This window comes from Acanthaster planci, linkage group LG08 (assembly GCF_054643075.1).
Source record: "Acanthaster planci isolate LZ-2023a linkage group LG08, COTS_SCS, whole genome shotgun sequence".
Taxonomy (NCBI): Eukaryota; Metazoa; Echinodermata; class Asteroidea; order Valvatida; family Acanthasteridae; genus Acanthaster; species Acanthaster planci.
Genome location: NC_141784.1, coordinates 19,151,871 through 19,270,389, shown reverse-complemented (window position 1 = coordinate 19,270,389; position 118,519 = coordinate 19,151,871). Strand labels below are relative to the sequence as shown.

Genomic DNA, 118,519 nt, shown 5'->3' with positions numbered 1-118,519 from the left:
AGCACAACCTCCCACTAAAATTTACAGTGTTTTATTTTCTTCTCTGGGAAAGAGTATTCAATTTCATTGTCAAGTTATGACAACACCATTTGCACCGTTTTGTGGAATAAGGTTGGGGTTGAAAATTTCGCAGAAAAGCTGTCAGAAAAAGTGTACTTAGAGGCTCTCTTAAAAGGGTAGTGCGAACATACATCTCGTATGAATTTACTACTGCTTGAAATTACCTGACGTGCTACTGGTATATCAGTGTGCCATCCCCATTTGCACAGCCTGAAACTTCCTGATAAACCATTGTGGATAGCAGAAGATGTCATACAGGAACTGTGAAATGAAATATACTCTTGACGCATTTCCAACAGAATGGGCACAAATAAATTGTGACTGAAAATGCAAGGATCTGCAATCACTATTGCAGCTATGTGCTATGCTTTTTTACCCCGTATCTACATGGCTATGTTCTAGTGAACTATCCAATTGGTTGGGTCATCGTCAAACATAATCATCGAGTAACAGTTACTGTAGGCTTTTTAAAACCTCTGAAATGATACAAAAAGTGGAATTGGACTGGCTGGAACTTATGATGAATAATGTGAGGAAAGATGACCATTACCTGGGAGTTCTTGTTCTTTGTAGTTATATGGTACCAAAAATATTCTGTTATTTTAATCAGAAGAATTTGGAGGACATCATTTTTATAATTTGACGGTCAAAAGTTCATCTTATGACTTTTGATTAAAGTATGCTTTGTTCTGCAATGTGTCAAAACTATTTCTTCTTCCGTTGGAATAAAAACAGATACTTCACTACTTCAGTATAAGTTATTTTTGAAACAACATAATGCTTTGATTGTGTATTGATAAATGACTGTGCTGTTTTTAACCTAATGTAAAGTTTAATTTTGCATCAAACTTGATGACATTTCATGAATGTGTGCCTAAAATTTATTGTGGTATTGTTATAAAAGACAAAGTGAAATATTTCAAAGTATTCAAGATGACATTTGTATTGTGTGTTTACATTCTATTCTGTTTTTCTCTAAACAACTGATTGCTTTTAGTGTTAAACTTTGACAAGCAGGTCTTCAAGAGTCCAAGTGTACTTTCTCTTCTCACATCACCAAGAAAATTGCCAATGCATTGTTCAGCTTTTCCACTCCTTATAGAGCAATTGAATATTGTGAAGTAAAAACCTTTGTATCAAACGTTTCTTGTTTTTGAAACTACTTGCTGCAGACAATTTGATAAAGGCACCAATAAACCTTTGGGAAATAGTTTTGTGTCCGGTCGGAACACATCTACAGACAGAATTTACTTTTCCAACTACAGTTATGCAAGAAAAGTCGAGAGGGCGCTGTAGAAAAAAAAAAAAAGGAAGGGTGATTGACACTGAATTTTTGTGCAAGTTTTGTAGATCAACAGAGGGGGTGCTTCATGTTTGTCAATCTGACTGTAGTTGTAGGGAATGAGCTGGATGAGATTGGATAACAAGGGGCCAACACATTGTGCATATTTTTTGTGTGTGTGAATATCCCTGATCTTCAGTACTGAGTGATACGCAACAAAGTTCTGACTTCTTGAATTTTTTAGTAAAGGGAATTGAAAATACTATTGACATTCCCAGAACAACTGTGTTATGACAAGATAGGAGTAACTGCTGGGAACAAGTCTATTTTGTTAATTGATCAGGAGACAGTGTTGTTGAGACCACCACAAGACCGTGCACAAGACCAGTCACAAGCTACTGGGTGAACAATGACGAAGGAGTGCTTTTGTTGCAGTTCAAGTCATTCGAATATCTTGTGATTTGAATTCAGACTGAGGTCTCGACAACAACACTGTCAAGAGAAGTAATTCCATGCAGGAATGAGATTGGACGGTTTACACTGGTTTCAAAGCCAGGCTTTGGCCACATCGGGGGAGGGGACTTCGCTGTCACATGCTCGATAATTTTGAACCATGCTTGTAAAGATGCTCATCAGTACAACTGTAGGGTACAGACTACTGCTCAACAAGACTGTTTCCTTCAACCCGAGACACCATTGGTTCCGAAAATACTGGCCTCTGCCACAGACGGTATTTCCCTGACCTCAAACTTGAATGTAACTCATTGGAATTGTCCCCACACTGTGACCAGCACTCTCTCCACACTTCTCAACATATTTTCACTTGATGGAATATTGAGACAAATGATCCTTAGGGTCTTAACCCTCATTTAGCAGTGGCAGTTCATGAAGTCTGTGTGGATTCTGACAGATTTATCGATGAATTAACTGTCTTTCTCAGCTGAAAAAAAAAAAGAGGTAACAGTGTTTTAACTAGCTCATCCTTAACTTGGCGAACTTTCAATGAGGATTCGTGTGGCAAACTTTTAATTTGTTTAAACTTTCCAAACTAAAACCCACACCCCTGCTCCACCATCCCCTGGTGGTACCAGTACCTCTTGTAAGTGCTGATGCCGTTATCATCGTTCATACAAACTGTACAATCTTGTGCATACCACGGACGTTGCATAAAGGTTAATCCTGCGGACCTCTGAGCAGGCACTGACTATAGATAATTTTGTAAACCCCCAAAGTAGTTCGGCCTTAGTTAGGAATGACATTTTAAAGAAGGGTTTTACCCGTAGAACGAGTTTCCTCTCTGTAAATTCATGTCCTACAAAGATTCAGACTTGCTTGGAACTTTTCCTCAGCTTAGTTGATTTCCCTCTGTTTTGCTTCATTGTATGCCATTGTCCGAATTGAAAGTCTTGTGTGGCTTGAACTCTCTTGAAGTTTTAAATGAACCTACCATCTACGTGCCAGCAAGATAGTTATTTTCCTTATTTACAGCTTTGATCCAGAGAAGGTTTTGAATATTGACTCATTGATGACTTTGAAGATCCCCCCTGCACCACTTGCATCTTGCTTCCCAAGTGTTGCAGCATTGTCAATGTCATAAATGTGTATGTACTTTTCCCTTTACAAGTAGCATTACTACCATTGGCACCGGCGTCATCGCCGCCAAAGAGCACCTTGCCAGGATCTGATCATCTGAGTCAACCAGATCCAGATCCAGATCTGAGTCACCTTGTCATCACCGTTGCTACCATTGCAACCACCCCACGTTCACCACAGCAGTTAACACTTTATCGTTGAAAGCCTGCCCCGCACTCAGATCCCATTGCCTGCTTGCAGTGTAACAGTTTGATCACAATGTGAAATAGAAATGCCTTGGCCAAAAATAGCCCCTAGCAAGTTCTTTGCCTTCTGCCAATACGGACGACATTTCGACCATCCATAAGCAGACATCATTGCACGAGGCCCCGTAATTCTCACAAGAGCACGTGCCTTTGCACGAGATTCTTAACACTCTTATGAAACTTAACTGCCTGTCCAAACATTCAAACAACCCCCAAACTTCACTTACATCAGTTCTCCCTTAATTCCTCCCCACCCCATTATACCTGCTCCACTCTGTGATCTAACAATTCTGTTATCACTGTTCATACATTTATCCCCACTCAGCAAGAGCTCACTAATCATCACCAAGCAGATAGAGTCTTCCAGATCCTGTGACCACAAGGATTCCAACACTCTAACAGCCAGAGAGCTGTTATCATACAATATTTACATCACCAATCGCTCTTGTCATACCACTGACAACCATCATAAGTGATTAACCGGTGTCCGCCCCCTTCAGTTTTGTAACTCTGTCTATATTTTGGGGGTAACGTGGTGTCCCCTGCAGTTTTAGGTCTGGGGTCATTTCTTGTTCTCCTGTGCATCGAGTAAGGTTCCTCTGGGAACTGGAAAACATTTTTTTTTTCCTGTTTGGGAGAGGTTACCATTTTCTTGACACCATGAAGTGGTTCCTTCTCAGTGGGTTGTTCTTTTTCTTGCCAACTGGTAAGTTTTACTCCTTTTCTACATTTCGTTTTGAGTTGAATATTTTCTGGTCAAACTTTGAAAGCAACTTTGAGGATGTATTCGTCAGAATTTCAGTAATAGCTATTTCTCAGTTTTTACTGCACCCACCCCCCCTCATTTACAGGCTAAAACAGATCACAGATGGTTGTGAGATTTGTTCGGTTTTAAAATTTCCCCCTTGAAAAGAATTTCAAGGTTGTGTGTCCTGCTTTTAAAAGCAATAACTATGGGCAACCTGTAAGATGTGCTTAAAATATTCCTTTTCTTGTTATATGTTCAACGAGGCAAATCTTTCAGCAGAGAATATCTGTTTGGGTCTGTGAGATTCCTGAGGATCAAATATTTTGCGAAAATGTTGAAAAATCACAACTGCCTTTTCCTTATCTGTAGGTCAGTGATTCTCCCCTGAAGGGAGTTATTCTAACACTTGATAATAGGATATGTTCTTTTAAATCTGTAATATTGTTTGGGCAAAAGAATGGTTTACTGTAATGGAGTGTCATGATAATTAGAAAGTATTTCTTGATCAGCTGGAGAACTTTGTTTTCTGTCTTCATTTGTTACTTCCCATCACAAGCATTAAAATGTGACAACTGTATTTTCAGTGGAAAGAAAGTCCGCTTCCATTTGTTAATATACTTTTTTAATCTGTTGTCTGACTCAAGAGTTCACTTCCGTCTCACTGGAAGTTTTTGTGACTCACAAATGTGATTGCAAATTCTTCATAAATACAATTTTTCAAACATCTTTGCAAAGGTAACAGTTGAAAGCATCACTTACATTATAACCAGAAGCTTGTACTTATTTATGAGGCCAGGTTTTGCTTGTTTAAGTAACTCAATTATTATCCATTTAATTAACAATTGACCTGTCTACAAGCTTAATTTTCATCACTTTGCTTTACAAAAATTAAGTAAAATGTAAAATACTGAGATGCTGTTGTGGAGGTCTTGTTCCCAACCTTCTCCACTTTTTGCAGACAATTGTAGGAATTACTAACCTGAAGAATTATCAAGTAATGTCGGTTAGAATACTCTAGGCATCTTGATGCCTGACTGGTGGGTCATATCCTCATAAGTTCTTGGACAAGGATTGCTTGCGAATGCAGAGGGATCAGATCCTGCATTTTGTCTAGGCCCGGCCACATTTACCTGCAATACAAGTTGCGTAAGTCGTTTACTGCAGAAGGTGGATTTCACAAACCCAAATCGCATTGGATAACCAAACTCACCAGAAAAACTGCAGACAAGGACAGATTTATTATTATCTTGTGTAAATTCTGTTGTGTTGGATGAAAGAATTAATTCCTTTAATTTGCTGATAAGAGCAAGGATCATTCAAACTAAAGTTTGCAGTTATCATGACAGAATTTGGCGATATACTTTGATAAAAAGCTGCTCTGTTGGATTTGATTATCCAAAAAAACCTGATGTGGAATGTTACTTATATTAGTACTGGATTTGGAAACCAAAATGTTTAGAAAAGATTTGCAAAAACAGAACATGCTGTTAGGACAGTGAATTCGTTACAAGATTCCCCCCACAAACAAACAGCTCTAATGATCAGTGCACCTTCTTGAACTTTTTTGTCGGATATTGGAAGGAATATGCTTGTAAATTATAAGAACAGCTTGAAGTTCAAGGTTGTCCCTCCTTACAAATGAAGACAAATTCATTAGAAGTTGCTTACTGTTTGTACAGTTTGGTTTCTCCTCTGATTTGACTACCCTGTTTGTTGGCCCTCTTTAACTTCTCGTCTTTTTGTCAAAGAAATATCCCATAATAGTCTTTCCCATTTACCAGGATTAATGCTATCACCAAGCACCTGTCAGCAACATTTGTATTTCATCCACTCTATAAAAAAAATGAAGTGCTTTATCCAAACTTGTATATTAGTTTGATAAGTTACAGCATTTCGAAAGTGTTGAATCCAGCATTTTGATATTAAATCCAGCATCGTAAATATCAGATCCAATGTTCAAAAAGTTAATTCATCAGTTTAAGTGTTGATTCATCATTAAAATAACTTTTCCTTGAAATAATTTCAGCATTTTAAAAGTTTTCAATTTTGAATGCCAGATGTACAGTTTAATATGCCGAATTTAACATTGAAAATGATGGATTCAACACTTACAAAGTGCTGTCTGTGATTGAACTAGTTGCTGGATTCAACATTTGGTTTTTAGATGGTTATTTCTAATTTCTGCGTCATCTGACACTCAAACATCTCTCCTTTTCCCTGGCAGTTTTCAGCCAGAGATGTCCCACGGGCTGGTCCCTGTACCAGGACAACTGCTACAGGTTGTTCACTGACGGGAAAACCCAGAACGATGCCCGTATTGCTTGTCAGCAAGACCAGGGTGACCTGGCCATCATCACAAGTGTGGAGATGAATGTGAGAAATAACCTTCCCAACAAAGTCAAGCAAATACACACATCTGTAGGAACAGTCACAAGCCTTTGGGATGTGTAAATGATCCGCTCAGAGCAGGAACAAAAGAGGGCATGTTTTGACAAAAATTGACAGTCCTTTGGTACTCACACACCGCATAGGTGCGCAAGTGTATGAGCGTCTGACGCTGAATACACTGAGTACGCACAATGATTTTAGTCTAGAATGTGTGGTCTTTGCGTGCACGCCTAACGCGTGCTAGAACCCAGTTGGAAAACTTGGTACCATCTGTCTTTCTTTCGCTGGTGAGGGTGCACGTCAGCTCGGGGTGGATTTTGATTTAGAGAGTGAAGATTTTCTATACAGTATCATGTGAAATGGTCAGAAACTAATGAAACTTGTTACATACTTTTGATGCTTTGATTCTTATTCCTATTACATATTAAAGGAAATGCAAAAGCAAACAGTTTTGAAAGAGCCTCCATTTCAATATTACTAGCAGTTTTTGAATATTCATTCCAAGAACCATTATGGTGTGGAACAATTGTCTTTAAACAGTTGTAGATTTAACCACTCCTGCCATTGTAGTGATAACTGCAGCCAACTCCAACATAACAGTTCAAAATAAAATGCACCGATTCTGCTCCCCTGAAGGCTCCCCTTGTTAATCTTGCCAGTGGAGAAGTTAGTCTGTTTGGTCAAATATAAAGTACCAAGGTCCTCATGCAGTTGTTTATCCATTTACTGATAAGTGTTAAAGATTGTAAAACATCATTTAATTTCAACCTCATTAGGAGCTTTGATTTGCTATAAAAATCAAGCTCTTATTACAGTTCAAACAACATTTGCCCTTGAGTCAATTTTATTGCAAGCATTTACATGTAACTGTCAGTGTTGTATTCAAGTCCATCACAAGTCCCTGCAAGTCCCTGTAAGTCCATCACAATTAAGTCCATCACAAGTCATTCAGTCTTAAGCCAATTCACAAGCTATTCAAATGAGCTGTGAGGAAAGCATTCTTTTGTCATTGTTCACCCTGTTACTGATGACTGGCTTTGTGAAAGGACTTGTGATGGGCTCCAATACAACACCGTCAACTGTTCCTCCTGTCATTATGTAACGCTTTGAAAATGTTGTAATTAAGTTTGCATTCACCATTTGTGTAAAAGGAAGAAAAGTCTGTCGTTTCAAAGAGCTGTTAAAGGCACAGTCTATCATTCACAGTTAGTAAAAAGTAACAGATGAAATTATTGTTGAATAGTATACTTGGATTAAAGATGGACTGTAGATTGAAGATTAAACTCCCTGTAAAACTATTCTTTTGGCAAGCTGTCACTTTCGAAAGAAATTTTTGACTGAAAGAAGGCTGTTTCCCACAGTGCATCTAAAGATGCATTTTTGCAAAATTGCCTTTAGAAGTATACACAAGTGTAGACGCACAGACACTGAATTCGGGCACAATTCAAATCATGACTCGGTAACTTTTGATCTGAAATCAAAATTGTAGAGTATTGTTGCGGAATATGTTGTATTCTCTGAGCTGAAACTTCATCAGGTTTGTTCTTTAGATTTTGAGTAAGTTTATTGCTTCAAAGGAATATAAAGAACAAATGACGGACTGTATCTTTAAGTACAGAAACATGCTGAACACCATTTTCTGCAATGCAAAGCTGTTTTTTTGGCAATCTCTTCTTTATTCAGTCATTTCTGGCCGATTTCACTGAAGCCGCTGGGGCATATGCCTGGATTGGCTTGACTGACACCCAGACAGAGGGTACCTTTGAGTGGATAGATGGCACCCCACTGGATCCTGCCCTTAAGTGAGCCTGTGCCCACATCTTTTTGTTTTAATAGCTCCCTGCCATTTTGTTAGATTTTGAAAGCTTTTGACTTGACTAATGTAGGATGTGTCATTTTAGCTTGCTAAGTGCTCATATTTTGCCCCTTTTCCTTTCCGCTATCACCAGGTCCCTTCAAATGACACTGGTGGTCTACATGGGCAGAAAACTCTCCTCCATCGTAGGGGGACATCAGTTTGCACTTTTTTGTGCACATCGTGTTTATTATCTTATTCCACTCATAAAAACTCAAAAGGGAAAATCCTAGATCCATCAATTCCTTTAGTATTTTGCTTAAACATGGAGGGGACATGTGACATTGTGTTCCCCCATACCAAGTTCATGGGGGGGATGTCCCCCTGCCCCCTGGGGATTTCTGCCCATGGTGGTCTAGGTTTATTTGAGAGCATATAGAACATTTCATTTCCTTCCAATGCTGTCTTAAAATTGTAATTGTTATTCCTCTTTTTGATATAACAGGGTTGCTTTTGTTTATTGCTGTTTTTATTTTCACAGTGTTCTTTGGGGCAGCAGTGCACCCAATAATGACAACAATGAGGATTGTGTTGTCCTGAGAGCAAACAGAGTCTGGAATGATGTCTCCTGCTTTACTACTAAGAAGCGCATCTGTCAAAGACCGAACGGTATATGGCCATTGCATGAATGTGCTCAGCCACAAATAGAGGGTTTGCATGGCTGCCATCTTGCGGGCCAGTGCTTTTGTTCTGCGGGGTACGCCCAAGGGAGGTTTCTCTGTGGAACAAAAGAACTGCCCTGCAACATGGCTACCATACAAAGCCTCTGTCGGAAGAGGGAGGCACCACTTGTGAAATAGAGGTCCAAATCTTTCCTGTTAGACAAAGGGAGCGTCTGTCCCTTTTGCCTTATTTTAGAAATTTTGGTAAATGTTACCATGCCAAAATCGTTGTTCACTTCCTGCCGTCTGTACATCTTTTGGGACAAACACCAGTTGTTTCTGGTATGTTTTAGTGAATTGAATGGCAAGCTAGGCCATGTGAATTTCATTTCCTTTTAATCAATCTTGGATGTAATTTTTTTCCCAATTTCATCTTTGTTGAGGTGTAGATAAAATATTTGCAACTTATGGCACCATAAGTTTGGCACCGTACATTTTCCTGCACACTCAAATAGACATTTTGGTATTACCCTTTAACTCCTAAAGAGAAGGATTAGAAAGACAATGGTAAAATTTGCAGGGGACTCACACACAGCTCGTCAAACATGTTACAAGAAGACACAGGAAGACCTTTCAATCTCAAATGTTGGCAGATGCTCCACTGAGGTGTGACGAGGCCAACGGCTGGGTGTCGGCCGGTGGCAAGTGCCACAAGTTCCAGGACCTGGCCAACGCCTGGGACGACGCCCGGCGATACTGCCAGGAGAGAGACGGGGACCTGATCAGCATTCAGAGCTCCGAGGAGCAGAATCTGGCCTTTGTACTGGCTCAGGTCAACCAGGAATCCATCTGGATTGGAGCAACAGACAAGGTAATAGGCATATGTGGCTTTGGCACGGCAGCAAGCCACTGGTGATTTTTGTTTCATCCGGGGTGGGGGGGGGGAGAGTTAGGGTAAGGAGGCTCTAATTTTTCGTGGATCTTCTGAAACCTGGAATTCATGCTGAGATGGGTGTACATGTATGCTCAAGCCCAAATGTCCTTGCTTGGTGCTTGGTAGAGCCTAGAAGTTGGGGCCCAGCATCCACTGGGGACCTATTCTTCATTCAGTTGCCGACCACATGTATTTCCTTGTCCAGTTCAGTGTTCTCGTTACAAGTTCAGTGTACTCATCTCGGGAATCTTTCAACATAAGCATGCACGTCTTTCGTATTTGCATTCGCCTCTCATGTGACCATCTACATACTCGGGGTCATCTATATTGACTAGTCTAGTCATGCTTCTCACAACAATTAACTACAAGCCTAATTTATCATTCAAAGCATTTGTTCAGCTTTTAAAAAGTGTAAAAGCATGAAGTAAATGTAAACTAAAAAAGAGAAACAAATACAGAATATTTTATGTGCTCGCTTTTTTTCACAGATAAGCAACTCAGCTGGTCTGTACACTTGGCCAGATGGCTCTTCATTAAGCATGACAAATTGGGCCCCAGGACAGCCAGACAACCAGTATGCTAATCACTAACTTTTTATTTTAAAACTCCCCCTTGCTTCTCAAGAAATAGACCAATCTATCTGATTCTACCTAGTATGTCTGTAGACAGGTGGCAGTACCGTGTTCTCTGATGTTACATTTTATTTTTGTGCTTAACCTTATATCCTGCGTGACATTTTTAATTTCTACTGATGTCTTGTACAGTGAAATTGTTTCATGGGATGTAGGGTCGTTCTGTGGCTCAGCCTTTGAATTCTTTCATCCCAATCTCTTTGGATAGGTTTTTCAGCCTGGGAGGGAACTGTGTCGGAATCCTAGACACATCAAGCAATGGCGAGTGGAGTACGGCACCGTGCACATCACAGAGGAAATTCATCTGTGAAAAAGACGAAGGTACAACATTTCTGGTTCATAAAAAAGCAAAGCCAACCTCTCCAATTTCATGAAGTTGCCAAGCAGTAAATATTCATTCTGAAGTTACTATGCTGAGTAAAAACTGAGCTTCAAATTTAGAAAGCAGGTCATCTGCTCAACAGGGCTTTCCCTCTGATCATTGGGGATCAGCCATGGTGGGTGGCAGATCACTGGCAAGAGAATCTTCACCACTCTGACATTCGGCTCCCTCTTTTTTTCCTGCTGATCTTCAGGTGTCTGTCCCAGCGGATGGCGCATTCACGGTGGTCAGTGCTACCAGTTCAACACTTACTCCGCGATGAGTTGGACCGACGCCAAGCACACCTGTGAAGTGCAAGGGGCCTTCTTGGCTTCCATCTTCAGGTTTGTTTGTTAGTCCTATCATCTCTTTGCCAGTCTCATGTGCTGTTCAGGTTGAGACGTGTAGTCAAGATGGACACCACCAAGCCAGTTGAGCAGTTTCTAACATTGAAGTTTCTCTCCACTTCTCCACGCAGCGAGGATGAGAACATGTTTATTGTCCATCAATTTGATGATCTGACAAGCATTGGAATCACCGATGTCTGGATTGGGATATCAGGTATTTCTTATTTGATTCTCTGATGTTTTCGGATTGTGCTTTTCTAATGTTTCAAAGTTTTACAACAAAGATTGTGTATAAAAAATTTCGTAGTCAAGAATCTTATTAGGGAGCTTCGCTTTGAAACATATGCTGCCACTTACTAAAATCTGTTCTGTGAGGCTAGCTGGGAGATTTTGATAGTTGATTGGAAATGGCAGTACAGGTTGATTCAAGCTATGGTAACCAACTGCTTCCTTCAAAGTCTCACACTTACATGCATGCATTCCTATACTTCAAAGATCTTTCAAGATTCACCTGGAGGTTAGGAAAGACTTTGCAGGATTGAGGATGGTAGAGCCTAGCCACTGTTTACATGGGGCTTGATGCCCCTAGAAAGTTATAGCACAGAGAGGATATCATTGGTTTCCTGCATGCTGCAAATTTCGGAGAATTCAGGAAGAATCCGAAGGAAAAGGTTCAGAAGGTTAATGTAGAAATCACTAAAAATTACTTGTTCCTGTCATGTACATGTAGATTACACCTCTGATGGCCAGTTTGCGTGGGCGGAGGGAGCCTCTGCGTCATACACCAAGTGGAATGCTGGTATGCCGGTCAACACACCCAACCAGCCAGACTGCGGCACCATCTACGTGGGTGAGTCAAGTGCAGTAAAAGTCACCCAAATGAAAATCGTCACTCTTAGTGCCCTTCAACAAAATCTCAGTCCAAGCTTTACTACATGTATTTGAGTCCCGTGCCTTCACAAGTCACATGTGACACCCCCGAAGCCTTAGGCTTTCTTGAGTCTATGAAATGCACACCTAAAAATGCCTTCGCCTCTCTACGCAGCAAACATCATGGATGGCATTATTGTTCCTTTTACAAGCAATTCTTAGCAGCTGGAAGTTCCAAAGATATTTTATTGTCCATGACTGTGTATTTTCTTTTTGTTATTCAAAGAGAAAGGTAAATTAAATTATCACTTTAGCGTCCTTATCCTGTTTTGATTAGTTTTGTCTTTCTCCCTATTACCCTCAAATTCACCAACAAACTCACAAGAATGTGTTTGCCCTGTGAGCATCACATCCAGACATTGTTTATCCATTGTATATTATGTGTTGAACCTTCCATTAAATAATCACATCTCTTCTTTGATTTCTTTCACTGAACTATTAATCGAAGGTGACAGTACAGGTTCCTGGAGCAGTGCAAATTGTTTCCGTCCACAGTCGTTTGTCTGCAAAATCCCTGTCGGTACGTAAACCGACTTTCCCCGGTATATGTCAGTCAATGGTGCGAGGAGCATCCAGCTATCAATACCTAATACCCGGCTAAAAATTGCAGATACTAGGCTCTTTTCCCTCTTTCACTGCCCTGGACTTTCTTTCTGTAAACCAAGCACAACGTCTTTTTAGTCAATCACTGGTAACAAGTGACATAAGAGTGTCACTTTTGAATCTAAAGAATGCCTCTGAAATAACTTCTGGTTTAGACGCAGATTCCAATAACAGGGCATCTTACTATTCCAATATGTTTCAATTTGTGCCACAGTTAAATTCATTGAACTTCCAGTTTACTGTTTTGAGCATAGCCCCCACATCAGCCCCAACGGCATATTGTGGCAGAAAACTTTTTGAAAGGGTTACACTCCTGTCTTGCACATGCAAAACTCTCTCCCAAAGTGGACATATTTCCCAGCTTGCCAGATTGATGGCCTATGTTTTACATGACAAGGTAGCACGGAGCTGTATGCGTCTGCAGCACAGTTAGCATTTTATCATTCACTGATGTGTAAAATGAATTATTTTATTAATTAATTGATAGAAGTGCATGCTGTAGCTATCATTCTGACAAACTTGTCTTTATCCCCAATAGGTCAGCCTGTATCCCCTCTGAATCCCATCTCTGGTAAGTATTACAGTTCGTCCTCGAATAATGTACTAGCAATTTAGACACCAGCTCGCATAGGCTAAACAGCTTTGATAAAGGAAAAATTCCCAGAATTGATAGTAAATAACGCTTGGTATAATTATTTTTCATAACATTCATGTGTTATAAAAACATCCACGAAAATGCAAACTGTCCTTTGACAGGTAGTAAGCATACAGAAATGCTGGTGGCCGTACATCCACACATAGTCTCTAATCATGAGGACCACGCATGTTTTACAGTGTCACTGTGAGGACCCTGAATGTTATTCCCACAACTCAGATAAAATTCTCCCAACAAAAGGAGCCTTTCACACAGCTTGATGCCAAACACAGCACACTGGTTTGATGATTGTATACATTCTTTCCATTCCAATGACTCCTTCCAATGATTTTACTTCAATCTGTTAGCAACTGCCATTGTTTTATTTGAACAGAATCTCCAACTGAGAACAGTTCACCAACCAAGGACCCAATTGTCCCAATCATACTTTTTTGTGTGTCGTCAACATGCACACACACATTCTTTTTTCAAGAAATTAATGTCAGTTCATCCTTTATGTCTCATCTTCCCTTTTTCTTGCTTCCTACCAGGTGTTGGCAACTGCCCGACCGAATGGAACCTGTTTGGCGACTCCTGTTACTTTATCGACAGCAGCCCCACCCTCTTCCATGATGCCGAAAGCATCTGTGAGGCCCGAGGAGCCAAACTGGCTAGCATCCACTCAGCTGAAGAACAGTCCTACCTCTCATGTAGGTCCAAGACTCAATAGACAAATCGGAGGAGACGCCATTCCTGGGGGCCATCGCACTAATGCACTAGTCTTAACTTGAGTGCTTGCACACACTTTGGCGAGTCACTAAACCCTATTGGTTGGAGAAGAAAGTAATGCTTGCATCACCTGCGTGCGAACAGGATGGCCCCGCAGTAATGGCTTCTTCGCTGACTTATACAGACCAAGTGAGATCAAAGACTGTTGGTTAACCAGTGATTGATTTATGAGTGTACATTGTGATTGTGTCTGTCCTATAAATAAATGTTAGAGAAACAAATGAAACCAATATGTGTCATGAGACACCAATGCCACTTTTGAGCTCTAGGTCTTCAACAGAATCTTGCAAGTTGTACATTGATAGAAACCCTCAACACATTCAACCACATGAATATTCATTTTCAGCAGGATGCCAAATTAGGTGATATGTCGAAGCTAAGAGCTCAGTTTGCTCTGAGGAGAATTAAAGCAAAATTATTAAAAAAAAAAAACAGCTTAAGACTCATTTGTGGGATCCAGTCTCAAATTTACCTTCTGTTGGCAGGTAATCAGCTTTCGTAAATTTGCGGAGTCCATGTTTTCTGCTCTCTTGAATGTAAATTGTATTATGTGTCAGTTTTTGTTGTGAATTGTCAACAGTGAGAACCTCCATGATGAATACCAACTTGTGGATCGGGTTGCACGACCAAAGTAATGAAGGCAACTTTGAATGGCTTGACAACACACCGGTGAGTAGCATCTATCATACAGTATGTAGGGTTTGTGCCGTAAAACTTGGGGCTGATAACCTTTTTTGACTTGGTGAATATTTTCTATGCTTGGCAAATTCTGTGTTTCACCTAGCACCTGAAATTCAGTTAATCACTTGAATTTGCTAAGCAGAAAGAAGTTGTTACCTGCAAGCAAAGCAGGTTACCATACAATTTATATTCCTTGTGAGTGAGTTACCAGTTATGCTGGGTTTAGTTCATGCTTGGTTTTTGTCTTCACACCAACATTTGTGTTCATACTGTATTCCCTGTGTGGTTGGAGAGTTGAAATAAAATACAAGCTTGCCCAAGTGGGATTCAAACCCGTGACTTCCTGCCTACTAGTGCAGATGTCTTAACCACTCAATCAACAAGGCTTTCTGGGATTAGATGGCTGGCTTGAATCCAGTGCAGCATCGGGTATCGTATTAATATTATTCAGCCACTGTGATGAGGAAAGTGATGTTCCATCTTGTCAAGCACTTCCTTTTTTTGCCTCCATTTTGCAGTTGGATTTCACAAATTGGAACACTGGCGAGCCCAACGATTATGGCAACGGGGAAGACTGCGTTCACCTCCGCACCGACGAATTACAGGCAGGAACATGGAACGACCAAGCCTGCGACGTCAGCTATGGATACATCTGTAAAAAGGACAAAGGTAAATGTTCAAGGGGTCGTAACCACAAGGGCAGAGGTCACTGACAGAAATGAACTTAACAGAGACTGTAACATCAACTATAGTGTCTGTGCATAAGTGTACATATATAAATTGTGTTGCAAGTTTGTGGTGATCTGGTGTAGTCATTGCCGTCATATTTCATGTACAGATGAAGTACTCTTGATTTCACCATAAATGTGCCCCATGGTATTGCTAAGTAAAACTTCAGATTGTGGCTAGGTATTAGTTAGCTTGAAAGGGTACTGTGAGTAAACTGTTGTAGTCTTGTACCCAACGTCTCTCACATTATGTCTTCCATCTTGAACTTGAAACCTGGCACTGATGAGTTGTGTCCAGCTGAGCCATCTAGCCCGAGTGCAAGCTCATGGGTTGAGTGCTGTGGCATCGGCTTAGTTAGCAGTAGGCCACAGGTTCGAGTCCCACTAAAGCTTGTGAACTTTTGAATTAGCTCCCTTACATCCCTTGGCACTGATGATCATACGGTCTGACATCTTGTGTATTCAAAAAAATGAAAGTTTTACTATTTTTTATTTATAGTGGTTTATTTAAATCATGATTCGCAGCTGGTAAGCTGAATTGCACATGATTTACAGTTTAAAAACAGTTTTACAGTTTAAATACAGGTTGAAAAATTTATCAGGATGGGACTATATTGCCCAGTGACCTCCAGGTCACCAGGAAAATGTCCTAACCAGACCAACAAGAAGCCCTCCAGGGAAATTACCTACCTGGGGCCTGTCGGTTTTTTTTTTGGAGATCCGGATCGTGATCCTTAATTGAAAGTTTGGTTTACTAACACAAAATCCTGCCTAATGGATAAAAGCTAATTAGTCTTGGGATCACTGATTGAAAGTTGGATATAGAAACAAATATTGCCCTAAACATTACAGAAAGTGATAGCTGTTGAAAAGTGAAATTGCCTGTCGTTTCAGCGTGCGAAATTTTGGACACTACCTCCACGGACGACAACTACAGTTACCGTTACCACCCGTCCCAGGCCAACGTGGAGAGGGTGGAATTCAAAGTGAAGGCCGGCAGTGACGTCCATATCGGCCTGAGTGCGACCAGCAGTAACCAGCCTGCCATGTACGAGATCGTCATCTGCGGTTGGGGCAACACCCATTCGGCCATTCGGCGCTGCTCGCAGTGCCAAAATCTGGTATACGTCAGCACGCCCAACTTCCTGAGCGCCAACGAGTTCCGGGGGTTCTGGGTCAACTACGACATGAGCACAGGGCAGCTGGATGTTGGAAAGGAGGGCCAAGCGGACGCTTTTATGTCCTGGACCGACCCCTCACCTCTGGACGTCAAGTATGTGGGCTACTCCACCGGCTTCGGGCACGCGGGGGAGTTCCAGTTCTGCAACCTTTGTGAGTGAAAATCTGCTTAAAACCAATTTTTAGACTGACATGACTATGACTTGCAAGATTTTTACAGAAATCATAATGTGATAATACCATGTGAAACCAACTCATAAATGAATTTATTCTGAGAGAAATCCAGATTTCAAGATTCACAGATTCAAGCGTCTGTGTTGGAATGATCTTCTCTCTATGGTTTGCTTTTTCTACCACAGATGCGGGTGTTGCATCCACCCCTTTGCCAAACCCAACACGTAAGTAGTAGAAAAAAAGAAGGAAAAAGTTTCATTGTCTTGTAGATCACTAACTCGCTTGTTCAACCATTCTGGGGAGAGCTTGGGACAAGTTAATTGCTTGTATGTTGTCAGAAAAGAAGAAATCTTTGGCTCCTGCTGTGATAGTTTGCTTTTTAATGCCCCCAAGAGAGAAAAAGGAGGTTTAAAGTTAGGAGTTGAATAACAATATTTACAGAACATTTTTTGTCGTATTTTTTAGGATCTCATTTTCTCCTATTTCTGAAACCAAACAGTTATTGAATTGTTCGTACTCCCCAACTTATAAACTAGTTTACTTAAGGTATTGTCTTGTTGATACATACCTCAAGTGAGCGCCATTGGAGAGTTTGTAATACCAACCTTTCATGTTCATTTTTGAAGTGAATTTTTGGCATCAAAAGTGCCTCTTACAGGACTAACTTTGTCTCTATTATACCAAAATTATGAAGGAGAGTGTAAGATATGTTACCTTGTCTTCACATAGCAACCTTTGATGCACGGTGCGGGCTAGGCTGGGAATTTGATGCAACCACAGAGCAGTGCTACTGGTTTGCCCCCTCGGACTACAGGACGTGGGCGGATGCCAGGGAGCAGTGCATGCTGGGAGGTGGTGATCTCATCAGTATCGTCAGTGCTGCGGAACAGACATACCTCAATGGTACCATGAAGTCCTTGATATACAATTTTGCAACAGGAATAGTCGTTGGTAGTAGCGTCTGCATCTTTTATTCATAGAACTACATTGAAGCAGTGTCATATTGGTTTAATTTCTGACATGTTAGCCTAATTGAGTTTCTAATTATGCCACATGTAAAATTTCTTGTCCCTTTAAAGAAACTTTGAAAACCTCTTCTACTAGGAAGTTTTTCAATGCTGGAAGGGGCTTTGTAATGTGCAGTTTTAGCCCGGTACATCTCTGTTTTATTTTGGTGTACAAAATTTCCCCGTAAGTTTCTTTGACTTCTAAGAGCAAGATCTCCCATTCCTCAAATGATTTGCAAAATATGCAGACAATTTCTGAAAACAGGGCTCTAGAAATTAGACCCACCCTCTACAAGTTTTTCAAGCACCCTTTCTAATAGAAATTGGGTCCGTAAACCATTTCTAAAATTAAACTACATCCTGGATCCAGCAACAATTGTCACCTCGAGCTATGTCTTGTTTTTGTTAATCCAGGCCGCATGGCAACTGAGAGAGAACCGCACGTGTGGATTGGAGCCAATGACATCTCTACAAATGGCGGATGGGTTTGGAGTGACGGGTCACCATTTAAATTCCTGAATTGGAATGCGGGTAAAGCCACTACCTTCATTTTAAACTGTGGGTGAATTCCTAATATGCATGAGTATAGAGGGTTTTCATGGCTGCCATCTTGCAGGCCAGTGCTTTTGTTCCACAGGGTATGCAAGAATGAGGTTTCCCTGTGGAACAAAAGAAGTGCCCTGCAAGATGGCTACCATTCAAAGCCTCTGTTAATCTTCATGATTCCAGTTGATTACCAAAAATGTACATTTTTTTTCGAATTGATAGGAGAACCCAATGATCAAGGTAATGGTGAGAACTGTGGTGAACTGTATACCAACAATGGTCGATGGAACGACATTGAATGTGCTCAAACGCAAGGCTATGTGTGCAAGAAAAACGGTAAGAAATGGTGCTCATATTCCTCTCTTGTAGTATTCGAAGAATTGCTTGAGCCGCTCTCCTTTACTGAAACTATTATCGAGAAAATTGTACATTGTACAGGGAGTCATACCAAACCGAACCTGTTGCCAAATATATTTTGTTGTTTTTCCTCTTTGTGTTCAGGCTACTTAGTCTCCCACTTCACCGTCTACCCTAACGCGTACCTGGCCAACTCGGACATCTTGGTGCTGAGAAATGTCTACCCGGAGCAGTGCGCCCACCGCTGCGTCATGGAGACGTCCTTCGACTGCCGCTCCTTCAACTACGACAGGACTAGCCGGGACTGCATGCTGAGTGACACGGACAGGGACAATGTCGGCCAGCTGGAGACAGCCATTGGGATAGACTACTACCAGATCGGTCAGTTGGCCCCTTTTCCACTGGTGTCACAGGGATGGGGAAGAACTTGCCTCCCCCCCCAAAAAAATGGACAAAAAAGAGAGGAAAGAAAAGAACAAAAGAAATGAGAAAAAAGGAATAAAAAGGAATGATAATCACCAGTTTGCTTGATAGTACTTCGACATTTCCCCTGTCCATCTTTCATGGTTAATAACTTGGCAGATTGCTGAATAATTGTTTGGCACCCTTCTGGAAAAAATCTTGGCAACACCCATGGCCCTTGCTGAGCCTCAGTATCTCCCTTGGGGTTGTGATTGATCCACAGATTTCAGAATTGCTCAGAATCCCCCAAATTGTAGAGGTTTAATCATTTGAGTTTCATTAATGTTTTTGCTTTTCTGTAACAATTCAAGTGTAAGATTCACATATTGATCAATTTCATTCTGCGGTGACTGGCTTTTGATAGGACAAGATCACACTCTCATGGTTTAAATGTCATAAGCACAAAAACCATAGTAAAACACCCAGCATATTTTACTTTAACATTGCCTTTACTCAACATTGCCTTCAGATATTTTGTCTGACCATTTGTGCTTTTGGTTGGACAAATACCAAAAGCGATGGGAAAACCAAAAGTGGTCAGAAAATGGCAGATGTCTGACTGTAAGAATTCCATGCTCTGAAGTAAACACATCTAGCCGGCTTTAGCAAAGCTGTGGAAAGTTTTAACTTCTTTCTCCAAAATTTCACTGCAGAAACCTTTGTAGCGGCCACTTCATGGCTTGGCTTTGTGTAAACATGAAATGCAAGGCTGCATTGCTTACCGTTGCTAGGAGATTAGTGATGATATGGAGCAGGGTAGGCCTATTGAACACTTGTGTCCTAGCGCCTACGAAATGCTCAATCTGCCCCTTGATCAACACTGTCTAATTCGCTTTTTTGGCGGGGGATCCACAGTTCAAGGAGTTGCCCCGCCCACCCCGGCTGCGACCCTCCCACCCGGTTATCGTTGTCCAGAGGGCTGGTCAGGCTACGGCGACTACTGTTACCAGGCCCAGCCTGGGGATGGAACTTGGCAGGAGGCACTGCAAGACTGCAGGACCAAGGGAGCTGATCTGATCTCCATCCATGATATGAACGAGAATGACTTCATCGTGTCCGTCATGCAGCAAAGTACAGCTTCATTTGTACAAACTTAACAATTTAGATTTAGACTAGACTAGACTTAGACTTTTTGGGAGTTCTGTTACAATTTCTGTGAGGAAACCATGTTTGTTTAGGACATAGGTTTTCTTTTTCAAAGTTTGATGGAGATAAAAAAAAGAGTTGTGGAGATTACTCACAAAATTGCTTCCTTTCAAAATTTCAATTTTCTTGGCTACATGGAGTAAGCTAACAAGCAGTGTTGTAATCACAAGACCAGCAGCACCAGTCACAAGTAATAGGGTGAACAGTGACAAAGAAATGCTTTTGTTGCAGTTCATCTGAAAAGTTGGTAACTTGCAGGACTTCAGGTCTGGAGTTGGTCTTGTGATGGTCTGAAGAGGTCTCCACTACAACGTAGCTAAACAGTTCTATTTAGTTTCTTCATAGGGATCATAGCTTCTGAAGAACCTTAGCTTTCACAGAAATATTGCAGACGAAAGGCTTGTTGGTGTGTTTCAAATTTCTGTTTCTGATATTATTCAGCTTTCTCTTTCAAAGTCAGCTTACATTGTCTGTGGTGAACTTTTACAGCTCAGAATTACTGGAGCATAGACAATTCTTTCACAGAAGCTCAGCACTGTGGCCATTCAGTATCCTATTCAGGTATTAACGGTTTACACATCTCCAAGTAGAATTTTTTGAGCGCGGTTCATTTCTTTCTCTCTCCACTCCAGACGGACTGACCGGGCAAGTGTGGAGCGGCATGAGCGACACGGCCACATTCCTGACCTACGAATGGAGTGACCGCTCCCCTGTGACCTTTACCAACTGGGAAGTCAACGAACCCAACAATCACGAAGGCAAGAACGAAGACTGCGTGGAGGTCTACACTTCGGTATGTTACACGAAGGCAAACTGCCACCAGCATAAGAGCTGAATCTTGTAGCTTACATCTTGGCCTATGTGTAGTCTTTCCAAGGTGTTTCGTATTTTCTGTTGGACGGCTGCTTGTGCTTGTGTCCACCTGCTTTTCTCTTGTTTTGCAGGAATTCCTTTTTTTTTAATTTGAAGTTTTCAACATTTTTGGTCTCTACTTCGTGCCATAAAATTCTGGCCAAATAAAACATTTAGTAAGTATGGCAACAAGGGTCACTGGAGAACATGGCGTCGTCTGAATTGAACTTTAGCCAGTAAAAATCTCATGTGCTCACAAGCTGCAGCTGAAGCCATAAGCCAGTTGCTTCCGTATTCCGCAACCACAACTTTTTGGACGGAGCTTGTCACTCGTGCACTCCAACACTGCCGGAGACATGCCACGTTCCATATTTTGTCCCACAATCTGTAAAATTCATGCTGCTTGCTAACCACTCGTCTGTGTGAACAACTCTCTCTTGATTCAGGGCCGATGGAACGACCAGGATTGCGAGGATCGCAACCATTACATCTGCAAGCAGATGAAGCAGAACCTGGGACCCACCCAATTCCCCCTCACCCCAAGCGGCTGCGACATGGTACGTTCATCAGTTTTGCCCATGCATTACAAGGCAATTCACCCTTACTGGAATGTTTTCCTTGGAGTGGAGTGCACCCCCATCCCCCTGTTTAAGGCGCGCACTCATGAAGTTGGAGAGCATTTGATCGTCTGAATCTATGACCAAACCCACCGAGGGTTCCCTGTCGCAAATTAAACCTTCAACTGCTCTCCCTTGAAAGCTGACTCCAGCTACACTACTTTTTAACCGCTTATATGAGGCGCCATCCGTGTTTCTTCGTGACTTAAGACACTGATTGCGGTGGCACTCGTAAGATTTAAATTGTGTGGTGAAAGGTACCATGTTATAATGCTGTTTGATGTGTAAAAGCTCATCGCGATAGATTGAATGCGAGAAAGTACATCAATTTCGTAATAGTTCATTTATTAGCGCGTTCTTGTGACATCCCCCTTTTCACAGCATTTACTCAGTATTAGCACCCCCTATCCTTCCCTGCCTATGTACTTTATGGAGAGCCCCGGAGGAGATAGAGAAGTACTTAATGTGTTGAGATTAACTGGAATAGGAATTGAACCCTGAACCCCCCCCCTCACTCAGCATTGCAGGAACCTCACATTTGTGAGTATTCCATTGGTTTCTACACTACAGGGTTGGGTCGCCTTTGAGTCGTCCTGTTACAAGATCGAAGGTACCCCAGAGATGTCCTGGGACCAGGCCAAGTCTGACTGTGAGTCCCTGGGCGGCCATCTGATCGTTGTCAATGACAGGTATGTGGTCAACCCAAAGAGCATTCTTTCAATGGAAAACCAGGACCCAAAGCACTCTTTTCTAATGAAAACAGTACTTTTGGATATTATAAGTAACAAAGAAAACTTGTCAAATTATGATATACAGCTAATATACCAGTCATAGATATGTGGAATGTCTCTCTAGAGGTATTGATTGATGTCTAAACCGATCTTTGCTTAGCGCAAAAATTTGGTTAGCGATAATTTCTACTGAGGAACTTTCAACCCCTCCCCCCCAACAGAATTGAGCAGTCCTTCATGTCCAGCCAACTGGGCCTTCAAAACGGCCAGATGTTCTGGATAGGCATGAATGAGGGGACCACCAAGGGCGTGTACCAGTGGGCCAACGGAGCACCAATCACCTACACCCACTGGGACAGGGGACAGCCGGGTAAGAGATACGTCTGCTGTTTTGAACACTGAGTGAAATGTGACGATCATTGAACATCCCAAAAGGTTCATTCGAAAATCTTGAGAGCTTGAAATGTTGCTTCTTGCTGGATCTTCCTCAAATTCAATTTTACTTTTTGAGAAAGATTCAGCCAGGATCAAAATGTCAAGTCCATATATTGTGAGTTCGTCAGATTACTCCAGTCGGTAAGCTATTTGAAGGAGTCGTCATTCCCTGCTTGTTTCAAAAATGAAGCTTTTTGACCTTTTTAGAGCCCCGAAGAAAAGGATATAATCTGAATTGTAATGTCATGAAAAAGTAAGATTTAAGTTATTACTCTGTGGATGCTCTTTCCACTTGAAAGTAACTTTCAAAACTAGGCGGTTATGTACAAACGAAAAGTGTAATAGGTACTAAGGATGATACAGAGAGAGCAGATGTTTGTTTCAGCTCAGTATTCATTGTAAACAAAGTTCTGTTTTTCTCACGTCGGCCAACTTTCTTAGATGACTCAAGGGGAAGCTGTGTGGCAGTCACATCCGGCAGTGCTGCCGGTCTCTGGAATGTCATCCCCTGCGACTCCGGCCACAACTACATCTGCGAGGTCTTGCGCGCGGGATACACCCCTGCCCCCGTGTTAACAGACCCACCTGTGCCGACCTCACCTACCAACGAAGGCTGTCCTGTGAACTGGATTGGCTGGGGGTCCAACTGTTTCAAGGTGATCACTTTAAATTGTTTTCTCCCTGTGTGGTTGTTGTGAAGTTTGTTTATTCACTTGTTTGCTAACTGGCTGAGTTGTTTTGTCTCTGATTTTGTTGTTTTTATTTTGTGGTTTTATCTGTAGTATTTGACTGCTTTGTATGGTGTAAATGGCATTCGTCACAATAATGGATGTGTATCTGAGATTTTCTTATAGTGAAACAACTTAGAATAGTTCTGTTCTCTGTGGATAGGAAGCCAGTCAGTTGCAGGCTTCTCCCAAGCTAATGTCGGTACCCATTAACATTCCTGGTTGGAGGGAAACAAGTTATGATAAAGTGGCTTTCCCGAGGATGTGACATGTAGCTAGCAGCGGGATTCGAACCCTCACCCTTTGATTGTGAATCTCAAGCCCTTACCATCGGGCCACATTCTCCTCACATCCCCCCAAGAGTAAGAAATCTTGTATGGCCATGGGGGGTGAGATGAATCTGCATTTACCCTTCAGATCATGTTGTCGTTTTCATCGTAGGCGTACGATCCAGTGGACAAGAAATCTTTCTGGGATGCCGAGGCCTACTGCAATAGCGTGGGAGCTCACCTGGCCAGCTTCCACCGCACAGAAGAAGAAGTGCACTTTGTCAAGAATGCAGGAATCTAGTGAGTTTACCGTGTCATTGGGACTCCATGTACCCTCCAAGTCTTAAAGACCTGGGGGAGGGCAGAATTTTCCCCTTCCTGATAAATTTTTCCAAAATACCTCAATTGTATTTTTTTTCATATAATGAGCAGTTATTTTGAAACCGATGTCATTCTCATACAATGCCCATTTTTCTGATACAGGTCCATCAAAAAAACGTGTAGGCCCCTCTCATTTTGCCTACAAGTTGTATGGGCAGCCAAAGTTTGCAGAATATCACCTGTTGGTTGGTTTTCGATTTCACCTCCAATTCCTCCATAATGGACATTTGTCTCATGGCTTTTAAATAGGGTTGTATTTTTATTTAGTATTGAGTAGTGTGTATTATTATTGGGTGTTCTAGTAGCTACGTGGTATTTTTAACAAATTGTTAATTATGTTACTATTGTACCGACGGTCAAGGAAAAACAAAACCGTGACGTCACTCCATTGACGTTTTCAGTGCATGTAGGCCAACTCACATGAGGCTGTGAACTTCAAGTGACCATAACAAAACAACCATATCTTGAATTGGACTGAAACTTCACAGCGGTACTGATAATGAGTGTCTCTACATGCATGTAAAGTGTTTAAAAGATGGGGCACGTGACAGCCAGGTTTGTGGGTGGGGGAAGGAGGGGGAGTGGAATCTCAGATGTATGGTGCGTGAAGAGATCGTTATACAAGTCAGCAACACTAGCCTACGGTTTTGGGTCCAAGGCGGTTGTGGTAGTTGCGTGAATGTAATTGTGTGATGCTGACTCCAACTGTCCGCCCCCTGCACAATGCACGATAGCAAGCCAAACACCCATTGCATATCTTTTCAAGTCATTCGCCTGTTACCTTTCTTCCATCTTCACCAGCAACCAAGATACTTTCTGGATTGGTCTCCATGATACCCAAAATGAGGGAGGTAAGAAATTGTACAACTCTTCATTGTGATTTTGACTTGAAAACACAGTCAATGAACCAGGTTAATGCACAAAATGAAGGCTTTTGTAAATAGGTTTGTTGATTAAAACTCCCTGTATAATTATTGCATCCACTTCCATAATTTTTGTGGTACATACGAGAGTAAGCTTTTGTACATTTATTGACGTGTATATTTTTAAAAGCTGTAAAATTGGAGTGCATGATGCCTGTGCATGAGGTCTTTTAGCCTTATTTTTATATTGAAAGGTCCCATTTTGTTTCTCTTTCTGTCCCAAAGGTTTCGAGTGGACCGACGGCTCTGTCCTCCAGTACACCAACTGGAACGACGGTGAGCCCAACGATGCCTTTGAAGCCGGCGAGGACTGCGCCGAGATGTTCTTCAGCGGCACCGGCTGGAACGACCAGAACTGCGAGGACCGGCGAGGCTGGGTCTGCAAGACATCTCGAGGTGAAACAGACAGTTCTCGATGGCAATTTTTCTACTTATGGAATTCCTCTACTTAGGAGTAGAATCTGCAAACCTTTGTACCTCGTCGGTCAGTACAGGGGGTCACTTTCATGTAAACTCAATATAGCCAAAGGTGGAAGTTGAGGGGTTTGGAGTGTAATCCCTATTGGATGTCTACGCACCCTCCTCCCCCGACCTGGGTGCCTTCATCTAAAACAACCTATATACAAGCCGAGGGTTCATTATTTTCCTCCAGTTAAATTCTCTGTAAACCAGTTGCCTCCCTGCCAGAATTTCTCGTCCATTTGTGCCACCATCATTCACAGGGGCATCAAATTCTGCCACCCAATGTTTCTCATCTTGGCTCTTCCCCATTTCCAGTGCTGGGCTGCTCGGACGGCTGGACACAGTACGAAGATCAGTGCTACTCCTTCCGCTCCCAGATGCTGAGCCACGGGGACGCCAGAGCTGCTTGCCTGGACGATGAAGCCGACCTGGTCACCATCTACAGCGCCAGCCTGAACGTAAGACAGGGACCCCAAATTTGTGACACAACCCAGCAAATGAAGCACCATTCATCAGTTTCACCTTTTGAGATAGAGACTTATTCAAAGAATCTTACACAATGTAAAACATATGCCGTTTTCGTCGGAAAGCCAAACTGAGCGACACATTAAAATAAAGGGTGCATTTTGCTTTCTCTACTGCAAACTTCAACAAAACTACTGACAAAAATGAAATGCCATTAAGACACATTTTGTGGGATTTGGTCATATATGGTCAGATCAAACTCTTGACCTACTGTCTGGGCACTGTTCCTGTCTAAAAATCGACCACCGTTGTTGTTAAACCATGCACAGTCTTTCTTGATATTGTTTTATAAATAAATAAGTAATTAAATCAATTCCTCTTCTTTCCCTTTTCTAGGCATGGCTCACTACCAATATTGCATCTACTGGTATGGATCACTGGATTGGCTTGCATGATCTGACCGATGAAGGCAAATTTGAATGGGTCGATGGCACGCCGCTAGACCCAGTTCTTGAGTGAGTTCAGTTTGGGAGAGCTGGTTTTTTTTTCCCACTAATGTCTTAACGTAAACCAATACAATATGGGTGTATAGATCATCTTTGCCTGGTGCTCTTTCGGCAAAGGGCACATCCTTCAGGGATGAAAGGTTTCTAGTCTCTTTTTTTCTGGCAGGAATTTTTGGGACAGTGGTCAGCCGGATAACTACGGCAACGTGGGTGAAGACTGCACCGTGCTGAGAACCAACGGCCGGTGGAACGACGACACCTGCACCTACAACAAGGCGCATATCTGCCAAAGGCCCATTGGTGAGTCATCCTACCTCGACCTACCCCTGGGCTTGATACACCAACATGAGACTTTACCAAGCACCTGCACAGAATTAGAAACAGCAGAAGATGTAATTGGTCCTTATCTTAAAATAACTTCGCAACTGAGTCCTAGTATGCAATGTTTCCTTGGATCAGCTCATTTCCTTTTTTTTTTACTTTTTGTGTAAGCGATTAAGAATTTATAATTGTGTACAAGGCATGGAATTTCTGTTTCTTGCCAATTACCTTGGTTGTAGTTTAACTTAGCCCGTATCCCTTAGAGATAAAAATAATTTCATGTACACATATTGTGCATATCTGTTGATAGTTGATTAATGCCTGGGTCTACAGGGTTCAGTACCTGCCACATTTTAAAGGGCCTCCTACCAACCACATTTTCCCCTTGATAACAAACCACAGTTTGAGAATTAAGGAGATGGTAACACAATCTTTGACCAACCTTTTAAGTTACTTGAACCCTGGGTGTAACATAATTAAACGTGTCTTGGTCCCTGGGTATCCCACCAGTGGATTCCCTCCCCCCAGCTTGTACCCCACCTGCCCCTCTGTTCAGAAATTGGGGGGAAAAAATCTGGCGATAGTCTGAACATGAGTTCCCCCTCCCCCCCTGCAAAATGTACCCCAGTTACTCCACTGCATCCCACAACCAAATAATCTTGCAGTGTGTTTGCTAACACAATAGTTAAGGGGCATCTCTGTGAATCTAACAGCTCTTCTCCCCCCTCCTTTTCCCCATCTTTGAAGTCTTGTGCCCGGATGGGTGGAAGCTGCACCAGGGCCGGTGTTTCCGATTCATGACGGAGACGCAGCCGTGGAACGAGGCCAGAGAGACCTGCCGAAGCTACCAGGGTGACCTGGCCAAGATTGCCAGCGTGGAGACCAACGTAAGCGCCGATGGAAATCATCCTGCCACTGTCTTTAACATTGAGCATTTTGGGAACTATGCATTTTTTTTCGAACTGAATGCTCTAAAAAGAAAGAAGGAAAGAAAGAGGTTTTGAATTTCAAAGTTTCCCTCAAAATTGTGTAAAAATTCTAATCTTTGCTTGAACATTTTTGCTCGCCAGGCCTGGGCCGGAAAGTATGTCTCAGAGGCTGGAAATGGTCACTACATTGGCCTTCACGATCTGAGTAACGAAGGCCGCTTCACATGGACGGATGGATCCCAGCTCGACCCCAGCCTTGCGTAAGGGCAGCTTTAAAATACAAATTTGGTCTGGGAACATCTTACAAGGATATCTTGCCCGTCAAGACCTAGTGCAGTACATTGTTGAAATAAATTGAACTTACGTCCTGATATCCAAGGTAGAGCTCAGGCTATTTCTACTTTTCTTTATCTTCTTCAGTTCTTTGTGGGCAGGCAATGCCCCCGATGACTTCTCGGATGGGGAAGACTGCGGCGTAATCAAAATGAATGGGAAGTGGGAGGACAACCGCTGCTCGTACAGAAGAGCCTTCATCTGCCAAAAAATGGGAGGTGAGCTTTCTGACAGTAAATGGGTTGATGCTCGTTTGGTCACCAATGTCATTTTTCATCCACCCCGACTTGAAGCACCCCCGCGCTGGGAAAGAAGATTAGAATCGTTTCAGGCTGGCAGCTGGTGCACACAGTTAGACTGTACTTTTTGACAGAAATTGGTTTTCTGTGCTCAGCTCGTCCCATGCCGAACACGTAAGACAGTATGTGCACGAGTTGAGTTCCCTGCAAAGACCTGTCATAGCTAAAGCATGCCATCTCTGGTTCCAGCAAGGAGGAGATTTCACCTTTTCACCTCAAGTGTGAAGAGATGAAATGGTCGTCAGAGCAAAGCGCAGTGAACATATCACACCCATACCGCAGTCGTTGCACTGGCTGCCCATTCCTCTTGTATATAAAATCAGAAATGGACTTGCACCAGCATACCTCAAGGATCTCATCAGGCCAAAGGTCTCAACCTCATCCATCTGCCTCCAATCTCATTCCACTTCACATTTACATCTCTCTCAAGGCCCGTGCACCAACACCCGTTATGGTCAGCAGGCATTTGCTGTCGCTGCACCTACTCTCTGCAATCGGCTCCCACTGCATATTCAAGCCTCATCTACAATAGACACATTCCAGACTCAGCTTAAGACACAGTAATTCAAAATTTGATAGTGCTCAGAAACACCTGTTGAAAGCGCTTTATAAATGCAATTTATTATTATCAGTAGTATACTTTTAGACAAGATCACATGAGTTTGTGTGCTTCCTGCATTGCGCATGTTTGTAGGTTTGTTCTTGTTTCATTTTATTACAGTTTGTCTTTTTCTTTCACAGTGTCAGTTTGTTCAACTGGATGGACTGCTTACCAAGGCGATTGTTTCATCTTCAAGACGGCCAGCCCGGTCAATTGGAACAATGCTAGGGCCGACTGCCAGGCCAGCCAAGCCGACCTGGTTGTTATTACCAGTGTGGAGATGAACGTAAGAAATGTCCACCAGATCAAAACAAAAAATAGTCAGTCCAATCAGGCACGAGTGGCCAAAATTCACACAATCTGGACCTTTTCATCAACCAAACCTAAATGGTAATGGATGAAAATCTAATGGCAAGGAAATTCCAGGGATGTCGTTGAAAGCTTCGGTAAATCTGAGAGACCGTCAGGAAAACTGGTGAAAAAAAAGTTGGGCGGACACTGGACAGAATGTATAGTGCCCACCAAATCTACAGCCCTTGTTTCAAGTTTTCATTTGAATGTGCACAAAACCTTCACTTTGGCCTTTTCACTTGAGTTACCAGACATCTTGAAGGCTTTTTGGACACCACAGAGCATAAAATTGTACCCAAGAGTCCACATTTTTGGTCATTTTTATGGTTGTAATTAATTTTTTGTTTGGTTTATATCAGACATGGCTGACTAGTTATGTGTATTCTGGTGGTAAGATGCACTGGATAGGACTTCATGATACCGACCTGGAAGGAAATTTCTTTTGGGTGGACGGTACCCCTCTCAACGCTGGCTCCCCTCTAGCGTAAGCATTGGTTGCTTTCAGACAGGACAGTTTCATTTTAAGCACTTTTTCCAAGGGCTGTCTAAATGAATTTCTTGTTGCGCACACAGAGTTCATTGATGTTGGACTGTCATTATTACCCCCAAGGAAACATTGAAGACATCTTGATAATTACCTTGCTTGGTTTTTAACTTTGAGCTATGGTGTGGTGTTCAGATGGAAAAGTTCCAACATTTGACGCAAATTTTCTGCAATGAATACTCTCATGTCAACCTCCAGGTCTCTTTGGGAGAATGGTGCACCGAATAATGTCGGTCAAGGTGGTGAAGACTGCGTGGTGATCCAAGCCAATCAGAAGTGGGGCGACATCGATTGCTCTGTGCACAAGCCTTTCATCTGCATGCGGCCTTATGGTGAGCGGTTCTCACAAATTTTGTTCCATTTGAGAATATTACCCACTCATTGCAGTTGTTCTGCCTGTGTGGGAAAAACTTCAAAATGCCCACTGCTGGCAGCGCACAGTCAATCCCTTTTTTTTATATGAGTGCTGAAGAGAAAGTGCATTGCTGTCATGAAGATACATATTCAGTTTTAAAGTTATCGTGCCCTACGCTTCCAACACGAATTAATTGCCGCTGCTGTCTTGAACAGGTCCCACAGCGCCCATCTAGAATTACTGCCTGGAGTCTAGAGTCAGTGCTTTTCACCAGTTCAGGGGACTTTTCACTAAAATGTGGGTACCCCGTCAAACATAAATCAGACTTAGAGGTATTGTAATACTTTTGGGCAGAATGTATAATTTTCAGTTAGATCAGGGCTAATCCATCGGCTTTGCTTAAAAAAGCTGGTGGTATGTGAACTGGTTTTCATGTCCATGTGACAGGGTTCTCATGACAAATTTTCAGTGGAATGTGTACAAGTCTACACCATCTGTCTACGAGACGTATGCACCTGACTGTAGGTGCACAACATGCATTGGAGTTGCAGCACCCTAAAGTAGCAAATGATTTCCCCTGGCACTGCTCCAAGACATCATTTGGATATATTTGGAGTAACGTCATGCCTACTCTAATGCGATGCACCAATTCCGAAACACAGATTCTTCGAGATGAATCATTTAACTGGCGAAGAAGGGCCTCCAACTTTTGACAGATCTTTTCTCAGTGTTAGTAGTGACTTAGCCCTATGGGTCCTTCACAGATTTCATCTAAATAGAACAGGATAATAACTTTGAAATTTACACGCGAGAGACAACGTTTTTTTTCATTGAAAAGAATTAACTGACACACTGGTGTCCTCTTAATTAGTTGTTACTTTTCCTGTTAAGCCTTCCAGGAAAAAAACAAGGTGACAGTGAGCGTTTTACAAGATGTACTCTTGGGCCGGGAGATGTTAAGTTTGATTAAGGTTTTGCCCTTAGAGTAAGCTTTGTACAGTACCAAATTATCACATGTTCAGCTTCAATTGCCCTCCTTTCTTTATGTACTCGTTGACCTGTCATTGAAGAGGGATGATTCACGGCCCATGATTGATACAAGGGGTTGGCCCAACTTTGAGAGTCGGTGCCCCGTGCATTGGCGGGTGCTGCGGCGAGTCACTGCCAGATCCTGTCCTGTCGTCGTCCTGGCGGATGTGCCTCGTTAGGTCCACAGGACGTACAATCACGGTGCAGCTTCTTGTCCCCTAGCTGTCCAAAAAATCACTGTCCCCTCTCCCTCTCCTTACGCCCTCCGATATCGTGGCAGAAAACCCGCCGTTCCAACCGCCGTGATTTGCTGTGGAGATTAAAAGAAAAAGTCTTTCCACTGCTGGAGATAATGATGTTGAGCCACCTGTAGATACAATTGCATGTTTTCTGCATGCGATCTTGATTCCACCTTCAAACTTTATCGCATCGTTGAGTTTGGAGGCATTTAGCTTTTGTTTCACCAGCAATGTCCCCATAGGATTAAGTCATCAAGTTTTGACATGGCTACGTAAACTTGTGACATCTCGGACAAATCATCTGGGGACTGGTGGCCTGCAACTTGTGACAAGTTTGCAGAAAAAATGACTGTTCTGCGAAGGGTGCCTGGGACTGGGATGTCCCATTTGCTGTCGAGCTTGATGTTCGCTCACAAATGGAGTGATTGATGGGCATAGCTTACGGCAGTGACTAGATACTATGTAAAGAGCTTTGGGATAAACCACCTGCACACAGCTTCAATGAAGCTCTGTCAGCAGAAGCTGTTGTGTCTTACATGATAACGCTTGACAGAGTGGCCATGGACAAGCTGAGTCGCTAGGTCCGTGAAGCAGTCTCTTAATCAACAGAGTCGGCTCTTTTTAAGGAAACAGAAGTTACGCTCGACAAGAAGTTGTCAACGAGAAGTGCAGTGATTGATGATCCAGTGCCCGTCTTCAGTTGACGCCTCAAGTTTTTCAATATTGGAAGTCATCTGTGGCAAGATTTTGGGGGGAGATTTTAGAGCGGCTGGCTTATATCAAACTGCATGTACGTGGAGTTCGATAGTGTCAGAAGGAACGTGATCCAAACACCATCCAAAGGACGATAGCATGCAAGAAATGCAGAAGTTTGGAAGTCGTATTCATCAAAATTGTTTTGAGAGATAGCTGAACTCGGATAGAGGCCAGAAAAAGAAAATACTTCTGCAGAAGAGCAGAATGAACAATTGTTGGACATAGGGGAAGTCACATCCCATTGGATCCTCACAACGAGTGGATCAAATTATACAGTTTTAAGGAGGTAGTGAAAACTGCAAGAAAATATGGCTGGCAAACAAGACATTCACACGTGCCGGCTCAGATGGCATCGTGTAACGTGGAAGTTATCCTCTCTCTCTGTGATAAGTAGCTGGCTGATCGTCGTAGTGGGGGTATGCCTCCAAATTCTGCCCGTTGTGGGACAATCGGTCAGGGCCACCACACCCAAACTCACCGATAGCGGGAATGACAACACAACTGACCCAACGATAAGCACACCAGCCAATGACAGTGTGACTGCAGTATTGGGCACAGACTGGTTACCAACCACATTGTCCGTGACCACAAAGTCACCTGCAACAATCACAACATCAGGAGGAAGGACAAGTCACGTTTTATCTGGAAATGCAGGGAATGCATCTGAAACTCCCGTCTTTGGTAGGATGTGCATGCTGCCAATTTGTTCCCCAGTGTTCTTCTCAGAACCACACATACTCATAAAAAAAGAGAATATTGTACATGGTGTAACCGCAAAAATCCTTAACTAATTGTCGATCCGCCATGCAAACCTTCAAGCGCTACCCCAGTGTCTTGTTATAAAAATATTTCAGCGAAAAAAACGTAACCTTCAATCACATATAAGCTGCTCAAGAATCCATGGGGAAAGAAATTCACATGCCCAGTGTGTCTTTAACCAACAACCTCCATTCTGTTCGAAAATTGTTAGCCTCTGTTCTTTTTAGTACACCAGGGTCAGTGTAGAAAATTCACTTTAATATTAGCATCATTGATGCCACAGTTAGACTCTGATCAGATGTTGACATTTTTATGATTGTGAATTTCTTCATGCTCTGTTAGGGAGCAAGGCAAACATTCTTCTTCTCTTGCCATTTTTGCCAATTTATAAATTATATTCGAAATTCTTTTCTATCCTTGTTAACAGGTGAGATACCGTTTACAACCGCAGCACCTGAATGTGAGTATGCAGTCAACATTGCTTTTGGTATTTGACGAGACATTACAAAAATTAACCGAGTTTAGACTGGGCATGTGATCCCCATAGGAGGGCCTCATTTTACTCCAAAATCAACCCCTCGTCCTCTCCAAATTCTGAAAGCGACACTCACCCTGGCTCTTTGTTTCCTCGTAAATCTCAGAGCCTCAGCGTGCCACTGGAATAGCCGCAGTAAGGATTGGGGAAGGCAGTTCTTACCCCTTTGATGCATTGATGTGCACATTCCTGGTATTGTGTGGAACTAACGCACCCTTAACCTTCCCCCCAGGGGGAGAGATAAGATGGATATGAATCAGTGGCAGAATGGGGTGAACCGAGTTGCCTGTCGGAAGGAAATCCAATAACATCCTCATTACTGAGCTGGAGTGGGTCAAAGGAGGGGGGTGGGGAAATGGTGAAACATTCCCAATGCCCAGTAAGATAAAATTGAGTCAGGAAAAGAAACATGTGTATCGTTTAACTATTTTTTTTAGTTTAAGACTGAGTGATTCAGATTTCAGTTGCTAGATAAATGGTTGATAAAGGGAAGTGAAATTTAATTGAATTTAATGAGTAATGATCCAAGGACAAGTCATCCTTAAATCAATTGATGGATGTTATCTGATCCGGCCTCTCAGAGGAGAGAGAACCATACCCTCACTTTCTCCAGTTCCTCCTTTCCTGAAATAAAGTCGCAGCAAGAATGACTTACCCTTCTGGAATAGACCAGAGAGGGATCTCAAAACATTTACCTCCGGTTCAAACTCAAGGCCTCTTTGGCCTCTTAAATCCAATCCTTTGTTGCTGCAAATCCAGCTCGTACAGACACACCGAACTATATTCGGCGGAAGTGATTGTATTTGACAAAGACCTCAATGCAGAAATGCACAAGTTGTACCAATGGCCCAACAAACTTGAGTCACAAGTCGACAGAGCTCTTTTGGGATCCGAAGGCACTGAAAAGAATCTCACGCAGTGTATACCAATAGGAGCCATGGCACTTTTCACCTACGTTTCCAAAAAGGATGCCAGGCTCAGTGTTACATCATAACATAAGATCTCAGTTCCCTCTTTCTAATGTGCGCTACAACACCAATCCTCGAGAATTCACCCATACATTCCTTTGTTCTCCTGTGGGTAAGGAAACTCAGGGAAAATGCTCCTTTTTCTCCCACTAGGATAACTCCTTCAAGCTGGGGTTTTGATGATGACTTACTGTAATGTTCCTCTTCATTTTGCCATGGATGACCCTGACCCCAAAACTCCTCTATCTGAAGCTGTTTTTCAGAGACGTGTGTGTGGATGTGTGTGATTCCACACAACAAAATCACACCCTACATTATGTGGACGTCTTTTGTGCAGAGGTCCACACTATGCATGCCATGCCTGCACAGTGAAGCACTCTGTATACACCCATAGACAAAGGGAAAAGAACCCAGTCCCAAACAACTTAATAGTGGCTGCCAAGGTATCGTCTGTATCACTTTGTGCCCAAATATTCCTCCGTGTGGATCCGTTTCATTCTAGACCCTCCATGCCCGACTGACGAGGCCTGGATCCTGAATGGTGATTCCTGCTACTTCTTCAGCTCCTCCGCTGATCCGACGGAGGGCAGGAAGAGCTGGGATGGGGCGGAGCAATGGTGCAATCAGAAGGGTGGCCACCTGATATCCATCCATGGAATGGATGAACAGGACTTTGTCAACCTTCAGGTGCAAACCCCACATTGTTGTACTAGAGTTCCTTTCTCCCATGTTACAAAAAAACAGGTTAAAACCAACCCACCCCAAACCAGTCCAAGCCAACCCAACCCAACTCAAGCCTTCCTCCAAAAAAAGTGATTCAATGGTATCTCTTAAAGGTAGGAAATTATCAGAATAGACTCCGTTGAAAAATTTCCTTCAATTTCTGATGACTTCCTCAAATTTGTTTTTGCGTTTCTTGAAACAGATCCCTGAGATCTTTGAATTCTTCCCCAAACAAAATAGGTCCTTTATAATTCCCTTTCTCCCACAAAATAATTTAAGAGTCCCTCCTCTCAAACAGATCCCAAACCATGTCCACACCTGTTAACATTTTCAATGGCTATGTAGGAAATGAAACTGTATCTTTGGCGGTCGTATCCTGGGTCAGTGACAGCTGTTGAACTGCTTGAGTTGGCTGTAAGATGTATCACTCTTCCAAATGGGTGTATCAAAAACAAAAAAATACTATAGTTCATTGCAGTATTGGTTAAGCTGATGACAAGCCCATTGGAGCCCACTCTCCAGTCAATATGCCAATTGGGTCACAAATAACTTGGTATGTCAAAATGAAGAAGCAACTGTCACTAATTATTTGGGATAACCTTGGACTTAACCTAAGAAGGGATGACTCTTGATAGACTTCTGTCAATTCATTTTCCATTCCTTGGAGTGTGTCAGCTTCTGAGGTTTTTATAGACGAGATTTTCAACTCGGTTTAGCTTGACTCTGTTAATGTACTTCATCTCAAAAATGTGATCCAAGAATCAAAATGAGGTCTAGTTACCACACTCCCCTAGCTTTACATCATTGTCAGATTTATTTACCTTATACACAGGTTGAACCGGCCAATGTGGATTCATACTGGATTGGAATTAGAGAATATGAAATAGAAGGAGTATATTAGTAAGTAATTTCAACAATTCAAAACTTTGGCGTTTGTTTTCACTTTGAAATCTGGCTATTTTTCATTTGCCAATTGTCCAGTTGTAAGCATTTTAAAAGTTCTAATCCTTTCTATGCTTTGAATCAGAGCAGAAATCTGAGCTGTAAAGTAGCTCTCCCGTTGTGGTAATTAACCCCAACTTGTCCATCCAACTGCATTTTACTTGGCAAAGAACGTAGAAAAAAATGAAGTGTTTGAGAGCATGTAGTGTAGATGCTTTTGGAGGGAGATGGAGCTGACAGCAAACAGATTATGTACGCATTTACAAAAAAGGGTTATAATTTTGGTCCTTTGGGACCCCATCGGACGAAAGCATTGCCAGTTTTTTGAAGGAGAGTTTTTCTGCTGGAGGGTTCATGATTCCCTGTGACTAATTCTTTGCCCGTCCTTTTAGTCAAGCACTGATTCCTGATTGCCGGTTCCTGTTGAACTTTGTGAGTGTTTGTTGTTGGAAATTGTGACTTGTTATCTGTTTTTGCCCAAAGCAAAATTTGTTTGAACTTGCCTGATAGAAGTGTGTCAAGCAGGGCCTCCCAAAATCCGCCTGGCACGCTGGGAAGAATGCTATTTCTAAATGCAAACCACCCCCCTGGATGATTCCGGCTATCCAGGAAGCTCCTGTAAAGCCCTTGCTTCCTTTGCTAATAACTGACTGGAGAATGAATAAATTCCGTTGGGACAGGATGCTTTGTCCATCACTTAGATACTCCAGGAAAAAGCCTTCTTGTTTGCTAGCTAGATTGGCGTAGCAAGCTAGATGACCTTCAGATGAGTATCAATGAGTTGCAGAGGACCAGTTTAAAGAGCTGTCCGTAAACATACAGGCATACTTAGCATACAAAATCCTGCCTAGTGAAAACAGTTTACCAGCTAACAATTATAAAGCAATGCCTCTTTTTAACTGGTTCACCGATATTTGCAGTATTTCCTGCTTAACTGTTCCATGAACAATTTCTTCTCATTTGTTGATTTTTGAAATTTTTGTTTCATTAGCTGGTCTGATGGTAGCCCTGTCGACTTTGATTACTGGGCTGGTGGTGAACCCAATGACTACAATGGCGAAGAACAGTGTGCCGAACTGTACAGAGGAGGTCAGTCACCTTTTGTATCACACCCTGTCACATGCCACAGGACTTATTGCTAAGAAGTTCCCTATAACATTTTTAGATGAATCTATTTACCGCATTAAAAAATTTTCAGGCAGGACTACTTTAGAATCCATCCCAGTTCTCTGGAAGGAATGAGCATGTGGTACAGTGGCATGGTTAGGGTCAACTCTCTGAGGGAGGCCCGGGGATGCACACATTTCTTTCAAAGGGCACTAAAAGTAAATTTGCTGTGGCTTTTACAAAGGTTGTATACATTTCAACAATTTCAAATGAGGTGGGGGCACCTGGGGGCGGAGATTTCTGCTGGGGGGGGAGCACTAGTGTCCTTCATGCCCCTCCGTAATTGTGCCATTTTGGTTATGTCAACTTGACCAGGAGATATCAGATGGCCAGTTTCCATGCCTCAGTTACTGTGTCCTCCAGGAGCTTGGAAGTTGCTCGGGTTGGACCCAAACCTAAGACCTCATGTTTTCCGGTGCAGATGTCTTACTGTATTCATTGGGCTTACCGGCATCAGTTGGCTAGTGCAAATCAAAAAGAGCAGCCTGTACCTGAGATGACCACTTTGAATGAGCTGGTTCGGTTTTCCAACAGTGCATGCTCAGTACGAGGCTATTTGAGAACAGCTACACGCGCACGCAATAGTCTGTCCTCTCAGCACAGCCATAGGCTGACTCATGTGTGCTTTGTTCCCCGAAAAACCTTGGCTTTTTGAAATTCTAAACTGGCTCTATTGAACATTGAAGAAAATCAGGCAAAACTTCAAACAAAAAAATTGCTCTAGATTTCATTGTACTGTTAGGAAGACAGGTGGCATAAAGGAATAAGGCAGGTGAATTAAGCCACACCCCTGTTTTTATAATAAGCCCTGGCAGCATGGAAGTCATCAATTAAAAGAATGCAAGAATGAAGTGACCATTGCAAACAATTACAAAATGGTGAATTACCCAATCAGGGAACACATGTGTGAGTGCTTTATCTAATCATAGCACCAATTACATGTGATAAACACGCCCAATAAAGTTTTAATGATGACTTCCTTTTTTAAAAGGACAGGTGGATTTTATAGTCCCAGTGGTGTTGTGAGGCAAGATGTCAGGGATGCTTTGGTGAAGAAATTGTAACTCATTTGAAAAATTTTTATAGCCTTTTTAAGGCTTTTAAGACGATAAAAAGATTGCCGTAAAAAGCATTGTTTCATGAAGTCAAAAATGCAGTTATAAGAAAACAAAATGAAAAATGAACCGTTTTGTGGCGGTTTGAGATGCATCCGAATTTTGATTGCTCGTAATCAAATTAAAAATTTGGCGTGACATTTCTGATCCCCACGCTAGATGGCCGATGGAACGACAACAACTGTGGCATCGACCGGAACTTCATCTGCAGGAAGCATGTCAATTCTGTCACCCCTGTCACCAAGCCCACCACGCCGGCGCCCATGGGCAACTGCCCGCTGGGCGCCGTCAAGTTCGACAGCCGCTGCTACAGCTTCGTGGGCAAGGACGAGGCGGACCGAAAGAGTTGGGAGGATGCCAGGGAGGCGTGTGAGGCGGCGACGGGAAGCCGTCTGGCCATCATCCACTCTGCACCGCTGCAGTGTGAGTACATGTTGGCAACTCAAAAGTATCTTCAATTTGGAGTCGTTGTAGAGTTTCCAGAGTTCCATTATCCGCCCTGAGTTAAGGTGCACCCTCACTGGCAAAAGGAGAAGCAGAAGGATGGGAAGTTGTTTAACTGAGCTCACGCATGTGTCCAGCACAAGGCCAAAGACCATACTTAAATTGATTGCCTGTATTCAGCATGCTCGCTGAGTTAGAAAAAAACTTAAACTATTTGTTTTTACTTTCTCACCACTAAAAAACTGGGATATGATTAAATGGCTCATTCCAGACCAAAAATTAGGGATTATTCCCCATCCCTCTTGGGATTTACACCCCTGCTCCTATTTTACAATGATATATTAGCCCCACCCACATTTCACTGCCTCTAAAAAGTTGCATATATCTTAGAGTTAACAGCTTCTGTACTTTCAATAATGGTCTATATCTACTGAAGTCAATTCATCAACATTTAATTTTTTGTTGCCACACTAAGTTAAAAGGCTCCTTTGGAATTGTTCAGTTTTTATTGACCAGATTGGTTTGTTCATTTATGCTGTTGGATCAGATGAGCATTACTGAGATGGTTCTGGGTTTATATACCTCACCAGAATTTTCACACAGAGGTTAACCTGTGTAGTAGCAAATTCCTTGTTCTGAAACCTTTATAAGGGCCTTCTCCACGTGGCTGAACTAAAGCTTCCCCAATCCTCTGAAATCTCTGAGTGGGGTTTGGAGGATTTCGGAGGCTTAGAGTCAATTATTTGTTCAACACCATCACTCTAACAGCATTTCTGACCACCAAGCTGAGGGGCCTGGACTACCGTATGTGGATTGGGCTGAGCGACATCACCAGCAACGCCCGCTTCCAGTGGATTGATGGCACGGCGGTGGACTACACCAACTGGAACGCCGGAGAACCCAACGAGGCCGGAGGCGAGGTTAGTGTACGCTCACGGTGACCAGGGTTGTAGTCAAGCCCCATCGTAAATTCCTTCATAAGTCTCATCACAAGTCCTTTCACGCAACCAGTCATAGGTAACGGGGTGAATAGGGACAGATGAGATTGTTTTTGTCACAGTTGATTTAAGCTTGTGATTTAATGTGCAGCTGCATGGCTTATGATGGACTTGCAGGGACCTTTGGTGGATGTCAACTGCAACACTGATACCAAATGATTTATCACCTTTCTGGTCGACCTACTCAGCTGTAGATACATAGAAGCCATAATGCACTGGGCCACTAGCATATGGGGAAGGAATCGCAATGATGCCATATCCAGTGATGTAGTCGAGACCGCTTATAAAGACCTTCACAAGACCACACAAGACCAGCACAAGACCAGCACAAGACCAGCACAAGACCAGCACAAGACCAGCACAAGACCAGCACAAGACCTCCAGTCTGAATTTAAGTCACAAACCATTCAAATGAACCGCAACAAAAGCATTCTTTTATCATTGTTCTCACTGTTACTTGTGTCTGGTCTTGTGACTGGTCTTGTGACTGGTCTTGTGACTGGTCTTGTGACTGGTCTTGTGACTGGTCTTGTGACTGGTCTTGTGACTGGTCTTGTGACTGGTCTTGTGTCTGGTCTTGTGACTGGTCTTGTGACTGGTCTTGTGTGGTCTTGTTAAGGTCTTAAGTGGTCTCGACTACAACATCGGATATGGCATCATTACAAGACTGGCCATATCCCCCTTCAAAAATGTACAAAAACAAACTTGCTTTAGAATAGGAGAGTAAAGTATATCTAATCATAATGCGTATCAAGAGCTTTTAAAAGTCAGCTCTGTTGGTGTCAGTCAAATCATCAATACACTGACTGGAAGTGGAAGTCCCCGCCCAGATATGTGGGGAGTGACAAAGTCCTCCAGTCACTTTTTTCAACAATGTAGGGAGTTGAGGATGCTGTAGAAGAATTGGGCAGTAAGGATTAATTTACTCACTGGGACACTTTCGAATCGGTTTGTCCGGATTTTTCAGTGGCTTTTGTATCACTTTTGGCCTCTGTGTCATTTGTAGAGCGACGTCTCTACAACTTATAGTAACCATGTGCAGAGAGACGGTGAGATTCTCTTCTCACATCCAGTCGTACATTATGGATTTCTTGGTGAACTTTAGTCAGAAATGAATGGACCTCATCAGTGGTGTAATTATAGCGGGGCATGTGGGGGGGATCCTTTCCCCGTGTGCCCCCCCCCTTTAAAAATGTTGATACATACTATGTACAAGCCGAAGTTCCTTGAGTTTTGTGCACCCTCTAGAGCCCAGTAAAAAATTCCACCCTAGTTACGTCACTGGACCTCACTCATCTTGATGTTCCTTTTTTTTAAACTGTGGTGTGCTGTAGGAAGACTGCGTAGAGATGCTGTACGATGTGAACTCAGCCGGGGAGTGGAACGACAACGCCTGCACCAAACTCAATGGCTACATCTGCCAGTCCTACCCTGGTCAGTTTTCATTAAAGCCAAATAAAAGTGACCCATCATTCCAAAACCATGAAACCATGAAGAATGATGAGCTATCTTCTAGAAAATGATATCAATGCACACATTGTAAATTTCATGATTTCCATTACCTGTTACTATCAAGGCTTTCTGCCGACGTCCAGTCGTAAGCCAACTCACAGCTTGTTCGACTGAACTGTGAAAACAAGCTTTCCTTAATCATTGTTCATCATGCTACTGGTCACTGGTCTCATGATGGACTCAGATGGACTACAGCCCTCATACAAAGAAGGGGTTTACAGAGTGGCAGAAGAATCTGAGACAATTGTATTTGTGTCTCTACTGTCCATCAGATCCAGCTCTGCCGCCATCCCTCACACCGGTCACTGCCTGTCGTGCGGGCTACAGCCAGTACGAGATGGGCTGCTTCAGAGTTGTCTCCACACCCATGATGTTCAGCGATGCCAACGATGAGTGTCGACGAGACAACGTCTACCTGGCCAGCATCGCTGACCAGTACGAGCAGGCCTATGTGGAGACACTGCTCCACGAGAATGGCGGTACTCCCGTCTGGATCGGCTTGGTGGACGATAAGGTAGCGGGCTAGATTCTCCTTGCTGTTCAGCTAAAAAATTTGCTAATTAGAGAGAATTGTAGCTCAGCAGAAATGAAATATGAATGCCTTTTGGCAGTTTTTGGCATGGCCCATAAACTTGCTTAACAATATTATTAACTTAATTGCTCTCGGAAACTGAACCAGTACTGCTGGTATCTCTTTTATAGAGCTGATTTTCACAGGAGGAGAGAGGTTATCTTTGAAAATGGTAAATCATTTATTTTTTGACGTGATTTTTCTTTTTAGAAGCTCCATAAAATTAACCTCCAATATTTTGAATGTCGGGCAATTGCGTGAAAGAATTTTCTAGCATTGCAGCATTGTCTTTGACTTTGTCGTTATATATGTGGACTATAGAGGGTTATGCATGGCTGCCATCTGAGAGGCCTGTGCTTTTGTATCGCTGGGTATGCACAAAGGAGTTTACCCTGTAGACGAAAGGAACTGACCTGCAAGATGGCTACCACGCAAAGCCTCTATTTTTGCACTGTGGCTCCACTAGGAATATTGCCTTCAGCCATGATAAGTGCACTTCTACAGGTTCACAACACAAAGAATAATCGTGGACAGTATGGAAATGTATCCTCTGTTTCATGGTTAGCAACAATGAGTACTTTTGATCCCTGTGCTCCCAGGTTGAGGGCGAGTACAGATGGGTAGACAGCTGGCCTGTGTACTTCACCCACTGGGGGCGGAGTGAGCCCAGCCGGGGAGGAGGTGAGGGATGCGTCGCCATGGAACCCAACGGTAACTGGAACGACACACGGTGCTCCGATATGTATTCCGCTGTGTGCAAGTATTCCTTAGGTGAGTACCGGCAGGAACGATGACCCAGATTGTGTTTACTGTTTGGCAATTGTACATTAGCATTATGAGGAATGGGGTACTTTACATTATCCGTAACTTTGATTTTTGAGAAATTGTACCAAGTTCTTTTGAACATTCTATCTGCCAAATACAATCATCACTCAGGAGCAACCATCCTTAGCATCATCCTTGGTCTTGTTGGTTGTGGCCCTGAATTTGGGAAATTTTGAGGGTATCAGTTCAGCTTTGTTGGTTGAGCACTGATTCCAAGTTCTGGAGGTCCAGTGGAGTTCAGTCATTATATATCAATGCACCCAAAATGCAAGGAGTAATGCCGTGAAGTACAACCTGTTTTCTGCTTTTTGGTGGGGTGTTTTCCTTTACAGAAACCCTCCCTACAGACCACCCTGACACGCCTGGTACCTGTCCCGAAAGCTGGTCCCCCTATGGTAGCTATTGCTACTACTTCCAGCCAGCAGACCAGGACTTGGTAGAGTGGCCCATAGCCGACTTCAAATGTATCGGCATGGGTGGGCAGCTGGCTTCTATCCACAGCAAACCTGAGAATGAGTTTGTGCGTAGCAATGCCAAGCGGACAGAGTCCATGTGGATCGGGCTGTACCGCTCAGATGCAGGTAAGACATTCATTTATGGTTTGAAGTTGGAGCACTGAACCTATTCCTATGAATTTGTTCAAGGCAGAACAAAAAGGAGAAAGGAGAATGTTACCATGCTTGCTGGTCGTTTGGATTTCATCCTCATTATGCGCTCACGTGCAGGTGCAGACAATTACAACTGGTTGTGTACATTCAGTTGAAATTGGTCAAGTGCCGTAGCATAGCGCAGACCATAACAATGTCCATTATCAGCGCTAATGTATGTTGCTTGGTGGCTTATATGCAAAATTCTGTCAGCTGATGTTATTTTCTTCTGGTCTGCATCTGAAGGTGGGTTTTCATGGGAGGATGGCACTGGAGTGGACTTTGTGAACTGGGCGCAGGGTGAGCCCTCGTGGCAGTGGGACGGGGAGCACGAGAATTGTGTGGAGCTGTACCTGGACCGTGGAGAGTGGAACGACCTAGACTGCAGTAATCTTAAGTCTTACGTCTGCAAGATGCCCAAAAGTGAGTCCAGCACTGCGTGATTCAAGCATATCTCTTTTTAAGCCTCGCCCCTGTAGGTGTCATGTTGGGCCAGTCCATCCAGATATGCCAGTACCCTCCATGCAAAGGGTTTTGGATGATGCCAGACCTTAACAGCAAAGGCTTCAGATAGAGTAAACACTAGGCTAACATTTGCTTGAATATCACCAGAAGAGTATTCCTCAAAGTGTGTTGCTGAAAGATGTCGAGGGGGGGGACTTGGCTAACTATTAAAATGGGGAGACTTACTAAACTAAAATGGACCCAAAAAGGATTCCTAAGGTTTTGCCTCAAAATAGTCCAAAAATAAATTGAGCGGGGGTTTAACAGTCTGCAATTGAAGGGAAATTCATTAGTTTTCTGAAAGATATGTCTCATTTCCTTTCCCTTATGTATAAATCTACGTACAAATTAAACTTAAAATTATTTTGGGACATTTCCTTAAAATAAAAAAAAATCAACATTCAAATTTATCTATATGTCCTTCGGGAAATTTGTATTGCTGACATAGATTTCTGCTCTTTAAACAAAGTACATATTAACACACTGCAGGATACAGGCATACATAAACAACAATGAATTAATGGTACATGCAGCTTAACAAAACACGGATGTGTAATACATTATAAATTGTCCGCTGCTATCATTCTAATTTAATTAATGTAGAATCGAGAGATCTTGAATTCGTTCTCATTCATTTGTCTAATGGAGAATGGTACGAAGGAGTTTGCATATCAAGAGGTCCCAGCTTTATTTGATTTCCAGCGTCTTCTGACGAGTGGGTTATTTTCGGGCAAATTCAGCCCAAGATACTGTGCAATGCGGTACATCGTTTTACTTTATTTTCTTCCCATTTTATTTCACAGTGCCAATCAGTGGCCCCCCGGGGCAGGTTACCAACACCCCTCCAGCGACACTACCAGGCGGAGTCACCAAGTCACCACAAAGTGAGTCCAAAAGCTGTTGTATCATAACAGTACAACCTTTTGTGCTTGTAAATGTGTCTAAAGTCAGTCTTGATTTGCACGTAAAGCAAGCTATTATCTAAACGTCTGAGTGACCTTTCCTTTTGAATTTAATAGATGATGCTTTGTGTCCACAGCATTGTATCAATGACGCGTTTTTTATTTTTCCCCCCTCAGAATTCTAACTTTTACTCCAAACACTTCATGTCACTTATCTATAATATGTAATCTTTAAAATGACATCTTATGAATATGTTTGGCTCGTTATTCACTTCTTATCCGACTGGCCAGCTGACCTGGCATTCTGGGTGGTCGAGTGGTAAGACATCTGCTTTAGTAAGCAGGAGATCATGGGGTGGAGTCCTGCCCGAGTAGGGTTGTGAATTTTTCACAAGCCTCTAGACAACACTGAGCATACATTTTCTATAAATGTACGTCGGTGAAAGGCAAAACATCCAATATGACGTTATTATCAGTAGTGCATTAACCCTAACCCTCCTCAATCCTTCACCTGTTGGAGGACTGAGGAGTGTGAGGGTTAATATTTTGAAAGGCCCGTACCTGAACTGTACAATCACATTATGAAAACCTCCAGTTTTCATTTTTTGCCAACAAAAAAGTGCCTTTATCTTCTGTTTTTCTCTAGTTATGAAGTCTTTTCCTCAGTCTCAGTACTCTTCGCTTTCTGGTTTTCCCCTCTTGGCAGAATCTAGTGGCGTCTCTTCCGGAGCTGTCATCGGCATCATCCTGGGCCTTCTGGTTGTGGTCCTGCTGCTCGTGCTTGGCGCGTTCTTCCTCAGGTCACGCTCCAACAAGTCCAAGGCCCCGCCTAGCATCAGCATGGACATTGGCTCGGTGGGCTTTGACAACGCTGCGTACAATGCCAGCACTGGGGAGGTCAAAGTCAGTGACCCTGTGGCTGTGTCGGCTGAGGCGTAAGCTTCACCATTCCAAAAGTAACACAGGGATTTGAAACTCATGTTATAAATGGTTTCCAAGAGAAATTATACATATATTAAGCATATGTGGCCTACACGGTGAAAATGAGCTTCAAGTTGCCAAAGCCACTTGTAAGTTTACAGGCATTTAAGACAATTTTGCCCATGGAAATCAGTAGGAACTCTCAACATCTTCTGCCCACACAATGTCCATTTTGATCAGGATGCCAAAATGAATGATATATCAATACAAAAAGCACACTTGCTCCTTCTAATGTAAATTGAAACAAAACTGCCCAAAAAATGGCCTTATGACTCATTTTCACAGAGCTAGTCACATACAGTGAAATTATGAAAGGGCTTGGAGAAGAAAGTCTGGAGCCATAAAGATTAAAGGCCAAAAGTGCAGATTGTTACACCAGTGGCCAATTTCATGTAGTTCCTAAGCACACGAGTTGCGAAGTTGCTTAGCAACAACAGGTCACCAGCCAAAATATAAGATGTCTGCTGCTCACTACTGGTTCCCCATAACTGCTGCCTTCTGAGCAAAATTTCATTCCAAAAATTATCCGAAATTGTCTTAAAAGTTATGGGGTAAAAATCTGCATTTTTTAGAGCCCAGGATAGGCAGTAGCCACTTACTGAAGTGTGCACGCTCAGGTTAAGACACCTGCTGGAGTGTAAATGGCATCTGGGAATGGCGTCTCATCAGATTTGTCCATAGACGTGCCAGTTTGTCAACGTATTAAGTGACGATAAACAAATGTTGTATTCTTAGAAGTTTTATAGTTACCAGCTGATTGTTAAAGACATTTTTATATAAGGTTATGAGATAATTGATTGCAGAATTAATGATACCAAAAAATTCAAGTGGACTTTCATTATTTTTCTCTTTTTTGGCAAAAAGCTCTTACATGTTCTCTCAGGCCAAATGTAGTTTCAACAGATATTCAAGTTCCCTTTTAGGAAACTGAAGAATTCAAACACTGTAAATATTAAGTTTGTAAAATATGATCATTCCAATGGTGTGCCGTTGTCTGAAGTGTTTTTTTTTAATTTTTACATTTTTTGCAAATTGTTTTGGATCATTAATTCATCAAGTGTTTTAGTGTGATAAAAAATGCATTTCTTTGGCTACCTTTCAAGGATACAGTTGACCAGCTGGCTTGTGGAATTTTAAAATATTTGTATTCAGTGATTTATGGACAAAATTGTAACAAGCCTACAATCTCACCCTTTTTTTATAGTAATTTCAACATGTTATCTTTATTTCTTTTGATTTTCTTGTATATTCCTAATAAACTTTGAAGTATTTCTACTTCTTAACAGGATTGTTCCTTTTACTGTCTGAACATCTTTTCTTTATTTTCAGCTGACAGCTGACATTTTTTTATTTCTTGTGGGTACAAGAAACAGTTCCTGTATAAAATTTTTGGCAGATCTGAGCCAACTTTCCCAGTTGATTGTAATGAGTTTCCAAGGCTGGAATTTTCATTATTTAATCAATATCTGGAAATTTAAAGGTCAGCTTTCTAAGCCTGTCTGACTATATCCAAGGTTTCAAGATGTGATCTGGAATTTGTTAATATATATGCATTTTTGTTATTTACTGTGTGATAAAATTGTTGAGTTGTTTTCTGTGTTGAGCTTGTTTTTCTGCATGTTCTGTTACAATTTCAAACATTTGTGCCGGTACATATGATATGGAGATATCGTGCCTTTGACTTAGTTCATGTGCTTGGACATGAACAAATTCAAATTTTCTCTGTGAAAACTTCAATGTTTTTTACATCGTTCTGTATTTTCTCCAGAGTAGTTACAACTAGAGGACACCCAAGTCACAGTCTTCCTGAAAAACTGGTTTTCCCACATCTGCTTGTGAACCAGATTCCTTGTGGAACCCTTGCACAGTTCCCTGTTGTGCATGCAGTGCCTAGATGAAGTCTTTATGTAGTTGTGCACATTCAAACATAAATTGTGAGCGATCTGCACCGTATACATGTACGCGCACAGCGTACGGAGGTCACATCGCTGTCAAAGGGGAATGCAAAATAATGTCAAAGTTGATGTCAAGTCTAATTTCGCAGTGTGATTTGATGCGCATGATTTATCCCGGTTCCAACTGATAAAGCAATTAGCTGACAGACCAAACAGTCAAAGTGCGTGCCACTGAGTCCCAGGAGGTGAGTTAAACAAATGTCTTATCTCCCTTTGTATTTTTCTAAAAAGGTAATTACTACTTGAAATCCTTCATGATACGCCATGATAACTGCTCAAACTGTGTGATCACCACTTTCGTGGGATTCCTTGAACTTTGTGCACTGATAAAAGAAACTTTGCGACACCACAAGCTCAATTTTTGGTCAGACTGGCGCAGCGTTTTCAGCCTGTTGCTTCCAGCCTGCCATTGCAGTGGTTCTCCGGTTCTCGTGGACATTTTGCCCAACTCAAGTTACTGCTTTCTCTTTGGTTTGATTGGATGTGGCTGGTTGAGAAGAGATGAGGTCCCTGCTCATCTGTCTGTTGGCCCTCCTGCCTCTTGGTATGTTGGTCTCTGTGTGTTCCTGTTAAAATGGCGCTTGCTTGGTTATGTTAATTTGTCAGTTTGCTTTTTCTTCTGTTTTAAAGTCTTGTTTGTACTCTCAAATATTGCACCGTATCAATAGATCTCAGACCCGTAGGTGCCAGGGTCATTTCCCCTTGTCTTTCTTAGCTATACTGAAATTGCTTTTATTTCAGTCACTTTTCTTTAAAAAAAGAAAGAAAAAGATTAGTTGTATGCTCTTAATGTAGGTGTCAAGCATTGCAAAGTTCGTGCCACCGATTTAACTGATGTCAACATCCATTGTAGCAGTCATAGTCTTTCAGGCGGCTGCATTGTTATTTTGGACATATTTTTTCAGTTTTTCCAAGTGTAACTTTTGAAATTGACTAAGGGATTTATTCTGCATTGTGAGCAGTGCTACTCAGTGATACCCTAAAGACTAATCCAAGGAGATCCACTCCAATAGCACCACCCCGCCTGCAATGCAGACCACAAACAGTCTTAAAACTTCAAGATTCAAGATCATTTGTCTGTATAAAACACAGAAATTTGCCTTCAAATGGCAAACAAAATATAAAGAATATGATACAGTGCCTTCAGTATGTACAAATTACAGGGAACACACAGGTACATGCAGTTAATAAATACATTAACAGTCAACAGAAAAGAGATTCGTAAACAGGAAATAATACATTACAGGAATACATTAAAATATTTAATAAAATTGGTCAGAAAAAAGTTTGCAGAGTGAGAATGGGAGAGAAAAGTTGAAGTAGAGAAAAGAGGAAATATAGAAACGAAGAAGAGGAGGCAGAGGAGGCAGGAAGAAGCGTGTGTCGCCGTGGATACTGTAAGCACATGTGTATCATTTGAACAAGCTACAGTACCTTACAATCCTGGCAAGAACCTGGGTGTGAGATCAGGGCCACTGCATTGTGGCATCTCATCTTGACCACCGTATTGGTGGTGTGCATAGAAGACTTTTCTTTGCTCTTTTTTATCGTTTATGTTGTTCGTACTTTCCCTTGTTTCGAAACTCTTCCCATTTGATTTGTACGTAGTTTATCAACAAAGACAGCTTGCTCAACTGAGGACTTGTCCTCACAAGTGATTTATTCATTCAGTGTCCTGTTTGTATTAAGAACTGTGGACGCTCTTGAAACTTACCGACAAATAAAAAAAAAAACGAGAGTCTGCTAGAAAATTAATTCTGTAAATTTGGCTTTGTAGTCCATCTGAAAAATGGGATTATATTCTTGTAGTTGCCATCATACAGTTGGTTTGAACCCAAATGCAGTTTGTAAGATTTGTTTGACAAAAAAAGGACAAAAATGCTACAAGCTTGTCTAAACTCAAGCAGAAAACAAGTGCAAAATGTAACTTATAGTACTTTGTACAGATTGGCATGGATTTACCAAATGGTGCCTTTGACTTTGATCCATCACACTTATTTTAACCAATGACTTCTTATTTACGTTGTGTACTGTTTAATGAACTACGTTGCAGTGAGTATACACACCTAAATCTCAAAACTTTTTGGACCTTCAGCTTAAAGGTGTAGTCACAGGACCAAATTGCTCGGTTGACTGCAGGGCTCTTCTGTAGTGTGTTTGCCTGTGGACTCAACTTATCTGATAAGACCGCAATTAACATTCACAAGGTCAACAGTGCACTTTTTTACCTACTTGAACCTCCAATACCTCACTCCAGAAAACTTTTTGGTCCACAGTGCATGACATCAAAGTAGGAGTTTACTCAATGGAGATTCCTTTAGTTAGCTGAATTCTAATTTGGAGAATTTCAATTTCTGAGGCTGTATCCAGATTATGGTGCTGCTGACAGCAGTCCAATTTAGGTATGGATCTGGATATGGCTTGGTCCACTTCCCATACATATGTGTGTTCTAAGTAGCCGTAGGCCATGTATATGCAGCCGCACTCTGAAGACTCATTTTTCTAATACACTCATTAAATGCACATAGACTGGATTCACAGTGACCATCATTTGCAGGAAAGACTGTAATTCTTTACAGAAGGTTACCAGCTCCAGAAGAAGGTAGGCCGTGTCTGAGTCACTTGTCTACTGTTTGAAATTAAAACTCTAAGGCAATGGCTGTGGCCAGTTCTCATTAAGTCGTTTGTAAATTCTGGCTGTAGCCAAGTGAGTCAGACACGGCCTTATAGTACTCTAGTGCTTACTGTCGAATGGGTTCAAGTTAGCCAAGCTAGATATCAGTGCTTCTTCCGCAGTCTTTTGTTAATTCGATTAGAAAATTGTTAACAGTTGTTAAGAATCATTGCAGACTTATTTTTTAACTGTAAATGAAAAAAAAAACCCAAACAAACGTAATGTGAAAAGACCATTATTAAGGGGTGTAAGTGAGAATAAAATTCTGCTGATTTAAGTCATTTGTTTGGTTAAAATATCAAGTAACTGGGGTGAGTTTTTCACATGTGATTTTATAATCAGTTTACCACTGACTTTGTTGAGATTTGGTCAATGTTGAAGTCTGCTATCAAAGTCAACAGAACACCTCCCCCTACGTAGTGCTGATACCAGATGTCAACTTGATACCAGAAATGCAGAAATAACGACTTTTTCATTTGTCTTTATCAGGATGGTGTCCACACTCTATGCTATTTTTGTATTGTACAAGAGATAAAATGGCTCCAACCTTTTATTTTCTCTTCCCTGTCAGGGGCGGGGCATCAAAAAAAGGAGGGTGCAGGAAATGAAAGCTGTCTCAGTTAACTGAAGTCTTTTACATGTCACCAAAAGCAGTTGGTGAAATTCTGATTGTATAAAAACTTGAATCATGCACTTAAACTCAGCAGTGCTTGTTTGTGTTCAAAACATATGGTACATGTGATGTTGAACAGCACATCAATAGTTGAGTCAGGGGAGATCTTGTATTATATTGTTTATTGCATTTCCCATGGGTTAGTTCCAGTCATACATTAACCCTAACACTCTTCAATCCTTAACCTGTTGGAGGACTGAGGACTGTTAGGGTTAATGAATGTAACTACAAAGACAATATCTGAAATGAGATGTTTATTTTATAGGTTTAAACATTAAAAAAAATAGTTTTAGTTTATTTAGTGTTTTATTTTGCGTGTATTGTTTTTAGCCTTTTGAGGCCTTGTCTTTCAAGCTGTTTTTTTTTCTAAAGCTTTATCTTTATAGTTTTGCCACTTGTTCAAACCTTTCAATGAAATTTAAGCTTTATAACCCTGAATATTATATCAGAAAAGTTCTTATTTTCAAGAATTAGAAGTTACTCATATGTGTTTCCATGTTCTATGCCCCAACATTACCTTTGAAAATGCTGACTTCACACCCGTTCTGATGAGCTAAAACACTTGTGCCCAAACATTTTAATTTCTGAAATTGACCATATGTAGCTCTCTGTCAGCGATGCCCCTATGGTTGGGAGATGTACTCCCCCGGGGACACCTGCGTCATCCTCAAGATGGACTCCTCCAAGAACTTCCATGAGGCCCAGAAGGATTGCAAGTCCTACGACTCACTGACCGACCTGGTGGTCATCAAAGACAATGCCATGAATGTGAGAAGCCATTAAATGTTGTAGTGGGTTTGAAGTAGACATGCTAACCTTAGCTAGTGTGGTTCCGTGATAACAAACAAGGTTCACATATAATGCCGGGTCTTTGAGCCTTGTGTGGACTAAGCCAGGTTATCTCTTTGCAGGAAAACAGTTTTGGAGGCCTTGTTTTGGGTTATTGGGTTGTCTGTAGCAAAATGAAAAGAAAAAAATCAAGGAAACCATTAACAAAAAAATCCATATTAAAAGAACGAGTAGTTTCACCAAGTTTTCTTTACACAAAAACAATGATATTGCCCGCACTAGGTAGATAACAGGACAATGTGAAGCAGTACGTCTCTGGGCCAGCCCCGTCGCCAGCTTCAGTCATTAAGGACGGGCCACAGTATCAGCTGAGGGGCCAAATCACAAGAACAAAACATTTCTTATGCTTATGGTTTTTACCGATTGGGGGGGAGAGCAGCTTCCAAACCAAGGGGGCCCTGAACCCCTTGGGCTCCCCTTGGCAATGTTCTAGGCATTCTAGCATTGTTTTTTTGTTGAGGGAGGGAAGGGTAATTGTTATGTTTTGTGCCAAACTGTACCCAATTTGTTCCTGTTTCAGTTTATGATTTCAGAGGGGTGCAGAGTGGACAGGGCGTTGGTCCTTTACTATTTCCCCCTCCCTAGCAAAACTAAGCTGAACTTTCAGAGGAAGAACCTGGAATGCCCATATTTTGTCGAGGTGGCACTTTAAAGCAAATTAACTTCGGCATGTACATATAGGCTGTGTACATTTAAAAATTTCAAAGGAAGGCCCTGGGGGAGGGGGGATCACAGACCTCCCCTGACATCCCAATCATTCTGCTTTCATCACTGTTTACAAAAAAGTGCAACATAACCCCTTTGCTACAATTCGCAATTTCTACTCGCAGACGTGGCTGACAAACCTCATCAAGAACACCAACAGCGAGTTCATGATTGGACTCTCCGACCAAGGCACAGAGGACAAGTTTGTCTGGGTCAACGGAGACGAGCTGGAGGGGCAGAAACAGAAGTGAGTCAGAATTATCCTGGTGGGGTGGGGCACAGGCTATCTCCGCCCACAAAATGTCCCCCGCATCCCTACGAGGAGTGAAGTGTATTCACAATCAATGAATGTTGCTAGCACTTCTGTGGATTCAATTTTATCCCATCAAAGAAGACTCTAAGATGATAACATATCTGTTTTACTTTCCTTTTTTAGAGCCCTTCCATTTGATACACCCAAGGGTTGAACAGGCAGCCTGTAAAGGGATGTGAGAATCTAGCTTTTTAGCTGATTTCGGCCTTTTTTGTCCATATTTTTACTAAACAAAAATTGTCAGCTCTTTGTACACATGCAGTACAAAATGATAGAAACTTCTTAAAGTTCATCTTCTTTGCTCTTTTTAGCCTACTTTGTATTTGGCCATTCACAACTCTTTGTTCTAGAGAAGTTAAAAAAAAAAGCAGTAGCATCTGCCCTTCATACTTTTAGAATCACTGCTGTGGCCGAAGTCGAAATGCGCTGTCACTTAGTGGTGTCTTTTGCTGTAATATTTGCTTCTGTTTGTGCCTAAAGTTTTCTTGTTTATTCATTCCTGTATTGCTTTGTTTGTTGTTTTGCTCTTTTTTTTATTGGTCTGCATTTCTCCTTCTTTTAAATTTTACTTATTTTTGTTGCTTGTTTGTACAGGACAAATTTGTTCAAATCTGTTAGGCATTTGTTCAATTATTTTTTAAATATCGAAGAATTCTAATTGGTTGCTGAAATTTGTTTTGTTTTGCACACTAGTCCCAATTGGAATGGAGGGGAACCAAATGATTATAACCAGGCTGAAGACTGTGTCCACATATTGCCCAATGGAAAATGGAATGATATTGGATGTGACAAGGCCTATTACTTTATATGCCAGAGGCCGAACGGTAAGGATACAGTGATGCTGTCACTACTGTGAATCCACACAGCATGTGAACAAGAGACGGCATTTATACATGGCAATGATATGTTAGATAATCCACCTTGCAATGTGCTTGGGGCACACTCTGTGCATGCATGGGTTCCTTATGTGGGCTTTTCAGGGATGGCTGCTGATGAGCACATGCCACCAAATGCACTCTGCACCCAGTGGAAGCAAACCCCATCAGCCTCTTTTCTCCTTGGCAGGGGGGGGGAGGGATTTGACACAGAATGGAAATAAAAGCATGTTTTGACAGAGCGTGGATTGTACTCTGAAATGGCATTCATTCCTACTTACAAATGTAATTATAGTGTAGCTTCAGAAGGAATTAGGCAAATATGACATTGATGTTTGAATGACAACTTTATGCATCTTAGACTAGTAGTTGGACCATGGTTTTATTCAGGTGTAATCAGTAGATGTGATCAATTAAAATCAGATATGACAGGATTAATTTAGGGGCAGTGTTTGCACCCGCTCAGTGTTGGCAGAATGTTGAAAGCACACTGTATGTATCTCTGCATGGGGAACTAACCAATGGTGCTTTTATGACAGAATGAGGTGGCCAATCATTCATTTGCCTTTCACACTCCCCTTTCCCTTTGTTTTGTAAAGAAACCTAAGTTATTCACTAATCTTTTTTGTGATCTTTGCAACAGATGTTCCTCTCGCGTGTGATGAAGACAAGGGCTGGAAGACAGGTGTGGAGCGCTGCTTGAAATACTACAGTACCTCCCTGAATTGGGCCGACGCTCGTCAGTACTGCCAGGACAGACAAGCTGACCTGCTCCAGATGCACTCGGCTGCCGAGCAGAGCCTGATCCTGACGATGTCTGTGGCTGGTAACTGGAACACATTCTGGATCGGACTGACGGATCAGGTGGGGCTGTTTGTCTGTCACATTTGTTGGATGGCTGTGGGTTGGCAGTTAACGGGACAGGTTAAGTGTTCTGGAGGCCCTCATCCATTCAAGGCTTCATCACCATGTGCTGGTAAACACTCCAGCCTCTCGTTTATGTTGATGCTAAGCTGTTCTGAGCCAGTCTGGTAGCTATTATTGCCATTGGCAATGTATTGGACATATTTGAGATTCATGGTCGGGGACTCATGTCCCATTAGGTAGTGCTGCCTAGGTTCTCAGCTCTGCCAAGGTACAAGCACCGATTTCATAGTGCTCGCTAGTGGTGAAATCTTGCATTTCATGTTGGTGCAAAGCTGAAGAAAGCTGTAAACTAGCAAGTTGTTGAAACTTTCCTATAACTGATGATTCAGGAAGACACTAAAACTTTTCTTGTGCCTGTCTGAATGTTGTTGTTTGTGTTTTATGGCACACCTATGGTAGTTTAGTTGGCCGTTGACATTCTGTAGGCTTCAGACTTCTCAGTGGTTGAGTTTTGTAACCCTTTTGTACTCCTTTGCTCAGTTGGAAGAACAAAAAGGTGTTGTTTATGGAGTTGAGTGCTCATTCTTAACCAAAATGAAGTTTAAACCTGCTCAAAAATTTGACCCAAATTATCAAACTTTACGTCATGCCATTCAGGCCTCTATCCTCCTGACTCCATCAGCCTCAATCAGACTCTATAACTCAGTTTTATTCTTATGCTATTTGGTTGTTGTTTCAATGTTTTATCCCCGAAAATGATTCCTGTTTCTGTACTGAGAAAATGTCTAAGCCGTTGAGCTTTTAGGGGTCCAGTCCACTAATTCAAGCCCCATTGAAAAAAGTGTAAAATCAGCACCGTTCAGGGCCCAGTAGCATGCACGCCAACATCCCTGAGATTTCTGAAACACAAATGAAATTCTTGTCTGGTCACTTATCTTTCAATTTCTTTTCAATTTTTTGTGGGTTAACCAATTACATTTTTAATTATTCCCACAAAACAAAATCACCCCCCAAAAAGTGATTTTTCCGAAGTCTGATTGCAGCCATTTTTCAAGTGGCAACCCTCAACTTTCTCGGGCACTTAGGACCATTTTTCAACCGTAGTTTTCAGCCCTTCTGCCCTCATATGAAAGCTCAAATACCCAGGGAGTTGATCCTGGCGACGATTTACAAAATATCACCATTTTGGGGGCCAAACAATCTCCTTTTTCAAAAGATACTGCGGGGGCACTTTTAATGCTAATGAGCTGGTCAGAAATTCTCACTTGAATTAGTGGTCTGCACCCTTAGTAGATAAACTAAAAGGATTCTTGTGACAGTAGGTAATGCCATTCATTTTGCATTCTTTAACTACTGACCTTCAAAGATGCTGACTAGTTTATTGGCATCTTACAAACCTGGGGGAACTACTGTCAAAGATTTTGGGATGGGTTTTTGTGCCCACTTGACTTAAATTTTTTTTTTTACAGCACTGCATGATCAGGATTTCCAGACTCTGAACCAAAGAACGTTGTGCTTGCCCGGAAGTTGATTCAATTTATGAACTTCAAATACCCAGCAAAGTCTGAATTATTTCAAGTGCCAGTTCCTCTTTTTCCCAAATAGTTTCAAATCGTAAGACATGCCTTTTGTGTTAACCGTTTCTTTTGTGTTGCTTTCATTTCTATGCACCTTTACAGATCAAGGGCATTAAAGGACAGTACAACTGGGTTGATAATACAACTCTTGGGGCCTTAAAGAACTGGGCACCTAGCCAACCAGATAATAGGTCAAGATTTGTTATTATTTACTTTTGTGTGTCTATGTTGCTGACTGTTGTGTGTCTGCTTTGTTCATCATAGATTACCAGTGGTTAAAGTTAGAGGGGTGATTAACTCTTGTGGCTTTTTCTCAGAAATGTACCAACTGTATGATGCTGTGGAGATCAGTCACGTAGCCTATGTTTCGTTTGCCTATTGCAAAATAGAATGATCATTCAGTTTTAGATTCAATCTTAAAATTCACAGCCGTTAATAGGCTTTTTGGATGTCCTTTTTGAGTCATTGATGTGTGGTAGTCACCGTGTCTATCTTGTTGAAACTTTCATTTGTAATTTTTCTTGTCGGTGGCAGTTTTTTTGACAAAGGAGGGAACTGCGTCGAGATCCTTAACAACCCGTCGGATGGGAAATGGACAACAGCAGCATGCACTGACAAGAGAAGTTTTGTGTGCGAAAAGCCAAAGGGTAAGAATTGAAAACTTTTCTTTTCGGTCTGATTTCCTTTAAGACGTTTGCGCCATGGTGAAGCCAGCCATTTTGGAAAAATGACATGTAACTCGTGCATATAGATGAATACATGTAAACTTGGTAACATGCCATCACTGGTCAATATTGGATACCAGGATCTGTCTGGTGCAGGAAAGAGCTGAATTATGAGAAAATATTTTTTTCCATCAGCTGTCTTTTATCATTTTCTCCAAGACTTCTTTTTTTCAGTGATATGTGATACATTTTCTTAGGCAAAATTCAAATTTGGAAGGAACTTCTCCCTCTTTGATAGGAACGTGCGCGCCTGGCTGGCGCATCCATGGCGGCCAGTGTTACAACATCTACACCAACTCCCCGATGACCTGGTTTGTCGCCAAGGCAACCTGCGAAGCCCACAGGGCTTTCCTGACCAGTGTGCACGGGTAAGTCTGGTAGAGGCAAAATAAGTAATAGTTGCACTTCTTTTCTTTGTTTCTTTTTTCATTTCAATTTACATGCATTATTTGTTTTGTCTGACTTTGAATCCTGGCTACTGTGTCAAAATTGCTTTCTCTGTAATGCTTTACTGCTGTGTACAATCCAGTATAAGTAAACTATTTCAGTAGGTAAGTAGCAGTAACTTAAATGAATTCTGAAGCTTGTCTAAAAGAAAATTGATGGCAAATAATGCTTCTTTCTGGGGATGGGTGGGAGGTATCATGCCTATTTTATTTCATGTCTTTATCCCCATTATGCTAGAGGCCACTTTTACTGTACTGAAAATTTCTTCTTGCGCAGCTGCAGACATTTTTTTATTTCTTCCTCATTGCATCTCTCAAAGTCGGTTTGAAAAGCAGTTATTTCTAGAGTAAGGGTCAAATACTGTAGATTTGTTTTGTTTTTGGTGTGGGGGGGACGTGCTGTCTTGTTCATCATTAGTTCTGATGGGGAACTAGGGATTAGGGCAGTTTAGATAAAAATTGACTGATAATTTGCAACATTTGTTTATTTTGCTACAGTATTTTATCAGATTTTTTATCTGATCCCTGCTGGTACTAAGTAGATTCAGTAACTATCAATGACATAACACAACCCACACGTGCAAGTGACGCTGTTAATTGACTCACTAAGAGCTGTGCACAAACCGGCACTGTTACTCCCCTGAATTTCAAGAGGGTCAAAGTTTCTATCTCTCCAATTTTAGCATGTAACAAAAGATACTACAACCACAGTGACTGAAGAAACATGGAGGGAACAAAACTATCACAAACAAATAAGTAGACGCTATCTGCATTTCACAACAAAATAGTCACCAGTAAGATTACTCAAGTAATAATTTGGCAAATTATATTTTAATTCAACATGAATTCCTAGTGTTGGTTCTGAGAAGTTTTACTTACTTTTAAGAAACCATTAATTGCTGCAATTAGACGTATTGGAGTGTAACTTTCTCAAACGTCAGTGCTTTTTGCAAATTGTTTCCAGACAGACCTTATTTTAAATGTAGTTGAATCATATCCAGAATTCGTTGTCATTCAATGTTTGTGTTAGCGCATTTTGGAGTCAAATAGAGGGAAGTCTCTGTCAATTATGAAAATGCTTTTGATTTCAATTATGATTGATACCACTAGATTGACAGGTTTACTCTAATAGAGAAATAGGTGGTCATCTTAGAAAAAAATGGAAACAAGTTAAAAATAAAAAAGAAAAAGACAGGGACCTTTGAATTGACCCTTGTCATCTATTGATGGTATGTCATCTGTTACTAATCAGGAGTTCTCTCCTCCCCTGAGCGAGCTCTATCATCCTCCTGCTGATGCCCAATTTCACAGCTTAAAGTAGACCCACTGTATTTCCATTTGATTCCTCTGTACTTTCTCTTGCAGTGCTGATGAGAATGCCTTCATCGTAAAGCAGCTTGCCAGCCTGAGTGAAGTGAATATTGACAGGGTGTGGATGGGTGCTTCGGGTAGGTTGAGCATTGTAACACAGGGTGTAAATTGGGTGCTCAGTGGGTATGGATGGACGATTCAGGTAGGACACACAGCATGGTGCAGGATTCCAGTTGGGTACTGATAGGGTGAAGATGGGTGCTTTTAGTATTGGGTATCCACTGGGTGTGGATAGGGGCTTCGTCTAGGGTGAAATGTGTGTCATAAGAATTCAGTTGGGTATCTCCTAGGTGAAGGTTAGATCAACAGCATGATATGTGCAGATTTGACTAGTTATCAAGTTGATGTAAAGGGGTGCTTTAATAAGGAGCAAGTCATCACTTGATCAGCCCTGAACATAGAAACTTTTCATATTTTGCCTTGAGCTGACCTTTTTTCTACGAAAGAAAAAGGATCCTCATTATGAAAGAGAAAGATGAAAGATTCTCCCTCAAGTCAGCTCGTGTGTTACTTTTAACAGATACAAAGACGGATGGAACATTTGAATGGGTCGATGGCACGACAATGTCGTACATGAATTGGCAGCCGAACGGACCTACAAATGGAAAGTACACCGATTGCAGCTTTTATGATACCTGTGAGTGCAATCAAGATGCTATTATGATTTTTGACTATCTGAAATGCTCATGTGTGACCATGCAGCTCTGACCACAGTTGGATTCAAAGCTTTTAAAATGGAACTAATATTGTGGCAAGTCATTTTTTTGAGTGCGACTGTTATCCAAACAACCCTTTCTCATTTGCTAGATTTCACACTCCAGTGTGATCATTTCCATCCATTCACTGGCGTCCCTCATCCTGTCTCATTTGTGAGTCTCCTCTGGGCTAACATAAAAATAACAATTGCCATGCTCTTGGGCTGGCTGGTTTGTGAGCCGTTTCATTAGAAGGGCAGTCAATCAATGGCTGCGTTGACCCCTTGTGCCCCGAGGACAGAGTTAAAGATGAAATGTGTTCTTCAGTGGTATTCCATAAGGCACATCATGTCTTTCAGTTTGTAAGGTATCAAGAACAAAGTATTCTGTAACTTTTGAGCTTCCTGTCTGACACTTTCAATTGGTCCCCTTTTCAGCTGATGCTCAGGGCAAGTGGAATACGGGCAACTGTTACGAAGTTCTTCCCTTCATCTGTAAGATAAAGGCTGGTGAGTAAATAATGGACAAGTTCTGTCAAAAAGATTACAAAAGGAAGCATTTTTTTATCTACATAGTATGAGAGAAAACAATTGTGGAACTTTTTTATCCTTTCCTTCTTGAAGTAGGTTAAAAGATTTAGCCTTACTTCTCAGAAGGCCATAAAAGTTAAAACTCGCAAATTTTGAACTTGGGAAAAATCTACCCTGAAATCTAGTTCCGGATCCATCTTTAGGGAATGCACAGAAAAAATATAAAAAACTTGTTGATCGTGACCCTTAACATTTTTGTTACCTTACCTTATTGAGTACTGAGAAATGCACAGTCAGACCTGAGTATCTTCATCTTTTGTTTCATTGTTTTATTGATGCTTACAGGTGAAAAGGTTTGGCCCATTGATCCAACAACAGGTTGGTATGCTATAGACAATCTATGCCTTATTGAAGTGACAATAAAGAATTACTTAAATAGTTTGCATGTGGTGTCTTGTGAATGAGCTACCCAGACATTAGGTATAGCCAACAAATTTTTCAGCGTTATCATTTTAGGTGCGGATCCGGGGAGGGGGTGTTACTCAATGCACCCAACCCCTGCTCTGATAGCCCCTAAAAGATTTAAAAATTGAATAACAAATATGGTAATAACCCAACAAACTGACGATGTCACACTATGTGTATAAAGGTGAGTGCTTCAGTAACAATGTCAGGTTACCTATGTGTCTGCCTGTCTGCAACAGTGAGACATGAAAAATCTGACAGGCCTGATGAGCCCCCTCGCCCATTTTATGTTGGCCAGTTTTTCCTACCATCCTGCCTGCAGCTATTGGCACCTGCGACTCAGGCTGGAATCTCTTCAATAAGAACTGCTACTACATTGAGACCAAGCTGGACACCTACGACGTGGGCAGGCAGGCCTGCATCAACATGGGGTCCACACTGACGAGTATTCTGGACAGTGACGAGCAGTCCTATTTGTCAAGTAAATGGCCTCATTCTTCTGTAATGTGCACACCAGATCACATCAAACATCAAACCAGATTGATCCAAACTGGCCCGTCCCAAGGGTTCCCACGGTCATGGGAAATCCTGGAAAATACTAAGAAGGAAGTTGTCCCGGAAAGTCATGGAAATTAGAGAGAAAGTAGGGTATCCTCGAATTCTCTTATCAAAAGGAAAAAAGTCATGGAAATCAAGATCATGCAACATTGCCCACTTTTGATGTGATAACAGAATAGTAATGAAGTTGCAGGCTATCCTTGTAAGTCTCTAGTAGTGACTGTGGCAGTCGTCTAGTTTGTGATACTGAGCAGAAATTGTCATATTTGAGTCCCGGATAGTCTTGGAGAAGTCATGGAATTTGGTTTTAGATTTCTGTGGGAGGCCTGATCCTCCACTTTCATTGACGAGGCCACCTGGGCATCAAGAGGCTGACCAACTGTCAATGAATTATGTCACTGTTTCTGATTTGTATTTTTTGTTATGTTTGCATTTCAGTGAGGACTTACATGCTCAAAGTGTTTTTGTGGATTGGACTGAATGACAAGCAGACATCAAAAGTCTTTGTCTGGGAAGACGGCTCCCCTGTAAGTAACATCAATTGTTGAATGAATACATTGGTAAAGTTTGAGGTAGCCACTGATGAGTATAGACCTTTCCTTTGCTACGTTACTGTCACTTTGTTTGATGTGAGCTGCGCCAGCCACCACAATGTATTATTAAATGCACTCTAACAAGGGTAGAATTTTTTACTTGGGGAATTACGGATTTCTTCATAGTTTTTTTGTGTGTCAGGCCAAATTTAAGGTTCTTTTTAAACTTTTCAGATTTGGGAGGGAATCAAATTGTTCCAAAGATCCTTCCTCTTGTTAAAATAAACAAGAACGACAACAACAATCTTCTAATTCCCTGTAGACATGTAAATATTCTGACTTCTATAAATACCTGGAGAATTTCACAATGAAACTACCTTAGGTGCAACAATATTGTTGCCTTAATACATCACGGAAAAAAGAAGAAGATATATCAGCCAAATTTTAAAATGAAATCAAACACCATATGCACTGGCCCTTAAGAGCAAATTGTACAATATCTTCACAGCTTTTTAAGTTACGGCATGTTTGCATGTATACATTAAAACCGATATTCCTTCACTAACTCATGATGAGTTGATTTAGAATTTTATGCCATAGCAAGCAGAGACTCGTCACTTACAGTAAGTAGAGCAGTGAAATCATGTCAGCTTACTGCATTGATTCACCCATTGAGCTTGATGAAAGACTCAAGCACCACACCTGTTTGGTTCTTCATGTGTGAGTTAAGTTGGCATAGTGGCCTTTCACCTGTGCGGCCCGGGCTCGATTCCTGGCTCGGTCCACATGTAGATTGGGTTTTCAGTCCCTTCCTGATTCCATGGATATTACCCAGAATATCTCCTGGGTGAAAGGTTTCTTCCCACCTCTAAAAACTGCACCTTTGAGGAATCCTTGGTTTCAGCACCAGAAATGTTCAATAATAATAGTAATAAAAATAATGATTGGTTGGTCTTTTGTACAGTATGGCTTTACGTACTGGGCCCCTGGTCAGCCAGATCACTACGGCAGTGGCGACAGTGAAAGGTGCGTACACTTCCGGAGTTACGAACTTCAGGAAGGAATGTGGAACGACTTGCCCTGCGGCAACAAAATGGCTGGCTACATCTGCAAAAAGAAAGCAGGTAATGCCTACACTTATTTCTTTTATGCCCCCCCAAACCATTCATCGTCCCTTCAGTGACCCTTCTTCACTGCCGCCCCTTCCTTTTTTAGCTCCCAGTTTTAATGCCCGCTCCCTTGTGCCTTGCTTTTTCAATGCAATTTTCGACCTCCAATTTAAGTGACTTCCCAAAACCCTTAAAACATCAAAATCTTAGAAAATGTGTAGAATTAATTCATTGTTTTAAAATGGAAGATTTTTTACATTAAAAAAGTTGCAAACATGATGGCCACGCCAATATTTCCTGTAACTTCCACCCCCTGATCTTACTCTCATACTGAATTAACTCACTTTGAGTTGACATCTCTTTACACAGGCGATGGTAACACTCCCCCACCGACTGCAAAACCTACACGTAAGTTCACCCCTGGTGATGTCTCCTTTTTGATTTTCTTCAGCTTCATATACAAAATTTGTTATTGTAAAAAAGGTCCTGATTGCAAACTTAAAGAATGAAAAAAATGAAAGAGCTACTTTGGTTTTCTAAAAGGGCATGTGCAGAATGAAGCATGTCATAGGTCATTTGGGATAATCAATACACTAGCACAAGATCAGTCACATGCTGACTCAAATGCCATGGACACATTTAAGTTGATGTGACATCAGCTGTTTTTATCCCAAATGACTTTGTGTAGCCATTTTTCTGTATGCCATCTGGCCCCACCTTGGTGCATGATCATTCACATAAACAATCGGGCCAAGAAAAAAGATCGGAACTTCTTGCTGTAAGCTGCAAAAACCTCACCCCAAAAATGGCTCACGTGCCTTTGAAAGCACCACATTTCGGTCAAACTGAATCATCTGACTGCATTATCCTACTGAATCACACATCAAGTTGTTTTAGTTTTAGACTGGTGCTCAAAATTCACCATGTTCCTATTGCACTTTCGCTGATGCTCCTGTATGTCCTACGTTCAGCTGTATTTAATGACCGTTGTGGCATTGGGTGGGAGTACGACACAACATCCAAGCAGTGCTACCTGTTCAAGCCGGGCGACCTCCGGAAGTGGCAGAGTGCCAGGAGTCAGTGTCAGCTGGGAGGTGGTGACCTCGTCAGCATCACTGATTTGTCAGAGCAGACATACCTCAATGGTGAGTATACATCATCCCAGATAAATATAAATGCTTTAAAACAATGTGGTACTAAATATAGAAACTTTGCTGACATCGATACATGCTTGCTTGTGAATTGTTCCTACTATAGAGTACCGAAGTGTGACGTCACTGTGAACCAGAAAGTGCAGTGCAAACGAATGGAGTACGCGTGCGTGTTGGTTCACGCGTTGTTTCTCGCGCTAATGCCTTTAACACACTAATTGTGTGCGTGACGTATTCACTTTGGTACTCTATGAACACATACACTGCTGTTGTAGTTGGGATCCAAGCATGTGTATGGCACATCTTTGAAGCTGTGTGAATTAATGACTTTTGACCTAACGAGAACATCTGTCAGTCACATCATTGTGTTGTTAGTTAACGCAAGATCATTGTAAACACTGTTTCATGTTTCCTGTCCTGCCTTCTTTCAAACAGCGCGCTTGGCTCTTACCATTGAGACGACTGTTTGGATCGGTGCCAATGACCTCTCTGTAGAAGGCGGTTGGGTGTGGAGCGATGGGTCCCCGTTCAAATTCCTAAACTGGGCCAGCGGTGAGGAGTCGTTTTGCTTCACATATTTGTATATTTATTGAGAGACCCTGATTGGTTCAGAGGTAAACACATGAGGTCACAACAGCTAGCAGTGTCTCCCCAAGACAGAATTTGTATAAAAGTCGTTGACTTTGGTGCTATCCGATTCAAATTGGCCCAGAAGTGATGCCGACAAGCTCAGTAAAGCAGATAAGACATCTGAACTAGTAGCAATACGTTGTGGGTTCAAGTGCCATCTAACTGAGTCAATGAATTTCTTCTCACAAGTTATTCGGCGGCACTGAATATGCATTGCTTAGACAAACCAAGTTCACCTGCGGCAGAAGTGGGACAGGGGAGAGCAGTGGCCCCCCCCACTTGTTCCACTGGGGAGCAAGCCCCCAACTTTTGGAGGTCCTGTAATAGGATGGGGATTAGTGGATTGGTCTATTGATGGGTGATGCCTGGTGCCGTCATTCTTCTGCCAGCATTGATCAAGTTAGTGATTGCCAAAACCTAATATTAAAATGTACATCTTACCTGATACAGGAATGACCCTAGAGAACAAGTTAGGCCTTGTATTATTTGGAAAAGAAAACGCTCACAAGCAAATTCTAAATGTTTCTTTAAGCCTCAGATTGTCAAACTTGATTGGTGGTAAGGACAGGGAAAAAAATTGAAAGGTTTACCTAGATGAAAATTAGGTGATTTTGGGGCTTAAACAAAATGATCTTGTTTTCCTTTGTCCACCAGGTGAGCCCAATAACTACGGGTCTGAAGAGTGTGCAGAATTCAAAGTCAATGGCGGATTGTGGAACGATGTTGACTGTGCCAACTCCATGGGATACGTGTGCAAAAAAGATGGTCAGCTTGAATAGTCCTGAACTTCTCTTTGAACTCTTGCCAGTTTGTTAGATGATGTCTGTTAATGGTCACTCACTGGGAGGAGCTGAGGTGTTTTTGAATGTTTGCAACTATATGTCTGAACTGCTCAAACAGAATGACATAAGGGGCTAGGCCTAAAGTTTGATAACTTTAATACAAAGACAGTGCCAACTATGGAATGTTATTCTAGTTGTGCGTTTGTTTATGAGGATAATTTTTCTCATTGTATAGGTCACCTCGTCTCTCACTTCTCTGCCTACCCCAACATGTATCTGCCCGTCACACCCAAAGTCACTGTTCCTGACATCTATCCCGAGACATGTGCTTATTCCTGTGCTCTGACTACCATCCCGTACAAGTGCCTAGCCTTCAACTACAACCGAGCCACAAAGAAATGTGACCTCTTGGATGCCTCCAAGGACACAGCGGGAGGTCTGAAGGCAGCCACAGACCAGGACTACTACCAACTGAGTGAGTACTTGGTTTTCAGTGGCTGAAGGAAGTCAAACAAAAGTTCAGTGAGTACCTCACAGGTACTTTGCCAAGTACACATAGCTGCAGTCATAGGCGCTTATAAGTACTCATGGCTACAGTCAAGGACATTTGGAGTATTTGAAGTACTGCAAAGTACCTATGACTACAGGTATAATTACTTGTGAAGTGCCTGTGACTGGAGCTATGATTATTCATGAAGTACCTGTGACTGGAGCTATAATTACTCATGAAGTACTTGTGACTGGAGCTATGAGTACTTGTGACTACAGCTATGTAAATAAAGCCACAACTCATTCATACATGAACTGTAGCAACGTCACTCCTGAGTTAGTTTTTGCCCTTTGTCTGTACTTGGGGAGTAGTTCACCACAACACAGTAGTAAACTGATTGACTCAAGGAATCAAACAATTTTCCAGGTGCTCTACCAGCTGGCCTAACATTATGCTGGAGAGATTTGGCCCCACTCATCAGAGATTCCTAAATGCAAATGTAGAGTGATTATACAATGATAGGCAGGTACAGTGTTTGTCTGGGAGGACGTTTTTCAGCTGTTTTATAGGCTTGAAAACTTGTTTTTATTTTTGATAGCGACCTAACACCTGCGGTTTGTTCAAGGCTGCCATCATGCATTGCAATTTTTTTTTTGGACGTGACAGGAAGTGATGCACCACCAAATCCCACCGTCCCACCTACACTAGGACCCAACTACCGATGTCAGGCCAACTGGCTGGCTAACGGCGACTACTGCTACCAGGTCCAGTCCTCCTCAGTGACATGGGCGGATGCCCTGAAAGGCTGCCGTGCAACTGCTGGAGCCGATCTGGCTTCCATTTGGGATGCCAGCGAGAATGCTTTTGTCAAGACTATCATCTCGACAGCGAGTGAGTGATGCACATTTATAAATACCTTAGACTGTTTGCCCTTGTTTATGGGCTTAGAACCTGCCACACTACTGTTCCGCAGTGGCAGTGATCAACGGGCAAAGTACCAACCGTGCCTCGAGCTGACAAAAATTGGTGGGGTAGGAAAAGTTTGAGGCCGTACGAAAATACTACAGGTGTGCTATGGAACACAAACGCCAACATTTTGCGAACACGCCAAAAAGTGTCAGTGTCTCTCTCTGAATTGTGAACTAACTTCAAGCTTACTAATTGCATATATTCCAGCTCTGCATCAGCATGAAATGCAAGACTCCAGCACTTATCAACACAATGAAATCAGTGTTTGTAAGGGGGGAAAGGCCTACAGAACTTAGGTGCTTGGGGCCATGAGACAAGTGCAAAGCAGCAATTTTTTTTCTTCCTATTTTATCTCCTTTCCTTCCAAAAGTGTGTAAAAAGCCGCAGATTTACCCTCTTCCGTCAGAAAGACAAGATTACACATTTTTGCTCCGTCCCCCCCCCAAAAAAATGGGTTCTGGATCGGACCTTGCCATTGGAGCATTCAATCTGGCCCCGAACCACCCACATTGCACGATAGTCATTGTTGTGACCAGTAACTGCCAGGTTGCGTAAATTGTTCTTTTTGTTAACAAGAAATAATTTTTCTGTGCTTATTTTGCTTATTCTGGCCTGTTCCCACAGTTCAGCCGGATGATTCGAATCACTTTTACATTGGGTTAAACGACAACAAGGCCTACCATTCGTATGAATGGAGCGACGACAGCGATGTGCTTTACACTAACTGGGCGGCCGGAGAACCCAACAACTACAATGGCAATCCAGAAGACTGTGTGGAAATGTGGACTGATGCAAGTCTATTATATTAACCAATATTTTCAGTTAATTTGCAATTTTTTTTTTACAAGGCTTGTGTCTGCAATTCGTTTTAAGGCCCATTTATCACAGCGTGCAGTATTCTTCCCCTTTTTTTGGAAGGAAACATTTTGGAAGTCAAGTATTCTTGGGACATTGAATCAAACAAAACCTCAGAATCTTGGTTCATATCCCAGATGTATCAGGAGTACCGAAGGCCTCAGCATTTGCATAGTCTGAGTTATAATTGAATTTTCCTTTGTGGGGGGGGGAGGTGAATAGTTTTGGTTGCAGCCTAATTTGTTTTTCAGGTATTCATGAAAAAAAAAATTTCTAAACCAAGGAAGTGTCTATCCCTGGGCAGTACTTTGCCACCTTTTTTTGGGGGGGACATTCTCGTAGATGATTCAATTTAATACCCTCGCTTGATTGGCCATCTGACTATTTTGTGACCCAGGGTTACTGGAATGATGAGGACTGCACTGCGCTTCACCGTTACGTCTGCAAAATGAAGAAGCAAGATTTAGGGCCCACCCAGTTCCCAGTGACACCGAGCGGGTGCGACCAGGTCAGAACAACAAACTGCAAAACTCTCTCCTTTAAAAACTAATCTTGAACATCCCAGTGCTGTCTTTAGTTCAGCTGCACAAGCAATGAGACAAGTTAGTTTTCATTTGTATGTGATAATCAATTTCCGATTACTTTTTTCTATAAAAAAAGTTACCATGTGCCTTAGAAATGATGTACCTTCAAAAGTACATGTACCTGAGAAATGGAAGAACTCTGGTTACCTAATGTGCAGAATTGTGGGAAACTTTCATTTTTGCATGGTCCAAGTTGTTGCGGATGAAAGGTCTCTCTTCTTTTTGATTGGATGAAAATTTGTTCTTGTTAAGTTGCTATATGCAGATTTGTGTGCCATGTTTATCCCAAACTTGATAGGAAATGAACTAATCTTATGAGGCAAAACATTATGTGCAGTTGGAAAACCTGGTTTACTTCACAGCCCATTGAGGCATGCAGGAATTCATAATAAAAAAAGGCTGACTGAATGTATTTGTTTATTTTGTTGATTGGTTTCTCAAAATTAATTTACATCTCCCCAGCGCAAATCCATCTTTGAAATAGTTGTTCATGGTACCTGCTGCTACACCTGATTTGAACCAGCCAGCCGACGCCGGCAAGCTCGGTGGTCGAGTGGTTGAGACGTCTGCACTAGTAAGCAGGAGGTCGTGGATTTGAATCCCACCCGAGTACGCTTGTGGTTTTTTTCACGAGCCTTTGGGGGCATACACTGAGTATACACTATTAAAATATACGTCACGCAGGGCAAAAAAAGTCCAAAATTAATTTGTTTCTTTATTTGTTTCTTTTGCTTTCCAGGATTGGATCCCCTATGGGCAGTCCTGCTACAAGTTTGAAAATCAGCTTTCTAACGGGGCGACATGGGATGACGCATTGGCACAGTGCAAAGCATACGGAGGAAGCTTGGTTGTCATCTCCGACAAGTAGGCTTGGATTAATGGGACAAACGAAAAAGAATGGTTAAATTGGAAATACTCTGTGTCACAGTATGTGGGGTGTGACTTTTCTTGTCAGATCTACTCCCATACACAGAATCACACACGGCAAGCCTAAGCCACGGTTGTAATGTACAGAACGTCACAACATTAAATGTTCCTCACACTAACAAAATACAATGAATGTTGCCTTTTATGTGATGGTTGGAATACTGTCTAGGGTCTTTCAACTTGGCACAAGTATCAAATGCAATGATACCCAACTGAAAATAATTGGTACCCAGTTCATCATTTTCATTGTTATAATGTTACCACTGAGCTACTGCCTGTCTAGAGTCTCAATAATTGGTACCCAGTTCATCATTTTCATTGTTATAATGTTACCACTGAGCTACTGCCTGTCTAGAGTCTCAATAATTGGTACCCAGTTCATCATTTTCATTGTTATAATGTTACCACTGAGCTACTGCCTGTCTAGAGTCTCAATAATTGGTACCCAGTTCATCATTTTCATTGTTATAATGTTACCACTGAGCTACTGCCTGTCTAGAGTCTCAATAATTGGTACCCAGTTCATCATTTTCATTGTTATAATGTTACCACTGAGCTACTGCCTGTCTAGAGTCTCAATAATTGGTACCCAGTTCATCATTTTCATTGTTATAATGTTATCACTAAGCTACTGCCTGTCTAGAGTCTCAATTTGTAGACTAATAGTAAAGGAATTCCTCTAGGTGATTAGTAACAGACACAGCGTCCTTCTTTTGAATTATTTACTTTGAGAATGGGCAAAATGTGTAATAGGAGGATAAACTATGTATTTAGAAACCTGAATGATTCCTCAAAGATACTGCACTGAGATAGTGCAGCCTGGCCAATCAGTTATAACATTTGTTACTATACCTATGGCATCATAGACTGGCTGGCATGGCCAGTTCAGGAGAAATAGCCTCCATTTTGTATCTTCGATTCCACATGTAGGCGCTATTGCTATCTGCCTCGAGTAGAAGCACCTTCTCATTGGTTGAAAAGTCAGTCACTCGTAGAACAGCGAAGTTCAGTGCTGACCAAAGGAGCAGTCGTTGATAAGAAAATTGCGCCCTCTCTTGGTCCAGCTCGAGGCTCATCGGGCAGGGTCATTAATATAATTATTTCCACATGTGGCAGGTTTGTGCCTGTGCACAAACAGGGTTTAATTTTTTTGTCTGTGTTTTTCTGTTGTCGAAGGTATGAACAAGCTGTGGTTACATCACAGCTGGGCAAACAGGCCTGGTACAAGAATTTCTGGATTGGACTGCACGACCGCAACATCAAAGGGTTCTTTGAGTGGGAAGGCGGGGCTGCATTCACGTTTGACAACTGGGGCAAGGCCCAACCTGGTGAGCATTTGCGGAGTTGCTGTCAGAGGCAAAGTGATCATTGTCAGAGCAGCACTGTCTGGGTACCCCATCTTGCAAGCAAAGGCTTGCTTCCATGCGAGCCTCCAACAAAGGTTTTTTGGAAGTGGAACCACGAGTGAAATGGAGGAGGGGAGTGGGGTGATAGTTGAATCAAGGGCCTCCCCGGTTTTACCATCAAAAGATGTTGACTTAGTGTAGTGCCCCCCCACACGCACCTTCGGCAGGTCCTTGAACGCCTGATGGTCTCACAAATGGCCCCCCACCTTAAAAATCAAATCATTCGGCTGCTGTTGCCCATTACCTAAGCTTCTTAATGATAATCCCTCTGAAGAGGCACCTACGTCAGTGCTTGTCTTCAAAATTTATTTACGGTTAGGGGATTGATTCTTCACAGCAAAGTTCAAGTTTGGCACATTTGGCATTTACATCTCCCTTCCACTCAGATAGTCAGTTTGATGAGATGGGTGTATTCGGTTCGTCTTGATGGTTACAGATGGGTCGAAGGGTTCCTGTGTTTATGCCAGCCCCGGTAACGCTGCTGGCCTGTGGTACGTGGCTTCTTGCAACACAAGCAGTTTATATATCTGCGAGAAGGCCAAGGGGGATGTTCCGACGGTCAAGCCCACGAGTGGAGTGCAGACTACACCAACCAATGACAACTGTGCACCGGGCTGGATTGGTTATGGGTCTCACTGCACCAAGGTATGTGTAGAAAAATCGTCAGTAGAGGGTTTGTTGGGAAAGGCACGGAGGTCTCACTAAGCGTCTGTTGATAGGGGAAGTTGTCAGTAACATGTCAATTCATTGTGAAGGGCCAAGGGTGGATCTAGAGCCAACTTTAAATTTTTTTGGGGGTGGGGGAGAACTTGGGGAAGGCTCGATCCTGTTGGCCCTCCTCCTACCCACCCCCCTGGATCTGGAAATAAAATTTTTAAAAAGAATGACATTCACTAAGTTTTTTGTCACTCGGGGGAAGTACAAAAACATTGATGTAACTATATATGAGGGGAGTGAGAGGATGTAGGAGTCATGTGTCACCCCGCCCCCTTTGGAAATGGTCACAACGTTTGCACATATGGAAGTTCATTTCCTTCCAGCACCCCTTGAAAAAAGTGCACCCCTGGGTGCCCCCCAAGAGAACTTTCACCTCAGTCTGTTGGAGCCACGTAAACATGTCGCTCTTTTAAATGAACTCATTTTCCAACCTCATATTTTGTATCTGTCTACTCTGTCAGGCCTTCAATCTGAACCCCAAGTTGAATTTCTGGGATTCCGAGGACTTCTGTGGCAATTTGGGAGGCCACCTGGCCAGCTTTCACTCCAAAGCAGAAGAGGACCACTTTGTCCAGCAGGTCATTGCGGCGTAAGTGTGCAATATGGAGCTACCCGGCCACAAAAGTTTGAGCAGCCTAATTAAGCCACCCTCCCACTAAGCTGCACCCTCCATGGCCCAGGCAGTCCCTCACTAAACCCCTTTTCAAGACCTTACGCCCTCCTCCTATCCAACATTCAGTACATCATATATCAACTTCAAACACAGCATATACAGTGATACTTCATATTTGACCCTTTGTTAAGGTCCATCCCTACAGTGTCTGGGCAAGCAAAGTACATTGCAATGAGGACATTCTGTGGCATTAGTGCAGTTCAGAAATACACTCTTCTTTTGTTGTACAGAGATCACTTTTATGCTGTGTTTTTTTTGTGGTTCCCGTTTCTTCTCCATTTTGCTGCTGCTCTATCCATAAAATGCCTCTGAAATTGTTCTTTTTTTTCAATGAGTAGAACCCTTGTGTAGACCTGGCCTTAATCCAAACCCGCATTGTGTGGGCATGTTTCGTTCTTCAGTTCATGCAGGGTACCCAATACCCACTCATTTTGCACAACTTGTAATGTTGTGCTCGTCTTTGGTTCTGTTTTGCAGCAATGGAGACACTGATGAAGCCTACTGGATTGGCTTCCATGACTCCAAAGCAGAAGGAGGTAGTGTTTGAAGTAATAGCCCACAGCCAAAGCTCTGGACCATGGGCTACTTTTACGGGAAAGATTGGGCATTTTTTTGTCCAGCAAGGCAGAAAGGGTTATTGTAGCTATGCAAACTCATTTCTCAGCCTGTGTGTTCGCTCTCAAAATGAGGCATAGTCCTCTTTGGCCCTGTTTCTCTTTATCTCCAAAAGTCTTGAAGCTGTTAAGCTGATTACATTCTTCCAACTCCACGTCCTGTTTGAAAGTTTCCTTAGGGTCCAGATATTTTATCATCTTTCAGTTCCTCAAGTAAATTTGATAGCCGGAGCAGTGTTTTGAACCCGCATTCATGGGAAATTTGTTGATCTGCCTGCCATTTTTTTCATCAGCTTTTGAGTGGATAGACGGGAGCCTGGTGCAGTGGGAGAACTGGCACCAAAATCCCAAGGAGCCCAACGATGCGGGAAGCGGTGAAGACTGCACAGAAATGTTCTTCAACGGTCACGGATGGAATGACATACCGTGCTATGGCCACAAACGAAATGCCTTGTGTATACTACCCAAGGGTGAGGCAGATTATTTCAGGTTCACCCTCGCTGTTAAAATTGGTCTTTAGATTTCCCTCTGTGAGAAAATCTCTGGGGCTCTTCTCGAAAATCAGACTGCTATCCATTATGGACATAGCTTGCCAAACTTATCTGGTAGACGTAAAAAGAGGACCCAGAACTATGTGAGTCGTATGCGTATCCTAAGTATTTATACTTTATTTCATCAATTCTTCTGTAATTTGATTTCCAACTTCCCATATCATGTCTCTTCAATGTGAATGTGATGTCTTTGATAGAATAAAGTATAAATATTTCGGATATACATATGATGCAGGTTGTTCTACGTGTCTTCCTTTTCCTTTTCCGTCAACCAAATCAATTTGACAAGAATTTTCTTAAAGCCCGAAACATCTGGAGAGAAGTACAGACCTGAGAGTGTGAGATCTCAGATTGAAAGGCTTTGGTGGTGCTTTTAATAAAGCAATGACTAGAAATCAAAACCAGCCAAAAGTAAAACAGTGCACATTTTTTTTATCGAGTTCACACGTTTGTTTTCAAAGTTTTCAAACAACAAAGCATTGTAGTGACAAATATCCCTACAAAGTGACAAAGTTACCTTAGTTAAACCTTCACAGTGTCAGAAACTAAGGCAGTTTTTTTATATCTAGAATCGGTTGTTGGATGTTGTTTTTAATTTTTATTGAATTCCATCAGGTCAGATGCCAGCCACTACCCTCCCTCCAGTCACATGTGAGTTGTGGTTGCACTTCAACTGAAATTAAATTTTAGAAACACTGTTACAAACCGTGACCATGCGTGCTTCAAAGCATATGTTATTGTTGAAATGTACTTTTACTAAGCTTAGTGTGAAACATATTAAGCATTCTCGCAGCAAATCAAAGTCCATGAAAAGGCTTGTAGGCCTAAGTTGGGTTATTGAGAGTTTCAAAATCTGATCCAGTGTTGGAGGAGAGACCGCTACCAGACAAGACACAAGCAGCAGGGTGAAGAGTGACAAAGGAATGCTTCAGTTGCAATTCATTTGAATAATTTGTGACTTGAATTCAAACTGGAAGTCTGTGATGATCTCGCGGGATGTTGTGATGATCTTGTCTTGTGAACAGGGCTCGCCTACATCACTGATATTTATCCCAACCCTTCAACATGAGCTTTGGAAAATACAAAATTTCAATGACTGTATGATCTTGTGATGGAATATACACAGTAATGATTTCAACGCGTCTTTTTTATGCCAGATCCAAAATGCCCTACCAACGACAGCCTTCTCCTCTTCAACAACTACTGCTACTTCTTCAGCCCAGGAGGAACCCAGCGGGGCTGGTCAGAGGCTGAGGATTATTGCCACCAGCTAGGGGGTCACTTAACCTCTGTTCATGATCAGAACGAGCAGGATTTCCTCTACAATGTGGTAAGATGTAGGACCTGGTCCTCTTAGCATTTCCTAAAAGCAGTTCTGGAACAGCGGTTCTAGAACAGCAGTTTTAGAACCTAAATTTTTGGAAAGATTAGATTGTCATACTGTGTGTCTGGAATAAGAAACTTGATAAGCCTTGCAGTACATTAATGTATGGGCAACATTTATGAGCAACATGTCGGGGTGAACTTGCATCCTTCCTCCCTCCCCAGATGTGCCGCTGGTCATTTTGTGATTCGATCCCACAAAATTAAGTCTGAAAGCTGCCTTTTTTCACGACTGAAATTTGCTGTAGTTTGCACTTGGAAAGAGCCAACTGAACTCTTTGTTTCAATGTATGACAGTTTGGCACTGTGAAAAGAACAGACATTATGTGGGTAAAAATGTTTATGGTTCCTTTTGGTATGCACTACTGAAAACTCTTTCATAACTCCTACCTCAAACGTGGCCTTGGTGACTTCCGAATTCATATACAAAATGGGTAATAACAAATGTAGGCAGGAGTGAAATTGATATTCGTTTCACTCTCTTTTGAGGAGCTTTCCAACACGTGCTAAAAATAAGGAGTATTTATAAATTACACACATCTAGCGTAACTGGTGCTCAAGGTGTAACATCATCAGTAACCCTGCTCATCAAACCCAGAAATATTCCCCAAACCCTCTCAGCTTCCTAGGGAGTCCACTGCTTGATGCTGTCATGATTTCAGGCACAAACGGGTAATCAAACATAAAGATCTTAGCCTACAAAATAGCCTATTTACACCCACGGATGGAGAAGAGGCAGAGATGACATACCAAAGGTCCCAGCATGTAACCAGCTACGTGTACTGGATTCGAACCTCCCCATCCTATGTTTGGCAGTTACAAACAGCAACCATTAGACCACACGTCTCCACGCTTTCCCATACTACCCCCCTCCTCTCTCTCCTTCCTACAGGTCAGCGGGCAAAACCGAGGAGACTTTTGGATTGGCCTGCGCGAGTTTGGCAAAGACGGCATCTACAGGTAGATACACTGTATTATATCACTCAGCTGTCTAAAATTTAAACCCCCAGAAATGATGGACTTACCTCCAAAGTGAGCGTGAACATTGGGAATATATGTTTTTGTGGTCTGTGATTGGGGATGGATTTTCTGATAAGCTCAGTAAGCATTGTGCCCAGGGCTTATGAAATAATTCAAGAGGCAACGAAAAATTTGGAGGCACAGTCGCCCACATCAAAGTAACTTGTACTTTGTCTCAGTACAGCAAGGCTCAAATACTTACCATTGCTATGAAATTAGCATGAAAATTGGCCATGAAGCGCCCGAAACTTATACCCTTAGTTTCTCATAATTTATTAAATCCTTCCCTAAAAAATTGGGTAAATGTTATTTCTCCAAAAAAATATGATTTCATTTCTCTGTTTGGGTCTTATTATTTCAATGAATTTGAGGAGTGCAGTGGTTGTCCAACACTTGGTTTATCACCCCGCCATGATATGCAGCTGTGAATCCAACCTTCATGAAACTTCCTACCTGATTTGAGTGCAGAGTGAAGAATGGTTGTTTTATTGGGTTTTTTTTTTATTATTTAGGTGGTCGGACAACACATCACTTGACTATGATGCCTGGGTGAACGGAGAGCCCAATGATTCCAACGGCGAGGAGGAATGCGTAGAGATGTACCCTCGCCGAGATGACCAAAGTCAGTTGATCCGATTGGGAAATAATTCCGCTCAAAATGTGTCTTTCTGAAAGTTGCAGCTCTTGAGGATGGCACACGCATTCCCTTGTGTCGGTAGAAATATGAGTGATTACCGGTAGTCGTTGGTGATTGTTGGTGCTTTCGATCCCTTCAAGAAATAGACAGGCCCTTGCTGGATATGCCACTTGGTGTTATATGGAGGCAATAAAGAATTTTTATTTTGGGAAGGAAATGATAAAAAAATGCAATCAAGCTGAGGGGAAAAATATTTCTTTTCATGCAACAGACCAGGTGACTCTTTTCAATTTAGCAAACTGTTTTAGATTTTACTGAAAACTGACCCCACAACTCTAACAGATATTCCCTCGGTTCCTCAAAGTTCCTGATTTCTTATACAGAAGTCCTGTCCTAAAATTTTATAAATCTTGAACCAGACCGTAAAACAAGTGACAGTGACTTACAGGAGGCTGTTTGAATCTGTTCGAGTCATTTGGAAGTATGACATATTTGACAAAAATTACATGTACCTGTCACTCATTTTAGTTTCGAGGTTTTAGGATTAAAGACAGTGATGCGACTTAGAACAATGACGGCCATCACTTTCAGGGTTAGGGAGCATCTTGATAGTTGGAATGCCACTGAAGGTTCCAACAAGAACATTAATGACTCTAACAGGAAACAGCAGCCTTTCCTGCTTATAACAATGTTGGAACAAGTTGGGATCCCAACTGGGAACAGATTCTACATACCAGCATGCTTTTTCAGTGCAACCTGTCCCAGTAATAGGAGTACAGCACATTCCCAACTGGAAAACAAAGTGTTCCCCCAAAGGATTGTTCTAGCAGGAACAGAATATTTCAACTTTTGAGACATTGCCCGAGCACAGCAGGTAAGGGTTTCCATGTTGAAAATTTAATTCTTAATAGGAACATCAAGATTTAACTCAAGAAGGAAAAAATAAGAGAGACATGTTCTGATCTTTGCTTTCAAAATTGTCTCCTATCTTCCCAGGTGGGGGTAACTGGAACGACCAGAACTGTGGCACGCCGCGCAATTTCATCTGCAAGAAGGCCACCGATGCGGTGGTGCCCATCACCCACAAACCCACCCCCGCACCCACGGGCTACTGTCCCCAGAACTCCGTCAAATTCCTCAATCGCTGCTACACCTTCTTTGGGAAGGAGCCCGACAGCAGACTGCCATGGCGCAATGCCAGCCAGGAGTGCAAGAAGATCCCCGGTGGCGAACTGGCCACAATTCACTCCCAGGCAGTGCAAGGTACCAGCGCCAGTCTTTTCATTATGGGTACTGGTGTTCATCTCAAGTCTCCCAGGCAGGAAACCACTGAGAATATTTCTGCCGCCTCCTCTGCTATAAGATGCCAGTACATTGCAGGGTGCTTCCGCACTAAAGCCTGTCCTTATTTAAATGCTCTTGGATGGAGAAGTTTGACCCCTGTAACTCTTTGATCATGAGCAGGGAACACTAAAAACAAGGCCTCTTTCCTTTCCTTTCTAATTTAAACTAAACTTAAATGACTGGGGGGAAAAGAGCTTAAAGATGCATCTTGTGGGATCTGGTCCGTCTCCCTTTTTAGCCACTTGTACCCTTTCCTGTAAAGATAGTGGTCACCATAAGAAACAGCCCTCCTGCATAATGTTATTCCGAGCAAAAACGTAAACAAAGTTTCTTTCAGTTAGACAGACTCTAATTGTATAAATTCAATTTGGTTTTCATAGTAGCTTTCCCAAACAGCAACCTCCCTGCTGGTTACAAATCCTGTCTAGAGGAACCTTAACTCAAACTAGATCCATCCTTCCCAAAAAACAAACACATATCTTTTCTCCAAGTCAGTCGGTTCTTTCTTTTATGTCTTTAAAAAAATTCGTAGCAAGATTGACTAGTTTCCTTGAGGAGTACAACTTCCGCACCTGGATTGGTTTGAGCGACATTACGACCAATGGTCAGTTCAAGTGGGTGGACGGAACCATGGTGGACTATACCAACTGGAACTGGGGAGAGCCCAATGAGTCCGGCGGAGAGGTAACTTGTTCGTGTTGATGTTGGCATCCTTGCCCCTACGTCTGGCTCTGCCTCCCCTGTCTGCTCATTTCCCCTCCTTCATCTTAATGAGGAGGGGGGGATCATTCCAACTTTCCTTTCCTAAAGTAACCATCTATAGAGACTCTTAGTTGTTAATTACTTAAGGCTTTTCATTTTTGTCTGTGTGAACTTCAACCCCCCCCACCAAATCTCAGTCCTGTTTGTTTTAAAAGCCCATAAATTGTATGTTTCTGTTGGCTATCTCCCATCTTCTTTATCACATAACTACAGGGTAATGGGATTCCTAGTGAATCAGTAAGAGTGGAGGGGCGTGGCCACTGCTTATGCAACAAGGGGAAGGTCCATCAGCAGCCACACCCCTCCAAACTCACCCACAACATGTAGAGCATTGGGTCAGCGGACTTCAAATTCCATTCTTTTGAATGAGAAACTCCTGAAATGCAAAGAGACGTTTAAGGGTTTCTTCACATCAGTTTGCACAAGTTGGCACTCAGAGGCAGATGGCGACCTTGAGGGTGGGGCCATGGACAAGGGGTGGGGGCTAGTCCACAGAACCTTGCAAAACCGGTAACTGGGGTAAGCAAAACAAAATGGCCCCTCCCTGGTGCCCCTGCATGTGTATCATTTACAGAGCCACACCTGACACCGACCGAGAGCAGTTCCACTCCAGTTAGGGTTTCTCTTTGTTCTTGCAGGAAGACTGCGTAGAAATGTACAATTACTGGAATTCTGCAGGCCAATGGAACGACCAGAGCTGTGATGTTAAGAATGGTTACGTCTGCCAGAGTAAACCAGGTAGAGCTGTTTGTCCAAATGACTAGGGAGGGGCTGGGTGGGTGTCGTAGCACACCTGTCTTCCCTGTGCACATCTCTTCCCCCCCCCAAAAAAAATAACTTGTAATAACTGGCTACTGACATGATCAGTTGATCAGCAGATGACCGATTTGTTTGGACAGTAAATATTGCATAGTCTCATTTAAAGCTTTCCAGAATTCCATTTTAGGCCTTGCCTGAAAATGTTGTTGTGACAGGAAGTATTGCACATGCTTGAATGCTACCGACTTGCAGCTTTGAACCAAAAACCCTCCCCACCAAACAGATAGCTGGGTACTACGGCAGAATTCCCAGAGTCAAGGAATGTGTGGAACCCAAACCCCAGGACTGAGATCAAAGCTAGGATGGTCAAATGGTTACTTTTCCTTCTGATTTCAGATCCTAAGTATCCTCCGCCCCAATTCCCCCTCAATCCCTGCGGCATTGGGTACACCTACTGGCCTGACGAGGACAGCTGCTTCCAGATACGGCCCGAGCCGGTGATCTACAGTGATGCCGTCAAGGCCTGCCAGGGTCTGGGCAGTCAGGCGACCCTGGCCAGCCTGAATAGCCCCTGGGAAGCAGCCTACGCTGAAGGCCTCATGGTGGAGGCAGCTGCCAATGATGATGGCTCCATTCCAGTGGAGAAACCTCTGTGGATCGGCTTGACTGATAGAGATGTGAGAACGCAGATGGCAGAAGAAAAGAAATAAGCAGAACAGAACAAACACATGAACGGAAAGGGTGTAAATTAATTGACTAAACCTAAAATTGATACATATGAAATATTTAATACGATAAGCCATAGTCATGAAAGGGAACACCTCAAATATCCTTTGTAGAACAGTGCAAGTTCTGTGTGGGGATTGGCCATGTTCTGTTCTTGAGAGTAAAATGTGCAAAGGCATAATCCACTGTTCCTATTCGGTGACATGCACTCAAAATAGGAGCAGTGGGTGTTTTTTCTGATCTGAATAAGCAATACTCTTTGGCATTCTAACATCCGAGGGGCTCCCTTCTATTTGTACTTGGCCCAAGTGTGCTTATCTGGTCGTCAGTTTCAGTGTCTGCCTTGGTAAAAATTGGCTGTCTGACCCCCTGAGGCCTTGCTTATCCAAAACTGGCGTATGTCTTTCTTAAGCCAATATCTGGACTTTCTCCGGCCAATTTCTGGACATCCTCTCAGGTGTGCACTTGCAAAGTAATCCATCTTATCCATTTTTCCTGCAGTCTAAGGGAGAGTACAGCTGGCAGGACAAGTGGCCCATCTTCTTCACCAACTGGGACACCAGCGAGCCAAGCATGGACGAAGGTGAGGGCTGCGTGGTCATGGCCTTCAATGGCAGGTGGGACGACACCAAATGCGAGGCCAAGTACGGGAGCATGTGCAAATTCTCCCGCGGTAAGCATATCATCATCATCTTCCAGGCAAGGTAGATAGACTTCTAGAGGGAAACCACTGGAGTTTGGTTGGCTCTGTAGAATTACTGCCTCAATCTTTACAAGCCTTTTGATCTTTGTATACATTTCTTTAAAGAGACTGTAAAACCTCCCTGAAAATTCCAAAATTACAGGTTCTCAAAATTGGTAACGATACCTTGCAATCCATTAATGTTCTTATTTTGTTCGATACTACCCTGCTTTCATTTGGATGTGATGGTGTCAATCAATGGACCCTTCAATGCAAACACTTGCATATATCCCTGTCATCTGATTGGTGGGTTGTCTGTCCCGTGTTATTGATTTGTTTGGTATATTCAAAGGTGCCGTTCAATAAACCTGTTATACAATTGGAATGGGTGCATTTGTGCAGTAATCACACTCACAGCTTTCCATACAGATTTTAGTTGTGGCTCGGAACAAGAAAACTTCACATTGTACTTTTACGCTAAACTTGAAAAAAAGTAAAAGAAATGTAAAAGAAATCAGGAATGTTTCATTCATGCAGTGGAAAGAATAGTTTCATGAGGTGACATAATGTTCCACTCCACTGCCTTCACCTCATGGAATGGAACAATCAGTCTGCCATCTCATGAAATAATTCTTACCATCGCACAGATAAACATTATCTGTACACAATCGAATCAAAAGACTTTTCAAGTGTTCTGTCTCAGTGTTTCCCCCTGGTCATTTTCTTCTCTCCCAGCGCCCAAACCGACTCATCCCCCAGATCGACAAGGCTTTTGCCCCGCTGACTGGGTGCCTTATGGCAGTCACTGCTTGTACTTCCAGCCAGCCGAGCAGGAACTGGTGTCCGAGTACGAGGCAGAGCGCGAGTGCAACAACATGGGTGCCCACCTGGTCACCATCCACACCAAATTGGAAAACAAGTTTGTTCAGGAGAATATGCGGGCCATCCGGACGGACGCCACTTGGTTGGGGTTGTATCGATCAGACAAAGGTGGGTGTTTTTAGGAAATTACATCAATTCTCTGTCACAATTTCTGCCCATTTTACTCTGCATCCATATTCCGTATTTACTTTTTTATGTACGTGCAATGGCTTTCAGATGTTAATGGGGCTAGCTTCAAAGTCACAGTTCATTTGAAATCCTTATGAGTTGATACTCAGTGATGAACTCATGACGACTTGATCTCTACTCAGCTTGAGTCATAATACAAGTAACAAATGAATGGTTGAGTACACTGACTGGCATTGATCACTATGAGCCCAGGACAAGACTAAGAGATGGTCCTTTGTGTCTCATGATGACATCCCTGAATGCCAACGTCCACTTGTTCAGGCACAGAGGTACACCTTGGAGCTGGCATGACAGATTTTCATTGGAATGGGCACAAACAAAAGGTTCCTTATGGCAAATGGCATCAAATCCATTTAAGTGTCGGCCCCATCTTTCTCCATCACTGACCCTTATGTGAGTTCATGTTTCCTTGAAATGATTACCTCCTGCGTGAATTCTCTGCCTCCAATAGGTGCTTTTAAGTGGTTGGATTTCGAGCCTGTCAACTATGTGAACTGGCACAGCGGTGAGCCTACCATGACATGGAATGGAGAGCACGAGAACTGTGTGGAGATGTACACGGACGTCGGCGAGTGGAACGATGTAGACTGTAACCAGCTGAAGACGTACATCTGCAAGAAGCTCAAAATATGTATGCAGTTTAGTTCCTCCTCTTGTCAGTTTGTTGGTGTTTTTGTGTGTTTCTGTTTTGAGTGGGGGGAGGGAGGAATTGTTTGTATTGTTTACTGTTAGATTAAGCTCCTTTGCATCCAGCATTAAAGTTATGCAGCAAAGTTGCCTGGCTCTATCTTGGTTGATTTTTTGCTGACGGAAGCTCTGATCTCGACCTAACACTAGATACCGACACTCTTTAACAGTGAAAGTGACTTGTGTGTTTAATACGCATCTTTGAGGATTATGTCCATGTCTTTTTTTCTTTCACTCTTGTGGCAGTTAATGCAACAACTCCCCTCCCGACCGGGCCCTTTCCTCCAACCAAACAGCCATATTCAGGTATGTTTGCATTCTGACATTTTCTTGGGCTGTTTCCCAACACTCGGCTTCGTCTCCGTCTTCATCTGTGTTTAAAACCACCACAAAATATTACAGTTTAATTGGAACACTTTAGACATACAGTGGGGGACTGATTTTGGAGATGAAGTCTGTCATGGAGGTGGGACAGCTGGCTGGCACTGTTTTGTGAAATGGTCGTGACCCATGGCCTGCCAGCTCGGGTACGATCTGTGCAGGTGCTGGTAGTGTTGTAGTGCTGTTCAAGACGCACAGTCGTTGAGTGCCATCAACCATTTTGCTGCTTTTTGCACAAAATGTGTATTCATTGTTTGTAACTGACTGTATTTACTTTGTGACCATCAGCTGCTTTTACACAACCAGCAACTTCTGAACTGCCTGGCACTTTTGACGCGCCTGGCACTATTGAACCGCCTGCCACTTTTGACCCGAGTGCCACTTTTGAACCGCCTGGCACTTTTGAACTGCCTGGCACTTTTGACCCGCCAGCCACTTTTGAACCGCCTGGCACTTTTGACCCGCCTGCCACTTTTGACCCGCCTGCCACTTTTGACCCGCCTGCCACTTTTGAACCGCCTGGCACTTTTGAACCGCCTGGCACTTTTGACCCGCCAGCCACTTTTGAACCGCCTGGCACTTTTGAACCGCCTGGCACTTTTGACCCGCCAGCCACCTTTGAACCGCCTGCCACTTTTGACCGCCTGGCACTTTTGAACCGCCTGGCACTTCTGAACCGCCTGGCACTTTTGACCCGCCAGCCACTTTTGACCGCCTGGCACTTTTGAACCGCCTTGCACTTTTGAACCGGCTGGTACTTCTGAACCGCCTTGCACTTTTGACCCGCCAGCCACTTTTGACCGCCTGGCACTTTTGACCCGCCTTGCACTTTTGACCCGCCTTGCACTTTTGAACCGCCTGGCACTTCTGAACCGCCTGGCACTTTTGAACCGCCTGGCACTTTTGACCCGCCAGCCACTTTTGACCGCCTGGCACTTTTGAACCGCCTGGCACTTTTGAACCGCCTGGCACTTCTGAACCGCCTGGCACTTTTGACCCGCCAGCCACTTTTTACCTCCTGGCACTTTTGAACCGCCTGGCACTTTTGAACCGCCTGGCACTTCTGAACCGCCTGGCACTTTTGAACCGCCTTGCACTTTTGAACCGCCTGGCACTTTTGAACCGCCTGGCACTTTTGACCCGCCAGCCACTTTTGAACCGGCTGGCACTTTTGACCCGCCTGGCACTTTTGACCCGCCAGCCACTTTTGAACCGGCTGGCACTTTTGACCCGCCTGCTACTTTTGAACCGCCTGGCACTTCTGACCCGCCAGCCACTTTTGACCGCCTGGCACTTTTGAACCGCCTGGCACTTTTGAACTGCCTGGCACTTTTGACCCGCCAGCCACTTTTGAACCGGCTGGTACTTCTGAACCGCCTTGCACTTTTGACCCGCCAGCCACTTTTGACCGCCTGGCACTTTTGAACCGCCTGGCACTTTTGAACCGCCTGGCACTTTTGAACCGCCTGGTACTTCTGAATCGCCTGGCACTTTTGACCCGCCAGCCACTTTTGAACCGGCTGGCACTTCTGAACCGCCTTGCACTTTTGACCCGCCAGCCACTTTTGACCGCCTGGCACTTTTGAACCACCTGGCACTTTTGACCCGCCAGCCACCTTTGAACCGCCTGCCACTTTTGACCGCCTGGCACTTCTGAACCGCCTGGCACTTTTGACCCGCCAGCCACTTTTGACCGCCTGGCACTTTTGAACCGCCTGGCACTTTTGACCCGCCAGCCACTTTTGAACCGCCTGGCACTTTTGAACCGCCAGCCACTTTTGAACCGCCTGGCACTTCTGAACCGCCTTGCACTTTTGACCCGCCAGCCACTTTTTACCTCCTGGCACTTTTGACCCGCCTGGCACTTTTGAACCACCTGGCACTTTTGACCCGCCAGCCACTTTTTACCTCCTGGCACTTTTGAACCGCCTGGCACTTCTGAGCCGCCTGGCACTTTTGACCCGCCTGGCACTTTTGAACCGCCTGGCACTTTTGAACCGCCTGGCACTTTTGAACCGCCTTGCACTTTTGACCCGCCTGGCACTTTTGAACCACCTGGCACTTCTGAACCGCTTTGCACTTTTGACCCGCCAGCCACTTTTTACCTCCTGGCACTTTTGAACCGCCTGGCACTTCTGAACCGCCTGGCACTTTTGAACCGCCTGGCACTTTTGAACTGCCTGGCACTTTTGACCCGCCTGGCACTTCTGAACCGCCTGGCACTTTTGACCCGCCAGCCACTTTTGAACCGCCTGGCACTTTTGAACCGCCTGGCACTTTTGACCCGCCTGCCACTTTTGACCCGAGTGCCACTTTTGAACCGCCTGGCACTTTTGACCCGCCTGGCACTTTTGACCGCCTGGCACTTTTGAACCGCCTGGCACTTTTGAACCGCCTGGCACTTCTGAACCGCCTGCCACTTTTGACCAGAGTGCCACTTTTGACCGCCTGCCACTTTTGACCCGCCTGCCACTTTTGAACCACCTGCCACTTTTGAACTGCCTGCCACTTTAAAGCACCAGTTGCTTTTTGACCATCAGCTAATTTTAAATTATGTGTTACTATTAACTGTGGTATACACCATTTGCTGGAATTTTTAATTGGCCAATTTAGGGAACTGTTTCTCTGCGTATCATTCCATTGCCTTGTTTCATTTTTTTTCTGCCTGGAGAAATATCAAGAAAAGCACTGCTCATTTTGAACACTGAAAGCGCAGCCCATGTACTTCCTCTTGATTTTTTGTGAAATTCGTTTGGTGAGATTTGTTTTTCCAAGATTTTACAATGGTGTACACTGACTTTAAAAATCAGGTCAGAGACCATGTCAAAGCAGTCATTTGAACTTAGGAGTAATTTTGCCAGCAATCTTCAGAACTGACTGCTGGCACTCAGCTCCAAATGTAAACCGCAGCCAGGATGACTGGGCATCCATTCTGTGGTCTTGCAACCACTGTAAAACTTACTACAACCAGCCTTCACTTTTGCTCGCTGCACTGTCTTCTTTTGATCTCTCTTCCGTCCTGCATTACCTCACTCTACTCTGTGTTTCTGTCCAGTCTTCATTGACCTGCATTACTTAGCTCCTTCCCCTTCATTTTCCTCTTCCCTTGCCACAGGTCTCAAAGCTGGTGCTATCGTTGGCATCGTTCTCGGCGTCCTGGTGGCTGTCCTCCTCGTCTTCATTGCAGTGTTCTTCTTGGTGACCCGCAACCGAGCCCAAAAGGGCCCCGCCCAAGCTGGCGACCTCACAGCTCCGGGATTCGACAATGTGCTGTACTCCACCTCCGGAGGACAGATCAAGTACCCCGAGCCGTCTGAGGTCAGCAAAGAACCAGCGGATGCATCAAGTGCTTGATGCTGACCTGTTGACCTTCATGCAATTCTAACAGTTCCACTTTTTTTTGTTGGTTTTTAGTGGTTGAAACACTTGAGATTACTCCCACACACAGATTAACATCTCACAGGCTGCTCTTCGAAAACTTGGGTATTATATTCAGCAAATTATGGAATTCTGATGATTTGCCAAAGATTTGTATCCCATCATTTTAATACATAAACCCCGTTTCTTTGTATAGTAGGATGTACTTTCAAAAATAACTGCATTAATTTATAATACTTGCAATGTTGTAGCCGAGCACTGATTACAAGAGAACATAAAATTTGCCACCTAATATGAATGATATCAATTGACAGTCAGTGTGGAATTGTTCATTTCTTTGTTTTTCTTTAGTAGAAAGTTTGTAATTACTGAATGTGTATTAAAAATTTTTTTTTTTAGTCATGCTTGCTGTTAAATAGTTTTGAAAGTGTCCTGTAATTTTTATTGTTTGATTCATTGAGAATCATCTGGCTGTCTCGGGCAAAGAAAAATGTTAAGAGATAATGGAAAATGACTGGGCGATCATCGAATGTGAAAATTTAATCTTTTCTAATCACTATAAACAACTGTTACACCTGTCTGGGATTTGAACGTGTTCCTCTCATTGAAAGACCATCATTTCCAGAACTGAGGACTGACAAAATTAACTTTCAAGATGGGCTCGGTAGAGTCGTTTGTGTTTGTCAAATGCATCAATAAACAAATCCAGCAATGTAAATCCCTGAGCAAATTATATTTTCCAGGGCCATGATTCTCAAAGGCCAATGAGTAAACTAATAAAAATCAAATGGATGAAGCATTGTTGAAAAATGTACTCAAACTCCATCATGTCTGCATGTCTCTTGCAGCACCTTTGATCAAATTAAAAAAAAAACCTTTTTGAAGGTTTTTTTTTGGCGACAAGCCATGCAAACAGGATATAGACATGAAGACAAGAACCTTTTTTATTATTAACATTTAGGCAGTAAAAAACACAAATACTGAGATGGTAATATAAATATGTTGAATGGTAATAAACGTTTCCAAGTACAAAAATAAATGTGGCATTAACAAAAGCTCCCTGCAATTTTTACATGTAAATATGCAAGCTGATTCCAAATTGGCTGAATCGACTCATCGACGAGTGTGTTAGTATCTGGCAAGAGCCAAGTTATTTTAAAGGCAGCTTTGCACTACAACTGAGGACAACATACTGTACATGCTTAAGGCACTTTGGGATACCAACAACAGCAGTAGCAATCTGAAGTCTCGGAGCTTTCCATTCAGAGACAGTTGCAACACAGCTCCTGTTCCCGTACTCCATAAATATCCAGCACGGCACAGTATTTCTAAACCGAGGCTCATTTTGAAACGTTGCAACACTTGGAAAGTTCGATCCAAGAAAACACCGGCTGGTGAATATACAGTCTTCCCTGAAAACGCAAAGAGGCTACATCCAAAATGGGCAAATGCCGTCTGCGGCTCTGGCTATTAACTGTTTGCATTTCAAAGGCAAAAAAGTCAAAGCCAAAGCCACAAGACACCCAATTCTGAAGCAGCCTTAAGGGATGCACCATGATCACAATTGAACATTTCAAAATGAATGGTAACCTTCCATCATGTTCTCCACGATGGAAACACTAGCCCGATCTAGTACATGTACATCCCTAAATAAAGACAGGCTTCCCCATTCAGGGAAAATGCACCGTGATCCTAACACAAAGCATTTATGAAAAGTTAAAGATTCTTCTGAATGGAACGGGAATGCTCTTAGTTTAGAGTTACTTTCTTAAAAAAAGGGATTTCTCATGCACCTAACGATCTATATACACTAAAACACTGACTGAGCTACACAAAACTTCCCAACTTATCTTCCTATCTCTAAAGACCGATTACGCCCACTAAGTCACATGACCTATTAGCGGTGTCCTCCCATAGCAAAGTGTGCTTTAGGTGTTGTTTACCCCCCAAAAAGGGCTAATTTTCGGTATAGCACTCAGCATATTAAGTCTGAGTACTTCACCGTCTGTTGGTTTTATTTTCGGTAAATTACACTCGCAACACGCTTTGCTAGGGATTACACCATGTTTGTTGATGTTTGATACCCACTATAGATCATGTGGCTTAGTGGGCACAATTGGTCTGTTCGGCAAAGACATTAAAATAATTTGACAAGATCTCTTATTACCAATCCCAAAAAATCTGTTTTGGAAAGCACCAATTTGAAAGGAAAAGTCGTATGCACAAAATATTTCAAATGGTTGTACATTTCATGTATCTGTAGTCAAAGTTCACTTTTTGAGAATTGAAATTTACGTTCAAAAAAGGAAAGGAGCATTTCCAAGTTTATTGTACATGCAGTTAAACCCCGTAGTCTCTTATATAAGAACTCTTCTGCCTAAAACACACAAAGAATTACATAAAAAAACAGGCTAAAGTGTTGATGAGACACTTTCTTTACATGTACACTTCAAATCTGTCGTCCCCACCTGGCTCTCATAGAAAAAATGCACATGCTCTCATAGGAAAATGCACATGTGAACAAAGTGTGATATCATAAATAACTGGCCTACTCATGGTGAAACTTGGTCCTTCCTTGATAAACGTTGACATGCAGGCACACTTGCCTTCCCACCCCCCCAAAAAAGCTATTTGGTCTGATGCGCTCGAAATAGTGCCTTTTTTACCCAGAGATGACAATCAAGTGTGACCCATAACTAAACAGAAATATCAACATCCAAATCTAAGTAACAATGACTCTCTATAAACTTGCTTGAGTTTTAGTGGGCTACAAACTTGGGCCTACGGTAACCGTTTCAATTTGTTTTGATTATTTTGGAGGTGGGGCAGTTGATTTTGATTAAATGCTCTTCTTTAGAGAGAAAAAATAGCACATTGCATTCGTATCATGTCCGAGTAACAGTCTCAACCAAAGCCTGAAGAAATCTATCAACCAAATTTTCGGACAGCTATTAGTACCTTTTTATGACACCATGCTACAGGAAAGTACAACGCACTCAATAACAAGAATCTTGGCCTTAAACACTGAATACCTCGAAAAATAAAAAGTAAGCACAGACACATTGCTGAAGCTACATTCTGGAATCCACTCCTGAATGTGAAGGAGAGAATGATTTCTATAGAAAGTATTTCAATTTCAGTGCATTTTTGCAAATTAGGAAAGAAAAACAAATAGTTTTCTTCCCAAATATTTTGTCCGTATTTTTGGGTACCCATAAATAAACTACACGTCCAAATCTTATGTACTGTTACGTAACTCCACAAGCACAGGTAAAGAAATCAAACCTATGAATAACAGTTCAAATGAAAACTTGATACACACTACCCGACGCCAAAACTTCCAAATCACTAAGCCGGACAAAGCTCAATGCAACAGGGTCTCTTCTACAAATCCTTTGTCAAGTATCTTAAATTTTGGGGCAGTTTGATGTTTGCCACATGGTTCAGCATCTACTTTGCATTTTTTTGTGGACTGACCCCTTTGAAGTAAATTTCACCACCGACAAAAAAATACAACAAAAAAAACTATGAAAAAGCCTACAATATACATGTATTTACACAAAGTGACAGTAAGAACGGAGCAGGCTTCTTTGAGTTTTTGGTTTCACTGTGCGCCTGCATCAGCACGGATGCAGAACGGTACTCACCACATGCGATCCTCGTCTGGCACTGTCTACGGTTCACTGGAGGAGGGGGAAGTCCTAGGGTCACTGGAGGCGGGGGAAGTCCTCGGCAAAGAGGGTGTGGCAGCGACAGATGGGACACGTTCTCTCTCTGCTGTTGTACCAAATGCTGATGCACTGTGGGACAGACAGAAAAAAAGTAACTGATTATGCAGTTGTTGGTCGCAAGCGCTCATCTTCCCAAGTAACCCTTGTTTCATATTTGAGATACAAAGCTCGTGTTGTAATCTGTACCAAGTAGAATTACCCCTCAACGGCCCAAAAGAGACAGGTTGGCAAGAATTGTTTCAACTGGGCAGCTGGAGAATGTGCGAAGACTGCACTGGACCCATGTGCTCGGCACGAATTGTACCTAACGTGTACCAAACGTGCACCAACCTGTGCGCGCACCTGGAGAGTCCCAGCCACAGAACCGTCACTTCTGCATACAGGAACACCATCTCTTGTTCTCACATTGTGCAAGTAATGACACAACCCTCCATGTTTGTCCCATCCCACTTGAATACCCTCCCTCTCAATGCAATAAGCCTCCACTCCTGTGGTATTTTGAAAGAGCCAGGAACTTTCCTAGATTCTCAAAAACCCAACAGGAAAGTACCGGCCAGGAACCCAGGTGGAGCATTCTTCGTACTTTCAAGAAGCATGCAGATGAGCGCAACAAACATATACACACTCCAATTTATCATGAGCAGTTAGCCAGCTGACCAGCATAGGTGATGGCCCCACAGTGCAGAAGGTTTTCTTTATCTCGAGACAAGCATGTTCAGGCAAGCCATGCCCCCGACTAGTCAAAGAGGTATTCTCCACACATGTACAACCTGCGTGAGCCTGATATCACCACAGCAATGGCTTCTGACTTCGCTTGTTAGATAAGTCTGGGGGTTTTCAAGACACATCAAGTCAGAGCAGTAGATAAGAAAAAAAAACACTACAAAATTACCCACTTTTCCTGTAACTAAAACAGCAGGAATGACAACCGCACTACGAACACAGGTCAAACATTCAAGGAAAAAAAAAAATCAGACGCAAACTCATTGAAACAAAATGCTGCCGATAACAGACCACAAACACAATGACATCACACTTGGTTTTACACGTGCACTTCCCTCTGGGGCTTGATGGATCGCATGCCAACTTCACAGCGACAGGAAAAGGCACATGCAAACAGTGTTACTAAGTTACAGGTCTGTTTTAGCTCTACAAATACCACCTTCGTGCTATCCACTGCATGCTACCAATCATAGTGGCTCTGAGTGCACAATGAATCACACAGCCATGCCAGCATAGCTAACCACTTCCAATCTCCAATCGTTCTTACCATTGGCACAGACGCTCCAGGTGTAACGGTCTCGCAAAGAGAAAATAAACTTAGGTCATGGGAGTTAATGGAGTCGTAAGAATTGCAACCCTCCGAAGGGTCAGCAGCGTCAGTAATGACACAGTCAGCCTTTGGCGACTTCAATTTGAATAAAATCTGGTACACTGAGTTACCTGATTGCACAAAACCATGACAATTTGAATTCTACAGACTCAAGAGACTGTTGCTATACCTCGCGATTCGGGGCAAGCTTTTGTACAGCGACCAACATCTCTGGAATGGACTGGTTCCTTTGTGCCCTTCTTATCCATCGAAAAGCAGAGTATTGGTGCAAGGCATCTCTTATGAATCTAAACAAAATCTTGCTCTGAATCACAAGGTCCAGCAACAGCATCTTTAGTATGGAGAATTCAACTTGTTATGTCCATGTGAATTTATAGAATCCAGTGTATCAGAGTTTATTCAAATCTCTCGCAAAAGGCTTATTTACAAGGGCCATCAACTTGACAATGGCTTGGTTTGACCATCCTCAAGCCTGCATAAATCTTTCCTAATGCTCAATGGATTTTGAATGAACAACGAGAATAGGGTTTGATGTAACAACAGTTTACTAATTTTGGTATACACCCAGGGCAAGTAAAATACTTACTTACAACTGGAAGATAGAGAGAAAAAAGTGGACCCCCCCAAAAAAAACCCAAATGCAATCCAAAAGTCACCAAATGAGAAAAATTCACCAGACAGACACACAAGACATACAGACTAACAGACAGATGAGGGTAAGAGAGGCAGTAGACAGATGCACTGACAAAGCGACAGACCTCATCATGAAACCCACCTCATCATGAAACAGGTGGCCACAGTCCAGCATTCTGACATCACCACTCTTGGAATTCATGTCCTCCTGGCAGATGACACATATGTCTGAGTCCTCCTACATGAGATCAAGTTTTAAAGATTACAAAAGCTTACGTCCAGACAAAGAATGGAGATTAAATACAAGGAAAGCTCTAGGCACTTACGGGAAGGGGAAAAAGGGGAATGAAGGTTAAGGTTAAGTTGACGCTGCCCAGTGGGGCATTTATTACCCAGAATCCTATTTTATTGTGCACAGATTTGGGTTTCAGCCTTTTATCAGAGAGCACTGTCTTTAGCCCTTCCTACGCCTTCTAGTGTGACCAACAGGCTGTATCTGAATCAACTTGCTGTGGCTTGGATTTGTGCACATGTCTATGGAAAGTAACTGTAGCCACTAGCTTGTGGTGTCCATGGGAGAACTGTTATTGTTATCCACAGCCGTAATATTTGGTTTTGACTAACAAAGCAACTGCTCCATGCTGTATGGTCAACAGTGTGTGCATTAATGTAATCAGCAAGTAGTAAGTGTAAACAAGGGCTAAAAAAATCCTTTGGAAGGATGGATTTTAGAACAACGTAGGGACGACTATGAACAGGGAGTACCGGATGTGGAAAAGTCTGCTGGATCGCCTGTAACGTGGGGAGTTCACTCTCCTTGGGCTGGTGGGGTTGGGGCGGGTTTGCCAGGTGCTGTCTGGGCGGTTCCAACTTGGCCTGCAGGTAGAGCCTGGACTCGGCGATGATGGTGCTGAAGGGGGTGCCGCTCAGGCTGCCATTGTGGTCCTGACGCACCTGCCGGATCACCTCCATCACCTCCTTGCTGTGATCGTTGACAAAAAAGGATGCCACTTGACTAATTAAAGACATGTGCATGTATGTCCATCATCTGCCACATCCCTATGATGATCTTTTACAGTCTGATGTCGAGATCCAATTTAATGGCTCCTAAATGTATTTTCTTATACTGTTTGACCAATTTTCACAACCCACGACTACAACTCAACCTTCAGGCAGAGTGTCCCAAATAAATCAAAGAGTGAACAAATTTTCATCCCTCTCTGAATATAGCATCATCCAAAGGCGAAATAGTGGGAGTTGTCTTTTCAACATGTAACTGGGCTCATTTATGTAACAATAGTGTGAAACAGAAGTCATTGGAGTCTACAAAATATTGCAAGCCAAAAGTACTGGGCGCACCAGTGTTAATCCACTTGTCCATCTCTTAAATTGCCAATGTTGCTGCTGAAAATGCGAATTTGGTTTCCAAACAAAAAGGACAGGCACTTTCCAACTTAAACACGCTGTCAGAAGAATAATTTAAGAATCTTCAAATCTCATGGAATTAAAAATGTCAACAACAGAAAAGTTTTAAAACTAGCCCAAGTCAGATAAAAATGCTTTACCAATTACTATGTAAGCAAAGAAATGCAACGAAATCAAAATGAAATCACAGAGGAATAAGTGTTTCAAGACGGGAACAGTTCAAACCGACCGTTTCCAATCCTTTCCGATCAACAAGAGTGAGTGAGAACAAAGGCTGTGGGAGAGCGACTCACGGTTTAACGCCGGTGAACTGCTCAGACAACACCCCGATGAGCTTGTCCATGCACCCCTTCTTGCCCGCCTTGGCCTGCTGTTGCTTCCATTCTGCCTCAAAGTGTGCCAACGCTTTCTTCTTCCGCTTGCTCATCTGAGGGGGGGAAAGAGGAAGAGACGAAGCCACGTGAGCAACTTGATTCAAGCCTAAGGGGCCCAAAGACGGAATACACTTGGAGTGCATGCCCATTCAAACAATCCTCTTTCTCATCAAGTTCTGATCTGAAAAAAATAGGGGACTTGTTATACGTGCAGTTAGGTCAGTGCTGGTAAAACAATGATGGCATTCAAGTGCAAGGAATCAGATTAACTACTTGCTGCCGGGGAGCCTATTCGTATTCTTTATATGCATAGCCGGGGTCTCCGAAATCAGACAAAGGGAACTGGGCCTTCTAACAAAGACCGTACTCGTGACAAAAGACCAGGCTGCTTGGAATTACCAACATTTTTAAACTCTCAATAGTGGAAATAATCCAGCATTTTTTTGAAACAGTATACCACTGTTTGGGTCATTCAGTGCGAGCGGATTACCACCAGGGACAAAAGTGCTCAATCACCTCAGCGATGAGCCACACAGTACCGCTGAAAGCTAATCTGGCCCCTATTGAAAAGAGGTAAGCAGGGCACTGTGCCAGTTTTGTGAACAAAAGAAAATTATGTAACACAGAACAATCTGGGCTCTTTTTACACGGTGGCAGGCCTGGCTGAAATACTCCAGCATCAATAGAAGTTGTCTGTCAGATTAGAGTAGAAACCAGAAAGTCCTTCATGTGGGTGTAAGTATCCAGTAAATGAAGATATGAATTTGTTAAGAATTTTGAAAACAGAAAAAAATGAAAAAGATCCCATCCCAGCAGAATCAACATTCATTAATGCCCCCCATGCGATGTGGTTAAGAAATGTAGACTCTGAAGTTTCGGTTTACTTACCTGTGTCTGCCACTCATCTTCATCCGATTCCTCTTCTAGTTCTGTTTCTGTGATGGTGGCCATCTGAGCTTTCTGCACATCTGTTGTATCATCCAACGAGTCTAGGTTTGCAGTCTTCCTCTTCTTGACTCCACTGACCTCCCTCGGCTTGGACACCTCTTGGGCTGGGCCAGGGGCGGGTGCGAGGCTAGCCTCAGATTGCGATGGACAGCTTCGCTGTTGAATACGCCGTGCTGCCTGGAATCTTGGCGGCAGGGAGGATTGCCTACGTTGGGCGACACCTGACCTCCCCTCACCAAAGCCGAAATCCCTGGTGTTGGTGTCCGATTTGGTCCCCTGGGTGCTGGGGTGATGAAGTGGTTCGCTCTGTTGTATTCCCTTGTGAAAGGCATTGGTGGACGCCAGACTACTGGGGTTGGCCAGAGGAGGGTGGAATGAGGGAAGAGTGAAGAACAGAGGCTTTGGAGTAGGTGTGATGGGTCCGGAAGTGGGCAATAATGGCTCTGGAGTGGGTAAGAGTGGCTGAGGAGTGGGCAAAAGAGGGTCTGGAGTTGGCAGTGACTGCCCTGGGGTTGGCAATGATGGCTCAGCAGTGGGGAACCACAGCTTAAGAGGGGACAATGATGGCTCAGGAGTGGGCAGCGACGGCTCAGGAGTGGGCGATGGCTCAGGAGTGGGCAGCGATGGTTGGTGAGTGGGCGATGGCTCAGGAGTGGTCAGCGATGGTTCGTGAGTGGACAACTGCAGCTCGGACATGGGCAACAATGGCCCATGAGTAGGCAATGATGGCTCAGCAGTGGGTAAGATTGACCCAGCAGGCGGCGTTAGTTGGGTGTCTTTGGAAGGTACTAGGTGACCGTGCACCTTGCTATCATCCTGGAGATCCTTCAAGCTTTCAGCCCTTTCTCCTGGCAGGTTGTGGATGTGCTTGGCTTTCCACTCCATGCAGATCCTCTGCGCCGGTGTGAGGCTGCTCTGTGAGCCACTCGATAGGACCTGGTTGGGATTCCCAAGAGTGCCTGGATTTCTGACGTTATCAGCCAACTGGAAGACCAGACTACCTTGGCTCACTGTTGCCCGAGACGTGACGGCCCCAGCCAGTATCTCGCCGCTTGATGGCAAGCTTGCCAATTCCTGTTGTTGATCACCTGCAGGATGATGGCTGCCAGAGATGACTGCAGCATCGTGACATGGCTCACCGGCACCAGACTTATCAAATGTCCCACAGGAGGGAGCGGGCGGACAACTAGTCTCCACAGCACCAGCTGGTCTTTCTGTCGGCAGTCCATCCGGCTGGGAGGCGTGGCCCCCAGTACTGAAGATGGAAGCCGCAAACAGGTTCATCTTCCTGGCCGAGTGTCCCAGGGTGAGCGCACCATCCATACCGGCAGGAAGGTGAGGTCCTTTGGAGCATACCGACCTCAGTCGGGAGAGGTTCGAGTCACTCTGGATTCGCTTCCGCATGTTCATGAGACGCTCCGCTCGAGTTTTGGCTGCAGGCTGCTGCTTCACTGGCTGGGCTGCACATGGTGCTTGCTATATTAAAATAAAAAAAATCATACATGGTGATAGGTTTATGTTGTGAATTTTACTAAGAATGATTATGTGATATGCCACAAACATGCATGTATACCGGTCAGGGGTACATGAGCAATGTACGCCATGGTACTCATGTACAATGGCATGCTATGGTTGCTCAGGGTGCCATCTGCCCCTCCAGGTGTATAAAACACCATGGACCCCTTCACAGTTGGCAACAATTGTGTAATGATGCGCAGTTCAAGGCCATGATATATACAGGCATCGGTGCTGGCTTAACTTGGTAAACTGTGATTGTCTTTTTGGAAATGGAACATCAATTCTGACAGTCCAGAAGTATACATGAGAAATGTGATGAATATTGTATTTCACATCAGTGAATGATGAATCAGCTTTATTATAGTGCTACCTGAATTTTAAAATCTACCTCTAGAAATGAACTTAACCACTTTGTGCCCGTACTGGAGATGTTGGCTTAATACGCAAAGCCGGGGTGCCCGAAATTGGACAAAGAAGCTGGGCCTTGTAACAAAAGACCGTACTCGGAGCATACACTGAGCTGCTGGGAATCGCAACATGCAGTTGTCAATAGCGGAGGAAATCCATCATTGTTTTGAAAGATTATACCACTGTTTGTGGTATTGAGCACAAGTGGATTGCCACTGGGGACAAAAGCGCTCTGGGGCTCCAGGGATGAGCGATACAATAGCACTGCATGCTAATCTGGTCCGCATTTGAAAAGACGCCAGCAGTGCACTGGGCTAATTTTGGAGACAAAAGAAAATTACGTAACACCGCACAATCTGGGCTCCCTTTACAAGGCAGCAGGCCTGGCTGAAATACTCGGGTGTCAATAGATGTTGTCCATCAGATTAGAGTAGCCACTAGACAGTCAATCATGTGGGTGTAAACATCCAGTAAATAAAGTTATGAATTTTTGAAGAATTTTGAAAACAGAAAATCTTGAAAATCCCCCGGGAATACATCATAAAACTTCAAATTAAACCCGACAGCATATGGTTAACATTGTTACTTTGATTAGTTTGCGTAAATTTACTTATGAAAATCCGTAACGGTTGGATCCTTTACTGGAACATTCTAGTGTCGTGGGACCAAAACTGACGATGATGAGCATTATCATAATAAAAGTCATCTTTCAAAGGGACTGCTGACCTGGTTTTCTGCAAGTCCAGGAGGTACATCCCCTCCACCAGCTAAGGGATATCCAAATGTGAATCTTGGCGGCAAGACTTCTTCATCAACAGTGGGGGTAGCTTTTGGCAACTCTGGCACTGGGGCTGAGTGAGGTTGAGTTTCTGCCAACTCCTGCAGCCCACTTGCATCTTGCTGCATGTCTGACGGCTCGTCTGGCACTGCAGGTGCTGTTGCTGATGCTGCTGTGTCAGGTTGGTCGATGATTTCAGCATCCACAGTTGGCACTTCGCCAGGTCTGATGGGAAAAGGCATATGATACAGGACAAAAAAAAACCAAGTTAACCTTACCATTACGTTCACAGTAGCTCTGTCCCTGTGAAAGGGACTCCCAAGATGCTCAAAAGCTTCTAAATGCATTGAGGTACAGTTTAAGTTATTGTCTTAGATGAGGAGATATGACCAACAAGACCAGAGTGTTTGACTCAAGCTTTTGTCAGTATTGCAACACTATTGCTTAATACATCAGATCAAGATACCACTGTCCATGAGCAAGATATTTTACAATTATTGTTTCTTAGAAAAATGTTATTGGGGGTATTTGTTAAAGTAAAATACACTCAAACTTACAGGCCTGAGAAAAAACTTGCAGATTAATGGTGCATCCTACAAGTTTGCCAAATAGGAATGCAGACCTAATGAGCAGGCTCACTGATAGCCTAATGGCTCTTGCAAAGCGCTTTATGCATATCACGACTCCTTCAATATTCCAGCAAATAATGGTACCTTCTGATATCACACTGTGAGCTGGCCAACCTCCGCCCACGTCCTCTCCCAACAGCCTTGGGAACCCTGACTGGCTGTCTAGTCGTGTCACTGCCAGACAGCGTCTGGCCGTCCAGAGGGGTATTGTTGACAGTTCCTTCCGAGGAGGATGCCGGAAGGCAAGGTTTGGGAGCCTGGTCGGTGTTCTTTGTGGGCCGAGCTGAGAACTGAAAAACCTGGTGGGGTTGGCTCGTAGGCTTGGCCTTCACCGAGAAGGAGTTCTTAATGGAGAGTTTGGGCTGTTTAAAAAGAAAAAAAAATTCAGGGCTTAAGGATAATACCAACCTTATTTCTAATCAATTAAGATGATTAATTCAACCTGGCATGAACTACTTTTTTATCTCAAAGAGAGTTTCCAAGTCAAACAGTATTTGTCTTAAAGTTCAAAGTGAGAAAATAGGAATCATCAATTATCTCTAGCAAGCAATATTAAAATTTTGAGAGGACGCATGAACGAGAGCCTCTTCAAAAAGATTCAACCAATGCACCATTTTAACGTCATCCCAAGATTTAACAATTACACGTGGGAAGAAATGAACCCCCCACCTCAAAAATAACCCAATCATTAAAAGGTAGCAGCATGAAAGATAACTGAGCTTTTTTTTTACCGCCGAGACTTTGAAGGTATCCAACTGAGGCGCAACCAGTTCAGGTAGCTGGCCTAGTGTCTTGTCTTCATCTCTGATCATCCTGACCAGGCTGTTATACTTGGACTCCAGTTTGGAGGTATGAGCCTGCATCGAGTTCTGATACTCTGCCCATCTGATGACTAGGTGAGCTTTCTCACAGAAGCTGTTGGAAGGAGAGAATATTTGCAAATCAAGATTTCAAAACACGAAAAGTCTTTTCTGGTTTTCAAGGAAATCTGGTACACAGTGTTGACCCTTTACCATGCATTTCCTTTTTTCTCCTACAGTCTAACAAAGGTTGTCTGCCACTCCGTCAGGTCAATGCACGGCAGGTCTGAGGCAGTCGCCCACACGTAACTTAAAAACGCAAACAGCATTCAATTACTTTTTTCGAATATATTCCCGGAAAAGAGACAACCCACCAATTTCATTCTGAGATGTAGTTTCAGTGCAAGTCACCAAAACAACTTTCCACGGTTGGAGTAAGTTACAGGCCCAGTCTTACATAATGAACACTGACACAAACTAGCAACATCTTGTGCATTCTGCATTAACAGAAAAATTGGCCGATGGAGCAGTGTTAGGAGTCTTCCACTGCGTTACATAATAATTCAACGAAACACAACCTTTCAAGACTCTTCACAAATTGCCAGCACCTGATGGGATTTTGCCCCCAACATCATTCAAGTAATATGTTGCCGACGGAAACCTGTTTGGGGCTCTACATCAAATTGATCACACTGGCCGCTCGCTCACTTGAGTTGGGAGCTCTCTGTACAGATGTTGTAGGTATACTCGGCATCTTCTAGTGTACTCTTAATCTTCTGCTCGATCGATTGACGCTTTAATTCCAGCACCTTCAAAATATGCGAATAAACATAAAATCACACTTGATTAAAGTCCGTACGAAAGCACGTATTTCAAGAATTCTCACAAGCTCAAGAATTCCATTTTCACTGCCTCAACATAATGACAGGATTTGCCGGAGGATTTGGAGGGATTGCAGCAGTAGGCACACCTCCAAGTAACATTTTCAAGAAATTTTGGAGGATTTTGGGGGATTGAGGAAGAAACCAATTTTTTCACCACCCAAAGCACCACCCTAGCAAAAAGGGCATAGGGGGTTAGGGTGAAAGGGAAGACTACAAAAATTAAACAGGTGGTAAGTGGAAGTTTAAAGGGCAAACCTCAAGTTCGGCAGACTTGGCACGCTTTGCCAGTGCCACCGCGTGCTCAGCCGGAACGGTGCCAGAGTACTCCCCAGCCTTGACAAGTTCTTCGGTGTTCGTCCCCACATTGGCCCTTGGGACGGCTTTGGCTTTCGTAGTCAATGCTGCCTCCAGGTCCAGGAGTTGTCTGGTCACAGACTGCAACTCATTAGACAGGCTAAAAGGGGAGAATAAAAAAAAATCCTTTGAGTGAAACAAAATTGGAAGCATGTCTCCGTTGAGAAAATATTGATCTCTGAAGCAAGTCAATGCTTTATCCAGGAGTTGAGAGAGGGAAGGGGGCCAGTCAAGGAGTCCTGAACCACTATTTTATTCACTTTACCTTTATATACTTGAATACGGTGAAATTCATAGCCAAATCAGTTCATGTGCCTTCTTTACAGAGCATACAAGGCACACTAACCACTTGCTGCCGGGTGTAATTTGAAGTTGCATGACGTAAAACCGGGAGATTTTCCATTTTCAAAATTCTTCAAAAATTCATGACTTCATTCACACGATTGACTGTCTTGTGGCTACTCTAATATAAAAGACAACATCTATTGATGCCCGAGTATTTCAACCAAGCTTGCCATTTGGTAAAAAGAGCCCAGATTGTGCAGTGTTACATAAGTTTCTTTTGTTCCCGAAACTGGCACAGTGCGAGGCTGGCGTCTTTTCAATAGGGGCCAGATTGAAGAGTAACGGTATTGTATCGCTCATCCCTGGAGTGCTGGAGCGCTTTTGTCCCTGGTGGTAATCCGCTCACACTGAATGCCACAAATAGTGGTATAATCTTTCAAAACAATGACGGATTTCCTCCTCTATTGACAATAGAGAAAATGTCAGCAATTCGAAACAGCTGGGTCTTTTACTCCGAGTACGGTCTTTTTTTTATAAGGCCTAGCTCTTTTGTCTGGTTTTGGGTTCCCCGGTTTCGTGTATAAAGCCTATGTGCCTGAAACCGGGCTCCTCGGCAGGAAGTGGTTAAGATACCAGAAGAATACGAAAGACAATAAAAACGTCAGTATCATTATAACAGTAAATCTCCCTTTAAAGCCAAGCTAAAATGCGCATTATTGTAGTTGAAGGCCACATACTGCACGTCACAAGAGTCCAGTGCTGAATGATTAAGTGAGAGCAAGTGCACCATCATCTGAAAGGGAAATTGTGACAGAGGGCCAGTCTAAACAGCATGCAAATCTCCAACGACGAGCCATGTGTTAACATCTGCCTTACCATGCGCTTTGCTTCTCGGCGGCGACCAATTTGCTCCTGGTGGTGCTGAACACGCTCTGCAACTCTCGGTGGTCCAGCAAGAGCTTCCTGAACTCTGACGTCTGCTGCTTGCGTCTGCTGTCCAGCTCACGCTGGGCATCCTGGCATCAAACAGGGGAGAGATGCAACACTTTCCTACTACAGGCATTGACGGCACATGAAATGATGTAACCAGTAAACTTCTACATTTGTTTCATTTAGGAAAGATTCTGAATTCACCAATACCTCCTCAAGAGTAAGTTTGAAGCTGCTACTAAACAATACACATGTATTAAAATTCCAAGCATGTGCTGTTTCTATTAAGGCCAATTCATGTTCACTGAAACCACGGTGGTTTGACTCTGTGCCATAAATGACAAACAAGTTAAAAAGAAGCTACATTTCAACAGACAATTTTTGCTGACCAGTGTTTTGAAAATGCAAACTTTTTCATTCACATGAGGAACAAACAAGCCCTTCAAAGGGGCAAACAAAGCCCACTCAGACTCCTGATCAATGGTTGAAGTGTTTCACAAATAAAAGAAAAATGATGGCATCGTACACAAAGTCGAGATTCGGTCTCCTGGAGGGTTTCTCTCAACTCCTTCGTCTCCGCACTGTGTCTGCTCTTTTGAGATGCTATCAAGTCCCTCTCACAGTCCAAGGTAATTTCAAGGATGCTGACTCGCTCTAACTGTTCATGGTTTGAAAAGAAGACATTCAGATATACATGTAGAATGATTTTTGTTTCACTCCACAAAGGAGCAAAACTATGTTTCTCACTTGACCTACAGACTACAGAAAAAATGCAACCATGAAAATCAACTGCCTGACAAAAGTTTCCTAAACTATGCCAAACTTACTGCTTCGATGTACTTCTTCATGTGGGCCTCCTCCAGCTCCGAGGGTGTGTCCACGGCCCGGTTCTGCGTGGACAAGGCGCCCGTTGTGATGCCAACATTCTTTGTGATGATCTTCTTGGTGCTGATGGCTCGTGTGCACATCCTGATCTCATCTGTGTTCACTCCTTTTTCCTTCAATTTGGGAAGAGTCCTGTTGACAGGGCCATCTCGGGCTAGAGGGACTTCTTTCTGTCTAACTTCCTTAGGATTGGCGGCACCATTAGCACAATTATTTTCAGACAGCGCTGGATGACCTCCACGTGAATACCTGCAAACTTCTTGTTGGTCTCTCAGGTCTGGAAGTGGCAAGGCTTGCTCTACTGGACATGATCCAGCATCCTGAATTAGAACCATACATTGACCAGTCTTGCTTGGAGGTTTAGAAACAGTGGACACTTGACGTGACACAATATCACCACCAGTTTCTGCTGAGGGTTTTGAAACTGCGCGATTCAGAGGAATCTGACAGCAGTCAGGATCGTGTTTTGAACAACTTTCAGGATTCTGCTCCAGGTTTGCATACGTGTTTACCTTGTCTGAATCTGCAGCCAATCCTGATCCTGCAGTTATTCCTCTCTTGGACTCATCCCTTCTCTGTCTCCCTTGTGGGGGGCCTCTGTGTTGCTTATCAACTAATTCTGAACCCCCCAGCTGACCACCAGCCTCGACATGCTCCCGTACATCAACAACCTTATCCTCATTTGTGGAACCGTCATTCTCCTCACTATCACGTATCTCTGTGGAGGGGTAAAGAACTGTCTCCCCTGGCTGAGTTTTCTCTTCCAATTCAGGCTCTGCTGAAACCAAACAGACAGGCTTAGGATCACCACAATAGTCACCAGAGACACTCACAAATTCTCTTGTATGACTGTCGGGAGTTTTCGAGCTTGTATCAGGCTCCAGTGCATGCAAACAGGAATGTTCATTTTCTCCACTGGATGACTGGGAGTCCCACAGGTCACTTTCTGGTTTCGGTACAGCTTTGATGGGTGAGCGCAGTTGAGGGCTCGTTTCCGATGAGGAAAATTCACTAACTTCCTTCTCGCTATCCTCAGCCAGTTCAAGTGGCACACTGAGATCTCGGTGGACACTACTGAGTACTTGGCCGGTAGTTTCAGATTTGCATTCCTCTGTTTTAGGCTGTCCTGAGCTGATTGGCAAGCTACATGGATTGGCTTCTCCCATGGTGTGACTACTGTCAAGGGTACACTCTTCCTTGGACCCTTCCCAAGTGGATGGAGAACTTGTAATTTTTACATCACCCTCTAAAGCTACATCTTCTACACCTGTTTGGAACTTGTGTTGATCCGTGGGTTCATCTGAAGCTTTGTGTGAATTGCCTGGGGTCTCTAAGTATCTGGAAGAATGTGTGTCCGGAGTTTCACGCGTAGTCTGTTTGTGTTTGTGGTCCAACTGAACAGCAAAAACAGCTTCCAATCTGTCTGCGTCATGTGCCATCTCCTGAGACAAACTGTCCGTAGAAGCGTTGGGTTCTTCTGGCAAAATCTGATGCCCCTGAGACTTTTGCAGGCTATGTTCGTCTCTTTGGACATCAGTTGATGGGATAGATTCAATGACATCTTTGATGGTTGTGGATACCTCTGGACACACCAAAAACTGTTCAGGACCTGTGAGGTCTCCATCTCGAATAGGATGATCGACTTCCCGTGTAGCGCAGAGGTCATTCTCTTGACAACCACCAGAAATCTGTTTTGTGTTTACTATCTGATCAGCAGTAGAAGTACAGGGTTCCTTTTCCACAGCTTCTAGCATGTTTGCACTGGAGTTCAAGCCACAGTTCTCAGAGCGGTCCTGGTCAGACCCAGAGTTTTGGTCAGGCAACTTCGACAACTCACGTTGGTGATTTGGCACCCCGCTGGGTGTTTCCTCAATACTGTCATTGGTTGTCGAGCCTTCAGAGTCGCTAGCCATGGGTGGGTCTGAGAGAGTTTCGTGCCTTGCCGCTGCCAGACTCTGCAAGTACTGGATCCATCCACTCTCTCCATTACCTGTTGCCAAACCACTCAATATAGAAGCCATTTTGGGTCTGGTACTCAAGCTTCCCTCTTGTGGGCCCTTCGTGGCAGCTGGCTTTTCTTCCCCTTGTTTCGGCGGTTCTATGCCTTTTCCCTCTTGCTGCTCTTCGGCATTGCTTGCCCTGTCTTGCGGCAGTTTACTGTCCTGCACAGCTGTACTGGTCTGTCCTGCTGGAGTCGAAGGTGAATTATCTTTAACCTCTGAGATGGAAGAGGATGTCAACGTAGAGTTTGTGGTGACCTCTGAAGTAGCTTTACTCCCTTGCTCCCTTAAATGATTCTTAGCATCTTCACAGCAGATTTCTTTAGCTTTGGTGGCCAGTTTCTCTCCCATGGTAACATACGGTGATGCCAGCTGTGGTGACAAAGGTATCGACCTCCCCTGACCGCTCGACCTCTGTTGGCTGAGTGACAACTCCTGCTCCCCTGCTCTTGCTCCCATGTTGCTTACAACGTGTACAGAGACCGAGTTATCAAGGAGTGGTTTTTCTGTGACCTCCTTTGCCTTGGCAGCTAATCTGTCTCCAACATCAGTGAAGGGGCTTTTCTCTTCCTTTTTGTCTTTAAAAGTAGGTGTCTCACCTGAACAGAGGGAAACACTTACAAGCATCCACAACCATATCTATCTTGTCAAACTTAACAAAATAAATTAAGTCTACCAACTTCAATCATAATATGAAATTTGTGAGAAAACAAAATTAACTTTGTTTCTCATGAATAAGAATTTGTAACAATTTTATCTTCTCATACGAATAGCATGCCTTCACATTTAGATACTTTACCAGATTATTCAAAAGGGGAAAAAAAATCATCAGCAAATTGTGATTTTTTGCCAGTGTGTGTGAAACATCAATGCCACTCAAGTAAGAAGTACAAGGTAACCAACTAATAGTCAACTGTCTAGGTGTAAATTATGTCCATAAGTACATCAGAAACCATAGAGAGAAACAGGTGCAGGAGCAGTTGATTGGCGCAATAGACTAATCAGATTACACCCGTTACAGACAGGTGTTCTAGAGTCGTGCTGAACCAAATTAAAGCAAGTTTTGAATTAAGAACGGCAAAAGTGCGATGTAAGAAACAATTAGGAGTGACCAGGCGAGCTACCAGGCAAAAGATTGACACTTAAAGCGCTCGAAACAACACAAGAGCAACTTGGTTTCAAATGTCGTTGTTTTCGTGGACCAAACCCACTGCAAAGGTATGTATTAATTCGTCTGTTTGAAACTAAATTTAATTGGGTCAATCCGAGTCCCTATTAATTCTATTTGGTTCGGCGCGACCTTTGAACACCCAAATTACAATATTGCTGTTTGAGTGCTGCTATAGCTGTCAGCCTACTTCAAAATTCAACCTCCTAAATCCTGAACAATCCACCAGTAGAGCCAATGATTTTCTAGGATCCCGGAAAACGGATGGAAATAGCGGAATCAACACTTTGAAACAGAGATCGCCACTTGAAATGGAACTTGCAAACTTTCCCATTAAGAATGGCTTCAAAGTAAAGAAAACTTTCCACAAAGAGCCACAACTAAATACCTACCAAACCCTTTTAAAATGCTTGCGTCTAATGAAACAATTATGCTGGAAACATCGTAATTTGCACCACTCCAGCCCATGATTGGGTAATCTGAGCCGGTACCGATACTTGCAGGCGCTAGTATGGCTGTTATGAGCCTCAAGCGTGCAGCAGCGCAGTATGGTACACACATTGGCCATTCACATGTGCACTGTACGAGCATTGAAATCAAGGTGCAAACAAGTTCATACTCACACATATGCTTATTGCATGTGTGGGGATTTCAGTCTGTGAATCCGCATAGATGCCTTGAGACAAGGCTAGTGCCGCATAGCGCAACAATGAAACCGTGGCAGCAAAACGGAAGACTAATTACATATTTCTTGACTCAAAAAAACCTAGTAAGCTTGGTGTACTATAGATGAATGGGCCCTTGGAAGTGATCAATGAAAAGCAAAGTTTTGTCAAAGTCAAATACATGCATTTTAAGGCTCGCATTTAATGTTAGCTTTCTGAATTTGTCACACCACTGCCAAATAAAATGGCGGGTCGAGGTCCAATATTGACATATTGTGATCAACGACTGTTGCATGCAAGACCTACTCTATGACTTCACTGTACGTGTATTTAGATGTAATTTGTTTTTACACATGAGGAGTGAAACATGAATTGTCCGTTGCTTAATCGTGGCAAGTTTTGGATGATCACTCCGGTGGGAAATCAAGGGGTGGCTGATGCCATATTTCTTGTGTGGATTTTTTTTTTAAATTTTCAATACAAAAAAGTAAATAAAAAAGTTGGAAACAATGCAAAAGTATTTCCAAACAATATTTGTTTCTTTTCTTTAGGGGGGATATGGTTGGGCAATTGGTGTCCATGCAGAGTTTAAAACTTGCTCTCCTTTTTCATGCTAATTTCCAAAGCAGAATTTGGGACTTGGCGAAACAGAAAATCACTGGCTCTACACCAGGTTTTGAACAATTGAAAAAGGTAAGAGTCTCGCCACTGTTGCTTTACATGAGACTTGATGCTGTGAGAAAAGTCGGAACATTCGAATTCAAATTCACAGTTGCTAACATTCAAATGTGTCTTCATTTCTACACATTCTGAACGTGCAATCCGCAATAAAGAACTGAGAAATGAGAAGACTTAAAACCCATTCTTCACCTGGATAGAGAGTCCTGAAGTCATCATAGTAACCGCCTCCATTCCCATAGCTCGATGTCAAGAGGGAACACAGCTCCCACAGCTTGGCAGATTCTTCGTCTTCCCTGTTCTGGGAACCGTCACCCTTCAGAGGGTCCAACCTGGCCGGTGCGGCTGGCCCGGTAATAAAAACAAAACACAGGTGGACATTTCAATTATTTAACAGTACTACAGAGGGCAGGGCATTGTCTTTTTGATTATTCCGACGAGGCTGTTCTGCAGACTAACCACTACCACTTACAACAGAAGACGGAACTGAATAAAGGACTGACGACCGAGGACAGAAAAAAATCTTTGGTCCCCATTTGTGGCATCTGTCCTGTGTGGTACACTTAGACATGTACATGAACGCATTTTAGTGACATCCCAGAGGAACCACCGACCTACCTTTCATGAATTCCGTAATGCAGAAATCTTCTGTCTTGCTGTCCTCCCATTCTGCTGGTTCACACGCAATATCCTGCAAGATCAAACCATACATTTTATCCACTTCACTTCTTGATGCCTAATAATTTGGAACAATCCTTTTCTGTTTGGTGCACCTTCTAAAAAGTCAATTGTCAAGATTCTTATTCTGATATATCTCTGGTCTACACTGTCCAACCACTCTTAAAAAAATTGGGAGGCGGACGACGGTGCTTTACAATGGTGCATGGTGCAGTACTGTTGAAAACTCAGCACATTAATTACCAAGGACTGCTGTTAGCGGCCATCAAGAAACTGAGCCATCATCTTTCCCTTTACCTCCGAGTCCATCTCTGCTGCTTTTCCTCGCAACGAAATATTGTCTCCTTCTACCACAAAGAACTCCTCAGCCTGCTGCAGGAATGGTCTGAGACCCCCTAGCCTCTTGATTCCCCGCCGGATGGGGGCCGGGAGCTGCATGAAGATGCTCAGAAGCCGGCTGTCGCACGCATCCAGGGTGCCGTGGGTTGTGAGAACCTCCTGAAATTGACTAGAAGACGTGAAAAAATTACAACAGATTAAATTCAGTGCCAGAACACATGTGGAACCAAGTTCTCTCTTTTTTCCCCAGGAAACATTAATTTTTAAGCGCGATTTTAAGCTCCAAGCAATATATATGGACTTTTTTGGGGGGCTGTACTTTTTGCAAATTTCTTTTCATTCATGACCGAACCCTAGGCTCCCTTGCTTTTTTTGGCTACAATACTTCCTTGAGGCCCATTCATACTTTCACTTCGCTTTCACATTTGCCAGTGGTATGAACTGGCTTTCACTTTTACAAAATCCATCAACACAATGTCTATCCAAAGGAAACAAACCAACCTGTACAGCCTACCGCATGGTTAATCTTGAGGATTTTACAGAAATTCAATCAAGCTAGGTATGTGAATACTCTTGCATTTGAACTTTCATGCACAGAGACTGCCGCCTCCTTGAATCTCTATTACATACTACGGCTTTAGATCTAAGCACTGTCCTGTATTCAATTACTGAAGCGAAAGAGCTCTCCCCTGACTGTATGTCATGGTACACTCCTTTTTTACATTAAAATAATTATGAATACATGTAAACTCAGGGAAAATGAATCACATGAGCTATATTCACGTTTGCTTCACTGTAAAGTTGATTTGTTCACATAACTGTCAGTAACGAGCCAGTTTCTTTTATTTGAAAATTTAAACTGTTCTTCCAGCCAGTGACAAATTGTTCAGCTGAGACTGTACCTCAATAGTCTCCGTCTTTCTGGTTCTGTTAAGGGTACTGTGCAGTCCTCGGTAGCCCACGAACTCTGTATGTACTGCTCCTGATACAGTGACTGCTGTTCTTTGATACTGGGACTGCCCCCGAAACCTATGCTTCTAGAGCAGCTTATCTGTGAGGGCTTGGCAACCTCGTACAGGCTCGACTTTTTTGCATAGGTGACCGAGGGCGAGTTAGATTGTGGGTAGTACGTGGAGGTACCATTCTGCTGCAACTGTTGACTCTTGGTTTGGAGCTGAGGTTGTGGCTGGCAGTGTCGCTGTGGCTGGCAGTGTGGCTCGGGATGTGGCGGGCAGTGTGGCGGGCAGTGCAGCTGAGTGCGCGGTTGGGGTTGCAGTTGGGGCTGGCGATATGGCTGATGCTGCGGCTGGGGACTGGGCTGGCGGAGCAGCTGTTGACCGGGCCCACACTGCAGCTGGGGCCGTGCACTGTCCTGCGATGGCAGGTGCAGTTGTGTCTCTGGCTGCAGCTGTGACTGCCAGGGTCTCGCAGCTGGTTGGGTGGGACTGCCAATGACACCGCCACCAGCTACTGGCTGGGGCATCCGAGTGTAGCTTCGTGGGACACCCTGGGATGACTGGGTGAAAGCGGGTGTTACAGATACTGGGCAATAAGTGACCATTTGCATCGGCTGCTGGGTAAAAGGACACGGTTGAGGAATTTGCACTGGCTGTGCTGGCTGCGGAGGAATACTTCCTGGTACAAACACAGGAGCATGGGCACACAATGGGGTGTAGCTGGCAATACTACAACCAGAAAAAGGGAGAAAAATCACTACATCAATGTAACAACAGAACGAAAAGATTGGTTTTATATTCATGATAGAAATTAATCAAAAACAACGAAAATCGAAACATCTTCAAGTTAATCATTGAGCTTTCAGTAGAGGTGATTAGATCTGGGAGTCAATATTTACCTGGATGGATACATGGTCACAGGGATGTCACTCACGGACCGATGCCAATGGAAGTGTTAGTCAAGCCTGAAAGTCTGTCATTACACAATATGGCAAAGGGCCATATCCACTGGAGAAAAAACAAACAAAAAGGTATCAAAATACAAAAATACAAGTGACCAATTCAAAGAAATGAATTGTACTGGAAATGACTGGAGTGTTCATGAGCAACAGGCCTGAACAAATTTCGTACCATAAAAACTGAAAGAAGCTCTGAACACTTCTTTGCCCAATATCCACACTAAATTATGAGCTGATAGAGGTAATGAGATAAAAAGAGGCAAAAAGTAGCCAAGTGTGAGTGAAAAATCTCCTCAAAGAACAAACTGTTGTTAAAAATCTGCTTATTTTTAGCTTGCATGGAAGTAACTCCACAAAAAATCCTCTTACACATACAGACCCTCAAGCAATGAAAATGCTAATGTGAAATGAAAAGTGAGGCACGTGAAAGGTAGTTAATGGCCAATCAACGAACAATAAGATGTGCTCATTCTGCTGCAAATCCATTACTCGCACTGTGCAGCAAACGCCTTGACGTTTAGCGTATGTACCAATCTGATTGCATTATGATCCATTCACTGCCCAGGAATCCCTAAGCAAAGTCTCCAAGACAAACCACCAAGTAAAATAAATTATTTGCATTTTGAAGAAGATCACACGCCACTTGCCAGACACCTGAATGTGACCTGAATGGACCCACATTGTCAGGAACCCGTATACAAGTACGGGGACATAGCCTTATGAATTCACCCCAGGGCAGCGCTGTGATCAATGCATTCCAGTGTCCTGTGAACAGTGGCATGCTTCACAACAGCTTAGCTGTAGCATGACTTTACATTCAATTAAAACAAGCAGGGAAAACATTTAACACTGACAGTTAGGATGAGGTTAAGCCCTCATATTCCCCTTTTTCTCCACCCACCACATAAAGGTAAGGTAATTGATGCACGCACCATCCCTATTGTATAAAATGGACGATGCCAACTGTGGGGTCCCTGCAGTAGCAAAACAGAGGGTTATGCCCACAATTACAAGCACACTTTGGGTTTATGAACTCAAGCATACTGCTGTTTCCTGCTTCTGATGTTCACTAAAGCGTGTGTCAATAAACAGTCAAGATAAACGGTGCCAGCAGTGCAGCATGCACAGCCTCTATCATAATCCGCAGATCTGGCACAAACACCATCATAAATTCAGGTAGCTACCTTTCCCAGGATCATGGAAAGGGGCCCTGACCTGAGGCAGAAATGAATTAAGCTTGTCACATTTACACGTATTGCAGGTCAACAACAATATAGGATAAGCCCCAAAACGTAGACTACCAGCGAGCGTTTGGGGCAGGGTCAATACAGGGCACTATTTCTCCCTGAAGGATAAGGTGGATACAAGGCACATTGTATATTGAATGAGAAAGATGGAACACTAATCTAAGTCCAAAGTGGCTCCTGCCCGGGCAGTCAATACGATACAGCAGATGGCAGTGGGATGGACCAGCACACCCACACAGCACATACGTGTGAGCAGTCAAGCAAAGCTGGCCACGAGGGTAGACAAATGAATGCTGGGACAGTTTATAACTGGGCTGGAATTTTGAAAATTTTGAGGAGTGATGACACGGTACGAGAAGCATGCACCTTGTATAATAGATGACAACTTTTAACACTATAGGTTTTGAGCTTTTTAAGCCCAGTACTTCCATGGAGGTAGGAATGCTACTTCCTCCATGGTACTTCCCAGCAATGATCAAGATTACTTTTGACAAGACCGAGCTAATGTCTCAATAGATGTGCTGTATGCAACAGTCTGTGGGTGGTTGTTCCAGCACTTTTGCCTTCAGGACCAGTGACTCCACCCCAGTTTATATCATATATCAGAGTGATACAGTTCTTTGTAGACTCCCTGACTTTGGAAAGCAGATGGTTGTAGGTAAAAACACACAAGAGAGGGCCAGTTTCTTCAAGTCAACAAGCGTAAAATAATTAACTAAAAAATAAAATTACAGAATGATGTCTTAAATTACGTCAGGGTTTTGCCATAAGTTAATTTTCAAATTTTTAAATAGGGCCTTGGTTAAGTAAAAACTAGAGGACCTAACCAGGATAACTTTTGCATAATTACCTAGGCCCTAGTTTGGTTCTGGTAACTGGAATCCACTTTTTATTTTTGCCATAACTTAGCCAATGTAGGCTGTAACTTATTCTGTCAGGTGAGCATTCAATGCAAAATTTTAGTCAAAGTGACAAAAAACTTGACTCGGCCCCAAGTCTCAGAAAACAAGGCACTGAACTTAGGATAATTTCCAATCCAACAAATTAAAACAAGAAACGCATTCTGCTCACTAACATGTTAAAAACTTCCATAAGGTCGCAAACAATATATGGCAACCCAAACTTTCTAAGGACAGTCGAGCGTGCCGGATGTCTGCAACTTCGCAAATCCTAGGCCTACCATGTTGCCCTCCCCCCATTTTGGCCGGCATCTTCAAAGTGTCAGCTTGACACTTTTTCCAAATCCTTAAACCTGGTTTCGTCTGAGTAAATCAGGCCATCTTTTACCTCGAAAGTTTAACTGCATACTTACTTTTAAAAACGCTATTTCGAGATGAACCACGTACCAAAATAAGAGCAGGCGTACGTCTGTGTTACATGTGGCGCGAAAACTTCGTCCACTTTACATGTAGCACAGACTAGTCTGGAGGAAGTCTAAGTAGCTTGCACATGCACAGCTAGCCAGCTAGCTAGCCAGCTGTACGCACACGCACATGCATGCCAAGATCTATGGCAAGATGCAAGTTTACATTCTTTGAGAAGTCACATGGCGGGGGTGTCATTGTCTTGGCCTTCGTTTTGGTCACACTCTGTCATACGTTAAGTTTTTGCAAAGTAATCAACACAGGAATGATATGTTTACGTTCTCTACATTTTGAATTAATGTTGTTAAAAAGGCGCATAATCTGAGTTTTATTGGGAAAATTAATGCGGACTACGGTTTTCCCTTCCATTAAATGGTACAGCTTAAACAAACAAGTTACTAGCCCGACGACTTTTGTATGAACGTTGCATTGAAAATGAATGTTTCACTCCTGCCATGCATTCAGGAAAAAAATAGTACTAGCTTTTCAGAAAATGGCATACATTTGCACAAAAATTAAAACTTTCTTTTAAAAATTGTTTTAAGCAGTACTCCAATAATGAGAATGTATTGAAAATCTGAGTAATACTTGATCAATTAAACCGTAACAAATTGTCGCGTAGTGATACTCAGTGAGCCACACTATAAAAGCAAGCGCCTAGACTGAAAATTTACATTTAGAAATGAGAATGGTCAAGGAAAGGACGTGGAAGCTACCGAATACCACGAACATTTTCAGACAGAAACTGCCCTATTTTGCATTAATTTCTCGAACATACTGTAAATTTGACACAGTGTCTGGTTGAGTACTGGTTATGGAAGGTCAGAAAAGGGTGTCTTTTGGAACGGAAAGCGTGGAAGGAGACGACGAAAGAACGGAAAACGAGCGCAGCCCTGACGTTAGTCCCATAACGCAGTGCAAGTGGCCGCGGACCGCAAGCGGAGGATTTGGGAGGCATCACACGGTGGTCAACAGCGGAGGCAGCGGTACCGATCTATCACGTCGCGCACCCCGCACACGGAATAGACCCAACCACAGGCGGAGCAGCAGCGCTAGCGGATCGGAGACGGGACAGCCGCAAGAGAACCAAGAGATGGCGCCATCCATCGAGCCTAGTAACGACAACCAATCTGGGGGATCACCTCAACAAGCTCGAGAGAATGTCAAGAACGGAGGGGCCCCTCACCACAAGGCAGACGAGAACCTCAGACGCAGGCGGAGGAATAATCGCAAGAGGAGCCATCGGAAGTGGAAACCTTATTCAAGGTTGACCTGGGAGGAGAGGAAGGAACTGGACGAGCTTGAGAGTAAGCGAGCCACCAAGAAGCGAGCCAACCGGCCAACTCCATACAACACAACGCAGTTCCTGATGGAAGATCATAAAGTTGACACACCAGACTTGAGTGCAGGGGGTAATCACATTCCAGGGGACTCATCCGATGAGCTATTCGATGAGAATGACGACATACGGGATGGGGATTTCTTGGAAAGGGAATTTTCAGCAATGTACGATGAAGTACAGTCGGAACGCTTGCAGTCAATGTCCAAGGAACAGTTGGTCTCTGAAGTGCTGACTCTGTCAAAGCGAGTTAATGAGCTTGAGGAAACACGGCAAGCATCAGATGGAGAGCAGATGAATGGACATTCCATCTCAAAAGATGCCTTTTTGCTTAGAGCGAGGCTCGAGAGTCTGGATGACTTGGAACATGAAGTGCAACGATTACGTGAAGAGAACTCAGTCCTCAAAAAGGCAAATCACTCTCAAGGACTTGCAGAATCCAGTTAATTTTGTTTTTTATGTAGGGCATTGAACATTTTATTCCCACCCAGTTGGATAAACTGAAACTGTAACATTTAATCAATTAACAAAGGTCAGTTAAAGTGGTGGCCAAACATTAAACTGAAACATCACATAGTATATTGCAATACACATTCCACCTAAAATGATTTGAAAATCTGTAGTAGATTGGGATCTTATTCATCTGTCATGTCCGATAAGATGGATGAACAGACATTGCAGATGTCCCCGTGATAGGAGTCCCAAATATGCACTGGTCTCATTTTTACCACAGTAACTGTGTGGGTCAAATTGTGGTTTGATGAACCTGTTTGCCTGTCCCCAAAACTGCCCCACTGATAAGTTCTGCTAATGAAGATCCAAAGCCAAAGCACGCTTGTCACGCCCCAACTATACATGTAGCATCTGTCCCAACTATAGTTTGGACAATCCCAACTGTAGTGCTGCAGTTGGGCCGGCCCAACTATTGTTGACCAATTTCTATTGAAAATTAACAACCTTATCTAGGTCTGTGAACCTTGCACTAGACACAGTTCATTGTGAACAATATGAATTTGGCACATACTAGGCACATGCACTCTGGACCTCTGTGCAGCAGTTGGGCGGGCCCAGCTATAGTTGGGACTGATGCTGTAGTTGGGGTGTAACACACTCATAGTGGCAATGCAATTTTAGGATAAAGTGGATTAACAGTGTTTTTTGTCAAGAATTTGAGGACCAAGAATGAACAAGGAAATAGAGTTGAATCATTAACACAGATTTTTATGCCTTTTACAGATCGCCCATTTTTCTTACAAGCTTTTGAAGCTTCAGTTCACATTTGACATTTCACTTACAGTAAGGAGGTTTTTCTTTGTAGCAAATTATAAGAACATGGAAGATGAAATGTTCGAAAAGAAAAGCATAGGAAGCATCTACCGCTGAATGCAAAGTGTTTGACCCCAAATTTGTTTTAAAATAATGAAAATAAATTAACCCCTATTTGTCATGCATTGTCACGAGACAAATAACTTTATTGAAAGAGTTGCGCAATACACGTTCCTTTACGAGGAAATGAGTACATGTACTTGTAGGAGTTAACCACGGACTACCGTGCTGTGATGTAATTTTAAATTTTGGCTTTAATTGATGGACACAAAAGTTGAAAATAAAAGACAGTAAGAACAGATTTGTATTCAGCCCCAAAATGCCTTGAATTTCATTATCACGTTTTTGATACTAGTATTCGCAGGAAAGAAGAGGAAATGTTGTATTCAACTGTTGATGAAATTATTTGAATTCAAACGGAAGTCAATATGAAATACAAAATGAAACTTACTGGCTTTGCTCAACTGATTGTGTTCAGCTGTAATGTGTAGCTGTAATTCTGGACCAGGGAGACCTTTCGGAATGCATTTTTAAGATAATGTTTAAATTGTGAATTTGAGCCTGTGGGGAAGAGGGATAGAGGCTTTGACATCCAGTATGCTGCTTGTTTGTATTTTTGTTAAATCTCATGCCGACAGATATTTTCCTGTCCATGGCTAAAATCGAACTTGTCAGTTGGCATGTACATTTACATCCCGTTTCATATATATGTGTGCTCCATTGAGAATTGAAAGAGAACCTGACATTCTCTGATGTGTACCCAAGTAATGTCATCCTGAACAAAAGCCGCGTGAGGCATGTTTGGAATTTGTTGGGGTCATACAACAGTGCTGTGGTGAAATTTCATCCATTGTCCACTGCATGGATTTGGCTCCAATCTGGGCTATGTCGTGTCGCAGTAAAGAGAAATTACAAGATCCACATGAATTTGCCGCTGAGTTCAGCTGTCTTCACTTTGAAAAGAGTGTGTTTTCACAAACATTTACATGTATTTAGGATGTGGAGCAAGAAGAATTGAAGACAAAATAATAGAGCTCGCTTAGGTCTTGGCCCCATCCACCTTTTAAACTTACCATTTTTGTAGTTAAACCCTACAGTGAAGCGGGAATGGACCAAGGGCTGTGTATTTGGGGTTAATTTCCCCTCTCATGTTGCCCTTTTGGTTCAGAGACTGAAGAGACTGCTGCTGATTAGGGTAATGACTGTCAACAGCTGTGTTGCTATATTTGGATTACATCTCCATGTGGCATAGAGAGGCAGCTGGGTTTAAGCTCCGGGAAATCCAATCAGAAAACCAAGGGCGGATCCCTCAGCAAAACTAAACCCCAATTAAGCCAAAGCCAGGATGGACAGGCAGCCTTCTGTAAATTTACAATCTAGAGACTCTGCTCGCAGCTCAGGCAGATTCATTTGATCGATGCTTACTCTGGTAGACTTTGTTCCATCACTGCTGGGTGGTCATCTTTCTAGGTGTAGGTTAAGTTATGTCATCCCAAGCATAGGGGGTTAACAGTTCATAAGATCTGTGTGTGTGACAAAGTTGTCTACTCCCCCTTCACCATGTGGCCATGAGGCATTTTTCTGAAAAACTTTATGAATGTTAATGATCAATCAAATATGATTTATTATAATGCATTCTGAAAGCTGCCATTACCAATTACAAATAGTTTGGTAAATGTTTTTATTACTTGTTGAATTCTGTATATTTCTGGTTACAAAAATTAGAACGCATACATTTTTAACTTGTATGAAAAAGTGAAGAATTTTGGATACTTTTCTATTTTTGTGGAAGGTATTTTTCAAAAAAAGTCAAACGTTTTAAAAAAAGTTAAATTGGGCATTTATAGTGAACAAAGATAGTTCACACAAATAGTATTATTCTTCCATGGAAGAAACTGTTACGAAAAAGATTGATATATTTTGGTGCTATATAGCCTTTTATTTAAATGAAAAAAAAATAATACCTTCTTTTAAAGGGAACCTGATTAGGAAAATATTGGCAAATATCCAAAATTCTTTACTCGTGCACATCATTCTGAAATGTTTACGCCCCCATTGATTGGATGGGGACAAGGTCTGACTGTGAAGATAGGTCCAATATATGCGAATCTTCAGGGACCATCTACAATTGCCGGATCACAATACTGTCAGTGCAGAGCCAATACACTTGTCAAGAAGATGTGTGCATGGAATTGTTTGCAGATGTATTGATCTTAGAATGTGTCACTGGAATGGAAAGTCATTGGCTGTACACAGTGTTATTTTATGGCATTTGAAGGAATAAAATACCTTTATATGTACATACATGTGCATCTACATGACAAGTACATGCATGTGGGATCATGTACATGTATGTGTATATTCGCTCATCAGAGTAATCCGGTATCTTAGATCATGGCTCATGGTTGCCCTAATTGCCTGTGCACCAGTGTGGATTTCGGGATTCAACGAAAAGATGTAGTTCCACTTAAGTCTCAGGTATTGCCTTGACTTCGCCTCTCACGTCCCCCCCTCCCCACCCCCATTAATTGAAATGGATAGATGTGATTGGATGTGCTTCTCATTTTATTACAACATCTCTGCATTAGTTAATAAAACTGTTTCCCATGGATCTACATGTACATTGCTGTCACTTTTTGGGGGTGGGGTGGGGCATATACCAATTATTATGTCCTTGTGAATTGAGAAAATTTACAGAGAATGTTTTACCTCTCCCCAAATGAGGGTCCACTTCAGAATCAAAATTGCATTGTTTACACGGCAGCAGTATGTGAAAGGACATTATCTTTTGACTTTAAGAAAAAGATTTACTCGGTCAACTTTTCTCCAGAACCATATCTTTGCATTCTTCATCTGTCGTGTATGGAGAAAGAGATAGCCTTGTCAATCGTCTGTAATCACTCACGAGAGAGGGATATTGTCACAAATAATATTTTCATTTTCCTAATGTTAAAATACAAAATGACCATTTAATACATGAACTTATGTAAACAATTCTAAATCGATAATCTGTGTAGAACCATGCTTTCCTTGGTTATTAAGTACTATAAAAACTTGCCGGTTTTATTTTACCCCACGAAAATTCAATATTGTTTTATCAAAGCTTATTGATAGTTTGACGGATAAGGGCATTGATCCGACTGAATATCAATCAACACCGATAATGTTGTTATTTCAGGAGTTTGTGTAATTCGCCTATTTGTTGACTCGGTGTATATGTTGGCATCCTCAACCTCTTGCTCAGAGTAATGTATCTGATGCAGTTATCAAGGAACTTTCCCCTAAATCAGACGTAATGCATGGGATCGGTTCCTGACAGGATTCTTCTACAGTTACTGCACATCCTTGCAGCCGGTCAACTTCACTGCTAACAATCCCGTGTTATAACAATGGCACAGTACTGTCAAAGTCCACCAAGTGTGGATTGACCATGAACAAAATCAATACAAAACTGTAAACACCTCCAAGCCATTCAGGCAGCAGCCTAGATGGTGCAAACATCTGTCACCGGGAACAATGTACATGGACTTCTTTGGTTCCGTTCTTTGTGTGTATCCAAACATGTTCAATCAAATCTCCATGTAAAGAGCACTGTTGTGACAAATACTGTTTCCGAGGGGCCACTCCAAATTTTCAGTGTTTTGAAATTATGATTTTTTTCGAAATTTTTTTACCCATCCACCCACCCCCATTTTCGATTAACAAAAAAGTGATTTTGTCATCCAGTGTTAAACTACATGAAATTGCATGCAGGTACATATACATGAACATGTACATGTACAGT

General features: G+C 42.8%; 4 protein-coding genes across 9 annotated transcripts; 3 read left to right on the top strand and 1 right to left on the bottom strand.

Annotated features, from left to right (window-relative positions):
• The first annotated feature begins 3,611 nt into the window (after positions 1-3,611).
• Positions 3,612-47,564, top strand: LOC110974597 (lymphocyte antigen 75-like). The gene is made up of 52 exons (XM_087140129.1): positions 3,612-3,886; positions 6,153-6,301; positions 8,000-8,118; positions 8,653-8,780; positions 9,427-9,644; positions 10,196-10,281; positions 10,548-10,660; positions 10,915-11,044; positions 11,179-11,261; positions 11,778-11,897; positions 12,426-12,497; positions 13,119-13,151; positions 13,766-13,924; positions 14,584-14,672; positions 15,203-15,353; positions 16,307-16,744; positions 16,951-16,989; positions 17,495-17,668; positions 18,187-18,303; positions 18,541-18,654; positions 18,820-19,056; positions 19,993-20,208; positions 20,916-21,076; positions 21,582-21,692; positions 22,323-22,441; positions 22,705-22,853; positions 23,360-23,574; positions 24,088-24,215; positions 25,098-25,147; positions 25,445-25,615; positions 25,997-26,139; positions 26,543-26,661; positions 26,819-26,952; positions 27,721-27,860; positions 28,044-28,162; positions 28,323-28,453; positions 29,276-29,421; positions 29,846-29,970; positions 30,229-30,362; positions 33,596-33,628; positions 35,174-35,358; positions 36,227-36,294; positions 37,328-37,425; positions 38,778-39,041; positions 39,831-39,982; positions 41,395-41,494; positions 41,845-42,086; positions 42,743-42,914; positions 43,301-43,549; positions 43,862-44,038; positions 44,923-45,003; positions 45,728-47,564. The coding sequence occupies exons 1-52, from the start codon at positions 3,841-3,843 to the stop codon at positions 45,958-45,960; spliced, it is 7,380 nt and encodes a 2,459-aa protein (XP_086996255.1). The 5' UTR covers positions 3,612-3,840; the 3' UTR covers positions 45,961-47,564.
• Positions 47,565-48,286: 722 nt separating this feature from the next.
• On the top strand, positions 48,287-87,140 carry LOC110974603 (macrophage mannose receptor 1-like). Its single transcript, XM_087140135.1, has 42 exons — positions 48,287-48,501; positions 51,909-52,072; positions 52,984-53,105; positions 53,865-53,995; positions 54,690-54,910; positions 56,593-56,681; positions 57,025-57,137; positions 57,454-57,583; positions 59,027-59,109; positions 59,553-59,669; positions 60,165-60,236; positions 60,603-60,635; positions 61,045-61,203; positions 61,719-61,807; positions 62,778-62,937; positions 63,292-63,330; positions 63,894-64,067; positions 64,509-64,625; positions 65,358-65,468; positions 65,721-65,960; positions 66,642-66,866; positions 67,569-67,735; positions 68,197-68,307; positions 69,123-69,247; positions 70,487-70,638; positions 71,153-71,361; positions 71,895-72,022; positions 72,584-72,642; positions 73,014-73,190; positions 73,887-73,922; positions 74,429-74,601; positions 75,547-75,614; positions 76,187-76,296; positions 77,308-77,574; positions 78,188-78,339; positions 79,056-79,155; positions 79,573-79,853; positions 80,404-80,575; positions 81,320-81,574; positions 82,107-82,286; positions 82,589-82,648; positions 85,839-87,140. The coding sequence occupies exons 1-42, from the start codon at positions 48,459-48,461 to the stop codon at positions 86,075-86,077; spliced, it is 5,853 nt and encodes a 1,950-aa protein (XP_086996261.1). The 5' UTR covers positions 48,287-48,458; the 3' UTR covers positions 86,078-87,140.
• A 1,818-nt stretch (positions 87,141-88,958) lies between these two features.
• Positions 88,959-112,478, bottom strand: LOC110976639 (uncharacterized). Of its 6 annotated transcripts, none has more exons than XM_022230132.2 (19): positions 112,019-112,478; positions 109,400-109,508; positions 108,447-109,229; positions 107,503-107,713; positions 107,146-107,218; positions 106,720-106,872; positions 101,959-104,615; positions 101,658-101,789; positions 101,078-101,217; positions 99,818-100,016; positions 99,387-99,487; positions 98,610-98,793; positions 97,963-98,240; positions 97,198-97,474; positions 94,486-96,021; positions 93,517-93,650; positions 92,564-92,780; positions 91,941-92,036; positions 88,959-89,901 (listed from the first exon to the last, which is right to left on the bottom strand). In XM_022230132.2, exons 2-19 carry the CDS (start codon positions 109,411-109,413, stop codon positions 89,809-89,811), a joined length of 7,278 nt encoding a protein of 2,425 aa, XP_022085824.2. In that variant the 5' UTR covers positions 109,414-109,508; positions 112,019-112,478; the 3' UTR covers positions 88,959-89,808. The 6 variants fall into 6 exon arrangements, with proteins under 6 accessions (XP_022085824.2, XP_086996258.1, XP_086996259.1 ...); XM_087140132.1 differs by having other exon boundaries at positions 108,447-109,220; XM_087140133.1 differs by having other exon boundaries at positions 108,447-109,257; positions 112,053-112,478.
• Positions 112,479-112,733: 255 nt separating this feature from the next.
• Positions 112,734-117,346, top strand: LOC110976665 (protein HEXIM1-like). The gene has a single exon (XM_022230145.2). The coding sequence runs from the start codon at positions 112,885-112,887 to the stop codon at positions 113,854-113,856; it is 972 nt and encodes a 323-aa protein (XP_022085837.1). The 5' UTR covers positions 112,734-112,884; the 3' UTR covers positions 113,857-117,346.
• Positions 117,347-118,519: the final 1,173 nt, after the last annotated feature.

What these genes read in the sequence shown, in the direction of transcription:
- LOC110974597 (XM_087140129.1), top strand. Translation starts at nt 3,841, where the DNA reads ATGAAGTGGTTCCTTCTCAGTGGGTTGTTCTTTTTCTTGCCAACTG. An exon ending in GGGGGTCCAACTGTTTCAAG is followed by an intron (nt 23,575 to 24,087) that starts GTGATCACTTTA and finishes TTTTCATCGTAG; the next exon opens with GCGTACGATCCAGTGGACAA. An exon ending in TGCCGAACTGTACAGAGGAG is followed by an intron (nt 37,426 to 38,777) that starts GTCAGTCACCTT and finishes TCCCCACGCTAG; the next exon opens with ATGGCCGATGGAACGACAAC.
- LOC110976665 (XM_022230145.2), top strand. Translation starts at nt 112,885, where the DNA reads ATGGAAGGTCAGAAAAGGGTGTCTTTTGGAACGGAAAGCGTGGAAGGA.
- LOC110974603 (XM_087140135.1), top strand. Translation starts at nt 48,459, where the DNA reads ATGAGGTCCCTGCTCATCTGTCTGTTGGCCCTCCTGCCTCTTG. An exon ending in TTGGTTGTCATCTCCGACAA is followed by an intron (nt 69,248 to 70,486) that starts GTAGGCTTGGAT and finishes CTGTTGTCGAAG; the next exon opens with GTATGAACAAGCTGTGGTTA. An exon ending in CATGTGCAAATTCTCCCGCG is followed by an intron (nt 80,576 to 81,319) that starts GTAAGCATATCA and finishes CTTCTCTCCCAG; the next exon opens with CGCCCAAACCGACTCATCCC.
- LOC110976639 (XM_022230132.2), bottom strand. An exon ending in AGACCGAATCTCGACTTTGT is followed by an intron (nt 101,218 to 101,657) that starts GTACGATGCCAT and finishes GTTTGATGCCAG; the next exon opens with GATGCCCAGCGTGAGCTGGA. An exon ending in AAGATGAGTGGCAGACACAG is followed by an intron (nt 93,651 to 94,485) that starts GTAAGTAAACCG and finishes TCCCCCCCTCAG; the next exon opens with ATGAGCAAGCGGAAGAAGAA.